This window comes from Phycodurus eques, chromosome 17 (genome assembly GCF_024500275.1).
Source record: "Phycodurus eques isolate BA_2022a chromosome 17, UOR_Pequ_1.1, whole genome shotgun sequence".
NCBI lineage: Eukaryota > Metazoa > Chordata > Actinopteri > Syngnathiformes > Syngnathidae > Phycodurus > Phycodurus eques.
This window is the reverse complement of record NC_084541.1, coordinates 3,445,001-3,578,664: the sequence shown is the minus strand read 5'-3', so window position 1 is coordinate 3,578,664 and position 133,664 is coordinate 3,445,001. Positions and strand designations below refer to the sequence as shown.

Genomic DNA, 133,664 nt, shown 5'->3' with positions numbered 1-133,664 from the left:
AGAACTCTGCCCTTTATACTAGTTACAGGCAGTTTTTTGCATCCAAAAGCTTTGGTTGGAGTTTTACACACATTTGCAGTTTTTTATTGCTTAAAAACGCTTCCCAGCGCCTGCTGTACACGTTTTCTATTTTGACTCATAACTTCAAAAAGGATGCTTTCCCACTAAAATCTCTGGCTATTTAGAGTAGAACTCTGCCCTTTATACTAGTTACAGGCAGTTTTTTGCATCCAAAAGCTTTGGTTGGAGTTTTACACACATTTGCAGTTTTTTATTGCTTAAAAACGCTTCCCAGCGCCTGCTGTACACGTTTTCTATTTTGACTCATAACTTCAAAAAGGATGCTTTCCCACTAAAATCTCTGGCTATTTAGAGTAGAACTCTGCCCTTTATACTAGTTACAGGCAGTTTTTTGCATCCAAAAGCTTTGGTTGGAGTTTTACACACATTTGCAGTTTTTATTGCTTAAAAACGCTTCCCAGCGCCTGCTGTACACGTTTTCTATTTTGACTCATAACTTCAAAAAGGATGCTTTCCCACTAAAATCTCTGGCTATTTAGAGTAGAACTCTGCCCTTTATACTAGTTACAGGCAGTTTTTTGCATCCAAAAGCTTTGGTTGGAGTTTTACACACATTTGCAGTTTTTTATTGCTTAAAAACGCTTCCCAGCGCCTGCTGTACACGTTTTCTATTTTGACTCATAACTTCAAAAAGGATGCTTTCCCACTAAAATCTCTGGCTATTTAGAGTAGAACTCTGCCCTTTATACTAGTTACAGGCAGTTTTTTGCATCCAAAAGCTTTGGTTGGAGTTTTACACACATTTGCAGTTTTTTATTGTTTAAAAACGCTTCCCAGCGCCTGCTGTACATGGTTTTCTATTTTGACTCATAACTTCAAAAAGGATGCTTTCCCACTAAAATCTCTGGCTATTTAGAGTAGAACTCTGCCCTTTATACTAGTTACAGGCAGTTTTTTGCATCCAAAAGCTTTGGTTGGAGTTTTACACACATTTGCAGTTTTTTATTGCTTAAAAACGCTTCCCAGCGCCTGCTGTACACGTTTTCTATTTTGACTCATAACTTCAAAAAGGATGCTTTCCCACTAAAATCTCTGGCTATTTAGAGTAGAACTCTGCCCTTTATACTAGTTACAGGCAGTTTTTTGCATCCAAAAGCTTTGGTTGGAGTTTTACACACATTTGCAGTTTTTTATTGCTTAAAAACGCTTCCCAGCGCCTGCTGTACACGTTTTCTATTTTGACTCATAACTTCAAAAAGGATGCTTTCCCACTAAAATCTCTGGCTATTTAGAGTAGAACTCTGCCCTTTATACTAGTTACAGGCAGTTTTTTGCATCCAAAAGCTTTGGTTGGAGTTTTACACACATTTGCAGTTTTTTATTGCTTAAAAACGCTTCCCAGCGCCTGCTGTACACGTTTTCTATTTTGACTCATAACTTCAAAAAGGATGCTTTCCCACTAAAATCTCTGGCTATTTAGAGTAGAACTCTGCCCTTTATACTAGTTACAGGCAGTTTTTTGCATCCAAAAGCTTTGGTTGGAGTTTTACACACATTTGCAGTTTTTTATTGCTTAAAAACGCTTCCCAGCGCCTGCTGTACACGTTTTCTATTTTGACTCATAACTTCAAAAAGGATGCTTTCCCACTAAAATCTCTGGCTATTTAGAGTAGAACTCTGCCCTTTATACTAGTTACAGGCAGTTTTTTGCATCCAAAAGCTTTGGTTGGAGTTTTACACACATTTGCAGTTTTTTATTGCTTAAAAACGCTTCCCAGCGCCTGCTGTACACGTTTTCTATTTTGACTCATAACTTCAAAAAGGATGCTTTCCCACTAAAATCTCTGGCTATTTAGAGTAGAACTCTGCCCTTTATACTAGTTACAGGCAGTTTTTTGCATCCAAAAGCTTTGGTTGGAGTTTTACACACATTTGCAGTTTTTTATTGCTTAAAAACGCTTCCCAGCGCCTGCTGTACACGTTTTCTATTTTGACTCATAACTTCAAAAAGGATGCTTTCCCACTAAAATCTCTGGCTATTTAGAGTAGAACTCTGCCCTTTATACTAGTTACAGGCAGTTTTTTGCATCCAAAAGCTTTGGTTGGAGTTTTACACACATTTGCAGTTTTTTATTGCTTAAAAACGCTTCCCAGCGCCTGGCTGTACACTTTTTTCTATTTTGACTCATAACTTCAAAAAGGATGCTTTCCCACTAAAATCTCTGGCTATTTAGAGTAGAACTCTGCCCTTTATACTAGTTACAGGCAGTTTTTTGCATCCAAAAGCTTTGGTTGGAGTTTTACACACATTTGCAGTTTTTTATTGCTTAAAAACGCTTCCCAGCGCCTGCTGTACACGTTTTCTATTTTGACTCATAACTTCAAAAAGGATGCTTTCCCACTAAAATCTCTGGCTATTTAGAGTAGAACTCTGCCCTTTATACTAGTTACAGGCAGTTTTTTGCATCCAAAAGCTTTGGTTGGAGTTTTACACACATTTGCAGTTTTTTATTGCTTAAAAACGCTTCCCAGCGCCTGCTGTACACGTTTTCTATTTTGACTCATAACTTCAAAAAGGATGCTTTCCCACTAAAATCTCTGGCTATTTAGAGTAGAACTCTGCCCTTTATACTAGTTACAGGCAGTTTTTTGCATCCAAAAGCTTTGGTTGGAGTTTTACACACATTTGCAGTTTTTTATTGCTTAAAAACGCTTCCCAGCGCCTGCTGTACACGTTTTCTATTTTGACTCATAACTTCAAAAAGGATGCTTTCCCACTAAAATCTCTGGCTATTTAGAGTAGAACTCTGCCCTTTATACTAGTTACAGGCAGTTTTTTGCATCCAAAAGCTTTGGTTGGAGTTTTACACACATTTGCAGTTTTTTATTGCTTAAAAACGCTTCCCAGCGCCTGCTGTACACGTTTTCTATTTTGACTCATAACTTCAAAAAGGATGCTTTCCCACTAAAATCTCTGGCTATTTAGAGTAGAACTCTGCCCTTTATACTAGTTACAGGCAGTTTTTTGCATCCAAAAGCTTTGGTTGGAGTTTTACACACATTTGCAGTTTTTTATTGCTTAAAAACGCTTCCCAGCGCCTGCTGTACACGTTTTCTATTTTGACTCATAACTTCAAAAAGGATGCTTTCCCACTAAAATCTCTGGCTATTTAGAGTAGAACTCTGCCCTTTATACTAGTTACAGGCAGTTTTTTGCATCCAAAAGCTTTGGTTGGAGTTTTACACACATTTGCAGTTTTTTATTGCTTAAAAACGCTTCCCAGCGCCTGCTGTACACGTTTTCTATTTTGACTCATAACTTCAAAAAGGATGCTTTCCCACTAAAATCTCTGGCTATTTAGAGTAGAACTCTGCCCTTTATACTAGTTACAGGCAGTTTTTTGCATCCAAAAGCTTTGGTTGGAGTTTTACACACATTTGCAGTTTTTTATTGCTTAAAAACGCTTCCCAGCGCCTGGCTGTACACGTTTTCTATTTTGACTCATAACTTCAAAAAGGATGCTTTCCCACTAAAATCTCTGGCTATTTAGAGTAGAACTCTGCCCTTTATACTAGTTACAGGCAGTTTTTTGCATCCAAAAGCTTTGGTTGGAGTTTTACACACATTTGCAGTTTTTTATTGCTTAAAAACGCTTCCCAGCGCCTGCTGTACACGTTTTCTATTTTGACTCATAACTTCAAAAAGGATGCTTTCCCACTAAAATCTCTGGCTATTTAGAGTAGAACTCTGCCCTTTATACTAGTTACAGGCAGTTTTTTGCATCCAAAAGCTTTGGTTGGAGTTTTACACACATTTGCAGTTTTTTATTGCTTAAAAACGCTTCCCAGCGCCTGCTGTACACGTTTTTCTATTTTGACTCATAACTTCAAAAAGGATGCTTTCCCACTAAAATCTCTGGCTATTTAGAGTAGAACTCTGCCCTTTATACTAGTTACAGGCAGTTTTTTGCATCCAAAAGCTTTGGTTGGAGTTTTACACACATTTGCAGTTTTTTATTGCTTAAAAACGCTTCCCAGCGCCTGCTGTACACGTTTTCTATTTTGACTCATAACTTCAAAAAGGATGCTTTCCCACTAAAATCTCTGGCTATTTAGAGTAGAACTCTGCCCTTTATACTAGTTACAGGCAGTTTTTTGCATCCAAAAGCTTTGGTTGGAGTTTTACACACATTTGCAGTTTTTTATTGCTTAAAAACGCTTCCCAGCGCCTGCTGTACACGTTTTCTATTTTGACTCATAACTTCAAAAAGGATGCTTTCCCACTAAAATCTCTGGCTATTTAGAGTAGAACTCTGCCCTTTATACTAGTTACAGGCAGTTTTTTGCATCCAAAAGCTTTGGTTGGAGTTTTACACACATTTGCAGTTTTTTATTGCTTAAAAACGCTTCCCAGCGCCTTGGCTGTACACTTTTTCTATTTTGACTCATAACTTCAAAAAGGATGCTTTCCCACTAAAATCTCTGGCTATTTAGAGTAGAACTCTGCCCTTTATACTAGTTACAGGCAGTTTTTTGCATCCAAAAGCTTTGGTTGGAGTTTTACACACATTTGCAGTTTTTTATTGCTTAAAAACGCTTCCCAGCGCCTGCTGTACACGTTTTCTATTTTGACTCATAACTTCAAAAAGGATGCTTTCCCACTAAAATCTCTGGCTATTTAGAGTAGAACTCTGCCCTTTATACTAGTTACAGGCAGTTTTTTGCATCCAAAAGCTTTGGTTGGAGTTTTACACACATTTGCAGTTTTTTATTGCTTAAAAACGCTTCCCAGCGCCTGCTGTACACGTTTTCTATTTTGACTCATAACTTCAAAAAGGATGCTTTCCCACTAAAATCTCTGGCTATTTAGAGTAGAACTCTGCCCTTTATACTAGTTACAGGCAGTTTTTTGCATCCAAAAGCTTTGGTTGGAGTTTTACACACATTTGCAGTTTTTTATTGCTTAAAAACGCTTCCCAGCGCCTGGCTGTACACGTTTTTTATTTTGACTCATAACTTCAAAAAGGATGCTTTCCCACTAAAATCTCTGGCTATTTAGAGTAGAACTCTGCCCTTTATACTAGTTACAGGCAGTTTTTTGCATCCAAAAGCTTTGGTTGGAGTTTTACACACATTTGCAGTTTTTTATTGCTTAAAAACGCTTCCCAGCGCCTGCTGTACACGTTTTCTATTTTGACTCATAACTTCAAAAAGGATGCTTTCCCACTAAAATCTCTGGCTATTTAGAGTAGAACTCTGCCCTTTATACTAGTTACAGGCAGTTTTTTGCATCCAAAAGCTTTGGTTGGAGTTTTACACACATTTGCAGTTTTTTATTGCTTAAAAACGCTTCCCAGCGCCTGCTGTACACGTTTTTCTATTTTGACTCATAACTTCAAAAAGGATGCTTTCCCACTAAAATCTCTGGCTATTTAGAGTAGAACTCTGCCCTTTATACTAGTTACAGGCAGTTTTTTGCATCCAAAAGCTTTGGTTGGAGTTTTACACACATTTGCAGTTTTTTATTGCTTAAAAACGCTTCCCAGCGCCTGCTGTACACGTTTTTCTATTTTGACTCATAACTTCAAAAAGGATGCTTTCCCACTAAAATCTCTGGCTATTTAGAGTAGAACTCTGCCCTTTATACTAGTTACAGGCAGTTTTTTGCATCCAAAAGCTTTGGTTGGAGTTTTACACACATTTGCAGTTTTTTATTGCTTAAAAACGCTTCCCAGCGCCTGCTGTACACGTTTTTCTATTTTGACTCATAACTTCAAAAAGGATGCTTTCCCACTAAAATCTCTGGCTATTTAGAGTAGAACTCTGCCCTTTATACTAGTTACAGGCAGTTTTTTGCATCCAAAAGCTTTGGTTGGAGTTTTACACACATTTGCAGTTTTTTATTGCTTAAAAACGCTTCCCAGCGCCTGCTGTACACGTTTTCTATTTTGACTCATAACTTCAAAAAGGATGCTTTCCCACTAAAATCTCTGGCTATTTAGAGTAGAACTCTGCCCTTTATACTAGTTACAGGCAGTTTTTTGCATCCAAAAGCTTTGGTTGGAGTTTTACACACATTTGCAGTTTTTTATTGCTTAAAAACGCTTCCCAGCGCCTGCTGTACACGTTTTCTATTTTGACTCATAACTTCAAAAAGGATGCTTTCCCACTAAAATCTCTGGCTATTTAGAGTAGAACTCTGCCCTTTATACTAGTTACAGGCAGTTTTTTGCATCCAAAAGCTTTGGTTGGAGTTTTACACACATTTGCAGTTTTTTATTGCTTAAAAACGCTTCCCAGCGCCTGCTGTACACGTTTTCTATTTTGACTCATAACTTCAAAAAGGATGCTTTCCCACTAAAATCTCTGGCTATTTAGAGTAGAACTCTGCCCTTTATACTAGTTACAGGCAGTTTTTTGCATCCAAAAGCTTTGGTTGGAGTTTTACACACATTTGCAGTTTTTTATTGCTTAAAAACGCTTCCCAGCGCCTGCTGTACACGTTTTCTATTTTGACTCATAACTTCAAAAAGGATGCTTTCCCACTAAAATCTCTGGCTATTTAGAGTAGAACTCTGCCCTTTATACTAGTTACAGGCAGTTTTTTGCATCCAAAAGCTTTGGTTGGAGTTTTACACACATTTGCAGTTTTTTATTGCTTAAAAACGCTTCCCAGCGCCTGCTGTACACGTTTTCTATTTTGACTCATAACTTCAAAAAGGATGCTTTCCCACTAAAATCTCTGGCTATTTAGAGTAGAACTCTGCCCTTTATACTAGTTACAGGCAGTTTTTTGCATCCAAAAGCTTTGGTTGGAGTTTTACACACATTTGCAGTTTTTTATTGCTTAAAAACGCTTCCCAGCGCCTGCTGTACACGTTTTCTATTTTGACTCATAACTTCAAAAAGGATGCTTTCCCACTAAAATCTCTGGCTATTTAGAGTAGAACTCTGCCCTTTATACTAGTTACAGGCAGTTTTTTGCATCCAAAAGCTTTGGTTGGAGTTTTACACACATTTGCAGTTTTTTATTGCTTAAAAACGCTTCCCAGCGCCTGCTGTACACGTTTTCTATTTTGACTCATAACTTCAAAAAGGATGCTTTCCCACTAAAATCTCTGGCTATTTAGAGTAGAACTCTGCCCTTTATACTAGTTACAGGCAGTTTTTTGCATCCAAAAGCTTTGGTTGGAGTTTTACACACATTTGCAGTTTTTTATTGCTTAAAAACGCTTCCCAGCGCCTGCTGTACACGTTTTCTATTTTGACTCATAACTTCAAAAAGGATGCTTTCCCACTAAAATCTCTGGCTATTTAGAGTAGAACTCTGCCCTTTATACTAGTTACAGGCAGTTTTTTGCATCCAAAAGCTTTGGTTGGAGTTTTACACACATTTGCAGTTTTTTATTGCTTAAAAACGCTTCCCAGCGCCTGCTGTACACGTTTTCTATTTTGACTCATAACTTCAAAAAGGATGCTTTCCCACTAAAATCTCTGGCTATTTAGAGTAGAACTCTGCCCTTTATACTAGTTACAGGCAGTTTTTTGCATCCAAAAGCTTTGGTTGGAGTTTTACACACATTTGCAGTTTTTTATTGCTTAAAAACGCTTCCCAGCGCCTGCTGTACACGTTTTTTTATTTTGACTCATAACTTCAAAAAGGATGCTTTCCCACTAAAATCTCTGGCTATTTAGAGTAGAACTCTGCCCTTTATACTAGTTACAGGCAGTTTTTTGCATCCAAAAGCTTTGGTTGGAGTTTTACACACATTTGCAGTTTTTTATTGCTTAAAAACGCTTCCCAGCGCCTGCTGTACACGTTTTCTATTTTGACTCATAACTTCAAAAAGGATGCTTTCCCACTAAAATCTCTGGCTATTTAGAGTAGAACTCTGCCCTTTATACTAGTTACAGGCAGTTTTTTGCATCCAAAAGCTTTGGTTGGAGTTTTACACACATTTGCAGTTTTTATTGCTTAAAAACGCTTCCCAGCGCCTGCTGTACACGTTTTCTATTTTGACTCATAACTTCAAAAAGGATGCTTTCCCACTAAAATCTCTGGCTATTTAGAGTAGAACTCTGCCCTTTATACTAGTTACAGGCAGTTTTTTGCATCCAAAAGCTTTGGTTGGAGTTTTACACACATTTGCAGTTTTTTATTGCTTAAAAACGCTTCCCAGCGCCTGCTGTACACGTTTTCTATTTTGACTCATAACTTCAAAAAGGATGCTTTCCCACTAAAATCTCTGGCTATTTAGAGTAGAACTCTGCCCTTTATACTAGTTACAGGCAGTTTTTTGCATCCAAAAGCTTTGGTTGGAGTTTTACACACATTTGCAGTTTTTTATTGCTTAAAAACGCTTCCCAGCGCCTGCTGTACACGTTTTCTATTTTGACTCATAACTTCAAAAAGGATGCTTTCCCACTAAAATCTCTGGCTATTTAGAGTAGAACTCTGCCCTTTATACTAGTTACAGGCAGTTTTTTGCATCCAAAAGCTTTGGTTGGAGTTTTACACACATTTGCAGTTTTTTATTGCTTAAAAACGCTTCCCAGCGCCTGCTGTACACGTTTTCTATTTTGACTCATAACTTCAAAAAGGATGCTTTCCCACTAAAATCTCTGGCTATTTAGAGTAGAACTCTGCCCTTTATACTAGTTACAGGCAGTTTTTTGCATCCAAAAGCTTTGGTTGGAGTTTTACACACATTTGCAGTTTTTTATTGCTTAAAAACGCTTCCCAGCGCCTGCTGTACACGTTTTCTATTTTGACTCATAACTTCAAAAAGGATGCTTTCCCACTAAAATCTCTGGCTATTTAGAGTAGAACTCTGCCCTTTATACTAGTTACAGGCAGTTTTTTGCATCCAAAAGCTTTGGTTGGAGTTTTACACACATTTGCAGTTTTTTATTGCTTAAAAACGCTTCCCAGCGCCTGCTGTACACGTTTTCTATTTTGACTCATAACTTCAAAAAGGATGCTTTCCCACTAAAATCTCTGGCTATTTAGAGTAGAACTCTGCCCTTTATACTAGTTACAGGCAGTTTTTTGCATCCAAAAGCTTTGGTTGGAGTTTTACACACATTTGCAGTTTTTTATTGCTTAAAAACGCTTCCCAGCGCCTGCTGTACACGTTTTCTATTTTGACTCATAACTTCAAAAAGGATGCTTTCCCACTAAAATCTCTGGCTATTTAGAGTAGAACTCTGCCCTTTATACTAGTTACAGGCAGTTTTTTGCATCCAAAAGCTTTGGTTGGAGTTTTACACACATTTGCAGTTTTTATTGCTTAAAAACGCTTCCCAGCGCCTGCTGTACACGTTTTTCTATTTTGACTCATAACTTCAAAAAGGATGCTTTCCCACTAAAATCTCTGGCTATTTAGAGTAGAACTCTGCCCTTTATACTAGTTACAGGCAGTTTTTTGCATCCAAAAGCTTTGGTTGGAGTTTTACACACATTTGCAGTTTTTTATTGCTTAAAAACGCTTCCCAGCGCCTGCTGTACACGTTTTCTATTTTGACTCATAACTTCAAAAAGGATGCTTTCCCACTAAAATCTCTGGCTATTTAGAGTAGAACTCTGCCCTTTATACTAGTTACAGGCAGTTTTTTGCATCCAAAAGCTTTGGTTGGAGTTTTACACACATTTGCAGTTTTTTATTGCTTAAAAACGCTTCCCAGCGCCTGCTGTACACGTTTTCTATTTTGACTCATAACTTCAAAAAGGATGCTTTCCCACTAAAATCTCTGGCTATTTAGAGTAGAACTCTGCCCTTTATACTAGTTACAGGCAGTTTTTTGCATCCAAAAGCTTTGGTTGGAGTTTTACACACATTTGCAGTTTTTTATTGCTTAAAAACGCTTCCCAGCGCCTGCTGTACACGTTTTTTATTTTGACTCATAACTTCAAAAAGGATGCTTTCCCACTAAAATCTCTGGCTATTTAGAGTAGAACTCTGCCCTTTATACTAGTTACAGGCAGTTTTTTGCATCCAAAAGCTTTGGTTGGAGTTTTACACACATTTGCAGTTTTTTATTGCTTAAAAACGCTTCCCAGCGCCTGCTGTACACGTTTTCTATTTTGACTCATAACTTCAAAAAGGATGCTTTCCCACTAAAATCTCTGGCTATTTAGAGTAGAACTCTGCCCTTTATACTAGTTACAGGCAGTTTTTTTGCATCCAAAAGCTTTGGTTGGAGTTTTACACACATTTGCAGTTTTTTATTGCTTAAAAACGCTTCCCAGCGCCTGCTGTACACGTTTTCTATTTTGACTCATAACTTCAAAAAGGATGCTTTCCCACTAAAATCTCTGGCTATTTAGAGTAGAACTCTGCCCTTTATACTAGTTACAGGCAGTTTTTTGCATCCAAAAGCTTTGGTTGGAGTTTTACACACATTTGCAGTTTTTTATTGCTTAAAAACGCTTCCCAGCGCCTTGCTGTACACGTTTTTCTATTTTGACTCATAACTTCAAAAAGGATGCTTTCCCACTAAAATCTCTGGCTATTTAGAGTAGAACTCTGCCCTTTATACTAGTTACAGGCAGTTTTTTGCATCCAAAAGCTTTGGTTGGAGTTTTACACACATTTGCAGTTTTTTATTGCTTAAAAACGCTTCCCAGCGCCTGCTGTACACGTTTTCTATTTTGACTCATAACTTCAAAAAGGATGCTTTCCCACTAAAATCTCTGGCTATTTAGAGTAGAACTCTGCCCTTTATACTAGTTACAGGCAGTTTTTTGCATCCAAAAGCTTTGGTTGGAGTTTTACACACATTTGCAGTTTTTTATTGCTTAAAAACGCTTCCCAGCGCCTGCTGTACACGTTTTCTATTTTGACTCATAACTTCAAAAAGGATGCTTTCCCACTAAAATCTCTGGCTATTTAGAGTAGAACTCTGCCCTTTATACTAGTTACAGGCAGTTTTTTGCATCCAAAAGCTTTGGTTGGAGTTTTACACACATTTGCAGTTTTTTATTGCTTAAAAACGCTTCCCAGCGCCTGCTGTACACGTTTTCTATTTTGACTCATAACTTCAAAAAGGATGCTTTCCCACTAAAATCTCTGGCTATTTAGAGTAGAACTCTGCCCTTTATACTAGTTACAGGCAGTTTTTTGCATCCAAAAGCTTTGGTTGGAGTTTTACACACATTTGCAGTTTTTTATTGCTTAAAAACGCTTCCCAGCGCCTGCTGTACACGTTTTCTATTTTGACTCATAACTTCAAAAAGGATGCTTTCCCACTAAAATCTCTGGCTATTTAGAGTAGAACTCTGCCCTTTATACTAGTTACAGGCAGTTTTTTGCATCCAAAAGCTTTGGTTGGAGTTTTACACACATTTGCAGTTTTTTATTGCTTAAAAACGCTTCCCAGCGCCTGCTGTACACGTTTTCTATTTTGACTCATAACTTCAAAAAGGATGCTTTCCCACTAAAATCTCTGGCTATTTAGAGTAGAACTCTGCCCTTTATACTAGTTACAGGCAGTTTTTTGCATCCAAAAGCTTTGGTTGGAGTTTTACACACATTTGCAGTTTTTTATTGCTTAAAAACGCTTCCCAGCGCCTGCTGTACACGTTTTCTATTTTGACTCATAACTTCAAAAAGGATGCTTTCCCACTAAAATCTCTGGCTATTTAGAGTAGAACTCTGCCCTTTATACTAGTTACAGGCAGTTTTTTGCATCCAAAAGCTTTGGTTGGAGTTTTACACACATTTGCAGTTTTTTATTGCTTAAAAACGCTTCCCAGCGCCTGCTGTACACGTTTTCTATTTTGACTCATAACTTCAAAAAGGATGCTTTCCCACTAAAATCTCTGGCTATTTAGAGTAGAACTCTGCCCTTTATACTAGTTACAGGCAGTTTTTTGCATCCAAAAGCTTTGGTTGGAGTTTTACACACATTTGCAGTTTTTTATTGCTTAAAAACGCTTCCCAGCGCCTGGCTGTACACGTTTTCTATTTTGACTCATAACTTCAAAAAGGATGCTTTCCCACTAAAATCTCTGGCTATTTAGAGTAGAACTCTGCCCTTTATACTAGTTACAGGCAGTTTTTTGCATCCAAAAGCTTTGGTTGGAGTTTTACACACATTTGCAGTTTTTTATTGCTTAAAAACGCTTCCCAGCGCCTGCTGTACACGTTTTCTATTTTGACTCATAACTTCAAAAAGGATGCTTTCCCACTAAAATCTCTGGCTATTTAGAGTAGAACTCTGCCCTTTATACTAGTTACAGGCAGTTTTTTGCATCCAAAAGCTTTGGTTGGAGTTTTACACACATTTGCAGTTTTTTATTGCTTAAAAACGCTTCCCAGCGCCTGGCTGTACACGTTTTCTATTTTGACTCATAACTTCAAAAAGGATGCTTTCCCACTAAAATCTCTGGCTATTTAGAGTAGAACTCTGCCCTTTATACTAGTTACAGGCAGTTTTTTGCATCCAAAAGCTTTGGTTGGAGTTTTACACACATTTGCAGTTTTTTATTGCTTAAAAACGCTTCCCAGCGCCTGCTGTACACGTTTTCTATTTTGACTCATAACTTCAAAAAGGATGCTTTCCCACTAAAATCTCTGGCTATTTAGAGTAGAACTCTGCCCTTTATACTAGTTACAGGCAGTTTTTTGCATCCAAAAGCTTTGGTTGGAGTTTTACACACATTTGCAGTTTTTTATTGCTTAAAAACGCTTCCCAGCGCCTGCTGTACACGTTTTCTATTTTGACTCATAACTTCAAAAAGGATGCTTTCCCACTAAAATCTCTGGCTATTTAGAGTAGAACTCTGCCCTTTATACTAGTTACAGGCAGTTTTTTGCATCCAAAAGCTTTGGTTGGAGTTTTACACACATTTGCAGTTTTTTATTGCTTAAAAACGCTTCCCAGCGCCTGGCTGTACACTTTTTTATTTTGACTCATAACTTCAAAAAGGATGCTTTCCCACTAAAATCTCTGGCTATTTAGAGTAGAACTCTGCCCTTTATACTAGTTACAGGCAGTTTTTTGCATCCAAAAGCTTTGGTTGGAGTTTTACACACATTTGCAGTTTTTTATTGCTTAAAAACGCTTCCCAGCGCCTGCTGTACACGTTTTCTATTTTGACTCATAACTTCAAAAAGGATGCTTTCCCACTAAAATCTCTGGCTATTTAGAGTAGAACTCTGCCCTTTATACTAGTTACAGGCAGTTTTTTGCATCCAAAAGCTTTGGTTGGAGTTTTACACACATTTGCAGTTTTTTATTGCTTAAAAACGCTTCCCAGCGCCTGCTGTACACGTTTTCTATTTTGACTCATAACTTCAAAAAGGATGCTTTCCCACTAAAATCTCTGGCTATTTAGAGTAGAACTCTGCCCTTTATACTAGTTACAGGCAGTTTTTTGCATCCAAAAGCTTTGGTTGGAGTTTTACACACATTTGCAGTTTTTTATTGCTTAAAAACGCTTCCCAGCGCCTGGCTGTACACGTTTTCTATTTTGACTCATAACTTCAAAAAGGATGCTTTCCCACTAAAATCTCTGGCTATTTAGAGTAGAACTCTGCCCTTTATACTAGTTACAGGCAGTTTTTTGCATCCAAAAGCTTTGGTTGGAGTTTTACACACATTTGCAGTTTTTTATTGCTTAAAAACGCTTCCCAGCGCCTGCTGTACACGTTTTCTATTTTGACTCATAACTTCAAAAAGGATGCTTTCCCACTAAAATCTCTGGCTATTTAGAGTAGAACTCTGCCCTTTATACTAGTTACAGGCAGTTTTTTGCATCCAAAAGCTTTGGTTGGAGTTTTACACACATTTGCAGTTTTTTATTGCTTAAAAACGCTTCCCAGCGCCTGGCTGTACACGTTTTCTATTTTGACTCATAACTTCAAAAAGGATGCTTTCCCACTAAAATCTCTGGCTATTTAGAGTAGAACTCTGCCCTTTATACTAGTTACAGGCAGTTTTTTGCATCCAAAAGCTTTGGTTGGAGTTTTACACACATTTGCAGTTTTTTATTGCTTAAAAACGCTTCCCAGCGCCTGCTGTACACGTTTTCTATTTTGACTCATAACTTCAAAAAGGATGCTTTCCCACTAAAATCTCTGGCTATTTAGAGTAGAACTCTGCCCTTTATACTAGTTACAGGCAGTTTTTTTGCATCCAAAAGCTTTGGTTGGAGTTTTACACACATTTGCAGTTTTTTATTGCTTAAAAACGCTTCCCAGCGCCTGGCTGTACACGTTTTTTATTTTGACTCATAACTTCAAAAAGGATGCTTTCCCACTAAAATCTCTGGCTATTTAGAGTAGAACTCTGCCCTTTATACTAGTTACAGGCAGTTTTTTGCATCCAAAAGCTTTGGTTGGAGTTTTACACACATTTGCAGTTTTTTATTGCTTAAAAACGCTTCCCAGCGCCTGCTGTACACGTTTTCTATTTTGACTCATAACTTCAAAAAGGATGCTTTCCCACTAAAATCTCTGGCTATTTAGAGTAGAACTCTGCCCTTTATACTAGTTACAGGCAGTTTTTTGCATCCAAAAGCTTTGGTTGGAGTTTTACACACATTTGCAGTTTTTTATTGCTTAAAAACGCTTCCCAGCGCCTGCTGTACACGTTTTCTATTTTGACTCATAACTTCAAAAAGGATGCTTTCCCACTAAAATCTCTGGCTATTTAGAGTAGAACTCTGCCCTTTATACTAGTTACAGGCAGTTTTTTGCATCCAAAAGCTTTGGTTGGAGTTTTACACACATTTGCAGTTTTTTATTGCTTAAAAACGCTTCCCAGCGCCTGGCTGTACACGTTTTCTATTTTGACTCATAACTTCAAAAAGGATGCTTTCCCACTAAAATCTCTGGCTATTTAGAGTAGAACTCTGCCCTTTATACTAGTTACAGGCAGTTTTTTGCATCCAAAAGCTTTGGTTGGAGTTTTACACACATTTGCAGTTTTTTATTGCTTAAAAACGCTTCCCAGCGCCTGCTGTACACGTTTTTCTATTTTGACTCATAACTTCAAAAAGGATGCTTTCCCACTAAAATCTCTGGCTATTTAGAGTAGAACTCTGCCCTTTATACTAGTTACAGGCAGTTTTTTGCATCCAAAAGCTTTGGTTGGAGTTTTACACACATTTGCAGTTTTTTATTGCTTAAAAACGCTTCCCAGCGCCTGCTGTACACGTTTTTCTATTTTGACTCATAACTTCAAAAAGGATGCTTTCCCACTAAAATCTCTGGCTATTTAGAGTAGAACTCTGCCCTTTATACTAGTTACAGGCAGTTTTTTGCATCCAAAAGCTTTGGTTGGAGTTTTACACACATTTGCAGTTTTTTATTGCTTAAAAACGCTTCCCAGCGCCTGCTGTACACGTTTTCTATTTTGACTCATAACTTCAAAAAGGATGCTTTCCCACTAAAATCTCTGGCTATTTAGAGTAGAACTCTGCCCTTTATACTAGTTACAGGCAGTTTTTTGCATCCAAAAGCTTTGGTTGGAGTTTTACACACATTTGCAGTTTTTTATTGCTTAAAAACGCTTCCCAGCGCCTGCTGTACACGTTTTCTATTTTGACTCATAACTTCAAAAAGGATGCTTTCCCACTAAAATCTCTGGCTATTTAGAGTAGAACTCTGCCCTTTATACTAGTTACAGGCAGTTTTTTGCATCCAAAAGCTTTGGTTGGAGTTTTACACACATTTGCAGTTTTTTATTGCTTAAAAACGCTTCCCAGCGCCTGCTGTACACGTTTTCTATTTTGACTCATAACTTCAAAAAGGATGCTTTCCCACTAAAATCTCTGGCTATTTAGAGTAGAACTCTGCCCTTTATACTAGTTACAGGCAGTTTTTTGCATCCAAAAGCTTTGGTTGGAGTTTTACACACATTTGCAGTTTTTTATTGCTTAAAAACGCTTCCCAGCGCCTGCTGTACACGTTTTCTATTTTGACTCATAACTTCAAAAAGGATGCTTTCCCACTAAAATCTCTGGCTATTTAGAGTAGAACTCTGCCCTTTATACTAGTTACAGGCAGTTTTTTGCATCCAAAAGCTTTGGTTGGAGTTTTACACACATTTGCAGTTTTTTATTGCTTAAAAACGCTTCCCAGCGCCTTGGCTGTACACTTTTTTATTTTGACTCATAACTTCAAAAAGGATGCTTTCCCACTAAAATCTCTGGCTATTTAGAGTAGAACTCTGCCCTTTATACTAGTTACAGGCAGTTTTTTGCATCCAAAAGCTTTGGTTGGAGTTTTACACACATTTGCAGTTTTTTATTGCTTAAAAACGCTTCCCAGCGCCTGCTGTACACGTTTTCTATTTTGACTCATAACTTCAAAAAGGATGCTTTCCCACTAAAATCTCTGGCTATTTAGAGTAGAACTCTGCCCTTTATACTAGTTACAGGCAGTTTTTTGCATCCAAAAGCTTTGGTTGGAGTTTTACACACATTTGCAGTTTTTTATTGCTTAAAAACGCTTCCCAGCGCCTGCTGTACACGTTTTCTATTTTGACTCATAACTTCAAAAAGGATGCTTTCCCACTAAAATCTCTGGCTATTTAGAGTAGAACTCTGCCCTTTATACTAGTTACAGGCAGTTTTTTGCATCCAAAAGCTTTGGTTGGAGTTTTACACACATTTGCAGTTTTTTATTGCTTAAAAACGCTTCCCAGCGCCTGGCTGTACACGTTTTCTATTTTGACTCATAACTTCAAAAAGGATGCTTTCCCACTAAAATCTCTGGCTATTTAGAGTAGAACTCTGCCCTTTATACTAGTTACAGGCAGTTTTTTGCATCCAAAAGCTTTGGTTGGAGTTTTACACACATTTGCAGTTTTTTATTGCTTAAAAACGCTTCCCAGCGCCTGCTGTACACGTTTTCTATTTTGACTCATAACTTCAAAAAGGATGCTTTCCCACTAAAATCTCTGGCTATTTAGAGTAGAACTCTGCCCTTTATACTAGTTACAGGCAGTTTTTTGCATCCAAAAGCTTTGGTTGGAGTTTTACACACATTTGCAGTTTTTTATTGCTTAAAAACGCTTCCCAGCGCCTGCTGTACACGTTTTCTATTTTGACTCATAACTTCAAAAAGGATGCTTTCCCACTAAAATCTCTGGCTATTTAGAGTAGAACTCTGCCCTTTATACTAGTTACAGGCAGTTTTTTGCATCCAAAAGCTTTGGTTGGAGTTTTACACACATTTGCAGTTTTTTATTGCTTAAAAACGCTTCCCAGCGCCTGCTGTACACGTTTTCTATTTTGACTCATAACTTCAAAAAGGATGCTTTCCCACTAAAATCTCTGGCTATTTAGAGTAGAACTCTGCCCTTTATACTAGTTACAGGCAGTTTTTTGCATCCAAAAGCTTTGGTTGGAGTTTTACACACATTTGCAGTTTTTTATTGCTTAAAAACGCTTCCCAGCGCCTGCTGTACACGTTTTCTATTTTGACTCATAACTTCAAAAAGGATGCTTTCCCACTAAAATCTCTGGCTATTTAGAGTAGAACTCTGCCCTTTATACTAGTTACAGGCAGTTTTTTGCATCCAAAAGCTTTGGTTGGAGTTTTACACACATTTGCAGTTTTTTATTGCTTAAAAACGCTTCCCAGCGCCTGCTGTACACGTTTTCTATTTTGACTCATAACTTCAAAAAGGATGCTTTCCCACTAAAATCTCTGGCTATTTAGAGTAGAACTCTGCCCTTTATACTAGTTACAGGCAGTTTTTTGCATCCAAAAGCTTTGGTTGGAGTTTTACACACATTTGCAGTTTTTTATTGCTTAAAAACGCTTCCCAGCGCCTGCTGTACACGTTTTTTATTTTGACTCATAACTTCAAAAAGGATGCTTTCCCACTAAAATCTCTGGCTATTTAGAGTAGAACTCTGCCCTTTATACTAGTTACAGGCAGTTTTTTGCATCCAAAAGCTTTGGTTGGAGTTTTACACACATTTGCAGTTTTTTATTGCTTAAAAACGCTTCCCAGCGCCTGCTGTACACGTTTTCTATTTTGACTCATAACTTCAAAAAGGATGCTTTCCCACTAAAATCTCTGGCTATTTAGAGTAGAACTCTGCCCTTTATACTAGTTACAGGCAGTTTTTTGCATCCAAAAGCTTTGGTTGGAGTTTTACACACATTTGCAGTTTTTTATTGCTTAAAAACGCTTCCCAGCGCCTGCTGTACACGTTTTCTATTTTGACTCATAACTTCAAAAAGGATGCTTTCCCACTAAAATCTCTGGCTATTTAGAGTAGAACTCTGCCCTTTATACTAGTTACAGGCAGTTTTTTGCATCCAAAAGCTTTGGTTGGAGTTTTACACACATTTGCAGTTTTTTATTGCTTAAAAACGCTTCCCAGCGCCTGCTGTACACGTTTTCTATTTTGACTCATAACTTCAAAAAGGATGCTTTCCCACTAAAATCTCTGGCTATTTAGAGTAGAACTCTGCCCTTTATACTAGTTACAGGCAGTTTTTTGCATCCAAAAGCTTTGGTTGGAGTTTTACACACATTTGCAGTTTTTTATTGCTTAAAAACGCTTCCCAGCGCCTGCTGTACACGTTTTCTATTTTGACTCATAACTTCAAAAAGGATGCTTTCCCACTAAAATCTCTGGCTATTTAGAGTAGAACTCTGCCCTTTATACTAGTTACAGGCAGTTTTTTGCATCCAAAAGCTTTGGTTGGAGTTTTACACACATTTGCAGTTTTTTATTGCTTAAAAACGCTTCCCAGCGCCTGGCTGTACACGTTTTTCTATTTTGACTCATAACTTCAAAAAGGATGCTTTCCCACTAAAATCTCTGGCTATTTAGAGTAGAACTCTGCCCTTTATACTAGTTACAGGCAGTTTTTTGCATCCAAAAGCTTTGGTTGGAGTTTTACACACATTTGCAGTTTTTTATTGCTTAAAAACGCTTCCCAGCGCCTGCTGTACACGTTTTCTATTTTGACTCATAACTTCAAAAAGGATGCTTTCCCACTAAAATCTCTGGCTATTTAGAGTAGAACTCTGCCCTTTATACTAGTTACAGGCAGTTTTTTGCATCCAAAAGCTTTGGTTGGAGTTTTACACACATTTGCAGTTTTTTATTGCTTAAAAACGCTTCCCAGCGCCTGCTGTACACGTTTTTCTATTTTGACTCATAACTTCAAAAAGGATGCTTTCCCACTAAAATCTCTGGCTATTTAGAGTAGAACTCTGCCCTTTATACTAGTTACAGGCAGTTTTTTGCATCCAAAAGCTTTGGTTGGAGTTTTACACACATTTGCAGTTTTTTATTGCTTAAAAACGCTTCCCAGCGCCTGCTGTACACGTTTTCTATTTTGACTCATAACTTCAAAAAGGATGCTTTCCCACTAAAATCTCTGGCTATTTAGAGTAGAACTCTGCCCTTTATACTAGTTACAGGCAGTTTTTTGCATCCAAAAGCTTTGGTTGGAGTTTTACACACATTTGCAGTTTTTTATTGCTTAAAAACGCTTCCCAGCGCCTGCTGTACACGTTTTCTATTTTGACTCATAACTTCAAAAAGGATGCTTTCCCACTAAAATCTCTGGCTATTTAGAGTAGAACTCTGCCCTTTATACTAGTTACAGGCAGTTTTTTGCATCCAAAAGCTTTGGTTGGAGTTTTACACACATTTGCAGTTTTTTATTGCTTAAAAACGCTTCCCAGCGCCTGCTGTACACGTTTTCTATTTTGACTCATAACTTCAAAAAGGATGCTTTCCCACTAAAATCTCTGGCTATTTAGAGTAGAACTCTGCCCTTTATACTAGTTACAGGCAGTTTTTTGCATCCAAAAGCTTTGGTTGGAGTTTTACACACATTTGCAGTTTTTTATTGCTTAAAAACGCTTCCCAGCGCCTGCTGTACACGTTTTCTATTTTGACTCATAACTTCAAAAAGGATGCTTTCCCACTAAAATCTCTGGCTATTTAGAGTAGAACTCTGCCCTTTATACTAGTTACAGGCAGTTTTTTGCATCCAAAAGCTTTGGTTGGAGTTTTACACACATTTGCAGTTTTTTATTGCTTAAAAACGCTTCCCAGCGCCTGCTGTACACGTTTTCTATTTTGACTCATAACTTCAAAAAGGATGCTTTCCCACTAAAATCTCTGGCTATTTAGAGTAGAACTCTGCCCTTTATACTAGTTACAGGCAGTTTTTTGCATCCAAAAGCTTTGGTTGGAGTTTTACACACATTTGCAGTTTTTTATTGCTTAAAAAACGCTTCCCAGCGCCTGCTGTACACGTTTTCTATTTTGACTCATAACTTCAAAAAGGATGCTTTCCCACTAAAATCTCTGGCTATTTAGAGTAGAACTCTGCCCTTTATACTAGTTACAGGCAGTTTTTTGCATCCAAAAGCTTTGGTTGGAGTTTTACACACATTTGCAGTTTTTTATTGCTTAAAAACGCTTCCCAGCGCCTGCTGTACACGTTTTCTATTTTGACTCATAACTTCAAAAAGGATGCTTTCCCACTAAAATCTCTGGCTATTTAGAGTAGAACTCTGCCCTTTATACTAGTTACAGGCAGTTTTTTGCATCCAAAAGCTTTGGTTGGAGTTTTACACACATTTGCAGTTTTTTATTGCTTAAAAACGCTTCCCAGCGCCTGCTGTACACGTTTTCTATTTTGACTCATAACTTCAAAAAGGATGCTTTCCCACTAAAATCTCTGGCTATTTAGAGTAGAACTCTGCCCTTTATACTAGTTACAGGCAGTTTTTTGCATCCAAAAGCTTTGGTTGGAGTTTTACACACATTTGCAGTTTTTTATTGCTTAAAAACGCTTCCCAGCGCCTGCTGTACACGTTTTCTATTTTGACTCATAACTTCAAAAAGGATGCTTTCCCACTAAAATCTCTGGCTATTTAGAGTAGAACTCTGCCCTTTATACTAGTTACAGGCAGTTTTTTGCATCCAAAAGCTTTGGTTGGAGTTTTACACACATTTGCAGTTTTTTATTGCTTAAAAACGCTTCCCAGCGCCTGCTGTACACGTTTTCTATTTTGACTCATAACTTCAAAAAGGATGCTTTCCCACTAAAATCTCTGGCTATTTAGAGTAGAACTCTGCCCTTTATACTAGTTACAGGCAGTTTTTTGCATCCAAAAGCTTTGGTTGGAGTTTTACACACATTTGCAGTTTTTTATTGCTTAAAAACGCTTCCCAGCGCCTGCTGTACACGTTTTCTATTTTGACTCATAACTTCAAAAAGGATGCTTTCCCACTAAAATCTCTGGCTATTTAGAGTAGAACTCTGCCCTTTATACTAGTTACAGGCAGTTTTTTGCATCCAAAAGCTTTGGTTGGAGTTTTACACACATTTGCAGTTTTTTATTGCTTAAAAACGCTTCCCAGCGCCTGCTGTACACGTTTTCTATTTTGACTCATAACTTCAAAAAGGATGCTTTCCCACTAAAATCTCTGGCTATTTAGAGTAGAACTCTGCCCTTTATACTAGTTACAGGCAGTTTTTTGCATCCAAAAGCTTTGGTTGGAGTTTTACACACATTTGCAGTTTTTTATTGCTTAAAAAACGCTTCCCAGCGCCTGCTGTACACGTTTTCTATTTTGACTCATAACTTCAAAAAGGATGCTTTCCCACTAAAATCTCTGGCTATTTAGAGTAGAACTCTGCCCTTTATACTAGTTACAGGCAGTTTTTTGCATCCAAAAGCTTTGGTTGGAGTTTTACACACATTTGCAGTTTTTTATTGCTTAAAAACGCTTCCCAGCGCCTGCTGTACACGTTTTCTATTTTGACTCATAACTTCAAAAAGGATGCTTTCCCACTAAAATCTCTGGCTATTTAGAGTAGAACTCTGCCCTTTATACTAGTTACAGGCAGTTTTTTGCATCCAAAAGCTTTGGTTGGAGTTTTACACACATTTGCAGTTTTTTATTGCTTAAAAACGCTTCCCAGCGCCTGCTGTACACGTTTTCTATTTTGACTCATAACTTCAAAAAGGATGCTTTCCCACTAAAATCTCTGGCTATTTAGAGTAGAACTCTGCCCTTTATACTAGTTACAGGCAGTTTTTTGCATCCAAAAGCTTTGGTTGGAGTTTTACACACATTTGCAGTTTTTTATTGCTTAAAAACGCTTCCCAGCGCCTGCTGTACACGTTTTCTATTTTGACTCATAACTTCAAAAAGGATGCTTTCCCACTAAAATCTCTGGCTATTTAGAGTAGAACTCTGCCCTTTATACTAGTTACAGGCAGTTTTTTGCATCCAAAAGCTTTGGTTGGAGTTTTACACACATTTGCAGTTTTTTATTGCTTAAAAAACGCTTCCCAGCGCCTGCTGTACACGTTTTCTATTTTGACTCATAACTTCAAAAAGGATGCTTTCCCACTAAAATCTCTGGCTATTTAGAGTAGAACTCTGCCCTTTATACTAGTTACAGGCAGTTTTTTGCATCCAAAAGCTTTGGTTGGAGTTTTACACACATTTGCAGTTTTTTATTGCTTAAAAACGCTTCCCAGCGCCTGCTGTACACGTTTTCTATTTTGACTCATAACTTCAAAAAGGATGCTTTCCCACTAAAATCTCTGGCTATTTAGAGTAGAACTCTGCCCTTTATACTAGTTACAGGCAGTTTTTTGCATCCAAAAGCTTTGGTTGGAGTTTTACACACATTTGCAGTTTTTTATTGCTTAAAAACGCTTCCCAGCGCCTGCTGTACACGTTTTCTATTTTGACTCATAACTTCAAAAAGGATGCTTTCCCACTAAAATCTCTGGCTATTTAGAGTAGAACTCTGCCCTTTATACTAGTTACAGGCAGTTTTTTGCATCCAAAAGCTTTGGTTGGAGTTTTACACACATTTGCAGTTTTTTATTGCTTAAAAACGCTTCCCAGCGCCTGCTGTACACGTTTTCTATTTTGACTCATAACTTCAAAAAGGATGCTTTCCCACTAAAATCTCTGGCTATTTAGAGTAGAACTCTGCCCTTTATACTAGTTACAGGCAGTTTTTTGCATCCAAAAGCTTTGGTTGGAGTTTTACACACATTTGCAGTTTTTTATTGCTTAAAAACGCTTCCCAGCGCCTGCTGTACACGTTTTCTATTTTGACTCATAACTTCAAAAAGGATGCTTTCCCACTAAAATCTCTGGCTATTTAGAGTAGAACTCTGCCCTTTATACTAGTTACAGGCAGTTTTTTGCATCCAAAAGCTTTGGTTGGAGTTTTACACACATTTGCAGTTTTTTATTGCTTAAAAACGCTTCCCAGCGCCTGGCTGTACACGTTTTCTATTTTGACTCATAACTTCAAAAAGGATGCTTTCCCACTAAAATCTCTGGCTATTTAGAGTAGAACTCTGCCCTTTATACTAGTTACAGGCAGTTTTTTGCATCCAAAAGCTTTGGTTGGAGTTTTACACACATTTGCAGTTTTTTATTGCTTAAAAACGCTTCCCAGCGCCTGCTGTACACGTTTTCTATTTTGACTCATAACTTCAAAAAGGATGCTTTCCCACTAAAATCTCTGGCTATTTAGAGTAGAACTCTGCCCTTTATACTAGTTACAGGCAGTTTTTTGCATCCAAAAGCTTTGGTTGGAGTTTTACACACATTTGCAGTTTTTTATTGCTTAAAAAACGCTTCCCAGCGCCTGCTGTACACGTTTTCTATTTTGACTCATAACTTCAAAAAGGATGCTTTCCCACTAAAATCTCTGGCTATTTAGAGTAGAACTCTGCCCTTTATACTAGTTACAGGCAGTTTTTTGCATCCAAAAGCTTTGGTTGGAGTTTTACACACATTTGCAGTTTTTTATTGCTTAAAAACGCTTCCCAGCGCCTGGCTGTACACTTTTTTATTTTGACTCATAACTTCAAAAAGGATGCTTTCCCACTAAAATCTCTGGCTATTTAGAGTAGAACTCTGCCCTTTATACTAGTTACAGGCAGTTTTTTGCATCCAAAAGCTTTGGTTGGAGTTTTACACACATTTGCAGTTTTTTATTGCTTAAAAACGCTTCCCAGCGCCTGCTGTACACGTTTTCTATTTTGACTCATAACTTCAAAAAGGATGCTTTCCCACTAAAATCTCTGGCTATTTAGAGTAGAACTCTGCCCTTTATACTAGTTACAGGCAGTTTTTTGCATCCAAAAGCTTTGGTTGGAGTTTTACACACATTTGCAGTTTTTTATTGCTTAAAAACGCTTCCCAGCGCCTGGCTATACACTTTTTTATATTTTGACTCATAACTTCAAAAAGGATGCTTTCCCACTAAAATCTCTGGCTATTTAGAGTAGAACTCTGCCCTTTATACTAGTTACAGGCAGTTTTTTGCATCCAAAAGCTTTGGTTGGAGTTTTACACACATTTGCAGTTTTTTATTGCTTAAAAACGCTTCCCAGCGCCTGCTGTACACGTTTTCTATTTTGACTCATAACTTCAAAAAGGATGCTTTCCCACTAAAATCTCTGGCTATTTAGAGTAGAACTCTGCCCTTTATACTAGTTACAGGCAGTTTTTTGCATCCAAAAGCTTTGGTTGGAGTTTTACACACATTTGCAGTTTTTTATTGCTTAAAAACGCTTCCCAGCGCCTGCTGTACACGTTTTTCTATTTTGACTCATAACTTCAAAAAGGATGCTTTCCCACTAAAATCTCTGGCTATTTAGAGTAGAACTCTGCCCTTTATACTAGTTACAGGCAGTTTTTTGCATCCAAAAGCTTTGGTTGGAGTTTTACACACATTTGCAGTTTTTTATTGCTTAAAAAACGCTTCCCAGCGCCTGCTGTACACGTTTTCTATTTTGACTCATAACTTCAAAAAGGATGCTTTCCCACTAAAATCTCTGGCTATTTAGAGTAGAACTCTGCCCTTTATACTAGTTACAGGCAGTTTTTTGCATCCAAAAGCTTTGGTTGGAGTTTTACACACATTTGCAGTTTTTTATTGCTTAAAAACGCTTCCCAGCGCCTGCTGTACACGTTTTCTATTTTGACTCATAACTTCAAAAAGGATGCTTTCCCACTAAAATCTCTGGCTATTTAGAGTAGAACTCTGCCCTTTATACTAGTTACAGGCAGTTTTTTGCATCCAAAAGCTTTGGTTGGAGTTTTACACACATTTGCAGTTTTTTATTGCTTAAAAACGCTTCCCAGCGCCTGCTGTACACGTTTTCTATTTTGACTCATAACTTCAAAAAGGATGCTTTCCCACTAAAATCTCTGGCTATTTAGAGTAGAACTCTGCCCTTTATACTAGTTACAGGCAGTTTTTTGCATCCAAAAGCTTTGGTTGGAGTTTTACACACATTTGCAGTTTTTTATTGCTTAAAAACGCTTCCCAGCGCCTGCTGTACACGTTTTCTATTTTGACTCATAACTTCAAAAAGGATGCTTTCCCACTAAAATCTCTGGCTATTTAGAGTAGAACTCTGCCCTTTATACTAGTTACAGGCAGTTTTTTGCATCCAAAAGCTTTGGTTGGAGTTTTACACACATTTGCAGTTTTTTATTGCTTAAAAACGCTTCCCAGCGCCTGCTGTACACGTTTTCTATTTTGACTCATAACTTCAAAAAGGATGCTTTCCCACTAAAATCTCTGGCTATTTAGAGTAGAACTCTGCCCTTTATACTAGTTACAGGCAGTTTTTTGCATCCAAAAGCTTTGGTTGGAGTTTTACACACATTTGCAGTTTTTTATTGCTTAAAAACGCTTCCCAGCGCCTGCTGTACACGTTTTCTATTTTGACTCATAACTTCAAAAAGGATGCTTTCCCACTAAAATCTCTGGCTATTTAGAGTAGAACTCTGCCCTTTATACTAGTTACAGGCAGTTTTTTGCATCCAAAAGCTTTGGTTGGAGTTTTACACACATTTGCAGTTTTTTATTGCTTAAAAACGCTTCCCAGCGCCTGCTGTACACGTTTTCTATTTTGACTCATAACTTCAAAAAGGATGCTTTCCCACTAAAATCTCTGGCTATTTAGAGTAGAACTCTGCCCTTTATACTAGTTACAGGCAGTTTTTTGCATCCAAAAGCTTTGGTTGGAGTTTTACACACATTTGCAGTTTTTTATTGCTTAAAAACGCTTCCCAGCGCCTGCTGTACACTTTTTCTATTTTGACTCATAACTTCAAAAAGGATGCTTTCCCACTAAAATCTCTGGCTATTTAGAGTAGAACTCTGCCCTTTATACTAGTTACAGGCAGTTTTTTGCATCCAAAAGCTTTGGTTGGAGTTTTACACACATTTGCAGTTTTTTATTGCTTAAAAACGCTTCCCAGCGCCTGCTGTACACTTTTTCTATTTTGACTCATAACTTCAAAAAGGATGCTTTCCCACTAAAATCTCTGGCTATTTAGAGTAGAACTCTGCCCTTTATACTAGTTACAGGCAGTTTTTTGCATCCAAAAGCTTTGGTTGGAGTTTTACACACATTTGCAGTTTTTTATTGCTTAAAAACGCTTCCCAGCGCCTGCTGTACACGTTTTCTATTTTGACTCATAACTTCAAAAAGGATGCTTTCCCACTAAAATCTCTGGCTATTTAGAGTAGAACTCTGCCCTTTATACTAGTTACAGGCAGTTTTTTGCATCCAAAAGCTTTGGTTGGAGTTTTACACACATTTGCAGTTTTTTATTGCTTAAAAACGCTTCCCAGCGCCTGCTGTACACGTTTTTTATTTTGACTCATAACTTCAAAAAGGATGCTTTCCCACTAAAATCTCTGGCTATTTAGAGTAGAACTCTGCCCTTTATACTAGTTACAGGCAGTTTTTTGCATCCAAAAGCTTTGGTTGGAGTTTTACACACATTTGCAGTTTTTTATTGCTTAAAAACGCTTCCCAGCGCCTGCTGTACACGTTTTCTATTTTGACTCATAACTTCAAAAAGGATGCTTTCCCACTAAAATCTCTGGCTATTTAGAGTAGAACTCTGCCCTTTATACTAGTTACAGGCAGTTTTTTGCATCCAAAAGCTTTGGTTGGAGTTTTACACACATTTGCAGTTTTTTATTGCTTAAAAACGCTTCCCAGCGCCTGGCTGTACACGTTTTCTATTTTGACTCATAACTTCAAAAAGGATGCTTTCCCACTAAAATCTCTGGCTATTTAGAGTAGAACTCTGCCCTTTATACTAGTTACAGGCAGTTTTTTGCATCCAAAAGCTTTGGTTGGAGTTTTACACACATTTGCAGTTTTTTATTGCTTAAAAACGCTTCCCAGCGCCTGCTGTACACGTTTTCTATTTTGACTCATAACTTCAAAAAGGATGCTTTCCCACTAAAATCTCTGGCTATTTAGAGTAGAACTCTGCCCTTTATACTAGTTACAGGCAGTTTTTTGCATCCAAAAGCTTTGGTTGGAGTTTTACACACATTTGCAGTTTTTTATTGCTTAAAAACGCTTCCCAGCGCCTGCTGTACACGTTTTCTATTTTGACTCATAACTTCAAAAAGGATGCTTTCCCACTAAAATCTCTGGCTATTTAGAGTAGAACTCTGCCCTTTATACTAGTTACAGGCAGTTTTTTGCATCCAAAAGCTTTGGTTGGAGTTTTACACACATTTGCAGTTTTTTATTGCTTAAAAACGCTTCCCAGCGCCTGGCTGTACACTTTTTTTTATTTTGACTCATAACTTCAAAAAGGATGCTTTCCCACTAAAATCTCTGGCTATTTAGAGTAGAACTCTGCCCTTTATACTAGTTACAGGCAGTTTTTTGCATCCAAAAGCTTTGGTTGGAGTTTTACACACATTTGCAGTTTTTTATTGCTTAAAAACGCTTCCCAGCGCCTGGCTGTACACGTTTTTTATTTTGACTCATAACTTCAAAAAGGATGCTTTCCCACTAAAATCTCTGGCTATTTAGAGTAGAACTCTGCCCTTTATACTAGTTACAGGCAGTTTTTTGCATCCAAAAGCTTTGGTTGGAGTTTTACACACATTTGCAGTTTTTTATTGCTTAAAAACGCTTCCCAGCGCCTGCTGTACACGTTTTCTATTTTGACTCATAACTTCAAAAAGGATGCTTTCCCACTAAAATCTCTGGCTATTTAGAGTAGAACTCTGCCCTTTATACTAGTTACAGGCAGTTTTTTGCATCCAAAAGCTTTGGTTGGAGTTTTACACACATTTGCAGTTTTTTATTGCTTAAAAACGCTTCCCAGCGCCTGCTGTACACGTTTTCTATTTTGACTCATAACTTCAAAAAGGATGCTTTCCCACTAAAATCTCTGGCTATTTAGAGTAGAACTCTGCCCTTTATACTAGTTACAGGCAGTTTTTTGCATCCAAAAGCTTTGGTTGGAGTTTTACACACATTTGCAGTTTTTTATTGCTTAAAAACGCTTCCCAGCGCCTGCTGTACACGTTTTCTATTTTGACTCATAACTTCAAAAAGGATGCTTTCCCACTAAAATCTCTGGCTATTTAGAGTAGAACTCTGCCCTTTATACTAGTTACAGGCAGTTTTTTGCATCCAAAAGCTTTGGTTGGAGTTTTACACACATTTGCAGTTTTTTATTGCTTAAAAACGCTTCCCAGCGCCTGCTGTACACGTTTTCTATTTTGACTCATAACTTCAAAAAGGATGCTTTCCCACTAAAATCTCTGGCTATTTAGAGTAGAACTCTGCCCTTTATACTAGTTACAGGCAGTTTTTTGCATCCAAAAGCTTTGGTTGGAGTTTTACACACATTTGCAGTTTTTTATTGCTTAAAAACGCTTCCCAGCGCCTGCTGTACACGTTTTTCTATTTTGACTCATAACTTCAAAAAGGATGCTTTCCCACTAAAATCTCTGGCTATTTAGAGTAGAACTCTGCCCTTTATACTAGTTACAGGCAGTTTTTTGCATCCAAAAGCTTTGGTTGGAGTTTTACACACATTTGCAGTTTTTTATTGCTTAAAAACGCTTCCCAGCGCCTGCTGTACACGTTTTTTATTTTGACTCATAACTTCAAAAAGGATGCTTTCCCACTAAAATCTCTGGCTATTTAGAGTAGAACTCTGCCCTTTATACTAGTTACAGGCAGTTTTTTTGCATCCAAAAGCTTTGGTTGGAGTTTTACACACATTTGCAGTTTTTTATTGCTTAAAAACGCTTCCCAGCGCCTGCTGTACACGTTTTCTATTTTGACTCATAACTTCAAAAAGGATGCTTTCCCACTAAAATCTCTGGCTATTTAGAGTAGAACTCTGCCCTTTATACTAGTTACAGGCAGTTTTTTGCATCCAAAAGCTTTGGTTGGAGTTTTACACACATTTGCAGTTTTTTATTGCTTAAAAACGCTTCCCAGCGCCTGCTGTACACGTTTTCTATTTTGACTCATAACTTCAAAAAGGATGCTTTCCCACTAAAATCTCTGGCTATTTAGAGTAGAACTCTGCCCTTTATACTAGTTACAGGCAGTTTTTTGCATCCAAAAGCTTTGGTTGGAGTTTTACACACATTTGCAGTTTTTTATTGCTTAAAAACGCTTCCCAGCGCCTGCTGTACACGTTTTCTATTTTGACTCATAACTTCAAAAAGGATGCTTTCCCACTAAAATCTCTGGCTATTTAGAGTAGAACTCTGCCCTTTATACTAGTTACAGGCAGTTTTTTGCATCCAAAAGCTTTGGTTGGAGTTTTACACACATTTGCAGTTTTTTATTGCTTAAAAACGCTTCCCAGCGCCTGCTGTACACGTTTTCTATTTTGACTCATAACTTCAAAAAGGATGCTTTCCCACTAAAATCTCTGGCTATTTAGAGTAGAACTCTGCCCTTTATACTAGTTACAGGCAGTTTTTTGCATCCAAAAGCTTTGGTTGGAGTTTTACACACATTTGCAGTTTTTTATTGCTTAAAAACGCTTCCCAGCGCCTGCTGTACACGTTTTTCTATTTTGACTCATAACTTCAAAAAGGATGCTTTCCCACTAAAATCTCTGGCTATTTAGAGTAGAACTCTGCCCTTTATACTAGTTACAGGCAGTTTTTTGCATCCAAAAGCTTTGGTTGGAGTTTTACACACATTTGCAGTTTTTTATTGCTTAAAAACGCTTCCCAGCGCCTGCTGTACACGTTTTCTATTTTGACTCATAACTTCAAAAAGGATGCTTTCCCACTAAAATCTCTGGCTATTTAGAGTAGAACTCTGCCCTTTATACTAGTTACAGGCAGTTTTTTGCATCCAAAAGCTTTGGTTGGAGTTTTACACACATTTGCAGTTTTTATTGCTTAAAAACGCTTCCCAGCGCCTGGCTGTACACTTTTTCTATTTTGACTCATAACTTCAAAAAGGATGCTTTCCCACTAAAATCTCTGGCTATTTAGAGTAGAACTCTGCCCTTTATACTAGTTACAGGCAGTTTTTTGCATCCAAAAGCTTTGGTTGGAGTTTTACACACATTTGCAGTTTTTTATTGCTTAAAAACGCTTCCCAGCGCCTGCTGTACACGTTTTCTATTTTGACTCATAACTTCAAAAAGGATGCTTTCCCACTAAAATCTCTGGCTATTTAGAGTAGAACTCTGCCCTTTATACTAGTTACAGGCAGTTTTTTGCATCCAAAAGCTTTGGTTGGAGTTTTACACACATTTGCAGTTTTTTATTGCTTAAAAACGCTTCCCAGCGCCTGCTGTACACGTTTTTTATTTTGACTCATAACTTCAAAAAGGATGCTTTCCCACTAAAATCTCTGGCTATTTAGAGTAGAACTCTGCCCTTTATACTAGTTACAGGCAGTTTTTTGCATCCAAAAGCTTTGGTTGGAGTTTTACACACATTTGCAGTTTTTTATTGCTTAAAAACGCTTCCCAGCGCCTGCTGTACACGTTTTCTATTTTGACTCATAACTTCAAAAAGGATGCTTTCCCACTAAAATCTCTGGCTATTTAGAGTAGAACTCTGCCCTTTATACTAGTTACAGGCAGTTTTTTGCATCCAAAAGCTTTGGTTGGAGTTTTACACACATTTGCAGTTTTTTATTGCTTAAAAACGCTTCCCAGCGCCTGCTGTACACGTTTTCTATTTTGACTCATAACTTCAAAAAGGATGCTTTCCCACTAAAATCTCTGGCTATTTAGAGTAGAACTCTGCCCTTTATACTAGTTACAGGCAGTTTTTTGCATCCAAAAGCTTTGGTTGGAGTTTTACACACATTTGCAGTTTTTATTGCTTAAAAACGCTTCCCAGCGCCTGCTGTACACGTTTTCTATTTTGACTCATAACTTCAAAAAGGATGCTTTCCCACTAAAATCTCTGGCTATTTAGAGTAGAACTCTGCCCTTTATACTAGTTACAGGCAGTTTTTTGCATCCAAAAGCTTTGGTTGGAGTTTTACACACATTTGCAGTTTTTTATTGCTTAAAAACGCTTCCCAGCGCCTGCTGTACACGTTTTCTATTTTGACTCATAACTTCAAAAAGGATGCTTTCCCACTAAAATCTCTGGCTATTTAGAGTAGAACTCTGCCCTTTATACTAGTTACAGGCAGTTTTTTGCATCCAAAAGCTTTGGTTGGAGTTTTACACACATTTGCAGTTTTTATTGCTTAAAAACGCTTCCCAGCGCCTGCTGTACACGTTTTCTATTTTGACTCATAACTTCAAAAAGGATGCTTTCCCACTAAAATCTCTGGCTATTTAGAGTAGAACTCTGCCCTTTATACTAGTTACAGGCAGTTTTTTGCATCCAAAAGCTTTGGTTGGAGTTTTACACACATTTGCAGTTTTTATTGCTTAAAAACGCTTCCCAGCGCCTGGCTGTACACGTTTTCTATTTTGACTCATAACTTCAAAAAGGATGCTTTCCCACTAAAATCTCTGGCTATTTAGAGTAGAACTCTGCCCTTTATACTAGTTACAGGCAGTTTTTTGCATCCAAAAGCTTTGGTTGGAGTTTTACACACATTTGCAGTTTTTTATTGCTTAAAAACGCTTCCCAGCGCCTGCTGTACACGTTTTCTATTTTGACTCATAACTTCAAAAAGGATGCTTTCCCACTAAAATCTCTGGCTATTTAGAGTAGAACTCTGCCCTTTATACTAGTTACAGGCAGTTTTTTGCATCCAAAAGCTTTGGTTGGAGTTTTACACACATTTGCAGTTTTTTATTGCTTAAAAACGCTTCCCAGCGCCTTGCTGTACACGTTTTCTATTTTGACTCATAACTTCAAAAAGGATGCTTTCCCACTAAAATCTCTGGCTATTTAGAGTAGAACTCTGCCCTTTATACTAGTTACAGGCAGTTTTTTGCATCCAAAAGCTTTGGTTGGAGTTTTACACACATTTGCAGTTTTTTATTGCTTAAAAACGCTTCCCAGCGCCTGCTGTACACGTTTTCTATTTTGACTCATAACTTCAAAAAGGATGCTTTCCCACTAAAATCTCTGGCTATTTAGAGTAGAACTCTGCCCTTTATACTAGTTACAGGCAGTTTTTTGCATCCAAAAGCTTTGGTTGGAGTTTTACACACATTTGCAGTTTTTTATTGCTTAAAAACGCTTCCCAGCGCCTGCTGTACACGTTTTCTATTTTGACTCATAACTTCAAAAAGGATGCTTTCCCACTAAAATCTCTGGCTATTTAGAGTAGAACTCTGCCCTTTATACTAGTTACAGGCAGTTTTTTGCATCCAAAAGCTTTGGTTGGAGTTTTACACACATTTGCAGTTTTTTATTGCTTAAAAACGCTTCCCAGCGCCTTGGCTGTACACTTTTTCTATTTTGACTCATAACTTCAAAAAGGATGCTTTCCCACTAAAATCTCTGGCTATTTAGAGTAGAACTCTGCCCTTTATACTAGTTACAGGCAGTTTTTTGCATCCAAAAGCTTTGGTTGGAGTTTTACACACATTTGCAGTTTTTTATTGCTTAAAAACGCTTCCCAGCGCCTGCTGTACACGTTTTCTATTTTGACTCATAACTTCAAAAAGGATGCTTTCCCACTAAAATCTCTGGCTATTTAGAGTAGAACTCTGCCCTTTATACTAGTTACAGGCAGTTTTTTGCATCCAAAAGCTTTGGTTGGAGTTTTACACACATTTGCAGTTTTTTATTGCTTAAAAACGCTTCCCAGCGCCTGCTGTACACGTTTTCTATTTTGACTCATAACTTCAAAAAGGATGCTTTCCCACTAAAATCTCTGGCTATTTAGAGTAGAACTCTGCCCTTTATACTAGTTACAGGCAGTTTTTTGCATCCAAAAGCTTTGGTTGGAGTTTTACACACATTTGCAGTTTTTTATTGCTTAAAAACGCTTCCCAGCGCCTGCTGTACACGTTTTTCTATTTTGACTCATAACTTCAAAAAGGATGCTTTCCCACTAAAATCTCTGGCTATTTAGAGTAGAACTCTGCCCTTTATACTAGTTACAGGCAGTTTTTTGCATCCAAAAGCTTTGGTTGGAGTTTTACACACATTTGCAGTTTTTTATTGCTTAAAAACGCTTCCCAGCGCCTGCTGTACACGTTTTCTATTTTGACTCATAACTTCAAAAAGGATGCTTTCCCACTAAAATCTCTGGCTATTTAGAGTAGAACTCTGCCCTTTATACTAGTTACAGGCAGTTTTTTGCATCCAAAAGCTTTGGTTGGAGTTTTACACACATTTGCAGTTTTTTATTGCTTAAAAACGCTTCCCAGCGCCTGCTGTACACGTTTTCTATTTTGACTCATAACTTCAAAAAGGATGCTTTCCCACTAAAATCTCTGGCTATTTAGAGTAGAACTCTGCCCTTTATACTAGTTACAGGCAGTTTTTTGCATCCAAAAGCTTTGGTTGGAGTTTTACACACATTTGCAGTTTTTTATTGCTTAAAAACGCTTCCCAGCGCCTGCTGTACACGTTTTCTATTTTGACTCATAACTTCAAAAAGGATGCTTTCCCACTAAAATCTCTGGCTATTTAGAGTAGAACTCTGCCCTTTATACTAGTTACAGGCAGTTTTTTGCATCCAAAAGCTTTGGTTGGAGTTTTACACACATTTGCAGTTTTTTATTGCTTAAAAACGCTTCCCAGCGCCTGCTGTACACGTTTTCTATTTTGACTCATAACTTCAAAAAGGATGCTTTCCCACTAAAATCTCTGGCTATTTAGAGTAGAACTCTGCCCTTTATACTAGTTACAGGCAGTTTTTTGCATCCAAAAGCTTTGGTTGGAGTTTTACACACATTTGCAGTTTTTTATTGCTTAAAAACGCTTCCCAGCGCCTTGCTGTACACGTTTTCTATTTTGACTCATAACTTCAAAAAGGATGCTTTCCCACTAAAATCTCTGGCTATTTAGAGTAGAACTCTGCCCTTTATACTAGTTACAGGCAGTTTTTTGCATCCAAAAGCTTTGGTTGGAGTTTTACACACATTTGCAGTTTTTTATTGCTTAAAAAACGCTTCCCAGCGCCTGCTGTACACGTTTTCTATTTTGACTCATAACTTCAAAAAGGATGCTTTCCCACTAAAATCTCTGGCTATTTAGAGTAGAACTCTGCCCTTTATACTAGTTACAGGCAGTTTTTTGCATCCAAAAGCTTTGGTTGGAGTTTTACACACATTTGCAGTTTTTTATTGCTTAAAAACGCTTCCCAGCGCCTGCTGTACACGTTTTCTATTTTGACTCATAACTTCAAAAAGGATGCTTTCCCACTAAAATCTCTGGCTATTTAGAGTAGAACTCTGCCCTTTATACTAGTTACAGGCAGTTTTTTGCATCCAAAAGCTTTGGTTGGAGTTTTACACACATTTGCAGTTTTTTATTGCTTAAAAACGCTTCCCAGCGCCTGCTGTACACGTTTTCTATTTTGACTCATAACTTCAAAAAGGATGCTTTCCCACTAAAATCTCTGGCTATTTAGAGTAGAACTCTGCCCTTTATACTAGTTACAGGCAGTTTTTTGCATCCAAAAGCTTTGGTTGGAGTTTTACACACATTTGCAGTTTTTTATTGCTTAAAAACGCTTCCCAGCGCCTGCTGTACACGTTTTCTATTTTGACTCATAACTTCAAAAAGGATGCTTTCCCACTAAAATCTCTGGCTATTTAGAGTAGAACTCTGCCCTTTATACTAGTTACAGGCAGTTTTTTGCATCCAAAAGCTTTGGTTGGAGTTTTACACACATTTGCAGTTTTTTATTGCTTAAAAACGCTTCCCAGCGCCTGCTGTACACGTTTTCTATTTTGACTCATAACTTCAAAAAGGATGCTTTCCCACTAAAATCTCTGGCTATTTAGAGTAGAACTCTGCCCTTTATACTAGTTACAGGCAGTTTTTTGCATCCAAAAGCTTTGGTTGGAGTTTTACACACATTTGCAGTTTTTTATTGCTTAAAAACGCTTCCCAGCGCCTGCTGTACACGTTTTCTATTTTGACTCATAACTTCAAAAAGGATGCTTTCCCACTAAAATCTCTGGCTATTTAGAGTAGAACTCTGCCCTTTATACTAGTTACAGGCAGTTTTTTGCATCCAAAAGCTTTGGTTGGAGTTTTACACACATTTGCAGTTTTTTATTGCTTAAAAACGCTTCCCAGCGCCTGGCTGTACACGTTTTCTATTTTGACTCATAACTTCAAAAAGGATGCTTTCCCACTAAAATCTCTGGCTATTTAGAGTAGAACTCTGCCCTTTATACTAGTTACAGGCAGTTTTTTGCATCCAAAAGCTTTGGTTGGAGTTTTACACACATTTGCAGTTTTTTATTGCTTAAAAACGCTTCCCAGCGCCTGCTGTACACGTTTTCTATTTTGACTCATAACTTCAAAAAGGATGCTTTCCCACTAAAATCTCTGGCTATTTAGAGTAGAACTCTGCCCTTTATACTAGTTACAGGCAGTTTTTTGCATCCAAAAGCTTTGGTTGGAGTTTTACACACATTTGCAGTTTTTTATTGCTTAAAAACGCTTCCCAGCGCCTGCTGTACACGTTTTCTATTTTGACTCATAACTTCAAAAAGGATGCTTTCCCACTAAAATCTCTGGCTATTTAGAGTAGAACTCTGCCCTTTATACTAGTTACAGGCAGTTTTTTGCATCCAAAAGCTTTGGTTGGAGTTTTACACACATTTGCAGTTTTTTATTGCTTAAAAACGCTTCCCAGCGCCTGCTGTACACGTTTTCTATTTTGACTCATAACTTCAAAAAGGATGCTTTCCCACTAAAATCTCTGGCTATTTAGAGTAGAACTCTGCCCTTTATACTAGTTACAGGCAGTTTTTTGCATCCAAAAGCTTTGGTTGGAGTTTTACACACATTTGCAGTTTTTTATTGCTTAAAAACGCTTCCCAGCGCCTGCTGTACACGTTTTCTATTTTGACTCATAACTTCAAAAAGGATGCTTTCCCACTAAATCTCTGGCTATTTAGAGTAGAACTCTGCCCTTTATACTAGTTACAGGCAGTTTTTTGCATCCAAAAGCTTTGGTTGGAGTTTTACACACATTTGCAGTTTTTTATTGCTTAAAAACGCTTCCCAGCGCCTGCTGTACACGTTTTCTATTTTGACTCATAACTTCAAAAAGGATGCTTTCCCACGACAATCTCTGGCTATTTAGAGTAGAACTCTGCCCTTTATACTAGTTACAGGCAGTTTTTTGCATCCAAAAGCTTTGGTTGGAGGTTTACACACATTTGCAGTTTTTTATTGCTTAAAAACGCTTCCCAGCGCCTTGGCTGTACACTTTTTTTATTTTGACTCATAACTTCAAAAAGGATGCTTTCCCACTAAAGTCTCTGGGTATTTAGAGTAGAACTCTGCCCTATATACTAGTTACAGGCAGTTTTTTGCATCCAAAAGCTTTGGTTGGAGTTTTACACACATTTGCAGTTTTTTATTGCTTAAAAACGCTTCCCAGCGCCTGCTGTACACGTTTTCTATTTTGACTCATAACTTCAAAAAGGATGCTTTCCCACTAAAATCTCTGGCTATTTAGAGTAGAACTCTGCCCTTTATACTAGTTACAGGCAGTTTTTTGCATCCAAAAGCTTTGGTTGGAGTTTTACACACATTTGCAGTTTTTTATTGCTTAAAAACGCTTCCCAGCGCCTGCTGTACACGTTTTCTATTTTGACTCATAACTTCAAAAAGGATGCTTTCCCACGAAAATCTCTGGCTATTTAGAGTAGAACTCTGCCCTTTATACTAGTTACAGGCAGTTTTTTGCATCCAAAAGCTTTGGTTGGAGTTTTACACACATTTGCAATTTTTTATTGCTTAAAAACGCTTCCCAGCAACTTGGCTGTACACTTTTTTTATTTTGACTCATAACTTCAAAAAGGATGCTTTCCCACTAAAATCTCTGGCTATTTAGAGTAGAACTCTGCCCTATATACTAGTTACAGGCAGTTTTTTGCATCCAAAAGCTTTGGTTGGAGTATTACACACATTTGCAGTTTTTTATTGCTTAAAAACGCTTCCCAGCGCCTGCTGTACACGTTTTCTATTTTGACTCATAACTTCAAAAAGGATGCTTTCCCACTAAAATCTCTGGCTATTTAGAGTAGAACTCTGCCCTTTATACTAGTTACAGGCAGTTTTTTGCATCCAAAAGCTTTGGTTGGAGTTTTACACACATTTGCAGTTTTTTATTGCTTAAAAACGCTTCCCAGCGCCTGCTGTACACGTTTTCTATTTTGACTCATAACTTCAAAAAGGATGCTTTCCCACGACAATCTCTGGCTATTTAGAGTAGAACTCTGCCCTTTATACTAGTTACAGGCAGTTTTTTGCATCCAAAAGCTTTGGTTGGAGGTTTACACACATTTGCAGTTTTTTATTGCTTAAAAACGCTTCCCAGCGCCTTGGCTGTACACTTTTTTATTTTGACTCATAACTTCAAAAAGGATGCTTTCCCACTAAAGTCTCTGGGTATTTAGAGTAGAACTCTGCCCTATATACTAGTTACAGGCAGTTTTTTGCATCCAAAAGCTTTGGTTGGAGTTTTACACACATTTGCAGTTTTTTATTGCTTAAATACGCTTCCCAGCGCCTGCTGTACACGTTTTCTATTTTGACTCATAACTTCAAAAAGGATGCTTTCCCACGAAAATCTCTGGCTATTTAGAGTAGAACTCTGCCCTTTATACTAGTTACAGGCAGTTTTTTGCATCCAAAAGCTTTGGTTGGAGTTTTACACACATTTGCAGTTTTTTATTGCTTAAAAACGCTTCCCAGCGCCTGCTGTACACGTTTTCTATTTTGACTCATAACTTCAAAAAGGATGCTTTCCCACTAAAATCTCTGGCTATTTAGAGTAGAACTCTGCCCTTTATACTAGTTACAGGCAGTTTTTTGCATCCAAAAGCTTTGGTTGGAGTTTTACACACATTTGCAGTTTTTTATTGCTTAAAAACGCTTCCCAGCGCCTGCTGTACACGTTTTCTATTTTGACTCATAACTTCAAAAAGGATGCTTTCCCACTAAAATCTCTGGCTATTTAGAGTAGAACTCTGCCCTTTATACTAGTTACAGGCAGTTTTTTGCATCCAAAAGCTTTGGTTGGAGTTTTACACACATTTGCAGTTTTTTATTGCTTAAAAACGCTTCCCAGCAACTTGGCTGTACACTTTTTTATTTTGACTCATAACTTCAAAAAGGATGCTTTCCCACTAAAATCTCTGGCTATTTAGAGTAGAACTCTGCCCTATATACTAGTTACAGGCAGTTTTTTGCATCCAAAAGCTTTGGTTGGAGTATTACACACATTTGCAGTTTTTTATTGCTTAAAAACGCTTCCCAGCGCCTGCTGTACACGTTTTCTATTTTGACTCATAACTTCAAAAAGGATGCTTTCCCACTAAAATATCTGGCTATTTAGAGTAGAACTCTGCCCTTTATACTAGTTACAGGCAGTTTTTTTCATCCAAAAGCTTTGGTTGGAGTTTTACACACATTTGCAGTTTTTATTGCTTAAAAACGCTTCCCAGCGCCTTGGCTGTACACTTTTTTTATTTTGACTCATAACTTCAAAAAGGAATGCTTTCCCACTTAAATCTCTGGCTATTTAGAGTAGATCTCTGCCCTTTATACTAGTTACAGGCAGTTTTTTTAATCCAAAAGGTTTGGTTGGAGTTTTACTCACATTTGCAGTTTCTTATTGCTTAAAAACGCTTCCCAGCACCTGGCTGTACACTTCTTTTTATTTTGACTCATAACTTCAAAAAGGATGTTTTCCCACTAAAATCTCTGGCTATTTAGAGTAGAACTCTGCCCTTTATACTAGTTACAGGCAGTTTTTTTAATCCAAAAGCTTTGGTTGGAGTTTTACACACATTTGCAGTTTTCTATTGCTTAAAAACGCTTCCCAGCGCCTGGCTGTACACTTTTTTTATTTTGACTCATAACTTCAAAAAGGATGCTTTCCCACTAAAATCTCTGGCTATTTAGAGTAGAACTCTGCCCTTTATACTAGTTACAGGCAGTTTTTTTAATCCAAAAGCTTTGGTTGGAGTTTTACACACATTTGCAGTTTCTTATTGCTTAAAAACGCTTCCCAGCGCCTGGCTGTACACTTTTTTTATTTTGACTCATAACTTCAAAAAGGATGCTTTCCCACTAAAATCTCTGGCTATTTAGAGTAGAACTCTGCCCTTTATACTAGTTACAGGCAGTTTTTTGCATCCAAAAGCTTTGGTTGGAGTTTTACACACATTTGCAGTTTTTTATTGCTTAAAAACGCTTCCCAGCGCCTGCTGTACACGTTTTCTATTTTGACTCATAACTTCAAAAAGGATGCTTTCCCACTAAAATCTCTGGCTATTTAGAGTAGAACTCTGCCCTTTATACTAGTTACAGGCAGTTTTTTGCATCCAAAAGCTTTGGTTGGAGTTTTACACACATTTGCAGTTTTTTATTGCTTAAAAACGCTTCCCAGCGCCTGCTGTACACGTTTTCTATTTTGACTCATAACTTCAAAAAGGATGCTTTCCCACTAAAATCTCTGGCTATTTAGAGTAGAACTCTGCCCTTTATACTAGTTACAGGCAGTTTTTTGCATCCAAAAGCTTTGGTTGGAGTTTTACACACATTTGCAGTTTTTTATTGCTTAAAAACGCTTCCCAGCAGCCTTGGCTGTACACTTTTTTTATTTTGACTCATAACTTCAAAAAGGATGCTTTCCCACTAAAATCTCTGGCTATTTAGAGTAGAACTCTGCCCTATATACTAGTTACAGGCAGTTTTTTGCATCCAAAAGCTTTGGTTGGAGTTTTACACACATTTGCAGTTTTTTATTGCTTAAAAACGCTTCCCAGCGCCTGCTGTACACGTTTTCTATTTTGACTCATAACTTCAAAAAGGATGCTTTCCCACTAAAATCTCTGGCTATTTCGAGTAGAACTCTGCCCTTTATACTAGTTACAGGCAGTTTTTTTCATCCAAAAGCTTTGGTTGGAGTTTTACACACATTTGCAGTTTTTTATTGCTTAAAAACGCTTCCCAGCGCCTTGGCTGTACACTTTTTTTATTTTGACTCATAACTTCAAAAAGGATGCTTTCCCACTAAAATCTCTGGCTATTTAGAGTAGAATCTCTGCCCTTTATACTAGTTACAGGCAGTTTTTTTCATCCAAAAGCTTTGGTTGGAGTTTTACACACATTTGCAGTTTCTTATTGCTTAAAAACGCTTCCCAGCGCCTGGCTGTACACTTTTTTTATTTTGACTCATAACTTCAAAAAGGATGCTTTCCCACTAAAATCTCTGGCTATTTAGAGTAGAACTCTGCCCTTTATACTAGTTACAGGCAGTTTTTTGCATCCAAAAGCTTTGGTTGGAGTTTTACACACATTTGCAGTTTTTTATTGCTTAAAAACGCTTCCCAGCGCCTGCTGTACACGTTTTCTATTTTGACTCATAACTTCAAAAAGGATGCTTTCCCACTAAAATCTCTGGCTATTTCGAGTAGAACTCTGCCCTTTATACTAGTTACAGGCAGTTTTTTTCATCCAAAAGCTTTGGTTGGAGTTTTACACACATTTGCAGTTTTTTATTGCTTAAAAACGCTTCCCAGCGCCTTGGCTGTACACTTTTTTTATTTTGACTCATAACTTCAAAAAGGATGCTTTCCCACTAAATCTCTGGCTATTTAGAGTAGAACTCTGCCCTTTATACTAGTTACAGGCAGTTTTTTTAATCCAAAAGCTTTGGTTGGAGTTTTACACACATTTGCAGTTTTTTATTGCTTAAAAACGCTTCCCAGCGCCTGGCTGTACACTTTTTTTATTTTGACTCATAACTTCAAAAAGGATGCTTTCCCACTAAAATCTCTGGCTATTTAGAGTAGAACTCTGCCCTTTATACTAGTTACAGGCAGTTTTTTTAATCCAAAAGCTTTGGTTGGAGTTTTACACACATTTGCAGTTTTTATTGCTTAAAAACGCTTCCCAGCGCCTGGCTGTACACTTTTTTTATTTTGACTCATAACTTCAAAAAGGATGCTTTCCCACTAAAATCTCTGGCTATTTAGAGTAGAACTCTGCCCTTTATACTAGTTACAGGCAGTTTTTTGCATCCAAAAGCTTTGGTTGGAGTTTTACACACATTTGCAGTTTTTTATTGCTTAAAAACGCTTCCCAGCGCCTGGCTGTACACTTTTTTTATTTTGACTCATAACTTCAAAAAGGATGCTTTCCCACTAAAATCTCTGGCTATTTAGAGTAGAACTCTGCCCTTTATACTAGTTACAGGCAGTTTTTTTAATCCAAAAGCTTTGGTTGGAGTTTTACACACATTTGCAGTTTCTTATTGCTTAAAAACGCTTCCCAGCGCCTGGCTGTACACTTTTTTTATTTTGACTCATAACTTCAAAAAGGATGCTTTCCCACTAAAATCTCTGGCTATTTAGAGTAGAACTCTGCCCTTTATACTAGTTACAGGCAGTTTTTTGCATCCAAAAGCTTTGGTTGGAGTTTTACACACATTTGCAGTTTTTTATTGCTTAAAAACGCTTCCCAGCGCCTGCTGTACACGTTTTCTATTTTGACTCATAACTTCAAAAAGGATGCTTTCCCACTAAAATATCTGGCTATTTCGAGTAGAACTCTGCCCTTTATACTAGTTACAGGCAGTTTTTTTCATCCAAAAGCTTTGGTTGGAGTTTTACACACATTTGCAGTTTTTTATTGCTTAAAAACGCTTCCCAGCGCCTTGGCTGTACACTTTTTTTATTTTGACTCATAACTTCAAAAAGGATGCTTTCCCACTAAAATCTCTGGCTATTTAGAGTAGAATCTCTGCCCTTTATACTAGTTACAGGCAGTTTTTTTAATCCAAAAGCTTTGGTTGGAGTTTTACACACATTTGCAGTTTTTATTGCTTAAAAACGCTTCCCAGCGCCTGGCTGTACACTTTTTTTATTTTGACTCATAACTTCAAAAAGGATGCTTTCCCACTAAAATCTCTGGCTATTTAGAGTAGAACTCTGCCCTTTATACTAGTTACAGGCAGTTTTTTTAATCCAAAAGCTTTGGTTGGAGTTTTACACACATTTGCAGTTTCTTATTGCTTAAAAACGCTTCCCAGCGCCTGGCTGTACACTTTTTTTTTTTTGACTCATAACTTCAAAAAGGATGCTTTCCCACAAAAATCTCTGGCTATTTAGAGTAGAACTCTGCCCTTTATACTAGTTACAGGCAGTTTTTTGCATCCAAAAGCTTTGGTTGGAGTTTTACACACATTTGCAGTTTTTTATTGCTTAAAAACGCTTCGCAGCGCCTGGCTGTACACTTTTTTTTTTTTTGACTCATAACTTCAAAAAGGATGCTTTCCCACTCAAATCTCTGGCTATTTAGAGTAGAACTCTGCCCTTTATACTAGTTACAGGCAGTTTTTTGCATCCAAGAGCTTTGGTTGGAGTTTTAAACACATTTGCAGTTTTTTATTGCTTAAAAACGCTTAGCAGCGCCTGGCTGTACACTTTTTTTTAATTTTTTTAAATCTCTGCCCTTTATACTAGTTACAGGCAGTTTTTTTGCATCCAAAAGCTTTGGTTGGAGTTTTACACACATTTGCAGTTTTTTATTGCTTAAAAACGCTTTCCAGCGCCTGCTGTACACGTTTTCTATTTTGACTCATAACTTCAAAAAGGATGCTTTCCCACTAAAATCTCTGGCTATTTAGAGTAGAACTCTGCCCTTTATACTAGTTACAGGCAGTTTTTTGCATCCAAAAGCTTTGGTTGGAGTTTTACACACATTTGCAGTTTTTTATTGCTTACAAACGCTTCCCAGCGCCTTGGCTGTACACTTTTTTTATTTTGACTCATAACTTCAAAAAGGATGCTTTCCCACTAAAATCTCTGGCTATTTAGAGTAGAACTCTGCCCTATATACTAGTTACAGGCAGTTTTTTGCATCCAAAAGCTTTGGTTGGAGTATTACACACATTTGCAGTTTTTTATTGCTTAAAAACGCTTCCCAGCGCCTGCTGTACACGTTTTCTATTTTGACTCATAACTTCAAAAAGGATGCTTTCCCACTAAAATATCTGGCTATTTCGAGTAGAACTCTGCCCTTTATACTAGTTACAGGCAGTTTTTTTCATCCAAAAGCTTTGGTTGGAGTTTTACACACATTTGCAGTTTTTTATTGCTTAAAAACGCTTCCCAGCGCCTTGGCTGTACACTTTTTTTATTTTGACTCATAACTTCAAAAGGAATGCTTTCCCACTTAAATCTCTGACTATCTAGAGTAGATCTCTGCCCTTTATACTAGTTACAGGCAGTTTTTTTAATCCAAAAGGTTTGGTTGGAGTTTTACTCACATTTGCAGTTTCTTATTGCTTAAAAACGCTTCCCAGCGCCTGGCTGTACACTTTTTTTATTTTGACTCATAACTTCAAAAAGGATGCTTTCCCACTCAAATCTCTGGCTATTTAGAGTAGAACTCTGCCCTTTATACTAGTTACAGGCAGTTTTTTGCATCCAAAAGCTTTGGTTGGAGTTTTACACACATTTGCAGTTTTTTATTGCTTAAAAACGCTTCCCAGCGCCTGCTGTACACGTTTTCTATTTTGACTCATAACTTCAAAAAGGATGCTTTCCCACTAAAATCTCTGGCTATTTAGAGTAGAACTCTGCCCTTTATACTAGTTACAGGCAGTTTTTTTAATCCAAAAGCTTTGGTTGGAGTTTTACTCACATTTGCAGTTTCTTATTGCTTAAAAACGCTTCCCAGCGCCTGGCTGTACACTTTTTTTATTTTGACTCATAACTTCAAAAAGGATGCTTTCCCACTAAAATCTCTGGCTATTTAGAGTAGAACTCTGCCCTTTATACTAGTTACAGGCAGTTTTTTGCATCCAAAAGCTTTGGTTGGAGTTTTACACACATTTGCAGTTTTTTATTGCTTAAAAACGCTTCCCAGCGCCTGGCTGTACACTTTTTTTATTTTGACTCATAACTTCAAAAAGGATGCTTTTCCCACTAAAATCTCTGGCTATTTAGAGTAGAACTCTGCCCTTTATACTAGTTACAGGCAGTTTTTTTAATCCAAAAGCTTTGGTTGGAGTTTTACACACATTTGCAGTTTCTTATTGCTTAAAAACGCTTCCCAGCGCCTGGCTTTACACTTTTTTTTATTTTGACTCATAACTTCAAAAAGGATGCTTTCCCACTAAAATCTCTGGCTATTTAGAGTAGAACTCCGCCCTTTATCCTAGTTACAGGCAGTTTTTTTTAATCCAAAAGCTTTGGTTGGAGTTTTACACACATTTGCAGTTTCTTATTGCTTAAAAATGCTTCGCAGCGCCTGGCTGTACACTTTTTTTTTTTTTGACTCATAACTTCAAAAAGGATGCTTTCCCACTCAAATCTCTGGCTATTTAGAGTAGAACTCTGCCCTTTATACTAGTTACAGGCAGTTTTTTGCATCCAAGAGCTTTGGTTGGAGTTTTAAACACATTTGCAGTTTTTTATTGCTTAAAAACGCTTAGCAGCGCCTGGCTGTACACTTTTTTAAATTTTTTTTAATCTCTGCCCTTTATACTAGTTACAGGCAGTTTTTTGCATCCAAAAGCTTTGGTTGGAGTTTTACACACATTTGCAGTTTTTTATTGCTTAAAAACGCTTCCCAGCGCCTGGCTGTACACTTTTTTTATTTTGACTCATAACTTCAAAAAGGATGCTTTCCCACTAAAATCTCTGGCTATTTAGAGTAGAACTCTGCCCTTTATACTAGTTACAGGCAGTTTTTTTAATCCAAAAGCTTTGGTTGGAGTTTTACACACATTTGCAGTTTCTTATTGCTTAAAAACGCTTCCCAGCGCCTGGCTTTACACTTTTTTTTATTTTGACTCATAACTTCAAAAAGGATGCTTTCCCACTCAAATCTCTGGCTATTTAGAGTAGAACTATGCCCTTTATACTAGTTACAGGCAGTTTTTTGCATCCAAGAGCTTTGGTTGGAGTTTTAAACACATTTGCAGTTTTTTATTGCTTAAAAACGCTTAGCAGCGCCTGGCTGTACACTTTTTTTAATTTTGACTCATAACTTCAAAAAGGATGCTTTCCCACTAAAATCTCTGGCTATTTAGAATAGAACTCTGGCCTTTATACTAGTTACAGGCAGTTTTTTTAATCCAAAAGCTTTGGTTGGAGTTTTACACACATTTGCAGTTTCTTATTGCTTAAAAACGCTTCCCAGCGCCTGGCTGTACACCTTTTTTTATTTTGACTCTTAACTTCAAAAAGGATGCTTTCCCACTAAAATCTCTGGCTATTTAGAATAGAACTCTGTCCTTTATACTTGTTACAGGCAGTTTTTTTCATCCAAAAGCTTTGGTTGGAGTTTTACACACATTTGCAGTTTTTTATTGCTTAAAAACGCTTCCCAGCGCCTTGGCTGTACACTTTTTTATGTGGGTGTGTGTGTGTGTGTGTGTGTGTGTGTGCGTGTGTTCCAGGTTTTTTCTTCCTCTCTCTCGTTTCTCACACACCTGCTCCTGTGAGCATCTTCACCACCTGTGCCTCGTTCATACCTAATTACCGATTGTATTTAACCTCGTGTCTCATTCCCACTTGTTGCCAGTTCGTTGTACCTTGTCGTCACGTTCCAGCATTCCTTGTCACAGACTCACAGTAAGACTTTGACCCTGTTCCGATTATCGACCTTGCCTCTTTGCCTCATGTTCTTGGATACTATTGCCCTTCTTGGATTGCCTGCCCGTGTACCGACCTATGCCCGTCTATTAAACCTCTCTTTTTGGAAACTGTCCATTTGTTTTGGAGTCTTGCATTTTTGGGTCCTAGCCTCTGTTCCGTTCATGACAGAACGAACTGGCCATAACATGGACCCAGCAGACTCAGACCCGGTGCGCAAAGCCCTTCAAGCGCAGGGTCAACGCCTCTCGAAGCAGGATGAGCAGCTTGCTGCCCTCCACCTTCATCTAGAGGGACTGTCAAGGGATCAGGACAATATGATGAGACAGGTGGCCTCACAGTTTGAACTTCTTATGAAAATTATCCAAGACAAGGAACCAGTTGGCACCACACCCAATACCGCCACGGTATTTCCATGTGAAACAGTCAACATGCAGCCACCTGCCACCTCCGCTGCTGTCTGCCCACAGCTCTCTCCGACCGGAGAGGTTCTCTGGAAATTCTGGGAACATTAAGCCGTTCATCACGCAGTGCGAACTCCACTTTGAGCTGCAGGCAGCTGCCTTCCCCACCGAGCGGGCAAAGATCGCTTTCGTCATTTCCCACCTGACTGGTCGTGCGGAGGCGTGGGCTACTGCTGAATGGAGCCGCAATGCCGCCACGTGTCATTCATGGGCTTTTTTCGTAAAGACTATGGAGCAAATTTTTCAATTTTCCACTCCGGATCGTGAGGCAGCTCGCTCCCTTGTCACCTTACGACAAGGCATGCGCAGGGTGTCAGATTACGCGATTGAGTTTCGCATTCTAGCAGCTGAGAGTCATTGGAATAATCGGGCGCTACTCGATGCCTTTTTTCAAGGACTATCCCCCGCCGTCAAGGATCATTTAGTGCCGCTAGACCTGCCGACCGACTTGGACACTCTCATCGCTCTCGCCGTAAAAATCGACAGGAGGCTTTTGGATCGCGAGCTGGATGGAGATCGGCGGAAGGCTGCGTCACCGCGCACTTTGAGGACAAGCCTCGGTGACCAGCCAAACCAAGGACAGATCCCCTGGTTCCGGTCTCAGCCCACTGGCTAACGTCCCCACGGAGGAACCCATGCAACTGGGCAGGTTCCGTCTCTCCCCTGAGGAACGTCAACGCCGGCTGATGGGAAGGGCGGTGCTTCTACTGCGGTCAGTTGGGTCATTCCGTGAGCAACTGTCACGTCAAAGTTGCCGGTGCCGGTAGCAAGGGCACGGGAGAGGTGAGTCTGAATTTGATGAAGGAAGACCCTACACGGGTTCTTCCTAAAGTGACACTATGCTCTCCTGATCAAGAAATTCATACACCTGTATTAATTGACTCTGGTTCTGACGCAAACTTACTCAACTCCATCCTCGTTAAACGTATGCACCTTAGAACCTTTGAAATAAAACGCCACCGCAACACCTATGCTGCAGACGGCAGTTTTATGGGCAAAATCACTCACCGCACTCAAACACTCACATTGACATTTCCCGATTCTCACTCGGAACGCATTAGTTTTCATGTTTTTGACGCCATGAATCAGGACCTTATCTTAGGGAACCCATGGTTGAGATTACATAACCCCCACATTGACTGGTCCTCTGGGCAGGTTATGTCATGGGGCAGCAATTGCGCCTGGAACTGTTTCAAGCCGCCATGTGATGTTCAGGGTCATGTTTCTAAGGACAATCCACAGACCCCATCTGGGGATCCTGATTTATCTCAAGTGCCCACCTGTTACCAGGATATTAAAGACGTTTTTTCCAAGTCCAAGGCCAAATCCCTTCCACCCCACAGACCTTATGACTGTGCTATTGACTTGCTGCCTGGAACCACACCCCCACGAGGCAGGTTGTTCTCTCTTTCAGGGCCGGAACACAAGGCCATGAAGGAGTACGTGGAGGAATCACTGGCAGCCGGCCTCATTCGCCCATCTTCATCCCCTGCGGGAGCAGGATTTTTCTTTGTGGACAAGAAAGACAAGACCCTGCGACCCTGTATCGATTACCGGGGTCTCAACGATATCACTGTAAAAAACAGGTACCCTCTTCCTCTCATCTCCACCGCCTTTGAGTTCCTGGAGGGAGCCAAGGTTTTCACCAAACTGGACTTAAGAAATGCATATCATCTAGTCAGAATAAGGGAGGGGGATGAATGGAAAACAGCATTTAACACACCAACAGGACATTATGAATATTTGGTAATGCCTTTTGGGCTTACTAACGCTCCAGCTGTTTTCCAGAACCTCGTCAATGATGTCCTGCGTGACATGCTGAATGTTTATGTTTTTGTTTATTTGGATGACATTTTGATTTTCTCCCCGGATGAGGAGACTCACATTATTCATGTCCGCTCTGTTTTGCAGCAGTTACTGCAGAACCAACTATATGTTAAGGCTGAGAAATGTGAGTTCCACAGGGCGTCAGTTTCTTTTCTGGGTTTTGTCCTGGCTCAAGGTGAAGTCAAAATGGACCCTTGCAAAGTCGATGCAGTAATTAATTGGCCTACTCCCGACGTCACGCAAAGATATACAAAGGTTCTTGGGGTTCGCAAACTTCTACAGAAAATTCATCAGGAATTTCAGTTCTATAGCCTCTCCTTTGCATGATCTTACCTCGCCACACAAACCTTTTGCATGGAACCCGCTTTGTCAGGCAGCGTTTCAAAAACTTAAGTCGAGCTTTACCTCCGCTCCCATCCTTACTTTGCCAGATCTCCAACAGCAGTTTGTGGTAGAAGTCGATGCGTCTGATGCCGGAATAGGAGCAGTGCTCTCCCAGAAATCTCTCAAGGATGATAAATTACATCCTTGTGCTTTTCTCTCCAAAAAACTGACCCCAGCTGAGTAAAATTATGACAATGGTGACCGTGAACTGCTGGCAGTCAAGGTGGCCTTGATGGAGTGGAGGCACTGGCTAGAGGGGGCACAGACTCTGTTTTTAGTATGGACAGATCACAAGAACCTTGAGTATATTAAGACTGCTAAAAGATTAAATGCGAGGCAGGCTAGATGGCTCTGTTCTTTACTAGATTTAATTTCACGCTATCCTACCGACCCGGTTCTAAAAATGGTAAGCCAGATGCTTTGTCACGCATTTTCTCCGAAGAGAATTCTTTGTCCAACCCAAAGACTATTTTGCCCAAGTCATGTTTTATTTCCGCTTTTGTTTGGGACATTGAAACGGCGGTTAAAGGGGCTCTGAAAGACACTCCTAGCCCTGACGATTGCCCTGAAAACAGGCTTTATGTGGTTCCGACCTTAAGGGGAAGAGTCATCCACTGGGCTCACACGAACCGCACTGTATGTCACCCAGGCATTGCCAAGACTCAATCAGTGGTCGAACAGCGCTTTTGGTGGCCTAATATTAGGAGGGATGTTATTGATTATGTCAATGCTTGCCAGGTATGTGCTGCCAACAAGCCCTCTCATCAACGTCCTTCTGGGGAGTTGCGACCCCTGCCAATACCACTACGTCCTTGGTCAGACATTTCCGTAGACTTTGTGACAGGATTACCGGCCTCTAAAGGCAATACCACCATTCTTACAGTTGTTGACAGGTTCTCTAAGATGGCACACTTCATTGCACTTCCAAAACTCCCCTCAGCTAAAGACACTGCCGAGCTGATGATTAATCAGGTTTTTAAGTTCCATGGTTTCCCCAGGAATGTGGTGTCTGATAGGGGTCCCCAATTCATTTCGCAATTTTGGAAGGAGTTTTGCAAACTCATAGGTGCTACCGTCAGTCTGTCATCTGGGTTTCATCCTGAAACCAACGGCCAAACCGAGAGGCTGAACCAGGACCTGGAGACGGGGCTCCGATGTCTCGCTTCACAGGATCCGCGATCCTGGTCTCAGAAATTGGTTTGGGTCGAATTCTCCCACAATTCCCTCCCCTCTGCATCCACTGGTCTATCGCCTTTTCACGTTGTGCATGGTTACCAACCATCTCTGTTTCCTGCCATAGCCCCTGAGTCCACAGTTCCAGCGGCATTAACCTTGGTGAGACGCTGCAGGAGGACCTGGGAGCGAGCCCGACAGATGCTGCTGCGCCAGGGACGGTCCTACAAAAGCCGCTGCTGACCGTCGGAGGACACCGGCCCCGAACTACAAAGTGGGTCAGCGAGTTTGGCTCTCGACCAAACATATTCCACTCCGGGTGGAGTCCAAGAAGCTCGCTCCCAGGTTCGTTGGGCCCTTCCCCATCACAAAGATCATCAACCCTGTCACCGTGAAGCTGAGGCTCCCAAGGTCGATGCGGGTCCACCCTGCTTTTCATGTCAGCCTACTCAAACCAGCCCGGGACTCCCCTCTGGTCCCGCCTTCCAGGCCCCCTCCTCCCCCCCGGTTTGTGGATGGGGGCCCTGTCTTCGCTGTGAAGCGGCTGTTGTCGTCTCGTCGGAGGGGGAGGGGGTTTCAATATCTGGTGGACTGGGAGGGCTATGGGCCTGAGGAACGTTCATGGGTACCGTCTGCGTTTATCATGGATGATTCGCTCATTCGGGACTTCCACGTTGCGCATCCAGGGGCCCCAGGGCCGTCTGGGGCCGGCCGTTAAGGGGGGGCTACTGTCATGTGTGGGTGTGCGTGTGTGCCAGGTTTTGTCTTCCTCTCTCGTTTCTCACACACCTGCTCCTGTGAGCATCTTCACCACCTGTGCCTCGTTCACCCTAATTACCTATTGTATTTAACCTCGTGTCTCATTCCCTCTCGTTGCCAGTTCGTTGTACCTTGTCGTCACGTTCCAGCATTCCTTGTCACAGACTCACAGTAAGACTTTGACCCTGTTCCGATTATCGACCTTGCCTCTTTGCCTCATGTTCTTGGATACTGTTGCCCTTCTTGGATTGCCTGCCCGTGTACCGACCTATGCCCGTCTATTAAACCTCTCTTTTTTGGAAACTGTCCATTTGTTTTGGAGTCTTGCATTTTTGGGTCCTAGCCTCTGTTCCGTTCATGACATCCCAGCGCCTGCTGTACACTTTTTTTATTTTGACTCATAACTTCAAAAAGGATGCTTTCCCACTAATATCTCTGGCTATTTAGAGTAGAACTCTGCCCTTTATACTAGTTACAGGCAGTATTTTTAATCCAAAAGGTTTGGTTGGAGTTTTACACACATTTGCAGTTTTTTTAATTGCTTAAAAACGCTTCCCAGCGCCTGGCTGTACACTTTTTTTATTTTGACTCATAACTTCACAAAAGATGCTTTCCCAGTAAAATCTCTGGCTATTTCGAGTAGAACTCTACCCTTTATACTAGTTACAGGCAGTTTTTTGCATCCCAAAGCTTTGGTTGGAGTTTTACACACATTTGCAGTTTTTTATTGCTTAAAAATGGTTCCTAGCGCCTGGCTGTACACTTTTTTTATTTTGACTCATAACTTCACAAAGGATGCTTTCCCACTAAAATCTCTGGCTATTTAGAGTAGAACTCTGCCCTTTATGCTAGTTACAGGCAGTTTTTTGAATCCCAAAGCTTTGGTTGGACTTTTACACACATTTGCAGTTTTTATCACTTAAAAATGCTTCCCAGCACCTGCTGTCCACTTTTTTTATTTTCACTCATAACTTCACAAAGGATGCTTTCCCAGTAAAGTCTCTTGCTTATTAGAGTAGAACTCTGCCCTTTATGCTAGTTACAGGCAGTTTTTTGAATCCCAAAGCTTTGGTTGGACTTTTACACACATTTGCAGTTTTTATCACTTAAAAATGCTTCCCAGCACCTGCTGTCCACTTTTTTTATTTTCACTCATAACTTCACAAAGGATGCTTTCCCAGTAAAGTCTCTTGCTTATTAGAGTAGAACTCTCCCCTTTATACTAGTTACAGGCAGTGGTTTGAATCCCAAAGCTTTGGTTGGACTTTTACACACATTTGCACTTTTTATCGCTTAAAAATGCTTCCCAGCGCCTGCTATCCACTTTTCTTTTCACTCATAACTTCACACAGGCTGTTTTCCTCGTAAATTCTCATGCATTCTGAGTTAGAATGCTCCCCTTTATATTAGTTAGAGGCAGTGGTTTGAATCCCAAAGCTTTGGTTGGACATTTCCACATATTTGCAGTTTTTATCGATTAAAAATCAGGTTGACATTCATCCATCCATCCATTTTCTGAGCCGCTTCTCCTCACTAGGGTCATGGGCGTGCTGGAGCCTATCCCAGCTGTCATCGGGCAGGAGGCGGGGTACACCCCGAACTGGTCGCCAGCCAATTGCAGGGCACATTGAAAAAGACAACCATTCGCACTCACAGTCATGCCTACGGGCAATTTAGAGTCTCCAATTAATGCATGTTTTTGGGATGTGGGAGGAAACCGGAGTGCCTGGAGAAAACCCACGCAGGCACGGGGAGAACATGCAAACTCCACACAGGCGTGGCCGGGGATTGAACCCGGGTCCTCAGACCTGTGAGGCTGACGCTCTAACCAGTCGGCCACCGTGCCGCCAGGTTGACATTCATCAAAAATAATAATAAGAAGAAAAAAAATAAAAATACTTTTTACAATTGCTGCATTGAAGTACCAGTGATTCTGTCGACTTACAGTACATGCAACCTACGACCATTTCTGTTTATGACCCTGAGCTTAGTAGTGTAGTGGTGAAAAAGCAACTGGCTTTATTGAAAACACACCTACTGCACACAGGTACCGGCAGCTTCCTCTAGTGGAAAAAATTTGTGGGAAAAAAAAAATATATATATATCACTCAAGTCTTATCCATCTATTGTATTGTTTACAATATTAACACATCATTTAGGTTAATCCAAATGCAGCCCTATGGGTGGCACAAGTCAGTGCAAACTGTAGGCCGGTCCCAAGCCCGGATAAATGCAGAGGGTTGCGTCAGGAAGGGCATCCGGCTTAAAACCTTGCCAAACAAATATGAGCGTTCATCCAAAGAATTCCATACCGGATCGGTCGTGGCCCGGGTTAACAACGTCCGCCACCGGCGCCGTCAACCTGCGGGGCGCCGTTGGAAATTCAGCTACTGTGGGTCGAAGTCAAAGAAGAAGAGGAGGTGGAAAGCGGGTTCTTCGGCAGAAAGAGAAGAGGAAAACACAGAGCCTAGAACTGAATGTGGGGACTTTGAATGTTGGAACTATGACAGGAAAATCTCGGGAGTTGGTTGACATGATGATTAGGAGAAAGGTTGATATATTGTGTGTCCAGGAGACCAGGTGGAAAGGCAGTAAGGCTAGACGTTTAGGGGCAGGGTTTAAATTATTTTACCATGGTGTAGATGGGAAGAGAAATGGAGTCGGGGTTATTTTGAAAGAAGAGTTGGCTAAGAATGTCTTGGAGGTGAAAAGAGTATCAGATCGAGTGATGAGGCTGAAATTTGAAATTGAGGGTGTTATGTGTAATGTGATTAGTGGCTATGCCCCACAGGTAGGATGTGACCTAGAGGTGAAAGAGAAATTCTGGAAGGAGCTAGATGATGTAGTTCTGAGCATCCCAGACAGAGAGAGAGTCGTAATTGGTGCAGATTGTAATGGACATGTTGGTGAAGGTAATAGGGGTGATGAAGAAGTGATGGGTAAGTACGGCATCCAGGAAAGGAACTTGGAGGGACAGATGGTGGTAGACTTTGCAACAAGGATGCAAATGGCTGTAGTGAACACTTTTTTTCAGAAGAGGCACGAACATAGGGTGACCTACAAGAGCGGAGGTAGAAGCACACAGGTGGATTACATCTTGTGCAGACGATGTAATCTGAAGGAGGTTACCAACTGTAAGGTAGTGGTAGGGGAGAGTGTGGCTAGACAGCATAGGATGGTGGTGTGTAAGATGACTCTGGTGGTGGGGAGGACAATTAGGAAGACAAAGGCAGAGAAGAGAACCATGTGGTGGAAGCTGAGACAGGACGAGTGTTGTGCAGCTTTTCGGGAAGAGGTGATACAGGCTCTCGGTGGACGGCAGGAGCTTCCAGAAGACTGGACCACTGCAGCCAAGGTGATCAGAGAAGCAGGCAGGAGAGTACTTGGTGTATCTTCTGGCAGGAAAGGAGAGAAGGAGACTTGGTGGTGGAACCTCACAGTACAGGAAATCATACAAGGAAAAAGGTTAGCTAAGAAGAAGTGGGACACTGAGAGGACCAAGGAGAGGCGAAAGGAATACATTGAGATGCGACACAGGGCAAAGGTAGAGGTGGCAAAGGCAAAACAAGAGGCATATGATGACATGTATGGCAGGTTGGACACTAAAGAAGGAGAAAAGGATCTATACAGGCTGGCCAGACAGAGGGATAGAGATGGGAAGGATGTGCAGCAGGTTAGGGTGATTAAGGATAGAGATGGAAATACGTTGACTGGTGCCAGCAGTGTGCTTGCTAGATGGAAAGAATACTTCGAGGAGTTGATGAATGAGGAAAATGATAGAGAAGGGAGAGTAGAAGAGGTAAGTGCGGTGGACCAGGAAGTGGCAATGATTAGTAAGGGGGACGTTAGAAAGGCATTAAAGAGGATGAAAAATGGAAAGGCAGTTGGTCCTGATGACATTCCTGTGGAGGTATGGAAGCATCTAGGAGATGTGGCTGTGAAGTTTTTGACCAGCTTGTTCAATAGAATTCTAGTGCGTGAGAAGATGTCTGAGGAATGGAGCAAAAGTGTACTGGTGCCCATTTTTAAGAACAAAGGTGATGTGCAGAGCTGTGGCAACTATAGAGGAATAAAGTTGATGAGCCACACAATGAAGTTATGGGAAAGAGTAGTGGAGGCTAGACTCAGGACAGAAGTGAGTATTTGCGAGCAACAGTATGGTTTCATGCCTAGAAAGAGTACCACAGATGCATTATTTGCCTTGAGGATGTTGATGGAAAAGTACAGAGAAGGTCAGAAGGAGCTACATTGTGTCTTTGTAGATCTAGAGAAAGCCTATGACAGAGTACCCAGAGAGGAACTGTGGCACTGCATGCGGACGTCTGGAGTGGCAGAGAAGTATGTTAGAATAATACAGGACATGTACGAGGGCAGCAGAACAGCGGTGAGGTGTGCTGTAGGTGTGACAGAAGAATTTAAGGTGGACGTGGGACTGCATCAGGGATCAGCCCTGAGCCCCTTCCTTTTTGCAGTGGTGATGGATAGGCTGACAGATGAGGTTAGACTGGAATCCCCGTGGACCATGATGTTTGCAGATGACATTGTGATCTGCAGTGAAAGCAGGGAGCAGCTGGAGGAACAGTTAGAAAGATGGAGGCATGTACTGGAAAGAAGAGGAATGAAGATTAGCCGAAGTAAAACAGAATATATGTGCATGAATGAGAGGGCTGGTGGGGGAAGAATGAGGCTACAGGGAGAAGCGATAGCAAGGGTGGAGGACTTTAAATACTTGGGGTCAACCGTCCAGAGCAATGGTGAGTGTGGTCAGGAAGTGAAGAAACGGGTCAAAGCAGGTTGGAACGGGTGGAGGAAGGTGTCAGGTGTGTTATGTGACAGAAGAGTCTCTGCTAGGATGAAGGGCAAAGTTTATAAAACAGTAGTGAGGTCAGCCATGATGTATGGATTTAGAGACAGTGGCACTGAAGAGACCACAGGAAGCAGAGCTGGAGGTGGCGGAAATGAAGATGTTGAGGTTCGCTCTTGGAGTGACCAGGTTGGATAAAATTAGAAATGAGCTCATCAGAGGGACGGCCGAGGTTCGATGTTTTGGAGACAAAGTTAGAGAGCGCAGACTTCAATGGTTTGGACACGTCCAGAGGAGAAATAGTGAGTATATTGGAAGAAGGATGATGAGGATGGAGCTGCCAGGCAAGAGAGCTCGAGGAAGACCAAAGAGAAGGTTGATGGATGTCGTGAGGGAAGACATGATGGCAGTTGGTATTCGAGAGGAGGATGCAGGAGATAGGCTTACATGGAAAAAGATGACGCGCTGTGGCGACCCCTAACGGGACAAGCCGAAAGGAAAAGAAGAAGAATTTAGGTTAATCCATCTCTTGAACCTGTAAATGTGGTTATTTCCCTTTGTTAAAAGTTGAATAAGCAATTTTTTTCCCTGCACTCGTGTGAATAATCAAAGCATGCGCTCATGCAAAAAATAAATAAAAATCCTAACACACAAAATACTAATGCACAAATAGATTGAAATATTTTTATTAATATGAAATTCTTAAATCTTTTTCAAATAGTTCAATGCAGCAAAACATTCTCATCTTTACTAAATCTGCTACAGCTGGCAAACGTTCCCAGCATTCATTGCTAAGTGCATGGTCTTTTTTTGTAGCTTAAAGTTTACTTAGGTGCACAAATTATACACAAACTTCAGGTCTCTCATATTTTACATCAACAAAATTGACACGTTTTACAGAAACTCTCAAGCCACAAACTATACAATAAAACAATCAACAATTAGTGTTGAATAACACACAATTCAAAGTAGGGCAATTTAGAATTAAATATTAATGAATGTGGACGAAGATTTAAAGAGGGATACCGCTACGTTTGGCCTTCAAACAATGTACAAATCTCAAATGGGCTTGGGTAGAAAACGATATCGACAAAAAAAAACATTAAAACACAAAAATGGATCTCAATAATTAATTACAAAAACATTTACTTAGCAAATATATTTGTCGTCCAAATGTTTTTTTTTTCTTAATGGGGAGGGAGAGGAGATGGCAACCTGTTTGATTGTTACATGGCTCCTTCCATGGTTTGAAGTTGATTGTGTGTATACAGAGCTCCTTGTTCTAAATATAAGACAGGTGTATGTACAGCATGTGCACAGTGCTTGAGTGTGTATTGCATACCGTATATGGATAAATAAGAGCGACATGTCAAGGGGTTATTGGGTTCTACGGCGGACACATTTGTTTGGCCTGCGTGTGGGCACAAAGCCGTGTATGCAGTAGCACTTGTAGGAGCCCACGGTGTTCACACAGCGAGCATTCTCGCACGGACTAGTGCGAATTCCTGGTTCTATGCACTCGTCAATATCTGGGGGAAAAAAAGCAGAAATAAACACTAAATCAATGTTTTCAGCAAACAGTATTGTTAAGTCTAGCTCAGCAAAGTAGAACTTGAAACACTAATGTGGCATGTTTTTACTTTTACACCACAGGGTGTACTAGCTGGATGGTGTTGGCTGCATCGGCTGTGTGGTGTAATAGTGTGGATTCATAAAAGGATCACACATAGTCCTCCAACTACAGAATAACATTTGACCTTAAGACACATAAATGGCCTTAAACAAGACAATGCGGCAAAACAACTGCCTTATGTGTAAATGACTGATGAATAGGTGCTATACGTAATGATTGATGAATGGCATTAAAACAGGCTGATGTTCAGATAAAAGTTAACATAAAAGTGATGCAAAATGACTGCCAATGATTACTAACATCTTGGCTGATAGATATGTGCTCTATCAGTCTATTTAATGTATAATCTAGTATAATAAAAGTACAAACCTATACAGTGAGTGTGGGAGTGGTCCAACCTAAATCCTTGGTTACATTCACACATGGTGCCAAGATAGGAGCGCACACAGTGGCCATTTGCACAGCTGCATTCATCAGAATCCTCCTCTGAACTGTCACCTGTGAGAGAATATTAAAAAAAAAAATGGGAAAAAAAGAAGGTTGGTATGGAATACAGTAAATCCACCATTTCACACCCACTCGCAATTGGTGAAAATCTGATATAAAGTGACCATATAATTTTTCATATATTTCTACCATTCCAACATGCAACATTTACATTCATTAAAAAAATTTTTTAGCACATTCTACGCGTGTTTGAACACACCCATAAAAAAATTGCATGCATAAAATGTACAGAAACTACTGTATGTATTACGATTTCTATCTCAGACACAGGTATGTGCCTTTAAGAGGCGGGGACTAGTCAGGTGGCACATGTCGTGTGAGTTTCTGAGCGTGAGATGTGGCCAAAAGCAGCTCCTGCGTGATTCTGTTTGTTTTTATTGCTCTCCCGGCGTTCATCAAATAGCTGACAAAAACATTGACTGTGATTCTCCTTTCCCACATGCGAGGGTATTACAGAAAGTATACCCGCTATTCACGGGTTATAGAGACTTTGAAATTCCACAAGTAATTGAAGCACTGTCAAAAAAGGTTTATATTGCAATTGCCCATATATTCCTCAAGATGGTGGCAAAGCACGACATGAAGCTCCTCAACTCGCTTCAACACAGTTCCTTGGCATCAACAAAGTGATACTGTAATATAAAACAGCGAACAGGTGAGCTTTTCAGCAAAAAAAAAATAATAAAAATCAGCAAACAGATGAATTTGCGGATGTCGAACTGCAAACATGCAAAACCCCATAAAATGGCTTGAAATCCCACAAAAAAAGCAGGGGTGTGAAGGATGTATTGCGATATAGTGGAAGAATACTGAAGAGTATTTGAAGTCAAAGATGTCGTGTGTATGCTTCAACCTGGATTATAGTTAGCGAAAGCTGTCAGGATATCCTGCTCCCCATCTGACTCCGTCTCCAGGAGCATCTCACACAAATGGTTGAACATCTCTGCATACAAACAAGGGAAACTCGTGGTGATAGTAACATGACAGTGCGACATTGACTTTTGCTAACCCGAATGCCTCGGTGGACAGGTGTTGCACTCGGGCCCCCAACCGCGCCCATAGTGGCAGCAGCACTCCGAGTAGGTCACCAGCATGACGCTCCTGGGCTCGCTGCAGATCAAGCCCTCGTCCACCTGCAGGAAACACACGTCTTTGTGGGCTGCAGTGCGATCTGCGTAAAGAAAGCAGGGTGACATTATATATTATTATAACATACACAAGTCTTCATTCTTGTGTAATGGTCAGAAATCACAAACAAGAGTTGTTCTCATAAAAAACCACAATGAACTGCAGGTGACGGTTCATTCTGTCATGTACAGTAGATGAACTTGAAATAACACTAATAGCTTAGAGTGCTCAGGATCACCACTCAGCAGTTCTGATAGTGAACACATCTCTCTAGTCTAGGCCATGCAATATTCTTCATTTAGTAAACTGCTTAGCTCCTTAGGCACACGTACACACTCTAAAAAGATCCAGTAGTGGTATCAATAAAGCTGCCTTTCCAAAGATAATCATGTTTTGAAAGGTTTTACTTCAACACACAGTTCACACATGGTCATTATTGTGTTTACACAATATAGATGTGTTTCGAGTATATTTGCAAACTTGTTTGGATGCGGTGAAGGGGGGGAAATATTCATCCATCCATCCATTTTCTGAGCCGCTTATCCTCACAAGGGTTGCGGGCGTGCTGGAGCCTATCCCAGCTATCTTTGGGCAGGAAGCGGGGTACACCCTGATCTGGTTGCCAACCAATCGCAGGGCACACATAAACAAACAACCATTCACACTCACATTCACACCTAAGGGCAATTTAGAGTCTTCAATTAACCTACCAATGCATGTTTTTTGGGATATGGGAGGAAACCGGAGTGCCCGGAGAAAACCCACGCAGGCACGGGGAGAACATTGAAACTCCACACAGTCGGGGCCGGGTTTTGAACCGGTCCTCAGAACTGTGAGGCAGACCCTCTAACCAGTCGTCCACCGTGCCGCCGGGGGGAATATTAGAAACAGTAAAATATACATGAGCTCAAACAAGTACCATATAATAATTCACATTCAACACTAACAAAACAATCTAATTGTGCTTGTTTTTAAGAGGTTCACACAGTACAGCTAAATATATGAATTAACACACACCTAAATCAGGAGAAATTACTGTACATTTAGCACCATGTTGCCAAGTGTCAATAGGGAAATTTTTCAAACTAGCTGATACTGAATTTACCCACCGTCATAGACGCACTGTTTGAGCGCCGCACTGAAGGTGCGAGGAGGATCACAAAAACAGTGAAAGGAGCCGGGCGTGTTCTCACACCTCCCATTCTTACAGTACGAGGGATCCTGGCACTCATTCACATCTGCAAAGGGCACCACAGACACTGGTTACAGTATGAACATCTGTTTGGGGCCAGCTATTATTGGCAAAGTGGTGGACACAAACAATTTAGCAAGATGGTATAACAGTAACTACCAATAAGAGAGATGCTGATTCAGTTGCATAAACGCCCCTGGCGGCATTTATAGCAGGTATACTGTATTGCATAACATACAATACAATGAACATTTTATTACTTTATTAAATGCAGCTATATGTATGTCTCAATCAACCAAACGCATTATCTTTGTAAAGGCAAATTTCTTTGATACACCTTGTATTGCTTCTCGTTAGATTGTGCAGTTTTAGGCAATGAACTGCATATGTGCTGTATAATAGTGTCCACCCCCTGTCCATAAGTGTAGCAGATGTTGCAAATGCACATCATACTTGTAGTTACGATGTCCCTCAGAGTTACGTTGTGACTGTAAAAATCTTATACTGTACTTGTATAATTACTTCTTTATATTATTATATATAAATAATTGCATAGATTTTGATTATTTATATTTTTAACCAGCCAATCCAATCTTAAATTACAAGTCATGTAAAATAGCAGAAAGTAAAGTATTTTAGTACACAACTATTGTCCAATATATTTTGTTTTTATTTTTGTATCGCTTACGGATGCGCATAATAATTGATTGCTTGCTTATTCAAAGTCCCTCTCAAATGAAAATATGAAAATATGAGTGTTGTTAACAACCTTACCAAATTTGAATGATTTAAAAAAAAATATATATATATATAAATAGAAAATGAGGCTTCAAAATCATCAAAAATCAAGCCATTGTTTCCGCTCTCTCATGCCATGGGTGTGTCTGCTGAATGTGTTGAAATCACACCCCGCTCAACTGTCAATCAAATACCTCTACTACAACCTGGAAAAATGGATGCTGCTTCATCTGTCATCTTTTTTAGGCCTTCACATATTTGAGTCACAAAAATATATCCACTTAAAGCATCTGGTGGCTAGAATATAGCCCATCGGGTTGCTGCCTGGCTTTTCTACACCGTGACAACGAGACGTTCTAATGCAGTTACGTCAGCCCGAAGACATGCTGGCTGTCAAGTCAAACTTAAAAACACAAAAATTCACCCATCCTTTCTGTACGTGACATACGTGCACTCAGAGCCGACAACGAGGCGCTCTAAAGCGCTCATGCTAGTGGACAATCCAAAGAGAAGATGCATTATCAGGGTGTAGTCATACTAGCTAGCTAACTGCACATTGTAATTGTGCAGGGCCCAAGTGCGTCACTGGACCCCCCAAAAAAAATATCTGTAAAATTAAAATGTTGATAAACATTTTAACGCTATATCTCCACAAGTTGGTAGGAATGTTCTGCCAAAATGAAAACAACAAATCCTTTGAATCCTTTGCTTTAGTGGGCCACATAAAAAATGTGGCAGGCTGGATCTGGTCCCTGGACCTTGAGTTTGTGACCTGTGCTTTAGAGAAATCGATCTGGAGGCATGTATTGTATAGTACTGTGGTCATAGAACCAAACTGTCTTGGCAAAGGCTGGAGTCAAGCAGCTCAAATGGAGCAACTTAAGGAATAAGGTACAATCGCTAAATGTAGACGCCAATGGAACAAAATGCAGTGAAGACTTCAGAGTGATGTATTTATGTTGTCTTTGTTATCCTTGGACAACCAAACTCACATTTACATCCAGCTGTGCTGTCAAAGGATGATCTATAATTTGTCATTGCAAAAAAGAACCTCTGATAGTACCTCTCTCAGGTTTGGACAGCAACAACAAGTCCCACAGACAGGAACAGTGGACGCCAGAATGATGTGTGTGCTGCCAATAAAACAGAAGGGGGTAATCCCTACAACGGCACTCACTTATCACAGACCTGTCAGTCATATCTGAATGCTAGTAAAAAGAAAAATGCCAGGTGGTGAGGCAAGGAAAGAGTAGATTGAGATTGACTGTAGGAAAGTCACTGCAGAGAAATTCATAGATTTTTGCTCTCAAATAAAACTAGAGACAGCTGAGAATTTGACTGTTTTCTACTCTCCTAAACCAAACGAATCCTAATCACAACCTCTTTCAAATTGTTTTGGTAAACATTTCGTATCACAAAACAACAGGACCAAGTTCATCCATAATAGATGGCAATGGTGCCTCACTAGCATCAAGCTGGAAACTTGACACCTCATGCTCAGTTATCATAAATCCACACACACTAGCTTTGATCCACATTCAATATTATGCTTGAGGAAACACTTTTATTAGTATCACAAAAACAATATATCATAAGTTACTTTACATCAAAGTCAATCTGAAAAAGGAATTTGTCAAAAAGAGCAATTGTTTTACAAGTTACTCTTTACTCAACATGATGTATCTGTTGCATTTTAATAGTGTCACACCAGAGGACAATGATTTTCTTTCTTTGTCATGTATATTTCCTTATTCAATAAAGAGCAGTGATTCAGCTCGTAATCCTTATCGTGGTGTTTTGGAGTAATTTGTGTGTGTCTGACGTCCTGTTGTCTTTCTGTTGTCTGGCACAGCATTGTCAGGCCATAGTTTGTCTTTTTTAAACAGGCTTGTGGCTGTAGGTGGCACGTGCTATTTTTCATTGGCCCAATGTTGTTAGTTCTAAAAAATAAAAAAAATTGAATTATCAAAGCGATGCAGTTTTCCTATTACATAGTTAAGTGTTTCTCATAATGTGTTGCTTCCTCTTGATCCCTCTTGTGGTACTCTAATCACTGCCCAAGACGTATTTAACTTTTAAATTCAATATATTTGCAATGAATCTGTAAGAACTGTTTGTTTGTAAGCATTTAGGTACATCCATCCATCCATTTTCTGTACCGCTTATCCACACTATCCCAGCAATCTTCCAGCGAGAGGCGGGGTACATCCCGAACTGGTCGCCAGCCAATCGCAGGGCACAACAACAAACAACCATCCGCACTCACATTCACACCTACGGGCAGTTTAGAGTCTTCAATTAACCTACCATGCATGTTTTTGGGGATGTGGGAGGAAACCGGAGTGCCCGGAGAAAACCCACGCAGGCACGGGGAGATCATGCAAACTCCACACAGGCAGGGGCTGGGATTTGAACCCCAGTCCTCAGAACTGCGAGGCAGATGAGTTAACCAGTCATCATTTAGGCACAATTTCTATTTAACTATTATGTGCAATAGATTTTTATTTTCCTATATTTAAGACGAGTGTTGATGTTCAAACTATGTCCATAATGTTAAATTGGCTTGCAATAATATAAAATATACTTGGGGATAAAATTCCTGTTTCACTTTTTATTAAACACTCCGGCCTGCTATGCTACTGTATTTGGCTGGTTGGTGTACCACCTATTTTCTTCATATAAAGACATTTATCGTATTGCCCAAAAAAAGATTCATAACATCAGCACAGGCAGAAAAACTGTGTAAAAATGACTGTTGACAAAAAAATGTTTTTAATGTGTTTTGTTTTGTGCAAAATGGACATAGCTATGGAAAGAATGAGAAAAAATTTTTTCCTCCACCCACCTAACTTTAACTAAAAACATTCAAATAAGAAAAGTGAAAATCAAAGGAATAGAAAAAGTGGTGTTTTCAAGTACAGTAAATGTGGTGCACAGATTGTTTTGATCCTGTTATGTTGAGTTATGTACATGGAGTACTTTCAAGGTTGTATCTATTTTTGCCAGTGCATAGAGTGTTGACACCTGCTTTCTTCCCCTGCAGTAAAACCAAAGCATGTACTACCCCAGAAAGACAATAATTTCACCTATGTTTTGCTGCATCCAAATACAGTTCCATTGCTAACCACAAATTGATGTTCTCTATAAGAAGGGTCTGCACTCACCGGCCTGCTCCTCAGGAGTCACACAACGGTTGCGGTCGATAGCTAGGGTCCATGGCGGGGAGCAGATGCAGTAGTAAGACCCTGGAGTGTCAACACAGCGGCCGTTCTTGCAGTTGGCTCGGTCCTCACACTCATTCACATCTACACAATAAAAACAAACATCCTTACGGTAATGTCAGGGTTTTTTGGAGAAGGTTGTAGCTTACTCACCAGCTACTGCTGCTAGCACACATTTCTTTTTGTTAGAGTCTGGGGTCCACGGTTGCTTACATTTGCAGTAAAAGGACCCTTCGGTGTTGAAGCAATGACCATTTCTACACAAAGACTCATCATGGCATTCGTCCACATCTGAGGGAGAACATACCAACAAATTGTAATTTGGAAGAAAATAACTAGTAATTTATTATGCTCTTCTTTAGTACAAATATGCGGGCTCCATCTAGTGGTATGCAAAATAATCACTGAATGAAATGTACAAACTGTGGTTAATATTACAGTGGCTTTTTTTTTAAATAATTATCCAGTACAGTAGAACCTTAATAAGACTGACCCAGATATAATGGATATGGGATAAAACGGACTGTCGGGACTGAATAATACGTCCAAAAATAGTTTCCATTTGTCACTTAAACTGCCGTTGACAAAGTCTGTTCGTTCCAGAAATGGCCGCTGTTGTTTACTGGCGCTGTGGCTCAAGGCAGGCAAAGAATGGGACTGACGTATTTCCGGGTCACAGATATGCAAAAAAATAAAATAAAATAGATTCAATTCCAAAAGACGTGCCTACGTGGTGGCCATGTTGAATGTGGGGCATTGACGTGGCGGCCATGTCATGATGTACTACTATTATGTACTATGATCTACTGTATCTATTGTTTTTTGTACAGCACAGAGAGAGAGAGAGAACATGTACCATTATATTATATATTATATATATATTATATATGTGTTTATTACAGTTCAGTTGTATTTAACATTTGAGAACAATATGTTTGCATTAACATTTTGTTTTTAAAACATTTATTTAGGTACAAACTTTAAATAATGTTCCATTGGCTGACTATAATATTAAATATCCAATACTTTTGAGGAATACAACCGCTGCCCTGTTTTTTTTTTTTTTTTAATAAACACATGGGCTTACTATGTTGACTCTTTGAGATTATTTGAAGTATTTTTTGAAGTGCTGTAAGACGTTTTAGAACCACCAGTTTAGATCACTACCAACAATCTTTCTCTTACCTCAGCCAAGCACAGTGTGTGGCAGAAGGTTATTACACAAAAACTACACTACCATTTTCCACTCAACGTTGGCAGGGGTTGGTGCATCGTCCACGAAAGAAAGAAAAACAAGCTAAAAGTTGAGACTGAGGATTTACGTATGTTGACAAGTGATTTACATTATCCCACCTTCACACCATCTGATGGATACACAATCCAGATTAGTATTTACTGTTCCACAATTAGGACATCTGAACTGATTTGTACCACTTGGTAAAAACGGTGCGTTAGATGCCTACCAATGCACTCGAGAAGGTTGCTGTCATAGTAGAAGCCCTGTTGACAGTAGCACTCGTATCCTGGTTGCGTGTTCTGACAGCGACCTTTCTTGCAGATTTCATCAGCAAAAAGCGAACACTCATCGATATCTGTGAGGGTTACAAGTCACTCAAGTGACAAATCACAGGATTGATGTTGTTGGGCAATTAGCTATGTAGAAGAATAAAAAAGTTGCAACTGTGACGACAATATGTACCCTGGTAGGCAGGCCGGCTATACATGAGACCTTCCTCATAGTAGAGACCCTGCCCATGAGGACACAGGAAGTGGAATTCAGCTGGGTGGATAAGACAGCAAGAGTGGAATGAACACAATATTACACTCTTATTACACATTGACCAGATATTTCCAAAATGCATAATGGGTCAGTTAATAATTTGGAATTCCATTGTCACAGATGACCACAGTGTATCCTATAGGGCATCCTCTAGGTCTAGGAGTTTACAGTATTACAAATTCATACTATTAAAGGTGTTCAACAAAACAAGCAGGTTCCCATAAGGCCATACTTCCCTCTCCCCAGCCACTTCCCGAGGTATTCCCAAACCAGCCGGGAGACATCGTCCCACCAGCGTGTCCTGGGTCATCCTCCCAGTAGGATGTGCCCGGAATACCTCACCAGGGAGGCGTTCAGGGGTCACGCTAACCACATGCCCGAGCCACCTTATCTGGCTCCTCTCGATGCTCGACATTTGCATATTAAATTGTTTCAATCAGTTGTTTGTCGTCAGAATGTCATTGGAAAATAGAACTTGCGTTTAACTGGCCCTCCCAATCATCCCATTATACCTAATTAACTACATGTACTCTTCGCAATAACTACAGTTCCACTGCCAGCAAATATTGAACATGTTTTGTTTGTACCTGAGTGAGAAACAGGACATGGGTAGATCTCACAGTGATCTCCCCATCCGACCCCGATGGAGCAGCAGCACTCCTGTTTGGTGACGTTGGTGGCCAGGACGCTGTCACAGAACACGGTATCATCCAGGTTCAGGTAGCACTCCTTCTTCTCATCTGCTACCATTTGAGGTGCTGCAGGTGGGGAGGAGGCAAACATGATTAGAGGTCAGCATCTGACATGCAATCAAATGACCTTGGAAACAGATTGCTAAGAGTCATTACCCAGCAACAACAAAAACATAATGAATAAACCAATTGTGTGACAATGATGTCATGGTTTGCTGTAGATCATTGCACTTACTAAGCTCCGATGTCATCACCTTTTTATCTTTTTTACAGTCAAAAGTCAATATTTACGTGGTGTCTGGGGATTGCTGTGATATATTAGGCAACAGCAACAGCATTTCTCAGCATTCACATACACAACTACAGTGGGAATTTCCATTTTTAGTCCTTAAAAGGGTTTACAAGTCTCCGGAATTGGTTTGATGTGAGCTGATCCTGAGTCAGGCACACACAGGGAGGAATTTAATGTTCCGGCCTGGTTAAAGTTTCGAGATAAACGCGGGCATCAAAAAATGCAGGAGGAATAAGAGGAAGCTTACCCTCACAGCTGTGTTTGTCCTCCGACAGAACGTAGCCGTGATGGCAAACACACACATACGAGCCCGGCTTATTCTCGCAAGAGCCGTATGGCTGGCAAAGACTCCAGTCGGATGCGCATTCGTCAATGTCTGAAAGGAAAATAACACATGATCTAACGTTATGATTCCAATCTAAACACCATCCGAAAAAATGTTTGGTAGATTAAAGTAAGAAAACACTGGCTTATTGATATACTGTATGCTCAGACATTTTAAAAATAGGCAAAGACCTTTGGCTTGGATAATCACATAAAACAATGACAAATCACATTTATGGATGCACTGTCTTTCAGTGATGAAGCAAAGGATCCTAATACAATGGTACCTTGACTTATGAGTGCCACAAATTACAAATTTTAGGGGTGTTATGAGCCATCATCACTTGCTCAAATTTCGTCGCTGATGCACTATCAGGCATCTATTGAGTGGGACAAACAGTCAAACACACAACTACAAAATGAAAACACTAGCAAGTAACATGGCGAGGACACTCACACTCAACTAATTGTGTGGTAAAATGTCAACAGGAGGTAGAATCACAGCTCTTGACATCACCTACCAGGCCAAGCCTTTTAGTGAGAAACTTCAACACACGAATATAAGTCTGTGGGTGTGACAGTTGGCTTACACTTAATGAAACCAGTTAATTATCTTTTTATATTTTACAATATGTGAGGTGACATAACGCATGGACACATGTTCGCATGGACATGAAAATAAATATCAATATTTAAACTTTTTCAACAGGTACTCTAATTATTTCTGTATGTGTACTTCTTACATCAAAGCATTTCAGTCAATATCAAACCAAAACCAAAGAGTTTAAAGTGTTTTAAGAGTATAGAAAGTGTTCATAAGAGTATGGTAAATGGTTAATAAGGTTAATGATGGGTATTTATATAACTTTGAAATAATCCATTTTATATATATATATAGAAATATTTGAATATTTGAATAATCCAAGAAATATCTGGTCGCTACTTCACAGATTTCACCTGTTGCAAGGGATGGTCTGGAACCTAACCCCTGCAATAAACGAGGGACTAATGTACACACACAAAAAAAACGATACACTCCAGTTGAATTCAGAACTTGCATTGATCTCCTGTGATGAGCAATAAATCAGGCAGCATCACAAAGGTTCCTTTTGGATTTGAGCAGACTGACCTTGACATCGCCGGCCTCCCACGAGTGTGTAACCCTTCTGGCACTCGCAGGTGTATGAGCCCATACTGTTGATACAGCTGCCCCTTTGACAGTTTGATGGCCTCTCGCACTCATTGATATCTGGAGGGACAATGACTGGGTATGAATCATGTCTCTAGAAACTGAGCTAAACAAAGTAAATGAGGAACCTTTATGTACACTATAAACTATTCCACGTCAACGTAAAAAAGAGGTGGTGAATAATTCATGCCTTCGCAGTGGCTGCCTTCCTGCGTGCGCTGGTACCCTGGGTAGCACTGACACTGGAAGGATCCCTCAGTATTGATGCAGCGGCCGTACGCACACAGCCTGACATCCTCACACTCATCAATGTCTGCACGCCATGAGAGAAACAGGCTATCAGTGACTCATCAATGTCTGCACGCCATGAGAGAAACAGGCTATCAGTGTCAAAGTCATTTGTCATTATACTTCCACCTCGACATCACCATTTAACGACTGCATTATGAGTGACTCACGAGGCGTGAATAATTATCCTCTAAAGACAATGTGAAGTCACCATCTATATTACTTTAATGAGGCATTCATAATTTTAATGTTATGCACATACAGATGCGTATACATAAATTTGAATATCATAGAAAAGTTGGGCCTGATATGAATCTAAGCTATTGTTATTATTATTTCAGTAGGTCAATTCAGAAAGTGAAACTCATATAGAATATATAGATACTATATATAGATCCATTAAACACAGGAAAATATTTTTCAGAAGACCAATTTCTACATTAAAAATCATTTTCATTGCTTCTTATTTAATATTCAAATTTCTTGAAGTTGTGAATTTGGGGTTTATTTATAAAAGAAATTAGTCATTAGATCTTTCACTCTGTATTTTCACTTTGTAACTACTGAAATAAATTAAGATTTCCTTCATATTCAAATGTTTTGAGATGCATCATTTATGCATATTGGAGAAATGTAAACTCAATGCTGCAGTCCAAAAAAAAAAACAGTTGAGTGGAAATAGTTCACCAAAAATGAGACCTGTAGCTAATCGATTCTCAAATTCAATAAAAGCACAAGTGAAACAGAAACAAAGCCTGCCCACGATGCCTCATCTTACAACACGCTATGACATTCGTGTTGTAAAAAGTATGAATTTTTTAAGATTAGTGACTATCGGAATACCTGAAGCGACAAGACTAACTGCTATTCTGATCCACAACTATTTTATTTTCATGCTCTTGGATCCACGCAGACCGATGCAAACTGCGTCGCATTGTCGGCCGTACATTTCGCTGCTCCATATATGTTACAGTCGGCAGCAGACACGTCAGCCAAAAGTCCTCCCTATGGATGAGACTGGCCAATTTTTGAAAGAGAAGCATGTGAAGGACTTCCACTTATTACAACTACATTAGCGTCATGGTGAGTTGTATTTTTAATCATTTGATTTTATTTGTTTTATGTCTGGCCATCAAAATATGTCTGTACATGAAACCGGTACGTGGTGCAAACAAAGGCTGAGGATCGCTGTACTCTGCTGAAAAAATAACTATGAGGTCATCGATTAGTTGACTTTGACGCCACTTTCAATTTAAAAACAAAACAAATCATGTGTGTACCTGTGTGTAGATGAATGCGTCCACTCATCAGTTTACTCACCACTGCAGCTCTTGCTGTCAACAGATGGGAGGAAGCCCTCATTGCATAAGCAGCGGTAAGTTCCAGAAAGGTTTTCACATCGCCCATTAGAACAGAGGCCAGGCTTTTGACACTCATTTATATCTGGTGAACACACATGAAAATGAGCAGTTAATTACTCGTATACATCCATTCATCCATCCATTTTCTGAGCCGCTTCTGCTCACTAGGGTCGCGGGCATGCTGGAGCCTATCCCAGCTACCATCGGGCAGGAGGTGGGGTACACCCTGAACTGGTTGCCAGCCAAACGCAGGGCACAAACAAACAACCCTTCGCACTCACATTAACACCTACGGGCAATTTAGAGTTGTCAATTAACCTACCATGCATGTTTTTGGGATATGGGAGGAAACCGGAGTGCCCAGAGAAAACCCACACAGGCACGGGGAGAACATGCAAACTCCACACAGGCGGGGCCGGGGATTGAACCCCGGTCCTCAAAACTGTGAGGCACATGCTCTAACCAGTCGCCACTCGTATACATGGAAGTGAAATTCTGATTAAAGAACTGATCTCTCTTGATGTGGATTTGTCCATTTTGTACTCACCGTAGCAGATGCCAGAGCGGGCCTCGTGACCCGGCAAGCAGGGAACACACTCAAAGGAGCCAGGTGTGTTCTCACATTGCTCATTCGGACAAGTGTCTGGACTCAGACACTCATTTATATCTTTTAAAAAATCCAGATTTAAAAAACATACATTAGCACACACATAATGAATGTTTTGTTTTCTTTCTTTTTTGTCTTTTTACCTTCACAAACGGGATGACGGTGTGACCGGCTCTTAAAGCCGCTGTGACATTCACATTTATAAGAACCGGGCAAGTTAACACACTGGCCTCCAGCGCCACAGATGTCCCGCTTGGAGCACTCGTTCACATCTGCAATACAAAGAAGCAATTTCATGATCTGATTAACAAAATATGTGGTCATAACTCAGCCTGACTTACCGACACACTTTAGCCTCCCATGCTGCACCATGTGTTTGTAGCCTTGGCGACAGTGGCATTTGTAGCCGCCCTCTGTGTTGATGCAAAAGCCTCTTCCCTGACCGCAAGGCTCCGACTCACATTCATTATCATCTAGACAAGAAGGAGCAATGGCCGCATTTTACTTTTAACATGGGCTCCCCAGACACAATATTGAGTATACACGTATAAGGATCTAACACAAGATGTTGTAAAAAATCCTGCTTTTACAAAAACAAACAAGAGCAATGACAGAGCATAGCCCTCCGCCAGAAATTTACATTTGTCATCTGTAAATCAATGTGCAAATAGCAACAATCTAGAATTGGCACAAACAAGGTCAAGTTTGACACAGGAATATAATGTAACACTGCAACAAATTACAAAATGATCTGATGAGATTAGGCAGGATTTGAAGCTAGCATAGAGTTCCCATTTTACATTTTAATCTGGTTTAGTATACTGAATAACCTTGATTTGCATCTTCTGAACTTGCATGCACACAGCTCATTTTGATAATACTGTATTTAACAAAGATATTGTTGAGAATGTGACAGTCAGTTAAAAGTGACTTGGGGAATTATGCTATTAGGCTAATGAGACAAGATTTCTTTGCATTTTATTTGTAGCTTCTCATCAAAATTGAATGAGAACATCCAAGAACACTACTGGGACAGCAGTAGCTCATCTGTGAGGACTTTGGCTTTAAAATCAGAGGATTAAGGTTCAAGTCCAACTTTGGATAATAGCAAATTGCAACTATTGCAATAACGAATTGCAACTAGTTGTTGGAGAGTTGCTTGGCAACATAATGACTACTGTTGAGGTGCTTTTAAGCAAGGCACCAATCCCCCTAACCTTACGTCAGTCCTCATTGCTATGACAATGGGATATAATGTGTTCAATAAATTGGAAATAAAATATGGGTGTTAAAAAAAAACTATGTTAAAGGAATATGTTGATGTATTTAATGGAGAATGATGCTTGCATATAAAAAATATTCTTAAAGTTCTTACCTCTTACCAAATACCTCTCTGTAAAATGAATACCGCTATGTTGGTGTTAATCAAAATTAAGCATTATGACCTTTTTTTCTGTAGAGGGAGAATTTTTGATACTGCTCTTGCATTGGATCTTAATAGATTATGCAGTGTATTCCTCTTGAAATATTTAAAGCAGCACCCATTCATTAACTAAAAACTATAAAAATGATGGGGAAAATGCAGCAAAAGGCAACAGGAGGACACAATCTGCTAAAAGCGAAGGGACATACATGCATGTTTCCTCAGACATCACGTTACTATCCCAAAAAAGGTCCAGGTGTGCACCTCCTTTAACCACTATCGCCTCTTACCCTCACAGATGTTCCTCTGCGGGCTGAGACGGTAGCCAGGGTGACAGTGACAGATGTGGCCGTTCGGGCTGTTCTCACATTCTCCGTGGCCACAAATGTTCCTGCTTAGCCTACATTCATCTGTCTCTGCTTCAGGAAGGGAACACACAACATACCAGTGGGCCAGTATCTACTACTGTAGATTCATGCATATACACTCACTGGGCACCTTATCAGCGAACACTTTTGCTAGTACTCTAGGAGGATAATTTGATTCATGAGCAGATTCATGATGAGAACGATCCACCACAAGACATCCTTAAGGATATTCATTGAGCTGTCATGACTACATGTAGAGCCCATTTGAGCCAAAGACTTACATGTGCTGCACTATTTTCATCCAGGGAGGGATGTAATGATGGAGAAGAGCATATCATTACATTATCAGTATTGTGAATTTTTAACAAACTAGGGAAGGATCTGTGCTTTCTCATTCCTTAAGCGTCAAATTCTAAAACAACCATTTGAATTCTCTGACACTTGTAGGCTACAGTTTCTTAAATCATTAAATCAAGCCTGTGTGGACCCAAATAAAGTGACAGGTGAGTGTATACACATCCAGTATTTAAACCCTATTTAGTTTTCACACAAGTATTTCAGATTTCTCAAGCCTAGCTTTGTAGTGTGTTCAAATCGTACATAAAGAAGCACAAATGGGACAAATAAAGCATAGAAAGCAGAAAAGACTGAAGAAGTAAGCGGCAACATTCCATTAGAGCAGCCCCAGTTTCGGGTTGTCAATTGGCAGAGTTAAAAACAATTTTTTAAAAAGAACTATTATTGGCTAAACAGTTTGGGATTTATATTTTTGTTAATACAAAGTAAAATGATGTCTATTTATATGAACAGATATACTGTATGTGTCATGGTAATGGGTTACTTTTTAACATTGTGAAGTTTGAAAAACTGTTTTAGAGCAAACAGGTGCATCATAACTGCGATTGGCTGGCAACCAGTTCAGGGTGTACCCCGCCTCCTGCCCGATGATAGCTGGGATAGGCTCCAGCACGCCCGCGACCCTAGTGAGGAGAAGCGGCTCAGAAAATGGATGGATGGATGGAGGTGCATCATAACAGCTGTACAAGTTGCAGTTGAGTTGGTTTTCATGTTAAACACACAGAGAACATCAACAGTACTAAAGACCTGTTTCGTGGAATGCATATATTAAATGATTAAAAAGCTTGAAGGTTTAGCTTAGTCCTAAAAACAATTCATGTGCATGCTAACATAAAAGAAATATATTAGTAGTTAGCTCCACATTTGTGAGATATTGACCAAGAGTTCATCCCATTCTTGTCTGTCTATCTCTAGGATGGAGGACACTGAATGATGAATTTGAGGTTTCCAGGAAACTCACGTGAGACTTTAGTTTGGATTTCAAAGGGGTCATTGCCAGGAGTCATTCTGATGATTGTCGGAGGGGTGGGTTTGACAACTGCGGGTTAAACAGATTAAAAAAATTCGGAAAAAAATAGTAGTAGTAGTAGTAAACAAGTAGTAGTGCTGATTTGTTCCACCACTAAGCAAATTGGGCATAAGGGTGATTTTTAAAATATGTTTTGTCTCCCAGAAGCATGCGCAAACTATATTGAAAACTGGCCTTTTGGAAAACGTAAGCCAAGGTAAATGCTTATTTTGCACTGCATAAACTGGGCTCCAAAAAATTAAAACTAAACTAATGAAACGAAGAATACATTACTTAATTTAAGCAAATTATCTGCCGGTAGACAAGGACAATTTGCCTTGGCAAGATTTCATAAAATAAGTAAACATAGGCATCTTAAAAAAAAAAAAAAAAAAAAAAAACTTATTTCGTATTTTAAGATAAACTTACTCATAAAATCTCAATAAGTTATGATACATCAAGTGAAATGCTCTTACACAAAAACTAACTGGTAAGTAAAATATACTTACAGATTAAGAACAAGCATATTTGTTGATTTAGGATATTTAATCTTGGTTAGATTTCAGTTTCTGTAGTGTAAAACTATTTTTTATCATTTTGTCAGTGTGATATTCAAGAATAACTTTACTGTCATGCCACACAATTGAATTCCATTTTTATTTTATCTCAAGTGTAGGGAAAATTATTGTTTTGAAAAGTGTGTGTATACTCTACAAATACTCTCTGAAAACGTAAGTGTGGAGGCGGACAGTTTACCAGGAACACGAGGAATGTGGGAGCTGGTTGGAGCCTGCTGCACAGCAGTTGTTGTCTCTGGATGACAACAAAAATGAAATATTACAATTGGGACTGTGCTTGCAAGTGCCAATGTTGGTAAGAAGAGACTTTATTTACCTTCCATGTCCGGCTTGTGAGGGTAGGGCATAGGGGGGAATGGCACAGTTTCTCGGATATTCTGGAGAAAATAGCCTTTGCCAGCGGGGCAGATCTTACTGAAGGCAACTGGGTATCAAGTTTGAAGAGAAATGTATAACTTCAATGAAATTTATTAGTATGCAGATGTAGCACCGCATTGAGAGGATCCCTCAGTATTTTTAATATCTTGACTGATTCAGATAAATCACAACATGATGCAACGCAATAAACATTAAATATTTTTTAAAATACCTAAGAGTATAAACAAGTAAAGAATTGATAATAAATTGTGACAACCTTGCAATAAAGTATAAAAATATTAATATGGCATTTATGAGCCATGAGCAGTGTGTCTTTGCCTCACTGGTGTCCTCACCTGTGCCCACCTGCGGACAGCGTTCACAGTTGCGCCCCCAGGCTTTGCCCACCGTGCAGCAGCACATGTCCTTGGCATGTTGGGTGGGCAGTGCATGCTCACAACCCCTGACGTTCGACACCATCAGGAAGCACTGAGCCAACTCGGCCGGTGACTCTGACGGAAAACAGAACAACTTTGTCTGGATGAGGGCTGAAGGACTGATGTTGGAATGTTTTAGCGCTATATCAACTCACCAACACATTGATTCATTTCCAGGACAAAACCGGCCTTGCAGGAACATTTGAAGCTCCCGAGAGTGTTCAAACAATCTCCATTCTGACAGATACCTCGCATGGAGCACTCGTTGATATCTTCAGAGCCGGGCATCGTGGGAGCAAAAAAATGGAAATGTTATTTGTATACACCGTAGAATCTGATCTGTAGTTACAGGCAGGAGAGAAGAGAATATCAGAAAGTAGAGTTGCAGTGAGTACAGTGTGTATAACCACACTTCAGGTCAAACTCATTTGTTCAGAAAAAAAGGGCTCCAGACTTCCCCTAAATGGTTACGTTTTGCCCCTAAAGTTTTTGAAGGTGTACATTTTTCACTTACTCGTGCATGTGCGACCAGTAAATTTGTCGATTTAAAAAAATATATTATTAAATATTTGTTGCTGACAAACTTCTACTCCACACTTCAGCCCAGTTGTTGGTGATAATCCACAAATAAACTAATTTGTAAACAGACATTAACTACAAAAGAAGGAAAACCAACACCAAAGAAGAAGAAGCCAGGCTAATGTACATAAATAATCGTGAGGAGAACTAACAGAGCTTGGTTTCTCTCCAGTAAACCTAGTGTGTCAGAGGAGCTAAATCCTGATGAGTCTGACTCGGCTTGTGAGGAAACAGTCTTGGTGAAAAAAAAACGCAGGAAATTCTGTTTTCGGGAAGAGTGGCTGCACAAGTTCACCTAGCTGAGGTATTTCAGGGAGACAAATGAATTGAAAATTTTACTATCAGTAGCCAAAACAAGCGGGGAGCACAAAATTTGATGATAACACTGGCACTGGTGGCCTAAACATTAACTTTATATTTTTAGCATTTCAAGGATTCAAGGAATTTGGCATACCAAAACACATTTACACAATAAGCACGAAATACGATACCCAAGGTCCCAGATTAGTCCAATAAGACCAGAGACTTGTGAAAAAAAATTGAATATGAGAATTAAGATAAAATAAGAATAGATGAAGAAGATAAACATATCTACAGATGTGGGTATGTGCATAGATGCAAAAGCAGCAAAGATGTGGAGGCAACAGAAATACAAATGCAATAGGCTAGAATTGCACATGATATTTACATGGCCATTTGAACTTGAAAATTAATAAAGAATTCATCGTGCAGGGGGGAATAGGCATGGGGAGGCTGATGTCGGGGCTACAGAGCACTGTTCAATAGTCTAATACTGTAGCTTCCGGAAAGAAGATGTTCCTCAGCCTGGTGGACAAGAGGACGGAAAAAAGGGTAAAAAAAAAAAAAGGGTATGCAGGGTGGGTTGAGTCTTTGATGATGCAGGCAGCCCTCTTTCAGCACCGGCTGGTGAAGGTGTCTGTAGTGCCTTCCTCTCTGCAGAAAATCTGAGCCACATGCTGGTGCTGAGGACACTCTCCGCCACACATTTGTGGAAGCTCCCCAGTCGGCCACATCGCAGCTTCCAGAGGAAGAGGAGGCATTGGTGTGCCTTCTTGAGCAGACACGAAGTGTTTCGGCTCCAGGTGAGGTCCTCGGAAAGGTGGACTCCAATATTAATTGTAGCTGGAGGCCACTTCCACTGCAGCTCCTCTGATATTTCAGCTGTATATCTTCTTTATTATGTTTATGTTGTGTCAAAACTTGCACAATAAAACGTGACTTTCAAAAAAACTGTAGTTTCTGCATTTATTGTTATCAGTAATAAAGTGAAAATGAAAGGAATTGTAAATATTTACTTTGTATGTCGATTTACAGTATGCACCCCTAAAATTTTAAGTTAGGAGCTACTGTCCTCCTAGAGTTTTCCCAACAGAATTTTGGTGGTAGAAATACTGTATGTTCCAAGATTAAACTATTGTCGTCATGAAAAAAAAAAACTTAAAAAGAGAAAAACATTATTTAAGAAAGTTGAAAACAACTCTTGTTAGTGTGAAACAATAAAAACTGTCTAAACTTTGTTAAATAACAAACGTGAAATGTGAAAGTAAATTGCATCATTGTGCGTCTCCATCCATCCATCCATCCATTTTCTGAGCCGCTTATCCACACAAGGAGTGCTGAAGTCTATCCCAGCTATCTTCGGGCAGCCAATCGCAGGGAACATATAAATAAACAACCATTCGCACTCACATTTACACCTACGGACAATTTAGAGTCCTCAATTAACCTACCATGCATGTTTTTGGGATGTGGGAGGAAACCAGAGTGCCCGAAGAAAACCCACACAGGCACGGGGAGAACATGCAAACTCCACACAAGCGGGGCCGGGATTTCAACCCCGGTCCTCAGAACTGTGAGGCAGACGCTCTAGGCAGTCGTCCACCGTGCCGCCCATTGTGCATCTCATTTATTTCAATTCCTAACTGTCATACAACTGTAAAACGAAGGAAAGCACTAAAGCGTTATAAAACAACAACCTAGCAACATATACGGTGACGCTGGAGTCTGTAACTTCTCTTCACAAACAAGCCACAAAAAGGAAAAGAACAAGGTAGGAATTGATTTTTTGATTCTCAAGCTACGCTGAGGTCTTGTGCGTGACGTCAATAAAACCCCCTTAGAGGAGTCTTTTTCTGAATTATATGACGTCAGGGGCATTTAAAAATAGAGGTTCCACTCTACAGAAATTATGAAAAGATGAAAAGGAGATAAATAAGCCTGCAATGGAGCTGTCAGCAATGACTCGTGCATAAATATCAGCCAGTTTCAGTCAGTGTTACCTTGACAGTGTGTGCTGTTGAGTCTTTTATAGCCCTGGGGGCAGGCTGAGCCGTAATCTTCTACAATTGTCTGCTTGACAGAGGCATCTGAGGACACACCAAAGTACATATGGATAAACATAGCATCAAGAGACCTTTCAAGAATAAACCTTTAACTGACTCATTAACACCTCTCAGTTTAGTCTTTGCATAAAAGAGTGAATAAAAGCATATCGCTTTGCACCAAGAAAGCAATTAAGTCAATTTCCCAAAATAATCAAATTATCCCAATAACATATTCCTAGTTTTACTTTAAATGGTAAAGAACATATAACAAAAATATTTTTATTTTATTTTTTTTTTAAAAGCCTCATTTTACCACCAGGATGTATTTTTGGCACCGTGTTGTTACGACGACTGAGAAATTGCCTGTTTGTCAAAGCCAGTGAAAGATTTCTGGCCACATTTTACAGCTAAACAAAAAAATTTGTTTCTCTTCTGCTTCTCTAATGATAGCTTTTATGAGCCCTTCCAGCTAAGTAAATCCAGTCTCACAATACAATGAACAGATCTTTAAATGTGGCTTAAAAGTTTAACAATGCATTAGTCTCGTTTGGCATGAATTTCTAACCCAGCTGAGTTTTTATGCAAAAAAAAGGCAGTAAAAAGATAAGTAGCAGTTTTAGAGACCTGTGGGTGGACTGAACTGTAATATTTTGATTGTAAACTGGGGGAGAGCAAAATCAAAGCTTACGCTGTGAATAAGAGTGTAAAAATAAAAGAGAAAAATATTATTATAGATGGAACACAGCATACAGGACTCCGGGCTGTAGTCTAAATTCTAACCAGACGTACAGTATCGGGTTTTGTCAAAGGCTGTATTGTGTGACTCAGTGCCGAGAGCTGGAATAATAGTTGAGTGGAAAGAATGTGAAGCCAAGATTTTCTTGAAATTCAACCTTGGACGATGTGATGACAGTCCTGCACTGGGCAGGCCCATGGGAACATTGGGATGTAGAAGAGCCTTATTTTCCACATTCTCCTCCTCTGTCTCACTGTCTGCGTGTGTGATTCCCATAATTGAATCTGCTTTCTCCTCCCTAACTTGCATGTACAGAGGTATCAAATCCATATTTCAAAGTTGGAAGGTGCAACTCGCGGGGGATGCTTGGCATTTTTGGGCTGGATAAACAATAATTTGTTCCCAGGAACACACAAGATGCAGATACAGTGAGACTAAGGATTACTAAAGGCGATGGATTATATATACACACTTTTTTGCACTCACAGTGAATATGGCCAACAACACACAATCATCCTATCGATTTTGAAATGTACCTAAACCATTATTTGCCACACTTTTATTAAAACCTATAAATGTACATTCACATCATTTATTTATACGCACAACAATTATTTTGAGCTTACTAAACACATCCAATATAACAGTTTTGATTTGGCTACTTCATTAAACTGCAGTGCATGAGAAGGGAAAACTAGTAATAAACACATTGTCAAAGGCATACTTTGTGTACAGAGCTCATGAGAGTGTAGGTGCACCTAATGCTGTTGCCAGTGAGTGTGATTCCCACTGTGCTTATAAGTGTATGTTATGGAAAATGTACTTTTTATGGAGTGCCTACCAACTCATCAAGTGTGAAATTAAACAACCAATTATATCTTTAATCATCTGCTTATTTCTGAAAATGTCTGTGAGCATGCATTTCCGCTGGCTGATTTACAAAATAACCAATTCCACACTCCACCAATGACTTGGCAGCTAGACTGGATGGAGCTCCAGAGCGAAAGTACTATTTTGAAACGGTGGCCAAAGAACTATCCTATCAAAGTCAAAGGTAAACAGAGTGGCAGTTTTACCAGCATTAACTTCTGTTAATAATTGTATCATAATATTCTGTTAAGCTGTCATCATAGGGTATTTGTGTTTGGTGATTCGTCCATGCGGCACAAAAATGTTTCATTGTCTTGGGCGCTTGCTTGTTATTCACGCTCAGTGTTCAGCTTCAAATGCTTGAGGCTTTTTAAAAACATTCTAGAAACATGTACACAAATAAGAATTGAAGTGCGTTTTGAGAGGCTTACATGGCAGTTTAGGGCACGGGTAACACTTGTTTTGTCCCCATGAGTTGCCCACGCTGCCACAGCAGTCCTCCTGGTTGGTCAGAACAGGCAGTGGGGTGCTGTTGCACTAAGGAATGAAACAAACCATGAGAAACGTTATCTCTTGAGGTGACGCAAGACCATGGTCTCTACCTCTGTAGTCATGTGACTTAACTCACGGCTTGTTTGGGCGTGGTCTCCTGAAAGCAACGCCCCTTGGGTTTGTGTCGCATGGGCGGGGGCCGCAGTCCCATCTTTTGGGGAGGTTTGCTGACTGCTTGCTCAAGAGGCTGAATGACCACAGACGTGTCTGGTGTGTGGTGAACACGCACGTTTATCTGTACTGAAAACAGAGGAAGGACATTAATCAACTCAATGTGTGTTTGCTCTTTCTGTCTCCTATTGTTGGAGGTAGGGCTCTACTCTGCTCTGTCCTCGAAGGTCGTGATAACCCCTATGGATATCCTGACTGGGCCTTTGTCAAACCCGCTGAGAAAGAAGGCCTACTACACCCAACCCTGACGATAATAAGGCGAAATGTGGTGGTCCCTTACATGGCTGGTTTGTCAGAGAAATTCTGAAGCATTTCCTCCAAACATAAAATATTGATGCATTTCAAGCCTGACAACATCACCCTAAGACAAAAGCTGGTTCACCCGAAGGTCAAAATGCAGAGAAACCAAACTCAGCAATGTTGTTTATGCAGTGCAGTGTAGTGAGGAGTTCATTGGAGAGACCAAGCCACCCTTACACAAACGTATGGCACAACTGTCATGGGTGTGTGTTCCGGTTTTTGTCTTCCCCCTGTTTCACACACACCTGCTCCTGTGAGCATCTTCACCACCTGTGCCTCGTTAACCCTAATTACTCCTTGTATTTAACCTCGTGTCACATTCCCTCTCGTCGCCAGTTCGTTGTACCTTGTCATCGCGTTCCAGCATTCCTTGTTTCCACGTCACAGACTCACAGTAAGACTTGACCCTGTTCCGATTATCGACCTCGCCTCTTTGCCTCATGTTTTTGGTGTATGTGTTTTTGGCTGCCTGTGTACCAACCTATGCCCGTATATTAAACCTCTCTTTTTGGAAACTGTCCATTTGTTTTGGAGTCGTGCATTTTTGGGTCCTATCCTCTGTTCCGTTCATGACAACAACATAGCAGAGTAGATTCTTTGAGTCCAGAGTCATCAGTTCATTTGCATCTAAAAAAAAAAAAAAGGGGGGGGCATTCCTTTGAGGACAATAATGTCCAAATTCTTGATAGGGAAGACGGCTGGTTTAAAAAGAGGTGTAAAAATAAGACTTTTATGTCAAACTAGAAAGGCCCTCTCGAAACTGAAAAGGTGGTTTACGCCATCAGCTAGCATCTGCTTATAACGATGTCCTGACATCTCTTCTCCAAAGAAAGTGGCCACTAACGAGCTGGTTGCTTACCGGGCATGTAAGCAACGGGTTGGAATGCAGGATGGGCATTAACCAGCAACCCTATTGTAACCACCCGCTGCTGACACACCAATCAGGGACATAAATAGGGAGACACCACATAAATTAGAGCCGAAGAAGCTTTTGGATTAAAGGTGAAATATCTTCAACAAACAAGAAGAGACCAGTTGCCTCAATTCAACCTTTGCGGATTACCATTACTTGGATGACTGAGAATCTACACAGACAGATGTGCCAAGTATTCAAAATTTGTATTTTCATCCATCCATTTCAACACCGCTTATCCTGGTTAGGGTCGCGGGACGCTGGAGCCTATCCCAGCTGACTTCGGGCGAAAGGCGGAGTACACCCTGAACTGGTCGCCAGTCAGTCGCAGGGCACATATAGACACGGACAACCATTCGCACTCACATTCACACCGTCACTGAGTGGGAACTGAACCCACGCTGCCTGCACCAAAGTCAGGCGAGTGTACCACTACACCATCAGTGACTAAAATTTGTATTTTATATACTGTATTTGATAGTTATTTTTGTCATTTTTACTTTTTATATAAACTACATTTCAGACTGTAATTTTACTTGACAGAAGTTGAATCAGAAGGCTACTTCAACTTTTACCAGAATTTTACACAGAGTATCTGTACTTCTAATTATTGTAAGTACAGAGCGTGACTACTTTTGCCACCTCTACCAACAAAAGCATTTGTTTCGCTCAAAATGTTGTACTGACGTGAGAAAAATGGTACCTTCAGAGGAGTGGTGGCCCGGTATGGAGAAAACAGAGTGCGACTGAGTCAACTGGGTGCGTCCCATGCCCGCTTGCTCCACCAGCTTCTGGCTGTCGGGCTTTAAGGACATGGGATAGATGGGCTGCTTGTTGCCTCGTGCCGCCTGAACTCGCTGAGTGAGCCGCAGAGGAAACTGGCACAGTCGGCCTGTGAAGCCCAGCGGGCATAGGCAGTGTTTCCTGGAGCTGCACACGCCGCCATTCATGCACGTGAGGGGACACACAACTGTGAAAACACAGAAAGAGAACACAATATTACATACAGTATATCAACACTATAAGGTGTGACTTCATCAGATCAGAAGGAGTACGGTACATAAGGCCTTCTTTGCTGGCCTTACATATATATGGAGGACGCAAAGTTATGGATTAAAATATTCCGACGTGGTGCTGGAAATCCAGCATATGATTTTTTTATTTGACAAGACAGAGCTCTAGATTGCGACTAATTTGCCCCATATGCGCCCTAACTTCTGAATGGTGCTGCTAAAAAAAAGAGAGAGAGAGCGGGTCCACCTGTACACCCAGCCATTTGAGGAAGAAATGTGACTTGAAAGCACCTTCTGGTCTCTTAACCAATCAGAGATAGTGAAGGGCAGGACGGGACCCCCCTCTGATTGGCTGTGTATTTATATTTGTATTTATCTAAGATGTTTTATTTACTGTACTACATTACAATGTCAAAATATTCATCCATCCATCCATCCATTTTCTGAGCCGCTTCTCCTCACTAGGGTCGCGGGCGTGCTGTCATCGGGCAGGAGGCGGGATACACCCTGAACTGGTTGCTCTAATATCAGTGGCATAAAAAACATCAACAATACTGTCATTTGTCTTGATAGTTTTTGTGAAAATATAACATCCTAAAAAAGTTTTATTAAAAAACTAAACTCATATCATATATTGAGAGCGAGAGAGAGCAATGGATAACAAAAATATTGTGCAGTATAAAAAATAGAGTAACAGCTGCAATACAAATCTGCAATATAGCGGGACAGCAAAGCAAGAACCGTGATATACTGTAGGATTACTGTATCTGTATTCCATGATGATAAATTGCAGGGACTCATTGTTCCAGGGCTGGGACTCTTTGTTTCCAGACATGTGCATCCTGGTCTCACATAGTTTCAAGTGTAAAATGATCTATGAGTACCTAAAAGTTCATAAATGAGTGAAAATAACTTAACAAAAAATGTCATAATTTTCTAGCAGGTCTCTCCAGCCAATCAGAAGCAGACTCTTGGCAGGGAAACCAGGTGATGTAATTAATGTGTTTAACTGCCTTAATGTGGGAAACTATCCCAATCTCCAGCATGTATGAGAAAGAGAGGTCCATTCCTTGGCCATTTTGTACCTATCCATTTTATCCTGTTGTTTGGGGGCCTCTGCAGGAAAAGGAGAAACAGGGTAGAGCCTCTGGCAGTTTCAGTTTCATATCTACTCACCACTACACGTGTACTAACTAGTGTTTTCTTTTTACTGGTAACAAATTGCATTTAAAAAACAAAAAGACAAAGAGGAAAGCATCCACATGGAAACATTTAGGGGCGCACTGCCAACAAGTCTGGACCTTGGCGTAATTACGGGCCTGGATCACTTTAAACACAGCAGGGACATCCTCACAACGAGAAAGACAAAAGGCAACAAATCCGAAAGGCTCTCAATGAAACAGTGAGCTGGCATGGTGGTCATTTTCATTGTGAGGAAACTTAATATTACTCCAAAATTATTATACTTAATACAGAGCAGTGATCGAGTTGTGAAATGAATTTACACTTATTTATGCAACTGAATAAAGTACTAGGTTTTTATTAGCGACAAGGTGTTTCAATGGATTTTTACAGTAATATTGAACAGGATACTACCATTTCGTATTGGCATTGTATGGTATCACAAAATGAATGAACAAATCAAGATTGAAAATACCACTCCTGTTAATTTGGCACCCACTGTCATATTGTGTATCTGTCTGTCAATTCCACACGAGGAAAATATTGTAATTGGCCTGCCCATTCACACACAAAAATAATATAAACATGTATTTGTACATTTACATAAAACATAATCCTGACATAATTTAAACATCCATTCGTGTCAATTCACACTCACATACACACACATTGAAACAGCTCCCAAGTGACCACCCAAACGTGTGGCATGATGAGGAGCTTGCTTGATATAATTATTTTCAGTTGTGAAGTTTCATAATAAATCCCAAAGATTTACAACATTGATGTTGGAAGAGAAAGTGTTATTCAAAACAAGCAAATTAGACACCATGAGAGAATACTGTAATGTTCCTGGTATGTAGGCTATCAAATATTTTCAAATAAAAATGCAACAGCACAAGATGTTTGACAAGCAGCCTTGCTAACGCAAGGTGACAATGCGTAACCTCCATGCAGGCAGTGACATGCAGCATGAATGAGCTAGGGAATGGCAGGAAGTTGGTGAGCAACATACACTTAAGAGTCATCTTTACCAGACATCCTCTGACATAACACACAATCGGGTTGCAGCTACACTTTTCATCTGAGTTGGGAACTGGGAAAGACGTGGGGGAGGAAGATTACGAAAACAGACATAGACGTGCAAGCCAAAGAGCCTCTCTTTTTCCCAAATGTTACACAATGTCACATGATCCCACACAAAGCCACAGAGACTGGACTCAGGAAAAGTGGAGCCTGAGGCCCAGTCTGACTGATAAAAAGACCAGAACAGAGTGAGGGTTCTGAGGTAGCACAGTCAGCACCAATGCCACATTAATGAAACTCAACGGGGGGGGGGGAATGGAGAGGTTATCGAGCAGTTCAGGGTTGTATGACTCAAGTCTGGGGGTAGGACCTTCAAGGAAATGGGACTATTTCCATTTTCTACTGCTTATCCTATTCAGGGTCACGGATGAGCTGGAGCCTACCTCAGCTGACTTTGGGGCAAGAGCCGAGCTACACCCACCCAGACAACAAGTCACAGCTATGGACAATTTAGAGTCTTCAATGAACGTATCATGCATGCTTTCGGAATGTGGGAGGAAGCTGAACTATCAGGAGAAAAGCGTCATTGACGTCCCAGAAGAAAAGAAAAATCCCCCCAAGAAACATTTGTTTAGAAGCTGTAAATTATTCTATTTTAAATAATTACAGCTTGTGTTATTGTGTATATGTTTGTCGGGGTGTAGAACTGCTCAGAATACTACTAAGAGCTTGTAGGATATAAAAAGTTTACACACCCCTGTTCAAATGCCAGGTTTTTGTGGGGTAGAAATATGAGCCTAAGATATATCGTTTCATTTTTTGTCCACCATTAAAGTAACCTACAACCCGTACAACAACCCGTACAAAAAAAAAAGAACCATAACAAAATCTCCCAATAGCTAAAATATGTTAGAGGGTAATGAATCCAAAGTGAAACTTTTTGGCCATAATTTTCAAATATATGTTTGGCACAAAGACAACTCTGTTCATCACCAAAAGAAAAGCATACCCACAATGAAGCAGGGTGGTGGCGGCATCACCATTTGGGAATGTTTTTTTATAGCTGGAAGTGAGGCCTCAGTCAAGTTGCAAGGACAGTTCCAAATAGCAGTCAGTGTTGGCACAAAACCTACAGGTTTCTGATAGAAAGACTACAAGAACAACTGGAATCTATTTGGGGTTAATCACTTTAAATGGCCTCATCCCTGTTATAAGAGTTTGTACACACTTGTACATTCACCATATTTAAGAATTCAAAATATTACATGAAAACTTGAGTTCTGGTGGTTATGGGTCACATCAATGGTGGAAAAGCTTTTGAAATGATTTTAATCTCGTATTTACACATTTACACATTTGAACAGGGGTGTGTAGACTTTTTATATCCACTTTATTTTGGTTAGTAGACTATTAGAACTAATATTAGACTATTAGAAGAAATAAGGTGGCACGGTGGACGACTGGTTAGAGCGTCTGCCTCACAGTTCTGAGGACCAGGGTTCAATCCTGGCCTCGCCTATGTGGAGTTTGCATGTTCTCCCTGTGCCTGCGTGGGTTTTCTCCGGGCACTCCGCTTTCCTTTCACATCCCAAAACCATGCATGGTAGGTTGATTAAAGACTCTAAATTGCCCGTAGGTGTGAATGTGAGTGCGGGGATAGGCTCCAGGGCTCCCGTGACCCTTGAGGATAAGCGGCTCAGATAATGGATGGATGGATAGAAGAAATAAAGTTAGAAAGATGTCTGCAGGAGTAACTATTTGCCATTATACTCCTTTCCACCAAAGCTGTTCAGTCCATTTCTACTGAAGCAACCACTTGTGGTTTCAGTCCTGTAAATCAATAAAACCCAGTTTACTGTCAGCAACTTTATGAAGCAAAGAAGTTTCCAAGTTACACATCTTGTCTGTATTACACTGCTAATTGGATTTTCGTCTTATTGTTCTTTGAGGCTGCAGGACTGAAAGCATTTAGGAGTTATAATCCTTTATGATTTACATGTTATCAAGTGACTCCTCTCTTCAGTTAGTGCTGATAAAGGATCCAACGCTTTCTGGTGACTTATTTTTTTTTCTCGTTAAATAGGTTTGCCTGCCAATGAAATGAAGGGTGTTGGCCGCATACACATGGCCTGCTCACAACAAATTACTAAAGTTGCTCACATCTACAGAGGACTTCCCCTTCATCAGCACAGAATTTATGATGCTCCCATGCTCATTAACTCATCAGTTTACTTCTTTTAGTGTGGGAGACAGGCGTCCTGTGCATGTACCACGCCTTTGTCTTTATGGATCCAACACATTCCTGAGAAGGGGTGTAATTAAAAATCAAATATTCCTTTGAGCTATGTGATGGTGGATTGTATGAACTGGAGGAGGCGGGACGAGGGCTGTCTGGATGGCGTGATCGGGACAATACAGCAATTATATCATTTTCCACACAACCTTGACAATGGAAACAGATTACAAAATTGCGGTTGCATCTCGCCCTTCTCCACCTTCGTTAGGTCTATGTCGTTGGTGTACATGTGGTTTCAGTTAAGCCATTAAAAGTATTGTCATGCTCTGGCAGAGAGGAAATGTAGAATTTTCACTGACCTCACAGAAGAGGTTTTTCTCATGTGTTTTAGGACATGTATATGGGGAAGACTCTTTTTGAATGTTACATCAGAAAAGGGAATGGCTCCACAGCAGGATATGGTGGAGAGATAAAGAGTCATTGGAAAATGACGTATCGAGCATGTGGTGGAGTGAGGGAATAGAATAAGGAGAAATGTAAGAAAGAAAATAATGTGATTTTTAGAGCTTGTGATGACCTGTCTCTTCTATTTAAAAAAAAAAAAAGCACATTCACATTCCACAGACATAAAACAGAAACCAAATATGTCCATGGAAATGAATTTGAGAATTGGTACATAAAAAAAATAATGCAAATGGATGGGGAGTGTTCGCTGCTGGAAGAAAGGAAGGGATGACTGGAAAAAGACTGGAAAGAATGAGAAAAAGAAATGGAAGAAAGAGTGTGGAAAATGAAGTAAATGGCGCGAGAGTAAAAAAGAAATAAAAGAAAGAACAGATATAGAGGACGGTAGGAAATGCAGAAAAATAAAGGAGATGAACACTAAAAGAAAAAATAAAGGACAGAACGTGCGGGGGAAGGGACAAGAGAGAAGACAGAGAAGACAAAGAAAGTGATAGAGCAAGAATGCAAAGACAGAATGGACTATTGAAAAGGAGGGTGGGAGTAAAAGACAGGGACCGAAGAACAAAAAAATGAAGGGATCAAGGAGACAAATGGAGGAAGGGAAGAAAGGTAGAATGAGAAAGAGGATAGAGACAGGGTGGGAGGAAAGGAAGAGAGAAAGGGAAAGAGAGAAAAATAGTCCAGAAGTATTAAAAAAGGAGTCAGGAACGAACAATGAAAACAGATAGAAAGAAAGAAAGGTAGAAAGAGAGGTTTGCCCTGAGAGTGCCCTGTGATGCGACTACCCACTCGATGGTGTCCATAGATGACGCAGCATCATAACGCAAAGCTCCACCCTCCCCAATAGCGTCGCTCCAGCCACAGCCGCACCCTTCCCACACAAAAACAACAAATTACACACCACAAAAACAGAGAGTAAAAAAAAACTTGCCCATACAGCAGACTGCAGCAAACAGATGGACACACAAACACAAGTGCACACACATGCAAAGACCTGATGTGTCCTCTGGACACCGACTGTGCCACAAACAACCATTAACCACGCCCACAATCAAAGGAATCAGACTGTAAAATAATCATGACGCCGGTTGAGTCACTTTCTCTGTGATTCACGGGCCTTTCTGAACCAACCAACCCACACAGAGATTAAATATAGACACTCTTTCTCTTTCTGGGGCTACATGGCACACTTTTTGCTCATGGCAGCACACACACACACATGCACATTTTGTCTCTGAGTTAGAATTGTGCATGTTTCCACTGGTGTCATTTTCGTATTGTTGGCCTGTAACTCCGACGCACTGCACACATGCTGACTAAAACACACAGCAGTATTTACAGTAAAGCATCACACAGTAAATCCAACGTTAAGAATCATTTCCTAATACAGTGGAGGAAATAATTATTTGATCCCTCACTGATTTTTTAAGTTTACCCATTGACAAATATATGAACGGTCTATAATTTGAATGGTAGGTGTATTTTAATAGCAAGAGACAGAATATCAAAAAGAAAACCTAGAAAATCATATACAGTATGTCTCATACAAAACAGGAACATTAAGTTTTATATCTATTAATCTAATATTCATGTTTACTACTGGCATTAGTTTGTACTGTACTGTAAGTGTTTCCAATACTGTGGTTACCTTGATTACAGTAGTGACATAATAGAGTCAAATTATTAGACATAAATAATATGTGGCAGTGCAGTTGTAGAACACTCCAAACTACTACCACAATAATGAAATAATAATGAATAATGAAAACTCAAATGTCTTCAGTCTACAACAAAAACAAAGGGATTGACCTTAACATTCCAATAGTTTTGGAGGGGACTGTAAAACAAAATATTAAAATTATTTTTCAATTCATTGAGGGAAATAAGTATTTGACCCCCTATCAAAATATTACAGAGTACTTGGTGGAGAACCCCTTGTTGGCAAGTACAGAGGTCAGACGTTTCTTGTTGTTGATCACCAGGTTTGCACACATCTCGGGAGGAATTCTGGACCACTACTCTTTGCAGATGCACTCCAAATCCTGAATGTTCTGGGGCTGTGCCTTGGCACCTCGAAGCTTCAGCTCCTTCCAGCGATTTTCTATGGGCTTTAGGTCTGGAGAGGCCACTCCATGACCTAAATGTGCTTCTTCTTAGCCACTGTTTCATTGCCTTAGCTGTGTGCTTTGGGACATTGTTGTGCTGGGTAGCCCCATCCATGACCCATTTAAAATTTCCTGACTGAGAGAAGGAGGTTGTCACCTAAGCTTTCACGGTACAAGGCTCCATCAATCTTTCCCTCGATGCCGTGAAGTTTACCTGTCCTCTTTGCAGAGAAACACCCCCAAAGCATAATGCTTCCACCTCCATGCTTGACAGTGGGGATGGTGTTCCTTGGGGTCATACTCTGAAATCTTTTTCCTCCATACACGGGGAGTCAAATTGATTCCAAACAGCTCGATTTGGTCTCATCTGACCACACAATCTTGTCCCAATGATTCTCTGAATCATTCAGGTGTTCATTGGCAAACTTCGGACGGGCTTGTAGATGTGCCTTGTTGAGTAGAGGTACCTGACAGGCGCTGCAGTATTTTAATCCATTACGGCTTAGTGTGTTATCAATGTTGTTGTTTTTTGGGTGGGTTTGGTCCCAGCTGCCGTAAGAGCTTTAACAAGCTCCTCCCGTGTAGTTCTGGGCTGATGCCTAACCTCTTTCATGTTCACTGATACCCAACGCGGTGAAATCTTGCGAGGAGCCCCAGACCGAGGGAGATTGACAGTCATTTTATGTTTATTCTATTTTCTAATTATTGCAGCAACAGTTGTCTCCTTCTCACACAGCTTTTTGCCGATGGTCTTGTAGGCCATTCCAGCATTGTGCAGGTGTACAATCTTGTCCCTGATGTCCTTTGACAGTTTTTGGTTTTGCCCATTGTAGCGGACATGCTCCCCGCAACCTGAAGTGTCACAGTGACTCCCCCACAACTTGATAAGCTGCTTTCTTCCAAGTGGCCCTACTGTGCAAGACGACCACTAGAAGACGCCTACTGGACCTTAACCTAATTAGCAGGTTAAGGTCCAGTAGTTACTTTGATAACTGTTTGTCCTGATTTGAAGCCCCAAATAGCATGAAATGTGATTGAACCATAAACAGTTGATTTGCCAAGACTAAAATTTAAACAATCATTCTATATGCTTGATCTATGAGTAAAGAGTACAAAGGTGGGAGTGGGAGAACTTTGCCACTTTTATGGCAAAGTTTGTAGACTTAATTCGAGTCGATGGGCGTGGTCTTGTCCGGTCCTCCGTCGTCTGGGACACGCCTTCTGGGTATTTAACCTCTGACTCGCGCCTCTTCTAGCTCTCGCTTTCATGTCTTGCCTCTTTCGTGTCTGGCTCTCTTGTTTCTTCCTCGGCGCGACTCGACAAGCATGCCCTCCCCCTTCCTTTTTCTTTTGTCCTCCGGCGTCACCACGTGCGCGAACGCCCACCTCAACTTAGCCAGCGGCGTTTTCAATCGACAAAACTGGTCGTACAGTTTCAATCGTTTTTTTCCTAGCCATGACCAGTCGGCGGAGGCTCAGCAAGTAACTACCTGCATCCCGTACCGGTCACGCACACAGCGGGGAACAAGAGCTGGGCTCACCACAAGATCAACCGGCAGGAAAGGTACGAGTGCACCCCGAGGGGACAGCAACTTTCTTCTTCTTCTTTCTTCTTCTTCTTCTTCTTCTTTCTTCTTCTTCTTTTGTTTTTGTTTTATTTTTCTCCACATTTTTCTACAACTAAACCTGCTTCGGTTTCCTAAAGAGATGTCCGGAGAAAGACAATTCCCACCGACCAGCTGACCTACGGTTGTGAGTACCACACAATAAGTGTTGCTAGGATGTACAATATTAGTGCCTAATAATTTCTGAGAAATTACTCGCTTCACACAAAATCCCAACTTTGCCCTCTCTCTCTCTATGAATTCATTAAATGCTCACGTTTTCAACTTTATTCCAGCAACACGGTGTTCTATATGTAGCAACCTTTAGACCATGAGACTGATAAAAAGGTTTCTCGTCGCTTTCCCTAACTTTGATACATATAAAAAGTGACGTGGTGCCCTATATGAGACAAAATAGCTTGATTTATAATGTTAAGCGTCAAATCACGCTAAACCGGAAGCAACGCTGCTTCGATGAATTTATTTCTTAAATAAATTACGTTTTATCCAAACGCCAATATACACTACACCATGAAGGAGAGTTTGGTGTCTGATTGATTGATTCTGTGGTCTTTATATAAGCAATAAGTTGAGACAGGTGCCGTTCATATAGCTAACGAGTTAATATTAGGAGTACTTTCTCAAAGTCTGCGGGGTTCAGCAACTAGTTTTCATGAGTGGGCGACGGTGGGCCACTGCAATTAAACATTTTAATCGCTGGTGCACATCAGCGCAACATTACAGATGTAACAGCCAATCAAGCTTTCACACACAAAAAAATAAGTTTTAGATTTTCAGAGACCAAGCTACCGTGACCACCAAAACGTACAGTATACCCACTATGTACTGTATATTTGGTTTTACAAAAATACTTACCAGTAACTATATTTATAACTTTATATGTGCTTGTGGCTAAAAAGCGAAATGTGGAGTCTCTGTCACTGAAATGAACAGGTTCACTCAATGATCAGTGATTGATCTTTGCCAACAGCCTCTCGAAATATATACACTCACTTATTCTCGCGCATTTAAAAAAAATAAAAAAATAAATACAGTCTAATATAGAAACTCAAAAGACAATATATAGGAATATAGTTTTTCTTTTGCAGCCCGTTGATCGATAAATGGTACTCAATCGTTTGGTGTGCGGTGAAGAGTTTTTTTTGTGATGATCCACTTAGTTGCTTTCAGCCACGGTGCTTGGTGTGCAGGTCTTATGGTTGCGGGTGGGCCAGCTGACTGCCCGAGAGGCAGGGTACACCCTACACTGGTCGCCGGCCAATTGCATGGCACATACAGTATAGACAAACAAGCATTCATGGCACATTCACATTCACATTTATTAAAAAAAAAAAAAAAAAAAAAATGGTGTCTTTAATGAAACTAACATGCACGTTTTTGGAATGTGGGAGGAGGACAGAGAACCTGGAAAAAAAAAAAAACGCAAACACAGGGAGAACATGCAAACTCCACACAGTAGAGTGTGAGCTATTAATCGAACCCAGAACCTCTAGACTGTGAGGCAAACGTGTTAACCAATACCAGGCTGTGCTGCCCTTTAACCAAAATTATATTTTTGATGCTAAAATATAATTATTATCCAGGAATTTTATAAATGCACTGTTTTACCAAAGCAAACCTGGAAAAAAAGTAAATCACAACATTATCATTTATCTTTATTAGGATGTCAAATGTTTTACTTGCATTCCTGAACACAAATATGTGTTTTAGAGGTTGAATGTTATGACAGCACGGTAGGCTAGTGGTTACATACAAACCTGGCAAAACATGACCCTGATACCACTTGTCTAAACTGTTATGGTCAAAGTGTGACAGTAGAAAACAGCTGTCTATTTTTGTACACACAACAGGCACACATACACACAGTGCACAATGCACTGCGGCTGTCCCTTCGGAGGAAATAGCTTGGCACACAACCCCTGCATGAATGAAATAGAACAGATATAGCATTAATGAGCTTTAAAAGTGCTCAACGGGGGATTGACTGTTTCTGTTTGCAGTCTTAATGCTAGGCTAAGCTAACGGTCTTTATTGGAAAGCAATGCAACTGCTCCTATCTATCCTCTCATAAAGCCCGAAGCCTCTGTCCAGAGGAGTCAAACTATCACTTTTACGTGGGAAAAAACTGTTATCATCTTATCCATCTACAGTATTTAGTTGGTTTACAGCCACTTGCTGCTGCTCTCTGTACTCAGTCTGTTTTATCACTGAATGGCTTTGCTGGAACTGGTTACACACTTTTCCACACACACTTACACAAATTACATACTTTTCGATGACTGGGTGCATATAAGCAGAAAGACAAAACTATATTGTTCAAGGGGACTATACCCATTAGTTTCTTCATCAATCTATCCATTTATACATTTTCTCCAATTAACTTAACATGCATGTTTTTGGAATTGTGGGACGAAATCTAAACTGGGAGAATCTGAAACTCCACACAGAAGGGATTCAAACCCGAGACATCTGCAATGGATTATTGCATTTCCATTCATTTCAAAGGGCAAAGATGATTTGAGACACAGTGTGAGTGTTTTGAGTGACAAGTGTGGTCGTGGACTAAAATGAACACATATCTCAAGGCACCATTGTAGATCATGATCATTCATTTTACAATCTGCTCAAAGGCATGAAACCAATCAGCCTGCCTCTTGGAGTAGGTCAGACTGGTATGGCTAAGTCAGACATTGGCAGTAAATGACATAATCACTACCTTTTAAATACACTAAATTGTGTGCACATCCCCGCTTCCACCACAGGCCTCTCTGGGATCCATCAGCTACCAGAAACTTTGGGTGACCTCAGCTTACGTTATCCAAACACTCACCCTTTTCCAGAGTGGACCACTGTCACCAGCAGCACTTAGCAGGCACAAACATACACAAATTACTGTAGTTTGCCATTGAACTGCATCATACTGAGAGGTGTTTCGAACATATTGGTTACCTGTACCTGTTACTCTGTAATAATCCATATTTAAATGTGCTCTTCATATGTTATAGAAACATGGTTTTGCTGGGAAGTACTTTCTGTATTTTACTGAAGTATTTATTTTTCTGACAACTTCTTACTTTTAGCCTAATCATTTCAAAACAGATACCGGTATTTTAACTGTACTTTACACTACTACTTAAGTACAGAGTGTCAAACAGGTAATGCTGATCATGCTCTGCAGAGATGCTAATCAATAGGATAATAGTCAGTAATGGTGAGTGTGTCAGCTTTAAGGCTTCTGAATGCAGCACAGTCCAAGACCATGGGGGTAGCTCTGGCAAAAGCCGTGTTATTCTGTTTACCCTGGCTAATCGCTACAGCTACAGGGTCCCGCGCGATGGCGGCAGTCCCAGGCACTCGCATACCTACAAGCGGCTTTAAATAACTGCTCCCATTCTCCCCCTGGCCGGGCAAATGGGAGGAGAGTGTTAAAGATGGTAAAGAAGGCTGTTTGTTTGAGATGCAGGTCGGTAAACAGCATTTGAACACCAAGCACACTCGGGCGCACATGCTCGTACAAACATGCACACTGTTCCCTTGTGACATTCCCAAAAAACAACCCTAATTGCTGCTTTGTTTTCCAAACATTATTTTACTGCAGTGCTCCATACCTCATGCAACTTACTGGCTGTTTTCAGTTTCTTTTTGCAGAAAGTGATGACAAGGAGGGATTTGATTTTAAAACGACTCACAGGGGTGGTCTCCCTGTATATCAGTGAATGTAATGATTCAATCAATGTATTGTCAGATGGACAACAAAGTTTGGTCTCTGATGGTATAGTGGTACACTCGCATGCCTACAGTACAGGCAGCATGGGTTCAGTTTCGAACTCAATGTGAACGTGTGTGTGAATGGTTGTCTGTCTCTATATGTACTCTGAAATTGATTGATGAGACCAGCCCAGGCTGAAGTCTGAACTTTGCCCAAAATTAGCTGGGATAGGATCCAGCCTCCTGCGATCCTGAACAAGTGATATAGAAAATGGATGGATTAACAACAAACCTTTCATGTATGTAGCCCATAACTGCCGCCATCTTGTTCTTTTTTAGTGAAAAAAAATAGTTGAGACTGAATCTGCATATGGTGCACTACATTTTGCCTCAAAGTCAAGATGTCACAATATTCAGTTCCACAAAGTCAACTGAATTCAGTCGATCATTTAATTGTCAATCCTTAAAGACTATCAAGGTAGTAAATCAACCTGGTCTGAGTCATCATTGAACAGTCACCTGTGATAGTGATGAAAAGTCAGGATGAATATTTTTATCTGTGTAATTTAGCTTGGACATACATTATATAGTAACGCAAATAGCTTTAAATAGGCCAATCATTTTCAATGTCACAAATTATATTTTTACTTTTTAATTAAAGTAAGTTTAGTCACCAATACCCATCCATCCATCCATTTTCTACGGCTTATCTGAGGTCGGGTCGTGGGGGCAGTAGCTTTAGCCAGGGATGCCCAGACTTCCCTCTCCCCAGCCACTTCATCCAGCCCTTCCAGGGGGATCCCGAGGCATTCCCAGGCCAGCCGAAAGACATAGTCTCTCCAGCGTGTCCTGGGTCGTCCCCGGGGTCTCCTCCCGGTGGGATGTGCCCTGAACACCTCACGAGGCAGGCGTCCGGGAGGCATCCGAATCAGATGCCCCAGCCACCTCATCTGGCTCCTCTCGATGTGGAGGAGCAGCGGCTCTACTCTGAGATCCTCCCGGATGACCGAGCTTCTCACCTTATCTCTAAGGGAGAGCCCAGACACCCTGCGGAGCAAACTCATTTCGGCCGCTTGTATCCGGTATCTTTTTCTTTCGGTCATGACCCACAGCTCGTGACCATAGGTGAGTGTAGGAACATAGATCGACCGGTAAATTGAGAGCTTTGCCTTTCGGTTTACCTCCTTCTTTACCACAACGGACCGATATAAAGTCTGCATCACTGCAAACGCTGCACCGATCCGCCTGTGGATCTCTCCTTCCATTCTTCCCTCACTGGTGAGCAAGACCGCAAGATACTTGAACTCCTCCACTTGGGCAGGATCTCATCCCCGACCTGGAGAGGGCACGCCACCCTTTTTTTCCGACTGAGGACCATGGTCTCAGATTTGGAGGTGCTGATTCTCATCCCAGCCGCTTCACACTCGGCTACGAACTGCTCCAGTGAGAGTTGGAGGTCATGGCTTGATGAAGCCAACAGAACCACATTATCAGCAAAAAGCAGAGATGCAATACTGCTCCCTCTTCTGTCAAAAACAAAAATTAATATTAAAAAACATCCATGTAGTAGAATCCCTTGTTGCAGTTCAAATGCTTACAAATATATAAATAAATCCCCTACAATTTAACAATAATCTTCTTCTTCTCCTTTCGGCTTGTCCCGTTAGGGGTCACCACAGCGCGTCATCTTTTTCCATGTAAGCCTATCTCCTGCATCCTCCTCTCGAACACCAACTGCCATCATGTCTTCCCTCACGACATCCATCAACCTTCTCTTTGGTCTTCCTCTAGCTCTCTTGCCTGGCAGCTCCATTTTCATCATCCTTCTACCAATATACTCACTATTTCTCCTCTGGACGTGTCCAAACCATTGAAGTCTGCTCTCTTAAATTAATTTAAAAACAATAACAAATGATTAGCAAAGCAAATTTATTTGTATAACGCATTTCATACACAAGGTAACTCAATGTGCATTTTAAAACAAAGAAAAAAAATAGGTAATCTTTAAATCTGTGGTTGATCAAGGAAATTTTGTGTTAGTTCATGAGTGGAAAGGCAAAGAGGCAGTAAAAACAATATTATGAAAAGATTCTTGATGACAATCCTGCAGGTACACGTGGCATAAAATGCAGGCCGCATCAAAACAAAAAAAGCACTTCATGAATGTGTGTGCGCCTCCCGCCAAAAACGTATTTACTTCGCCATGAGATTGTGTGAGTGCCTTTTCCAAACCAAATGAGGGGGCAGAGAGTGTGTTGGGTGGCTTCAAGGTAAAATAAACTATTTCTAAATAGACAGAGAGCAAAACCGACTGTATTTAACAGAACTTTGTTTTCAAACTCCCATGGACCTCTGACCTGTGCTGGGGGGGACGGCAAAACAAACCACAGGCTACTACTGTCATTCACTCGAAATAGAGAACCACATGGGAACTCCAAGAATAGCCCTATCTGCTAATGATGAGGAGGTCCACTTTCAGCAAGACCAGCATCGACTGCGACCTAACAGGTCAACATCCGCACACTATAAGAGATTGTAGAGGGGAGAAAAAAAAGTGAGAGAAAGGCAACTGCTGCTACCAGTGAGGCTGATGGGTTGGATGACTCTGAGCTAATGTAAACATTTGGGAAAACTCTTGATAAAAAAGCAGGTTGATTAAATTCACTTGATTGGCTATGGGAAAAATTAACCATCACTTAACTCATTCACTGCCAGCCTTCCCAGTTAACATGGATATTTGACTTCTAAAGCCGTCAATGGCAGTGAATGTGCTTCAATCAATGATTTTTTTTGTAACTTTTAAGATTATGCCCATCCAAAATAGATAGAGATTTGCAATTGATGACAAAAATACAACTCCTGTTCAAATAGATAAATGAGAGGCAAATGTAAAAAAATAAATAAATAAATAAAACTTATTGGATTAAGTCTTTAAAGTCATTGTTTTATTACATGAAAGCATCCAAGCTATCAATTATCAAGGTTATATTGCTCCCCCTATAATTTTGGGGTGTCCATTCATTTACTATAGCACTTATTCTCACTTGGGTCGCAGGTGAGCTGGGGCCTATCTCAGCTTAATTTGGGCGAGAAGAGACATACATTACCACCCCGGTCTGGTTGCCATCCAGTCACAGGGCACATGAAGACAAATACTATTCACACTCTCACCTCTGGCCAATTTAGAGTCTTCAATGAAACGAACATGCATGTTTTTGGAATGTGGGAGGAAGTGGGAGTACCCAGAGAAATCCCACACAAGCACGGAGAGACTGTGAGACATACAGTAACTGTAAGGCAAACATCTGTCGCGCGTGTGTTTGTTGTGTGTGTGTGTGTGTGTGTGTGTGTGTGTGTGTGTGAGAGAGAGCGTGTGTGCGTGTGCGTCTTGCCCCTCCACCTTGTCTTGTGCTTGTGTTTAACCTTGTGTCTCATTCTGTCTCATCGCCGGTTAGTTTGTACCTTGTAACTTAATTGTTCTTGTCACTGACTTATGTTAAACTCTTTTTGATTCTAGACCTTGTCTTTTAGTTTTATGTTTTTGGATACTGTTGCCTTCGCTGACTGCCTCCCGGTGTACCGAACCCAGTTAGTTTATTAAACAGTGTGTTTTGGGGAACTTTCTTTTGCCTCTGAGTCCTGCATTTGGGTCCAACTCCTTGTACCGTCCATGACAACGTTGAAGAAAAAGGAACTAAAGCAGACATAGTCAAAGGCCAACAAAGTCAAGCCAATGAATGTTGGATAGTTGGTCAGCCAAACACAAAATAACGTCTCTCTCCGTGGACGATAGCATGCAACAATATTGCTACGCCAAGTCTCATTGAGGTTCTTTCCCCCAATTGTGTGTTCTACAAGCCAAGTCTTCCCAACGACTATACCTCGTCACCCTTTGAATAATGAGCAACGAAATGTACTTGACAGGTATACTAAGCACAACAAGATGTGGTCCTTCTTTCATTCCTGATATAATCAATAGTGATGCCTGTGTCTTTGCTCCTGCAGAGCATGATGACAATTTACATGCGTTTGATGTGGAGGCCACGACAAGGAAATAGAGTATATTTCTTTTAACCTTTCTCTGCCGGCCAAAACACTTTGGGAATATATGTGGTTTGGGAACAGAGTAATGGAATATAGAGTTATCATACGTACATGTAAAGTTTGTTTCACGACATAATGGCATCCATTCTTTTTTATACTGGATGAGAGAGGGGCTGGAGACCTTAATAGATGACTTTGGTAAAAGGCCCAGGGCGGACCGGTGTACGGGGACAGCAGGGATTTCCCCAGTGGGCCAGCGCAGGCCACGAGACAAAGAAGAAGCAAAAGAAAAAGAAATACAAATTGCCACAAAGTCATTTACTGTTTAAGAAATATGTTAATCTTTATAATTTAAGTGCCTTGAAAATTTGCTAATTTCATGCATATTTGGATAATGTTGTCTAATTTGCATGATTTGTGTCGAATGGCGGTCGTCATGTTAGTTAGCGTCAGTGAGCAAACGGAATTGCTATGATTTTGAGTTTCAAAATAAGAGTGACAACCGGAACTGCTATGTTGGTGACTTGAACGTTGCTGGGTTAACATCGTTTTAATAGATTTTCTTTGTAAAGTCTACATATTGATCCTATGTTATGTGTGCTTGGCTATTTGTACTTTTTTGTCCTTCTCTCTTAGAAAACCACACCCACACAACTAAACATCTTCACGAAGACAGAGGAACTGTATTCAAGGAAAAAGCTACAGGAGAAAAAGTCACACAAATTTTTTATTTGAAGTATTTTCATGAGTGTTTTATAGACGGTTAAAATATTAAATTTGGGTTTTATGGGTATTCGAGCGGTCCAGTTCACGTGCATGGGTGGTAACGTCACAGTGGCTGAACGAGCGAAGCTTGCGATGCAGTTGGTGGAAGATAGTGTGTGTACAGAATTATACGTTTGTTCGGCTGTGTGCTTTAATGACGAGTAGTGAGAGTGCCCTGTTAACAATAGCTATTACAGCTATAGCCGAGTGTGTAATTAGAGTGAAAGTAATGAAAGATGCCATGTAGCAATCGCTAAGTTAGCGACATAATAAATAATGACAATAATAAAATAAAATAATAATAGGCTGTATTGTGTCTTTTGCCACTTTCTTTTGTTATTTTCAACTAAACGCTACTCCCCCTCCTTGAGCCATCCCCTTATCGTGGTGGAGGGGTTTGTGTGTCCCAATGATCCAAGGAGCTAAGTTGTCTGGAGCTTTATCCCCCTGGCAGGGTCACCCATGGCAAACAGGTCCTTGGTGAGGGACCAGACAAAGCACGGCTCCAAAAACCCCTATGACGAGTACAATAAATGGATTCAGGTGTCCCTTGCCCGGACGCAGGTCACCGGGCCCCCCTCTGGAGCTAGGCCCTGAAGTGGGGCTCGAAAGCGATGCACCCATGGGGCCCGAAAGGGTAACATCCCCCTTCCCATGGGCTCACCACCTGTGGGAGGGGCCATAGGTGTCGGGTGCAGTGCGAGCTGGGCGGTGGCCGAAGGGCGGTGGCCGAAGGCCGGCACCTTGGCGATCCAATCCCCGGCTACAGAAGCTGGCTCTAGGGACGTGGAATGTCACCTCTCTGGCAGGGAAGGAGCCCGAGCTGGTGTGTGAGGTTGAGAAGTTCCGATTACACATAGTCGGACTCGCCTCCACGCACAGCTTGGGCTCTGGTACCAGTCCTCTCGAGAGGGGTTGGACTCTCTTCCACTCTGGAGTTGCCCACGGTGAGAGGCACCGAGGAGGTGTGGGTATACTTATTGCTCCCCGGCTCGGCACCTGTACGTTGGGGTTCACCGCGGTAGACGAGGTGGGTAGCCTCCCTCTGCCTTCGGGTGGGGGTACGGACGGGTCCTGACTGTTGTTTGTGCCTATGCACCAAACATCAGTTCAGTCCACCCTTTTTGGAGTCCTTGAAGGGGGTGCTGGAGAGCGCTCCCGCTGGGGACTCCATCGTTCTGCTGGGGGACTTCAATGCTCACGTGGGCAATGACAGTGAGACCTGGAAGGGCGTGATTGGGAGGAATGGCCCCCCCGATCAGAACCCGAGCGGTGTTCTGTTATTGGACTTCTGTGCTCATCACGGATTGTCCATAACGAACACCATGTTCAAGCATAAGGGTGTCCACACGTGCACTTGGCACCAGGACACCCTAGGTCGCAGTTCGTTGATCGACTTTGTGGTCGTGTCATCGGACTTGCGGCCGCATGTCTTGGACACTCGGGTAAAGAGAGGGGCGGAGCTGTCAACTTATCACCACCTGGTGGTGAGTTGGCTCCGACGGTGGGGGAAGATGCCGGTCCGACGTGGCAGGCCCAAACGTATTGTTAGGGTCTGCTGGGAACGTCTGGCGGAATCCCCTGTCAGAAAGAGTTTCAACTCCCACCTCCGACAGAACTTTGCTCATGTTCGGGGGGAGGCGGGGGACATCGAGTCCGAGTGGACCATGTTTTGCGCCTCCATTGCTGAGGCGGCCGACCGGAGCTGTGTCCGTAAGGTGGTTGGTGCCTGTCGTGGCGGCAATCCCCGAACCCATTGGTAGACAACAACGGTGAGGGATGCCGTCAAGCTGAAGAAGGAGTCCCATCGGGCCTTTTTGGCCTGTGGGACTCCTGAGGAAGCTGATGGGTACCGGCTGGCCAAGCGGAATGCAGCTTTAGTGGTCGCTGAAGCAAAAACTCGGGCATGGGAGGAGTTCGGTGAGGCCATGGAGAAAGACTTCCGGACGGCTTTGAGGAAATTCTGGTCCACCATCCGGCATCTCAGGATTGGGAAGCAGTGCACCATCAACACTGTGTATAGTGGGGATGGGGCGGGTCACCAAGGTGGTTAAAAAGCTCCTCGGTGGCAAGGTTCTGGATGTTGTAGGGCTGTCCTGGTTGACACGCCTCTGCAACATCGCGTGGACATCGGGGACAGTGCCTCTGGATTGGCAGACTGGGGTGGTGGTCCCCCTTTTTAAGAAAGGGGACCGGAGTGTGTGTTCCAACTACAGGGGGATCACACTCCTCTGAAACCATGGTCCTCAGTCGGAAAAAAAGGGTGCGGTGACCTCTCCAGGTCGGGGATGAGATCCTGCCCCAAGTGGAGGAGTTCAAGTATCTTGGGGTCTTGTTCACAAGTGAGGGAAGAATGGAATGGGAGATTGACAGGCGGATCGGTGCAGCGTCTGCAGTGATGTGGACTTTGTATCGATCCGCTGTGGTAAAGAAGGAGCTAAGCCGGTAAAGAAGGAGCTAAGCCAAAAGGCGAAGCTCTCAATTTACCGGTCGATCTATGTTCCTACACTCACCTATGGTCACGAGCTGTGGGTCATGACCGAAAGAAAAATTTACCGGATACAAGCGGTCGAAATGAGTTTCCTCCGCAGGGTGTCCGGGCTCTCCCTTAGGGTGAGAAGCTCGGTCATCCGGGAGGATCTCAGAGTAGAGCCGCTGCTCCTTCACATCGAGATGAGGTGGCTGGGGCATCTGATTCGGATGCCTCCCGGAAGCCTCCCTGGTGAGGTGTTCCGGGCACGTCCCACCGGGAGGAGACCCCGGGGACGACCCAGGACACGCTGGAGAGACTACATCCTTCGGCTGGTCTGGGAACGCCTCGGGATCCCACCGGAAGAGATGGATGAAGTGGCTGCGGAGAGGTAAGTCTGGGCGTCCCTGCTAAAGCTACTGCCCCTGCGACCCGACCTTGGATAAGCAGTCGAAAATGGATGGATGGATGGATGGATGGATGGATGGATGGATTGATGGATGAATGGATGGATGGATAAACGTTACTCAGTCACCATGTACAAATTAACTTTAAGTCATAATCTGGCCAGGTTGTAAATCATTTTAGGCTTAACTGTACATGTTGTACTGTGGGAGGAAGTTGGAGATCCCCTTATCCACGACCTTGCCTTACAATGAGATGACACTGGCTGACCACTTTGTTTCCACTTTCATTCCAACTGTGAGTTTCATCAGCCGCAACATATGAAGGAACTCAGGCATCTTCCCTTGCATATGAAAAAGATCACTGCTATATGTGCAACTGACTGAAACATGATTATGTACGGTATGTCAAACATGTTATATACATAATTACAATGCAATTACAATAAGACAAAAAACATATAACACAGGAAAACACTTTGAGGTTGTGTAAATTTGTATGTAAAACTTAAGTATATACAGCAGGACTAAACACTGAACCTTTAAAGTCATGGTCGTGAAGTGATATTCATCTGCTGGCAGACTTCCAAATCTTTTTTTTTTGGTCATTCCTGGAGGTAATAAGCCCAAATCATCTTTGTCCATGCTGTGTGGGTAGCTGTGTGGGTATTTGTGCACATTTACACACTCAAACAGGTTTGGTTAGGCTGAGTTCACGTCACAAATATGGAAAACTCTTCATATTGTTGCCGCTACAGCGGTGCCCGATTTAACACAGGGGAGAGAAATTTCCACTCGTCCACTCACGCACACATTCCAGGCCTCGTACAGAACAACACACATCTCATGTGGCGTACGAAGCCAAATGCTCCTGAGGCTGCCACGAGAGCCATACAACTCAGTTCCATTTGTGCACCCTTTTTTTGGGTGATAAATCCAGGATGCAGATGCTTTGCAGAGCAGTTTCCACATTTCAAGACCAAATGTGTAAGAATCACTAGTTATTCCAGCAATTTAAAATGTAACTCCTGAATTATTTGACACTGAAGCTCCAAAATGTGACACAAACAAATCGGAGGAGAGGAGCCAGTGAGGGGATATATGAATCTGTAGCGCTGTGTCAATGCCCATCTGGAAGACCTGTCTGCATGTTAAACGCCACAACAGGCTAGTAAATCAAAGAGTTCTCTGGAAAAAGAATCAAGGAATTGTTGAGCTAATGGTAAACGTGGCTGAGGGATGAACCCTCACTCTTCTAATCTGTGCATGTACTATACTGTATAAACGGGCAAGTGGAAATCAAAACACCATCATGAAACCTGCAAATGTTTCAGGAAGTTAAAAATGTTTACATTCTTTAAAGTACCAATCGAGTAAAATAACGTACGCTCTGAAGTTTGCCATCAAAGTTAAGGGTGAGTACAGCTTTTATTGTTTTTATGTGTTACTAGTAACCGTTGTTGACTTATTTTTACACCAGGTAAAAAGTTCAAGGTTGTACTATTTTAAGCCTAAAGTCACAGAAATAAATGCCATTGTGCGGCAGCATATCTCATGTAAAGACCTAAAGTTTTTTCTTTGGCCTTTTTGTGGGTTTTTTTTTGTGTGTGAGGCAATCACAGAACGGTACCAAGTGACGGCAAAGAGGAAAAGTGCGATCATGAATATACGAGGGGCCATCAAAAGGTAATGAGCCCAATTTAATTTTACTTATTAATAATTCATTTTTTGGGAAATTTTCAAAGTTTGTTATTTCAATACGTTTTGAAGGTTTCTTGAAAAAAAGTTTTGTTTAGGCCTGTCCTCTTCCTGCCAGTTACCTGTCACTATAGTTAAACATTTTCAAAAGGTTGCAAAATCTGTATGGGGAAGTTGCAATAGGCTACAGCACAGTCAAAAAGTGGGTGTCCAGGATCAAAGGCGAACAATGAGAGCCTGTTTTGAGTAACCTCCGTGACAAGCACAGATGCGCAGACCATCTTCAGCGGTTAATCCTAGCAATAGTGCTTGGCTCGAGACCGTTATCAGAGAACAGTGTAGAGTCACCATTGATGACATCCCCATCATGGGTCATCATTAATGACATAACCATAAAACCATACACATTTTGTCAACCTTTTCAAGATGTTTAGTGGTGGTTCCCCTTTCAAAGCCAGAAATTCAATCACAGCTCCCTGCTTCTGACAGGTATCCAACAATGACCTAATATCCAAAACGGCCAACAGGAAGAGGACAGGCTGACAGAATTGGAGAGGATCTGCAAGGAGGAATGGCAGATGATCCCCAAATCCAGGTGTGAAAAACATTATATATATTATAACATTATTATATATTTATATATATATATATATATATATATATATATAAAGGGGAGGAGCCCCGCCTGTGTGGAGTTTGCATCTTCTCCCCGTACCTGCGTGGGTTTTCTCTGGGCACTCCAGTTTCCTCCCACATCCCAAAAAAACATGCGTAGTAGGTTGATTGAAGACTCTAAATTGCCCATAGGTGTGAATGTGAGTGCGAATGGTTGTTTGTTTATATGTGCCCTGCGATTGGCTGGCAACCAGTTCAGGGTGTACCCCGCCTCCTGCCCGATGACAGCTGGGATAGGCTCCAGCACGCCCGCGGCCCTAGTGAGGCGAAGCGGCTCAGAAAATGGATGGATGGATGGATGTTCCAAGCCATTTTAACGGTGGGGGGGAAAAAATATATAATTTATTTATATCACAAAAACGTGGCATTTGAACAGGGTTGTTTAGACTTTTCATATCCACTGTATATCACATGTCATGCAGTGGTCAACTTGTTTTTATATGTGCATGAATGTTAAAAAGTTACCTAACACATTTCCTATGTTATATGATGGTGACAGTGTGACCCCGCAACAGATTATTTCTAGTCACATAACTTTGTAAGAGGGAAATCTAAATCCACATACGAAGAAATAACATACAACCAGCCTCCCGGAATGGATTGGGTTGGTTTTAGAAGTTCCACTGTACAGAAAACACTCCTGCATTTGTATTAGATGCCAAATGCATTCAAATGTTTTTAAGCTTATCTGAAAAAAACAGACTGATATATTCCAAGTGTAAGGAGCATGTAATTGCTAAAGTAGCTGCAAGTTGTTTGATGGATAGTTATGGATTTAAAAAAAGCACACGCTTTTTCGGGTCGGCACATGATTTACACAAGGGATAAAGGGGAGAAAACAAAAAAACAATAAAAAAATTTGACTTTTGACACGGAATGAAATGAGACTTCACTAGGGAAAAAATATTGTCCCTCACTTTCTGTAAGATGATCTGAATACACAATGCTTATTTTAAAGGGAGTCAATTTTCAGCAGTATATACAGTAATGGAAACAAAAAGTTCACTCCCTAATGACTTCCACAGATGGAGAGAAGGGACGACATAGATACAAATTCTCAGGGTAATTTCATTTGTCACTCACTATGTCAGACTTGTATTTATTTTACTGCGATATTATACTATATTTTATTACCATGACGGAATAAAAGAACACAGTGAGTGATGTTTAACATCTGCTACCTTTGACCATGTTTATTATTTATGGCTCTACCTCACCAGCAACCTTTTTTTTTTTACGTTCCTTTATCTGATCTACTGAACATTCTGAGATAACTGAAGAGTGTCACTTCCTTTTTCTTCAATAAGGATTGAAGTCAGTTGTGGGCTGCACAAGTAGAAGTAGACAGCTAGGCTCCATGTCTGGCCACATTTGATGCGATGGAGCAGAGAAAAATTTACTCACTCATGCCAACCAGACGCTGCTCCACTCACTAGGAGTAAAGTATAGATCTAAGAGTGCATTTATGTGCCATGTAATGAGCCTTGGCTCAGTAATTACAGTGTGATATGGGAATTTTTTTTCCAGGGAGGCTTGACGCAGTGGCTGGAACTCCACCTAATAGTTTTTTATCAATTTGGTCTAAATGTCACTAGTCAGGCGGTGGTCGACTGGTTAGCACATCTGCCTCACCGTTCTAAGGACCGGTGTTCAAATCCCGGCCCCGCCTATGTGGAGTTTGCATGTTCTCCTTGTGCCTGCGTGGGTTTTCTCCGGGCACTCCGGTTTCCTCCCACGTCCCAAAAACATGCATGGTAGGTTGATTGAACACTCTAAATTGCCCATAGGTGTGAATGTGTGCGCGAATGGTTGTTTGTTTATATGTGCCCTGCAATTGGCTGGCAACCAGTTCAGGGTGTACCCCGCCTCTCGCCCGAAGATAGCTGGGATAGGCACACTCCAGCACGCCCGCGACCCATGTGAGGATAGAGCAGTATGGAAAATGGATGGAGATGTCACTAGTCAGCAAAAGTGGCAAATGAAGATATTTTGTAGGTTTTAAAAGACGAGAGAACATCATTTATTTTACTTTAGTCCTAGTAGCAACAACTTTAAGTGGGTTACAAACATATCAAGTTTTAATATTTTAGCCGATTTTTGAAATATGAAAGATCCCATACATGACAAGGAAAGATATTGGCATCTGTGTTTCTTACTGCTCTGATAGTGCATGGTGTACTCGAAATTACTAACACAGCAAACCACACACAATAACAATATAACAATAGTAACAATATCTCCACCGAGAGTAGCAAGACTCAGTAATAATGTTTTTGATACAGCTCTTGTATTGCATGTCATTGGATTGTGCAGGTAATGAATTGTGTTATGTAATTATCATGTTACTCACCTTGCGCTTTTGAGGTCCATTTTGTGCTGGTTTAATTAAATCTCTCGAACAAAGAGCATTTGTCTATAAAAGGAGCCATAGTAGGTTTTGTCAACACACTAATAACATTATTTAAACTTGGATGGTGACATGTTACTTTATGTTAATTATTAGACAACCAATACTCGATATCTTTCAAAAGTAAATGGAAGAAAACGTGCATTTCTAAAGTTAATCTTCATTTACCAGTCACAACATTACATACACCTGCAAAAAAGATCCAATTCATGAACTATATCAAAGATTGTGCCTTTAAAAGGTCAATAACTGACTTCAAGAATTTACACGTATTGAATTGCACTGTATCACACTCAGTTAGATTTTAGTTACCTTGTTTTAAAGACGCAGGCTTGGACTGAACCTGTCCTTGATACAGCTCTATAATTGTAAATGATAGGTTGCGCATGTGTATTTACTGAAGGGGTTCTCAACCAGTTTAATGCCAATTAAACATAATTATCATGTGTATCCCAAAATGCCATAGCAATGAAAAGGTTGCCTATTTTGAGGCTGAAAAGCTGGAATATTTTGATGACAAAATCATATTTTTGGAGGGAAAAAAAGTTTAAATGTTATGGGGATAAAGTCGTATTTTGTTCAAGAAAAAAAATTATTCTTTACAAGAACAAATAAATATTTTGCAGAGATGAAAATGTGTCATGTTACGTGAATAATGTCATATTTTTGCAAAATAAAATTCGTAATATTGTGATATTACATTCTAACTTTAACAATGGAACAAAGTCATATTTTAACAAGTGAATTTAAGAAATACAACTTTATAATATCATGCCCTTTATTCTAAAAAAAAAAAAGTATTTCTTGAAGAAAATAGGACTTTGTTTCTGTAGCAATACTCTTTTTGTAGCAAAAAGAAAAAAGAAGGATTCATTCATGAATGTCAGATTTATGTGATGCCACAATCCATCACAGATTTGAATTTGCCCAAAGCTATAGTAAACAGGAGTAATTGGTTTTTTATTGTTGACTTTATTAGCGCACACCTTTTTTAAATGATGCTACATAATTTATTGAAACTTATTTTCTGGACCCGGAAGCTATGGCTCGTGAAATATCAGAGAACCACTGATCTGATGTTTAAATTATGAGCAGGCTATTTCATATTTTTGATAAAATGTTCGACCAGGAATTAAATACTGAATGCAGCACATTTCAACATGAGATCCAAAGCTCAAAATAATAATGTTTTTTTTTTTTTTTCCCCCTACAGCTGCTTAATAGTCTCATTAAAACTGGGCGACTGTACAGCTGTCTTGCTATGTAGTTTGATAAACACCTCTGAAATAACACATTTGTTCATCCATGTGAAGACACTGATCATGTTAATGATTTCTCACAATAGATATCACTAATGATTTAAGAATATATATATATATATATATATAAACACACACTCACACGGAAACACGCATGAACATACACACACACACACACTTACACACACACGTATATATTGTCCCCTACAAAAGTATTGGAATGGCAAGGTCAATTCCTTTGGTTTTGTTGGCAGTGATGTCACTGACTGCTGTCTTTGGGTGTTTCTGCACAGCTCTCACAATGTCCTACTATGCCCCATAAATGGTCCATAAAAACAAGGCATAGGCCTATTCCTTAAAAAAGTATAGTCAATATTATTGCCGGATGTTTCAGAGTTTGAACATTAACACTGCGCTGAAATAAAAGGAACATAAAAATCAGTACTTAAATAACATTTCCATCCATTTTCTGAACCGCTTATCCTCACTAGGGTCGTGGGTGTGCTGGCGCCTATCTCAACTGACTTCGGGTGAGAGGCGGAGTACACCCTGAACTGGTCGCCAGCCAATTCTAGGGCACATATAGACAAACAACCATTCAGACTCACACCTACGGGCAATTTAGAGTCTTCAATTAACCTAGCATGCATGTTTTGGGGATGTAGGAGGAAACCGGAGTACCCAGAGAAAACCCACGCAGGCACGGGGAGAACATGCAAACTCCACACAGGCGGGGCCGGTGATTGAACCCGGGTCCTCAGAACTGTGAGGCTGATGTGTTAACAAGTCGCCCAACGTTCCACCCATGTGCAATATATGAATTTGCATATTCCTATTTTGTATGTTTGTCTAGTTGATGTTTGTGCTCATTAAAAGATAAATGAGAAATTACTCACCAGTTACTGAGTACTTCAGCAATGTTTTTTTTAACTACTTAGTCTTACTCTTTTCATGATTTGGAGAACTTTTTGTTTTTGTTTTTGCTTTTACTTGACTCATATCTCAAGTAACAGTAGGCCTACTCTTACTTGAGTACAATTGTGTGCTACTCTACCCAGGCTTCAAACTTTTTCACACCACGATGTGCTATGAACAGATACAGCACATACAAATCCAAACTGAAGTCATCAGAGCGCCACTGAGCGTAGATCCCAGCAGCCTAATTATATCTTGCATGCAATGCCCAGCAAATACAAACTTGATTGTCCACTCACCGACCCTGAAGCCCTGGCCGATGAGCGTGTCCGCCCCCTGGCCGTTCTCCGCTATGAGCGTGGTGTTGTTGCCCTGCTCGCAGCGGTCCTGGCACTGACCGTTTTGGCAGATCCGCTTGCAGATGACCGGCGCGATGACCACCTTGAAGCGCTCACGCGTGGACGAGCGCTCCGTGCACCGCGCCAGCCTGTGCACGCTGACCCACAGGAGAAGCACGCGGCAGATCAGCGAGGGCATCGTGGCATCCTCCGGTGCCCCCCACCCTTCACGCAGCCGGACACATGAAACCACCAGCCGGAGGCTGTCCGCTTTGTTCACCGATTGACGACAAGAAGCTCCTTGTGGTTTTTTCCCCTCCTTGAGAAGGATTAAAATCACTCCTCGGGTGGGCTTTGGTGATCCATCCGCAAAAGCGACAAATTTGGCATGGTTGGAAGTTCCTCAAAAAAGTTCTCCCAGCTCTTCCTCCTATCTTCCTTCTTCGCGTGTTGCTTCCCGAGAGTGCGTATGCGGCTCTGGGAGAAGGAGGGAAGGAAAGGGAGGAGGAGGATGAGAAGTGAGCCAGCCCTCTGTGGAGAAAGGCTGGCAGCAGGCCAGGCAGGCGGTGCAGGAGTGAAGCTAAAAGTGCTTTTCTAGTTGGTTAGCGCCACTGCTTTTTTCCCCACCTCCCGTGCAAGCCTTGAACGCACCACAGGCCGCGTTTCACTCTTGTTCCATTCCAGCTGCGCGGGTAACTCTGGAAATACAACATAATAATAATAGGCTAATACTGCATCCTGTACATCACATATCCAACAACATCAACACGCGTGTTTGCTCAACACTCAAAAATCCTTACAGTGGCTCTTGGAACACTGACAAAGCACTGTACCTATACATTTTGTCATATACAGTAATATGTCCAGTACTTGAGTTAAAAAATATGTTTTTATAACGTTTTATATACATATACATATATATATATATCCATCCATCCATCCATTTTCTGAGCCGCTTCTCCTCACTAGGGTCACGGGCGTGCTGGAGCCTATCCCAGCTGTCATCGGGCAGGATGGTTGCCAGCCAACTGGTTGCCAGCCAATCGCAGCCAACCAGTTGGCAACCAGCCAACTGGTTGCCAGCCAATCGCAGGGCACATACAAACAAACAACCATTCGCACTCACAGTCACGCCTACGGGCAATTTTAGAGTCTCCAATTAATGCATGTTTTTGGGATGTGGGAGGAAACCGGAGTGCCGGAGAAAACCCACGCAGGCACGGGGAGAACATGCAAACTCCACACAGGCTGACGCTCTAACCAGTGGGCCACCGTGCCGCCATAATATATAATTATAATAAACATATAATTCTGGATAAGAATGTGTTTACTGAATAATACATTGACATACAACTGTATAGAAAATGTAGATGTGGAATACAGGATGTGTTAACTGAAGTGCAGTACCAGTATAAAGTATATTTATTAGGATATTTATTAGGATTTCAATGTATCCTAATAAATATACTGCCAAATCATTAGGTACATTTGCACAATCCGTTGGATATGCAATCGGAGCTGTAAATTACAAATTCGGGTTTCAATAAATTCGTTCATCCCCACTATAAATACTGCTGACCTCGACTCGGGACATTGTGAGTCGGTGGGGAGAATACTTCGAAGGTGGGCTCTCCTATCTCTGGGTTTGAGGTCACCGAGGTAGTTAAAAAGCTCCTCGGTGGCAAGGCCCCGGGGATGGATGAGATTCGCCCGGAGTTCCTAAAGGCTCTCGATGTCTGGGTGTCTGCAAAATCGCGTGGACATCGGGGACTGTGCCTCTGGATTGGCAGACTGCGGTGGTGGTCCCCCTTTTTAAGAAGGGGCACTGGAGGGTGTGTTCCAACTACAGGGGGATCACACTCCTCAGCTTCCCTGGTAAGGTCTATTCAGAGGTGCTGGAGAGGAGGGTCCGTCGGGAAGTCGAATCTCAGATTCAGGAGGAGCAGTGTGGCTTTCGTCTTCGCCGTGGAACAGTGGACCAGCTCTACACCCTCGGCAGGGTCCTCGAGGGTGCATGGGAGTTAGCCAAACCAGTCTACATGTGTTTTGTGGACTTGGAGAAGGTGTTCGACCGTGTCTCTCGGGGAGTCCTGTGGAGGGTGCTTCGGGAGTATGGGGTACCTAACCCCCTGATACGGGCTGTTCGGTCCCTGTACGACCGGACTCAGAGTTTGGTCCGCATATCCGGCAGTAAGTCGGACTCGTTGGGTTGGACTCCGCTAAGGTTGCCCTTTGTCACCGATTCTGTTCATAACTTTTATGGACAGAATTTCAAGGCGGATCCGAGTCGTAGATGGGTCCGGTTTGGTGGCCTCAGTATTGCATCTCTGCTTTTTGCAGAGATGCCGTGACCTCCAACTCTCACTGGAGCAGTTCGCAGCCGAGTGTGAAGCGGCTGGGATGAGAATCAGCACCTCCAAATCTGAGACCATGGTCCTCAGTCGGAAAAGGGTGGCGTGCCTTCTCCAGGTCGGGGATGAGATCCTGCCCCAAGTGGAGGAGTTCCAGTATCTTGGGGTCTTGTTCACAAGTGAGGGAAGAATGGAACGGGAGATCGACAGGCGGCGTCTGCAGTGATGCAGAATTGTATCGCTCCGTTGTGGTAAAGAAGGAGCTAAGCCGAAAGGCGAAGCTCTCCATTTACCGGTCGAGCTACGTTCCTACCCTCATCTATGGTCACAAGCTGTGGGTCGTGACCGGGAGGATCTCAGAGTAGAGTCGCTGCTCCTCCACATCAAGAGGAGCCAGATGAGGTGGCTGGGGCATCTGATTTGGATGCCTCCCGGACGCCTCCCTGGTGAGGTGTTCCGGGCATGTCCCACCGGGAGGAGACCCTGGACATGCTGGAGAGACTACATCCTTCGGCTGGCCTGGGAACGCCTCCGGATCCCCCCGGAAGAGCTGGATGAAGTGGCTGGGGAGAGGGAAGTCTGGCCGTCCCTGCTAAGGTTACTGCCCCCACGACCCGACCCGGATAAGCGGTAGAAAATGGATGGATGGATGGATGGATAAATTTGTTAATTTTTTTATTTCATTATATAAATTATTGCAATAATATTAATCATGGGCATGGTGTATAGCACGTCTGGCTCAGTTCTGAGGTTCTGGGTTCAAATCTCAGTTCCAGCCTCCCCACACTTGTATGTGTTTTGTCCGGGTACTCCAACTTCCTCCAACATTCCAAAAAAATGCACATTCAATTAATTTAGGACTGAATTGTCGATAGATGTGATTATGGGAAAATGGTTGTTTGTCTATAGCTACGTGCCCTGTGAACATTGCGAACAGTCCAGGATGACCCTGCCTCTCGCCCAAAGTCAGTTTGGACTCAAGCTCACCCCTGATCCCAATGAGGAGTACAACCACAGAAAATAGATGGATATTATCAATTAACATAATATTAATATATTATCAATGTATGGATTTACTTAAAATCATAACTATCCCTGGTTGTTATTTTCAACTCCAACATTAAAATACTGTGCAGGCATATCTAATGAAATGGAAATCCAGTTCGAGCAACAAGTGCAAGTGCCCTTATATCATCAACACTTTGTATTCTCCATAACCAAACAATATCTCCTGCAGCATTTCACTATAAATAGAATAGACACATTAGAGTAATTTAGCTCAATGACGTAACACTCAGTCTAGAGCCCCCACCCCCACTTTAATTGACTACGATCGTGACTCTCCAGCCTGGGAAAAGTCAAGTGTGTCTGGAATGGACGACCACCGTGGTCCCAAATGGAGGAAGGTGGTATTTGGTGTCATGTGGTCAACAAGAGAAAGTGAGACAATGAGAAAGAAAGAGAGAGAAAGACAGACAGACAGAGAGAAAGTGAGAGTGTGAGAGAGAGAGAGAATGACAGATAGAGAGAGTGAGAGAAAAGGAGTGAGTCACTTCCTCTCTAAAAAAGTGACTGTTTACTTTCCAGGCGCTGAGGAAATGACTCCATGGAGTTCACAGGCTGCTCCAACAGCTCTCTTTGCTGTCATTAACAGCCAACACACAAAGACACAAAAAAAAAACACAATGTACACACAAAGTATACCAAAGTATCATTTTCATTCAAAATGATATGATATGTTAAAAAACAACAAAACAAATCAAGTACACTCCTCGAGGCGAAATAGTTTTGGTCGCAGTCTAATGAAATTTGCATTCCTTCTGTATCGTTAGCCAGTTTGACGTAATAGAATATTTGCCTAAGTACCACAAAAAAAGAAACAAATATGTACACATTGTTACAGTGTATGCAAAACTGTATGCAAAAAAGTCACCGTGTTGCCACAAAGTCAAACAAGCTATTTATTTTCATTCATTCATCTTCCGTACCACTTATCCTCATTAGGGTTGCGGATGTGCTGGAGCCTATCCCAGCTGACTCCAGGCAAGAGGCTGCCACCCAATCGCGGAGCACATATAAACAAACAAGCATTCGCACTCACATTCACACCTATGGCCAATTAAGAGTCTTCAATCAACCTATCATGCATGTTTTTGGGATGTGGGAGGAAACCAGAGTACCCGGAGAAAACGCACACAGGCACAAGAACATGCAAACTCCACACAGGCAAGGCCGGATTTGAACCCGGGTCCTCAGAACTGTGAGGCAGATGTGCTCACCAGTTGGCTCACCGTGCCGGCCCAATATTTTCAATAAACTAAAAATTATAGAGAATAATTTCCCTTTGAGGAGTTATAGTTATAGTTATAACAGTATAATCAAAATCAAATTAACAGCTGCAATCACCAGCTACTTGGTGGGTGGAAGCATCAACCAATGCTGTCTGTTTTTAAGGGTGGCAAATTGGTCTATCACTCTGTTGAGATTCAGATGTTTAATTGTGTCTTTTCCCACTGACATTACTGGCACTCCAAGACTGAATTCTTCTCCTTCAAGATATATTGAAACACATTTAATCAATAAATTATCAATACAGTGGCTAATTAAGACACAAGACAAAAACCGGTTGCTCCAAAATTCTTTTAAAGTTGAAGAGATAACATTTTGGGCACATAAGTGACTAATATGGTTAAAGAAAAGTATTACTCAATTACTTTTAAATTAAATAATAAAATAATAATAAAGTAACCCTAGTGAGGATAAGAGGTACGGAAAATGGATGGATGGATATTAAAGTAGTCTTGAAAGTATCTGGGACAGGTTCATTTGGTTTATATTTATCTTTTGGCTCTCTCCACTTTCTAATCATTAGTCTCCTAAATAAAATTTCAAGTTAAGTCTTATACAATGCACCTTAACTGAAATGTTTCATACTTTCATCTCCATAATGAGTTCCATATGATTCCTAGACATTGCGTCACAAATGGCTTTAATCTGTGAAATCCTTGAGAATGACATTTCCAGTAGATCCCTTGTTACTCTCTTTACTCATCCATCTTGATTACTACAGTTCAACATGGGTGGAGTAGTGATTATTATTATTATTATCCACTGGTGACAACTGTAAGTGGATGATCTCAGCTCCTGTTTCGTAGCGTGAATTAATGCATAAAGTTCACTCTATAACCTCCTTCATCTTTATTTAAAAAGCCAGAAAGTTCACAATACATTACAGACTAATTGAAAAGCTAGTAAATAGTAGCAAGGGACATTCTTCATTAGCTGGGGGCCGGAGCTGACTAATTGCTAATACCAGCAGTGATGATGACTTATTTTATTGAAAAACTGCATGTCCATCTTTCACGTTCTTTTCCTCACACTGCTTTGCTTTTAGTCAGCCCTGTGTGCTACCCAGGCACGCTAATAGCAGCAGGCAGGTACCAGTGGAAGTCAGGTCACAGGAAAAACATGGACTGCTATTTCAGTAATCAGGACATTATCTATATGATACACTAGGGCTCTCTACCACACTATGAAATTAAACCCATAGATTTCTGATTATATTTTAGTGAATAATGACAGTTCATCTTTCACTTTCTTTTCCTCATCCTGCTTTTTATAAACCCTGTGTGCTTCACACTTCACAAGTACACACCAAATTTACACGCTAAAAGAGGCATGTGCAAGCAAGGTTGCAAATAAAATATGGACTGTATTTTCAGTAATAAGGATGTTTTCCATATGAAGAGTGGAATGGATTGAATACCGACGCACGACAAGGGCTCTCTACCTTACACTATGAAGTTAAGGAAAATCCATAGATTCCTTTGTTTTTGTTGTATACTGATGACGTTTGGGTTTAGGGTTGGGTACACCCTGAACCGGTCGCCAGCCAATCGCAGGGCACATAGAAACAAACAACCATTCACACTCACATTCATACCTACGGGCAATTTAGAGTCTTCAATCAACCTACCACGCATGTTTTTGGGATGTGGGAGGAAACCGGAGTGCCCGGAGATAACCCACCCAGGCACGGGGAGAACATGCAAACTCCATACAGGCGGGGATGGGATTTGAACCCCGGTACCCAGAACTGTGAGGCAGATGTGTCAACCAGTCTCCACCGTGCCGGCTGTTTAACACATCTTGATGTAAATACCATGAAATAAAAGCTGGAATTCTGAACTTGTCTCATGTCTTCAGTATACAACAAAAACAAAGGAATTGACCTTGCAGTTCCAATACTTTTGGAGGGGATTGTATGATCATATTTAATTGAATAATGATAGGTTATGTGAATATTTAAACTCATTTTATGGCCACTTCATATTGAATTTCTTGGTACTTTAAAAAAACTTAAACAACAAAATAATTTAGGGGGGTTTAAGAACATTTTAGGGGGGGTTGAAGCCCCCATAAAATAGGCCTGACTACACACCTCAACTGTGCCCTTAATGAGGAAAAGGACTAACCCTAACTCTGATTAAGGGTCACAGGTGAGTTGGAGCCTATCCTAGCTGACATTAAACCCATTAAAATTTAATTGTAATTCAGAAATTGGAGCACGTCTTTTGTGCTAAGCTTTTAATTACACCAAAGTAACGCATCAGCAGTTTGCGTGCGTGTGCAACCACAGCTGTGATTACTTAAGTGTTATTTGGGATCTGTGTGGGGGTGTGTCCAGAGACCGCCACCATCTGTCTGGCGGCAGTACAGTCGTGATGCAATGAGATCATGAGAGAAAGCAAGAGGGGCTGTCATCTCACAAAAGTATTGGACCGTAATGTCTTGTTTACTGGCTGACTAGTTTGAAAGGGAACACAAAAAATAACTTGGGTTTCAAGTGACATTGGAGAATCGAGTGTCTATTAACGCGCAACAGGCTAGAATTTGAAGCAGTTGATGTTATTCCTCCCTTTTGGTGATTTTGAATTCAGGGCAAGTGGGGCAGTGCACCATCACATCCCGCAGATGGCAATGTGGAGGGGGAAAAAAACGTTTAATTTAAAGTTACACTGCTCACAAAGTTGAGATACAGTAAACCCCCGCCATATTGCGGTTCACCGATCGCAGTCCCGCTGCATCGTGGATTTTTTTGGTAAGTGTTATTCCAGTAGTTACTCTATTTTTGTACCGTTTGTATCATATTTTTGTTATCCATTGCTCGTGCTCTTTCTCACGCTCTCTCTCTCTCTCTCTCTCTCTCTCTCTCTCTCTCTCTCTCTCTCTCTATATATATATATATATATATTCATCCGTCCATTTTCTGAGCCGCTTCTCCTCACTGGGGTCGCGGGCGTGCTGGAGCCTATCCCAGCTGTCATCGGGCAGGAGGCGGGGTACACCCTGAACTGGTTGCCAGCCCATCGCAGGGCACATAGAAACAAACAACCATTCGCACTCTCAGTCATGCCTATGGGCAATTTAGAGTCTCCAATTAATGCATGTTTTTGGGATGTGGGAGGAAACCGGAGTGCCCGGAGAAAACCCACGCAGGCACGGGGAGAACATGCAAACTCCACACAGGGGGGACGGGGATGGAACCCTGCACCTCAGAACTGTGAGGCTGACGCTCTAACCAGTCGTCCACCGTGCCGCCTCTATATCTATATATATATATATATAGATATAGACAGATATATATATATAGATATATATTTATATATATATATATATGGGTTTGTATGGTTTTAAAGGTGTGTTTAAAGAATGTTTTAAAAAGTTTGAAGTGCTGTAGATGCTATAAAAACATGCCTAGGGTGTATTTAAACAGGGTATTTCTATGTCGCTGATTTTCACTTATCGCGGGGGCCTGCAGCCTGACCACAACGATGGAGGAGGGATTACTGTACTCGGCTTTCGATTGAATTTGAGGATTAACCAAAGACCTGTCGCATACTGAGCAACACAGCCGAATGCGACTCAACTGTTGTGCTGTATGCAGGGTTCTGCAAGTTTTTTTTCAGTAGTTTTTTCTTTGTAATATTATATTATCTAGTTAGGGCGTTCAGGGCAATCCGCTTCTTTCTTCACAATCAAGCCATGTTGTTTGTGGTTCAATAAAAAAAAAAAAAAAAAAATCATACAGCAGTATATGTGGCGCGAATGTATTATTCAGTAAACACATTCTTATTCGGAATTATATGTTTATTATAATAAACATCGCACTACTCGTCACTTTAAACCGCATACACTCCTTGAAGTCTCAGCGCCCTTTGCACAATGGTCATTGCACCGGACTATTGCAATATTAGTCATTCGAACTGCTCCAAGTGCTAGAGGACTCTGCATCTTTTTGCACAATTGTTTTTTGTCAATGCCTTTATGTCTCCAAAGTGTTCTGTAAATTGACTGTCTGTTGTACTAGAGCGGCTCCAACTACCAGAGACAAATTCCTTGTGTGTTTTGGACATACTTGGCAAATAAAGATGATTCTGATTCTGATTATATATTATGGCGGCACGTGGACGACTGGTTAGAGCGTCAGCCTCACAGTTCTGAGGACCCCGGCCCCGCCTGTGTGGAGTTTGCATGTTCTCCCCGTGCCTGCGTGGGTTTTCTCCGGGCACTCCAGTTTCCTCCCACATCCCAAAAACATGCATGGTAGGTTAATTGACAACTCTAAATTGCCCGTAGGTGTGAGTCTGAGTGCAAATGGTTGTTTGTTTATATGTGCCCTGTTTATATGTGAACTGGCTGGCAACCAGTTCAGGGTGTACCCCGCCTCCTGCCCGATGATAGTTGGGATAGGCTCCAGCACGCCCGCGACGCTAGTGGAGAGAAGCGGCTCAGAAAATGGATGGATGGATAGTATATGTGGCATCTCAGTATTGTTTTCCCATAAAAACACCAAGTGTCAGTTTTTTCCATTGTGCGAAGGTCTGCTGCCTGGTGTGAGTGCCGACTAATTTGTTTTCGCCTCTGTCCACTTCAATCAAGTTTAGCCGGATCACTTGGTGTGCGACGGACCTAAAAGAGCTGATCGAATGGCTCCATTTACAACAGGTTTTTGAGCCATGAATCAACATCCATACAGGTATGCCTTTCTGTGACTCTTCCAGTCTCTATCTCTGTTGTAACCTGATGATGATACTGTGTGACACCGTAAAACCAGTGGCCAGTTCCTTCTGAAAACATCCAGTTTGAAGCCTGACAATGGCGAGGTACTGTTGATCAACTGTTACTGTATGTGTCATCTTGGTCCCATGAAGTCAAAATGTGAACATCACTATAAAGAGGACTGTTCAAATACCAAATGCAATTGAACCAGGAAACGTATTGGTCCATTCATGGATCAAACACTTGTGAATTTTGATACTGAGCTCCTGTTAGAGAACAGCAAGTTGTTCAAAAAATATTAAAACACTTTAACATTTGGACATCCATACATTTTCTGATCCGCTTCTCCTCACTAGGGTCGCGGGCGTGCTGGAGCCTAGCCCAGCTATCATCGGGCAGGAGGCGGGGTACACCCTGAACTGGTTGCCAGCCAATCGCAGGACACATACAAACAAACAACCAGTCGCACACACATTCACACCTATGGACAGTTTAGAGTCTCCAATTAATGCATGTTTTTGGGATGTGGGAAATAACCGGAGTGCCCAGAGAAAACCCACTCAGGCACGGGGAGAACATGCAAACTCCACACAGGCGGGGCCGGGGATTGAACCCCAGTCCTCAGAAATGTGAGGCTGATGCTCTAACCAGTCGTCCACCGTGCCACCTACATTTGGTCATATGCATTTAAAAGTTTAGAGCCAAGTTAAGTTAATCTCTAAAGGTTATTATATTGTACTTTATTTTAGGTTCAGACTGAAATTTTACCGAGAAGCTTAATATCTCTAACTTTTTGTGAGTACTGCATACAATTGCAAAATGAATGTGTATCAATATTGTTCCTTGTTTTAGGAGAACTTTCCTTAGTGTCAAATGTCCTCTCTCTGCTGTATGAGACAGCGGACCCCTATGCAGGAAGGTGACAAGAAAATGAAAGATGGCTGGCAGAGATCACAAATTTGGTACACAAAAAACATGATGCAACCACGAAAAAAAAGACTTAATAATTCAATTGTTTTTGTCACAAGTTTAAATATAAACAAGGCCCTTTAGTACAGGAACATCTACAGTACATTAAACATGTAGGATACATTTCAGTATGAACACAGAAGCACAGAAATTTCACGTTTAACTTCCCGTTTTCATCTTAAAGGTACATGCAAAGGCCTCCTTTAACATCATTTAATTAAAACTACAGCATTATCGGGGCAAAGCTACCAAACCACACAGTGGGTATACGACAAACATTTCACATTTAGAGCGTCTTTCATGAAGATATACAGTACTTAGTTTTAAATAGCAGGTGCTTGTTATAATAGAGCATACATGAAGACATGTACCTGTACTGTATTACTTATTTTGTTTGAAGGCTGAGATTTATACGGGATACAATTGGGAGGAACATAAATTATTTAATATTTACATCATGAGGTAAAGGTTAGCAGTTCTAAATATTAACAAAAAAAATTTACTACATATAAAAAGGAACCCTCATTTGACAAAAATGTTAACATTATTTACAGCCATTTTTAAACTATTAAAAATGCCTCAGAAAATACATTTTTGGCCATTCTCTAAATTATTTTGCCTCTTTAATGTTTGCTCACAACTGAACTGTCTTTGAAAAAGGCAGATGTTTGTATTTTGTGTGCCTAATGTTCTGGCTGGTGTTAATATAAATAATTATAATAAGTTATAAATAATGACTCAAGTACCCTGTTAGCTATACAGTAATTATTTAAATCACTTAATATTTGTGCCCAAAATGGTTGGATTAACAATAACACAAGAATGATTTATCATAAAGACGATGTTTGTCAATCCAATATAATTCCATAATTTCTGCATGTTTCATGAATATGTGAAATTTAGGAAGTCATGTCCAGGAAACAATTACATTTAGCAGCAGGACCGACTTATTTTTAAATCAAGGCACTTTCTTTTTTTTTTTTTTTTTTTTTTTTTTAAAAGGTTAAATAGCCTCTACAGTTTCGTCAAACTGCTGAGAAGCAGACTAACTCATTACTGTGTGCTCCAACTAGTGCTGGATGAACGTCATGCAAACTTTTAAGAACACCAAAGACTGTAAAACCTGAAAAAAATCATTTCAAATTTAAAAAAAAACAAAACAAAAAAAACTCATGCACAGACATCTGAAATGTTTATATTTTTGTCATTGACTATGTCCTTTTGACATAGGTGGTGAAATCATTGATTTGTGTTTGTTTTGCTCTGCGAGTGACTGACAACCGGTTCAGGGTGTACCCCACCTCTCAACAAAGTCAGCGTGGATTGGATCCAGCTCACCCAAAACCATAATGAGGACAAGCGCAATAAAACTTTAATGGATGGATGTTTATTATTTATTATAACACCAGTCAGTTGCCAATAATTCCCCTTTCCCTCAAGACACTATTGTTGAAAATCAAAAAACTCAAGGGTGTCATTGCAGGTTTTGACTGGCTTACATGGCTTTATTGTTCGAGAGCCACCTGTTGCTTTGGCCTGTAAATGCATTTTCATGATGATTTAATTGGTGGCAAATTGTGTTTTTAAAAATACCTGTGATGGCAAACTGAATCATCCCATTTTATGAGTCCTAGTTTTTTGTCCATTGTATTTACAACCCCCCCACCATGTGTGTATGTGAGTGTTCCATCATTGTTTAGCTCTCTACACACAGTCAACAACTGAGTTGTCCTCCTCTTCCGCTCCCCACTCCCCAAACCTCACCTGGGGGGACGGCGCCGCCGGGTGAAGGTTGTTCATGTCATCAATCGCGTCGGGTTCAGCTTCATCTGTGACTCCGACCGCCATGTGGCCGCCCTCCTCGCGGTGTGTCCGGATGTGCTTGCGGAGTGCGGCGGGCTCCTTGAAGCTGCGGTTACAGAAGGGGCAGCAGCACGGCCTTTCGCCCGTGTGGATGAGCTGGTGGTGCTTGAGGTGCTGCAGGCGGCTCAGACGCTTCCCGCAGATGGCGCACACGTACGGCTTCTCTCCGGTGTGCGTGCGCCGGTGTTTGCGCAGACCGTCTAAGTGGCGGAAGCAGTTGCCACACTCTGAGCACGAGTACGGCTTCTCCCCGGTGTGTATTCGCAGGTGTGTCTTGAGGGCGCCCGACTCGCGGAAACAGCGGCCGCACACGCTGCAAGGGTACGGCTTCTCTCCTGTGTGAATGCGGATGTGCTTCTTCAGGCTGGAAATCAGACGGAAGGTTTTTCCACACTCTAAGCAGTGGTGAGGACGATCTTCGGAAGGCTCAACGGGTGTGCCGGCACCCGAAGGTCCAGCTGATTCTTCTGCTCTACCTGGTGAAACACTGTGACCTCTTCCGGATCCAGAAGTCCTCACCGGTGGCTTTTGCCCATCCATCACTCGCTGCTGCAGGCCACTGGTGCATTCTCGAACAGGCCTCTGGTGGTGCAGAGTTTGGGTGAAGGTACGCTGGGAACTTCCTCCTTCTCCAACTTGAACATAGCCGAGATCACCCATGGTGTGGGATGACTGTTCTCCATTGCCAACTGTGTCCTTCCTGTTGTTTTGACTGGAGCTTGAAGCTTGTCCCTGCTCCACTTTTATCTCAAAGCTGGCAGCTTCACCTGGTCCCTGAGATGGCCTCCCTTATGAAGCAGAAATAGCATGAAACATACATGAACTCTAAGACACCATTACGAACATGTACTGTATAGTGAAACCTAACTAGAGATGCAGCAATCGAATATTTTTAGACTAGAGTATTCTACCGATTAACAGGATAAACACTGATTTTGCATTATTAAACAAGAACGTGCATGTGAGGTACAGGTATTTTTTTGTCTACTTGGGGTTGCCATACTCCTGCTCTACTGTACTATTTATGACTTTGAGTGTGTATGGCTTTAAAAGCCAGATCCTAGCCTGGTGAGTGATGTGGGTGTCTAATAAGAGTGTGGCGTTGGGTGGCTGTTAACTGGCTAGCCCGTTTGCCAGTCTGTATGTTGAGTGATTCGCCGTGAGTTGTGGCCATCGGCAGCTCGTGTATGAATATGCGTATTACATGTTTGTTTTCTTAAAACAGTAATTGAAGTACACTGGCAGCTGTGCATATTCTTGACCACTTATGGGGCATCACAATACGGTCTAGCTAGCAATGTTAGGCTATATTAAATCAGCTAACATCTATACGTTACTTTGCGTTGGTTATCATATAAATTGCGTTATGTTTATCTTAAGCGTGAAATGATCCCAAACTTTGGACATTCTTTGTCTTTTACAGACTCTTTCCTCCTGGCTCGCCACCATAACGTCAATTAATTTCTACACGGATAGGTGCATGCCACTGTAGTAACTTTAGTTCGTGTGGAAAAATTACTCCTATTACGCTTCGAGGGAGAGGATTTGCTTTGAAATATTTTTGTAATTAAATTACTTGAGTTATTAATCGTTGAAGCCCCTAACCTTACACTGATTTACTTCCAAGTTGTTCCAATTTCAAAACATTAATTCCAAATAGTAAATAATAAATTAATAAGCTGTTTTAAGAAATATTCCTAACTACTATGGAAGTGTTAAATAAATATATTGCTATCACTAGTACTCTTTACACAAACAAAAAAGCTAAAGAAAAAGCAAAACTTGTGGAGTTACTAATTCCAATGCTTACTGATGATATCAATTCTGGCATCATTCATGGTGATGTTTTTTTTTTACTTTTGAGGCACATGTTTTAAGGGAAAAAAATGGTTGAGTCAAAATGATGTGGAGGTTTCACTGTACTGTGCTGTGCATTTACCTGGTCTGTTGGCATCAGCGCACATGTGAGACGTGTCTGTTGCAAAGGAGTCCAGAGTGTGGTTGGTCACAGAACCATCTGGTTGAATAGACAGCTGGCACATCTTGTAGTCAACTCTTGGCTCAAACCCATGAAGCGAGCCATCCACGGAACCACCGAGACCCAAGTCGATGCCAGCTCCGTTCACGTTTCGAGTGTTCTGATGGTCCCGGTTGACCCCGGCCGCCATGGAGGACAGCGAATTAGCAGAAAAAACCGCCTGCCCGATGTTGTGAGGGCCAGCGTATGAGATCTGAAGCTGGTCTATGAGCTTCTGAGCACTGCACAGACAATCCTGCATGGTCTTCAACTCCCTCTCGGACACCTCCAGGCGCACTTTCAGCCTCTCGTTCTCTTGTTCCTTGTGCAGCAACTCTTGGTGAGTCTCGTTGAGCACAAGCACCACTTCGCCCAGGAGAGTATCAACTGCAGCCGACATGGCAGTTTGAATGGTCGGCGCGAGGCGGGACTTCAGCGATGTTACACTCACGCTGCCGTATACAACCTTGTCCGGTTTGCGGTCGTAGCAGGATTCTACAACGGGCCTGTCAGGGATGTTGACACTCGTCTTGCGGTTGCCACTATTTGACGAAGGAGAATCCACGCTGCTCGTATAACCTGCCCGCCTGGAAGCCATAGCTTTACTTGCGTAAGCGTAGCCTATTAATGGAGCAAACGTCGTGTTAATAAACCAAACGGACAACGGGCAGGTATGCTCGATAGCGAGTAATAAGATTCAGGTGTCACCGCTTACTTTGACGTCACTGACCAAAACAACGCCGACTACACTCAGATTAAACAGGGCCCAAGTACGCGCGATAGCATTAGCCTGCTAACTTCACAGACACGTTTTCCTGAAAACACGCTTGCGGCACAGTTGCGATGTAGTAAGAAAGTTACTTACTAAGATGTAAATATTGCACCCAGTGTCGACTCTTCCATTTGCAACAACCTATAACTGCACGATTGCATTTGGCCCGTCGCATAAATATGACGTTATCACCGCCAATGCACTCTGATTGGACTAAAGCGTCACCAGCCTGAAAACTGCGCAACAAGTCAAACCCTTGTATTTTAAAATAAATAAATAAATGAACAAATATCCATTCATCCTTTTTCTGTATTACTAGATAGTCAGTCATCTTCCGTTCCGCTTATCCTCACTAGGGTCGAGATAAATGAATAAAAAGTTATGAAGAACCTATCGTGGCGAGATGAAAAAAATAAATATGAAATATATCATGAATTATTTAATTATTTCAGTGTTTATTGAGGAATCCCAATATTTCATTGTTTCATCCATCCATCCATCTTCTACCACTTATCCGGGTCGGGTCGCGGGGGCAGTAGCTTTAGCAGGGACGCCCAGACTTCCCTCTCCCCAGCCACTTCATCCAGCTCTTCCGGGGGGATCCCGAGGCGTTCCCAGGCCAGCCGAAGGACGTAGTCTCTCCACCGTGTCCTGGGTCGTCCCTGGGGTCTCCTCCCGGTGGGACATGCCTGGAACACCTCACGAGGGAGGCGTCCGGGAGGCATCCGAATCAGATGCCCCAGCCACCTCATCCGGCTTCACCCGGGCTTTGCATTCAATAAGAATGACCCTGAGCTCATCGACTTCAGTTTCGACACTTTGCGACTAATGTACAAAGGGAAGTTGCATGCGGAATTTCAGTTAGAGAAATTGATAAGCAATCCACATATCAGCACGAAAACCTATCGATATGATCCTCAGCCTATTTTCTATTTGAAACAACAAAAATACAGCATGAACAAGACGAATGAAAGCGCTCTATCGCTGGAGGAGTGTTGTTCCTACTTAATACTACAGAGGACGCTGTAGACCGCTCAGAACATGCTCAGACAAAATCAAATCGAATCTCTATAATGTATGAATTTTGGACATATTGTTTCCAAACCTTAAATTAGCCAAGGCAGTATTTTACATTATAAAATCTCATGGTTCCAAAAAACAAAATTGTATGTGAAATAATGATGATCTGATCTAAATTTACTCACAAATGTATTTACTTACTGTGAAATCTGGGCCTGTTTGGCTGAACACAAAGCTCTTATTCGGTTTATGAATGGCCACAGGTGTATACACAGGTTAATTGTACCTTGTGCCATCTAGTGGAAGAGCATTTAATTGTTCTGCGTGTCAATACATTTCAAAACGAGATAGAAATGGGATGAGAAGCTCAGTCATACGGGAGCGTCTTAGAGTAGAGCTGCTGCTGCTCCTCCGCATTGACAGGATCCAGATGATGATGTCTTGGGCATTCGTTTAGGATGCCTCCTGGAGGCCTACCTGGTGAGGTATTCCGGGCATGTCCCACCAGGACGAAACCCCGGAGACGACCCAGGACACAATGGAGGGACTATGACTCCCGTTAGGCCTGGGAAGGCCTCGGGATCCCCCCGGAAGAGCTGGACGAAATGGCTGGGGGGAGGGAAGTCTGGGCTTTCCTGCTAAAGCTGCGGGCCAGACTCTGGATAAGCGGAAGAAAATGGACCGATGGACACCTAATGATCTCTTATGCCACACTAATGTGCCTCAGCTCAATTGGAATCACTTTGGTAGTCCTTCACCTTTTTGTAAGATATATGAGCTGCATTAAAAACAAATCTATCAAGTGGTTCACGTTGTTTGCCCTTTGTATGTAGTCTTTTTGCAATTTGTTTATTCATGCAGTGCAGTTACACACCACATAAAATTATTGTTGTTGATGATGAATAAACAAAGTTGTTTTTGTGACTTAGAGCATGCTAGTCAGGTTTTCATGTGCGGGTGTACCTCATTTTTAATTTAGGTATTGGTCCATCAATCCATCCATTTTCTACCGCTTATCTTTTTCAGGGTCACAGGGGAGCTGGAGCCCATCCCAGCTGTTTTTGGGCCAAGAATCAGAGTACACCTTGGAGTAGTTGGCAGTCAATCCCAGGACACGTACATACAAGCATTCACACTCACATTCAGACCAATAAGATCTGGTCTTCAAGGAACCTAATTTGCATGTTTGTGGAATGTGGGAAGAAATCGTACCTGGATCAATCCCACACAAACAGAGAGAACATGAAAACAGCTCACGAAAAGGCCGGAACCAAGATTTGAACCTAGAACCTTTCGACTGTGAGACAGACATGCTCGGCACTTGTACCACAATGCTTTCACTGTACTCTATTATAGCTACTTAATTTAATTACATTTAATCCCTGAAGGGAATTTCAGGGAAAATTTGCACTATATTCTTCAATCATATGCACACATATATATATATATAAACATACAGTATTTACATAAATACACACACACATTATATATATATATATATATATATATATATATATATATATATATATATATATATATATATATTACAGTATATGACAGTCATCACATTGATTCCGTTTTAACAGCAAAGGCCACCCCACCCATCGACAGAGGTTGGGGAAAAACTGACATAGTTTATTGCAGGATTTGGGATGCAAGACCCAGCTAACAGTTACCATCTGCTTGGATTTTTGTCCCAACACAAATACTTCTTCATCACTGTTTTTCTACATTAAATTGGAAAAGCTTAGAAACATCATATATTTTCTCTATCACACAAAGTACAAAGATGGATAGACAGATGGATTCTCTTTGCATTAGACTGAAATCATTTGGGTTTGACATCAAAAGATGAATATGAGACAAGAGATCAACGGTTAAGCTTTAAATTCCAGGTATTGCGTCTGGGGATCACACAACTTTGAAAATAATGAAACCACATTTTTTGTTAAAAAGTATTGGAACATGGGACTGAAAGGTGTGTTATATATATGTTTATACTAGTTAGAGGTGTAACCAACATTAAAAAAAATTAACTGCTGTATATGGGTTGAAAAACAAGCAATTGTGAAGCTCAAACTGAGCCATTGCACAAACAATTGCCATAGCCAATATATAACCGTTAAAAATGCCCCCAAAATAAGAAAAAAAAAACTTGGTGTACCAAGTAACAGATGTCGAAAGGGTCTGCCAAAGGAAACCACCAGCAGAATACTAAAACAATGTGAGAGCTGTAAAGAAACCTCCAGCAACCTCCAGAGGGCAGGAGTGATCATGAACATGAAAGAAAGTCCTAAACAATTCTAGGCTATATTTACCAAACTGATGGAAAGGCTTAAGTTTGGAGAAAGGAGGAATGATGATCATCAAACATACAAACTCATCTGTGAAACACCATGGATGTCTTCTGGGACAGGATCAATAATCTGTATTGATGTAAAACGTGATGGCAACAGAAAAATGAAGTTGAAAGTCTTGATAAGCATCCAACCACCCATCTTCCGTACCACTTATCCTCACGAGGGTCGCGGGCGTGCTAGAGCCTATCCCGGCTATCTTTGGGCAAGAGGCGGGGTACACCCTGAACTGGTCGCCAGCCAATTGCAGGGCACATACTGTATAAACAAACAACCATTCACACCTGCAGGCAATTTAGAGTCTTCAATTAACCTACCATGCATGTGTTTGGGATGTTGGAGGAAACCAGAGTACCCAGAGTAAACCCACGCAGGAACAAGGAAAACATGCAAACTCCACACAGGAGAGGCCGTATTTTAACCCAGGTCCTCAGAGCTGTGAGGCAGATGTGCTAACCAGTTGTTCACTGCGCCGCCTCTTCAGAAACCTTTTGTCTGCAAATAAAAACAAATTTAAAAAATGCAGCCAAAGTGGGAAGGAGAGATTCTTCATCATGCACCCAGAACATGCTACCAAAACAACAAATGAGTTTCAGCTAAATTCTTCAAGAACATAGACAATGCAAACAAACGAACAAAACAAGCAAACAAAACAAAACAACAATAAAACAGCAAAACAAGAACAAGAAGTAACCACTTAAAATAGACCAATTACTCAAACAAGATTATATAAAGTCATGTAAAGTTCCAGTAATTCAGAACAGAGATCATAAGGGGAGGGAAGTGGAAAGACTGACCAAATCAATAACCAGACCTCAACCCTACAGAGCATGTGCTTTACCTGCTAAAGAGGAGACTGAAGGGCGAAACCCACCAAAACACAGCCTGAAAGGGGCTGCAGTGAAAGCCTAGAAAAGCTTAACAATAGAGGAATGCCTGTTTGGTCTTAATGCCGTTATTCCAAAGGTTTTGCCAGTAAATGTAAAGTTTAATATAAATGTTATCTGTCCCAATACTTTTGCTCAAAATGGGGCATTCTATGACAAATAATGCTATCTTCTAAGAGGTGTGCGCTCCAGAGGCAAATGTGCTGTGTGTAACAGATGACATCATACAAGTCTGATCTGGTTTATTTCCTGTATTTGGTGAGCAGATGTCCCTCAGTTGCATTCTGTTTCTGATTGGACGTTGTTGGGATGTTCCATGCAAAGTCATGCATTTTATTTAGGTGAGAGGTCTAACAAGGCATGAGCGGCAGTCTCGCCTCACTTAGTAATCGTTCATGCATAAAGCATCGCAGTCATTTTTTTATTTCTTACCTCCCTTTAGGCAATGAGACCTCATTAACAAGTGAGACATAACCTTAAAATGTATTTTAAAAATGTATCCTGTATGATCCAAAGGAATGCAGCTAAATTGCCGATGCTGGCCTCAACAGTAATGATGATTTCCAGTGGATATAAGGAGTCTACACACCTCTGTTCAAATGCCAGGTTTTAGTGATATAAACAATGACACCGAGATAAATTATTTCAAAGACCTTTCCACAATTAATGTCATCTATAACCTTTAAAACTCAATTGAAAAAAGGACATACAGTATTTTCAAGGGGGGAAGTAAAAATAAACAACTCAGATAATGTGGTTGCACAAGTGTGCACCCCCTCTAATAACTGATGTGGCTGTGTTCAGTACTAACCAATCACATTCAACCTCATGTTAAATGGGAGTCAGCACACACCTGACCACCATTTAAAGTGCCTCTGATTAACCCCAAATAAAGTTCAGATGTTCTTGTAGGCTTTTCCTGATTTACTTTTTTCTTTCACACAGAAACCTGAAGGTTTTGTGCTAACACTAACTACCATTTCAAATTGTTAATAATTTCCTAAACCTGGACTAAGGCCCCAGTTCCAACGGAAGAAAAACAGCCCCAAAACATGATGCTGCCACAGTCATACTTTACTGTAGGTATATGCTGCTATTTTTGTGATGAGCAGTTTTGTGTTTGCGCCAAACATGCCTTTTGAATTTATGGCTAAAAGGTTTGACATTTGTTTCATCGGACATTTTTGCACGTGCGTTTTGGAGATTCCATGTGAGGTTTTGCAAATTTTTGAAACCAAGGTTGAACTTTACACTCAGAATTCCAAAAGGTCACATTAATGGTGGGAAAATGTTTAGAAATGATTTATCTTGGTCCATTTGTAATATCACACAAACCTGGCATTTGAACAGGGGTGTGTAGACTTTTTACATCCACTACAAGTTATTAATAAACTCTTCTAATAGCATGCAGACTCAGTTTAGTCTGAGAGAGGGAGGGAGGTGGAGCTGGTGCAGGAAGGGTCAAAAAATTGGGGGGAGTGTGGGAGGTTGCAGTTGTTAGGGAGAGGAAAAAAATGTATAAAAGAGAAGCAGGCAAATGAGGGAGAAACTAGAAGACAGAACAGCAGCGTGAGGAGCTTCCTAAAGCATTTAAACCACTGAAACCTCTGCAACCAACAAGTAAGTTATTCCCCCCCAACATTTCACCCATTTTTACTCTTTGTTGAAAAGCACACATAGGCAGAAAATGTGAATGTTTTCTGTGCAAACAAACAAGTTTTCTGAGGAGATATTTGTGTGGATTCATTGTGAAAATTCCACACGGGTAGTTTTCCTGTAAGTGGATCCTGCTGACTGGGCTGCACTGTGTCCCTCATGGGTGTGTGTAGGCATTCACTGAACCGCTCTTGTGCAATTCGTTCTGGAATGTTGAATAAGTGTGAGCCACCTCCGACAGCTTAACATCTGAGGATTAATCCTAGCAGGTACAAATACACTTTTTTAAATTACGCCAGCAAATATTCATTTTTATGCACACCTACATACACACACACACACGTTTAAAAAAAAGTTTCATTTGGACACATTAGCTACTCTCCTGCACAAATTAATGAGATCCAAAACAAGAATTTTGTCACATTCTGCTCACCCGTGACCCTAATGAGGATGAACGCTATAAAAAATAGATGGCTATAACATGCCTATTAGAAGGCAGCATGGAGAAGCGGTTAGAACGTTTGCCTCATGGCAGGTCACAGGTTCGAATCTCTGTTCTGGCCTTTCCATGTGGAGTTCGCATATTCTCTGGGTACTCTGGCTAACTTCCATGTTCTTCCAAAAGTGTGCTTCTTCGGATAAACATGCATCTCTTAATTGTCTATAGGTGTGAATGTGAGTGTAAACGGTTGTTTGTCAATATCTGCCCCAGCAACAGGCTGACGACCAGTCCAGAGTGTACCCCACCTCTCAACCTTAAGTCATCTAGGCTAGGCTCGTTCTGGAGCGGAACATTATCGACCGCTTTGGACATGTCCTATATTTTTTTTCCACTTGTTTTTGACGTTTTCCCACATCCCTCTTTTCCCTGATGTACAGTAATTTGACAAGCAAGGCAGGTGGAGTTTTTGTGCATTACTGTTCAAAAGACGTGGTAAAAGTTCTCACACTGTGTACTTATGAAGAAGTACAGATTCTTGTGTAAAAGGAAAAGACTGGTAAAGGTAGACTGATTCAGGTCAAGCACATAAGTAAAAGTACAAAAGTAAAAATTTATTTTTACTGTCAGTTATACAACCCAATTCCAATGAAGTTGGCACGTTGTGTTAAACATAAAAACAGAATACAATGATTTGCAAATCATGTTCAACCAATATTTAATTGAATACACTACAAAGACAAGATATTTAATGTTCAAACTGATAAACATTGTTTTTAGCAAATAATCATTAACTTAGAATTTTATGGCTGCAACACGTTCCAAAAAAGCTGGGACAGGGTCATGTTTGCCGATGTGTTACATCACCTTTTCTTTTAACAACATTTAATAAACGTTTGGGAAATGAAGACACTAATTGTTGAAGATTTGCTTTCCCATTCTTGCTTGATGTGCAGCTTCAGCTGTTCAACAGTCCGGGGTCTCCGTTGTCGTATTTTACGCTTCATAACGCACCACACATTTTCAATGGGAGACAGGTCTGGACTGCAGGCAGGCCAGTCTAGTACCAGCACTCTTTTACTACGAAGCCACGCTGTTGTAACACGTGCAGAATGTGGTTTGGCATTGTCTTGCTGAAATAAGCAGGAGCGTCCATGAAAAAGACGCTGCTTGGATGGCAGCATATGTTTCTCCAAAACCTGTATGTACCTTTCAGCATTAATGGTGCCTTCACAGATGTTTAAGTTACCCATGCCATTGGTACAAACACAGCCCCATACCATCACAGATGCTGGTTTTTTAACTTTGCGTCCATAACAGTCGGGATGGTTCTTTTCCTCTTTGGCCCGGAGGACACGACGTCCACAATTTCCAAAAACAATTTGAAATGTGGACTCGTCGGACCACAGAACACTTTTCCACTTTGCATCAGTCCATCTTAGATGAGCTCGGGCCCAAAGAAGCCGGCAGCGTTTCTGGGTGTTGTTGATAAATGGCTTTTGCTTCGAATTGTCGAGTTTCAAATTGCATTTACGGATGTAGCGCCAAACTGTATTTACTGACATTGGGTTTCTGAAGTGTTCCCGAGCCCATGTGGTGATATCCATGACACATTGATGTCAGTTTTTGATGCAGTGCGGCCTGAGGGATTGAAGGTCACGGGCATTCAATGTTGGTTTTAGGCCTTGCCGCTTACATGCAGTGATTTCTCCAGATTCTCCGAACCTTTTGATGATATTATGGACCGTAGTTGATGAAATCCCTAAATTCCTTGCAATTGTACATTGAGGAACATTGTCTAAACTGTTTGACTATTTTCTCACGCACTTGTTCACAAAGAGGTGAACCTCGCCCCATCTTTGCTTGTGAATGACTGAGCAATTCAGGGAAGCTCCTTTTATACCCAATCATGGCACCCACCTGTTCCCAATTAGCCTGTTCACCTGTGGGATGTTCCAAACAGGTGTTTGATGAACATTCTTCAACTTTCTCAGTCGTTTTAACCCACCTGTCCCAGCTTTTTTTGGAACGTGTTGCAGCCATAAAATTCTAAGTTAATGATTATTTGCTAAAAAAAATATAGTTTATCAGTTTGAACATTAAATATCTTATATCAATATAATAATATATATATATAATATCATATCTGTGGTGTACTCAATTAAATATAGTTTGAACATAATTTGCAAATCATTGTATTCTATTGTTTAACACAACGTCCAAACTTCATTGGAATTGGGGTTGTATACAGTAAATACAGTACAATACTGTACCCGTTTTAATAACTTGGCACAATGGGAGGAAAAACTTATCTGCACACAAAATTGCTTCCCTCTTATTAACTTACATAGTGCTCATACTGAGAATAAGAAAATGTTTCAGAGCTAGCATTGGGTTGACTTTTTTGCTGTTAAAACAATGTGTTCCTACAGCTTTGCTGATGTTGTGAATTGAGTATCACAAAATGCTAAATTACATCATGGAAACAACAGAGCGAAAAATACACCTATTTATACGAATATTTTGA

General features: G+C 40.7%; 3 protein-coding genes across 8 annotated transcripts in view; 1 reads left to right on the top strand and 2 right to left on the bottom strand.

The window, feature by feature from the left end:
* Window positions 1-56,141: 56,141 nt before the first annotated feature.
* On the bottom strand, window positions 56,142-110,219 carry ltbp3 (latent transforming growth factor beta binding protein 3). 3 transcript variants are annotated; one of them, XM_061701961.1, is made up of 28 exons: window positions 109,706-110,218; window positions 82,116-82,382; window positions 80,105-80,268; window positions 79,908-80,013; window positions 77,826-77,912; window positions 75,102-75,218; window positions 74,866-75,021; window positions 74,469-74,576; window positions 74,331-74,387; window positions 73,527-73,604; window positions 72,131-72,259; window positions 70,759-70,890; window positions 70,561-70,689; window positions 70,358-70,477; window positions 69,770-69,892; window positions 68,352-68,474; window positions 68,102-68,221; window positions 66,896-67,024; window positions 66,252-66,422; window positions 65,584-65,664; window positions 65,348-65,476; window positions 64,038-64,175; window positions 63,828-63,968; window positions 59,843-59,971; window positions 58,615-58,776; window positions 58,459-58,548; window positions 57,468-57,596; window positions 56,142-56,994 (listed from the first exon to the last, which is right to left on the bottom strand). In XM_061701961.1, the coding sequence occupies exons 1-28, from the start codon at window positions 109,941-109,943 to the stop codon at window positions 56,843-56,845; spliced, it is 3,705 nt and encodes a 1,234-aa protein (XP_061557945.1). In that variant the 5' UTR covers window positions 109,944-110,218; the 3' UTR covers window positions 56,142-56,842. The 3 variants fall into 3 exon arrangements, with proteins under 3 accessions (XP_061557945.1, XP_061557947.1, XP_061557946.1); XM_061701963.1 differs by lacking the exon at window positions 59,843-59,971 and having other exon boundaries at window positions 109,706-110,219; XM_061701962.1 differs by lacking the exon at window positions 72,131-72,259 and having other exon boundaries at window positions 109,706-110,219.
* Window positions 110,220-110,274: 55 nt separating this feature from the next.
* si:ch1073-224n8.1 (zinc finger protein 16) lies at window positions 110,275-124,957 on the bottom strand. Of its 2 annotated transcripts, XM_061701964.1 has the most exons (4): window positions 124,872-124,957; window positions 123,929-124,627; window positions 121,891-122,777; window positions 110,275-110,442 (listed from the first exon to the last, which is right to left on the bottom strand). In XM_061701964.1, exons 1-4 carry the CDS (start codon window positions 124,951-124,953, stop codon window positions 110,347-110,349), a joined length of 1,764 nt encoding a protein of 587 aa, XP_061557948.1. In that variant the 5' UTR covers window positions 124,954-124,957; the 3' UTR covers window positions 110,275-110,346. The 2 variants fall into 2 exon arrangements, with proteins under 2 accessions (XP_061557948.1, XP_061557949.1); XM_061701965.1 differs by having other exon boundaries at window positions 123,929-124,940.
* Window positions 124,958-130,528: 5,571 nt separating this feature from the next.
* The window catches only part of LOC133415986 (leucine-rich repeat neuronal protein 4-like), a 7,334-nt gene continuing 4,198 nt past the window's right edge, over window positions 130,529-133,664 (top strand). For 2 of the 3 annotated variants that reach the window (XM_061702562.1, XM_061702564.1), the window contains exon 1: window positions 130,529-130,662. The gene's annotated coding sequence lies outside the window, so the exon portion shown is untranslated. Of the gene's footprint in view, window positions 130,663-130,892; window positions 130,968-133,664 lie in introns of those variants that run through there. The other variant, XM_061702563.1, reaches the window with a different exon arrangement.

Excerpts from the sequence above, each read along its gene's own strand:
- ltbp3 (XM_061701961.1), bottom strand. The coding sequence starts at position 109,943 with ATGCCCTCGCTGATCTGCCGCGTGCTTCTCCTGTGGGTCAGCGTGCAC. Across the intron at positions 80,269-82,115 it reads GGGCCACCACTCCTCTGAAG|TACAGATAAACGTGCGTGTT; the intron begins GTACCATTTTTC and ends CTCTGTTTTCAG. Across the intron at positions 65,477-65,583 it reads TAGCCGGCCTGCCTACCAGG|ATATCGATGAGTGTTCGCTT; the intron begins GTACATATTGTC and ends TAACCCTCACAG.
- si:ch1073-224n8.1 (XM_061701964.1), bottom strand. The coding sequence starts at position 124,953 with ATGCGACGGGCCAAATGCAATCGTGCAGTTATAGGTTGTTGCAAATGG. Across the intron at positions 124,628-124,871 it reads GGTGCAATATTTACATCTTA|GCTACGCTTACGCAAGTAAA; the intron begins GTAAGTAACTTT and ends CTCCATTAATAG. Across the intron at positions 110,443-121,890 it reads CGGCGGCGCCGTCCCCCCAG|AGTTACCCGCGCAGCTGGAA; the intron begins GTGAGGTTTGGG and ends TTGTATTTCCAG.